General features: G+C 40.8%; 3 protein-coding genes across 7 annotated transcripts in view; 2 read left to right on the top strand and 1 right to left on the bottom strand.

Annotated features, from left to right (window-relative positions):
* The first annotated feature begins 14644 nt into the window (after positions 1-14644).
* Positions 14645-75128, top strand: LOC105554557 (phosphatidylinositide phosphatase SAC2-like). Its single transcript, XM_012001082.1, has 14 exons — positions 14645-14719; positions 46651-46787; positions 57397-57525; positions 57749-57916; positions 58037-58093; positions 60762-60960; positions 61499-61678; positions 62562-62629; positions 68420-68544; positions 68679-68756; positions 69657-69777; positions 71156-71349; positions 73380-73497; positions 75049-75128. Exons 2-12 carry the CDS (start codon positions 46761-46763, stop codon positions 71222-71224), a joined length of 1221 nt encoding a protein of 406 aa, XP_011856472.1. The 5' UTR covers positions 14645-14719; positions 46651-46760; the 3' UTR covers positions 71225-71349; positions 73380-73497; positions 75049-75128.
* A 6857-nt stretch (positions 75129-81985) lies between these two features.
* On the top strand, positions 81986-92702 carry INPP5F (inositol polyphosphate-5-phosphatase F). 4 transcript variants are annotated; one of them, XM_012001085.1, is made up of 7 exons: positions 81986-82038; positions 82810-82829; positions 84158-84229; positions 85691-85764; positions 86333-86461; positions 87071-87158; positions 90199-92702. In XM_012001085.1, exons 5-7 carry the CDS (start codon positions 86374-86376, stop codon positions 91349-91351), a joined length of 1329 nt encoding a protein of 442 aa, XP_011856475.1. In that variant the 5' UTR covers positions 81986-82038; positions 82810-82829; positions 84158-84229; positions 85691-85764; positions 86333-86373; the 3' UTR covers positions 91352-92702. The 4 variants fall into 4 exon arrangements, with proteins under 4 accessions (XP_011856475.1, XP_011856474.1, XP_011856473.1 ...); XM_012001083.1 differs by lacking the exon at positions 81986-82038 and adding an exon at positions 82110-82355; XM_012001086.1 differs by lacking the exon at positions 81986-82038 and adding an exon at positions 83053-83120 and having other exon boundaries at positions 82737-82829.
* A 645-nt stretch (positions 92703-93347) lies between these two features.
* MCMBP (minichromosome maintenance complex binding protein) overlaps positions 93348-101992 on the bottom strand; it is a 69459-nt gene continuing 60814 nt past the window's right edge. For both annotated transcript variants that reach the window (XM_012001080.1, XM_012001081.1), the window contains 4 exons: positions 100393-100526; positions 99068-99232; positions 95543-95631; positions 93348-95131 (listed from right to left, as the gene is read on the bottom strand). In XM_012001080.1, the coding sequence (XP_011856470.1) occupies positions 95005-95131; positions 95543-95631; positions 99068-99232; positions 100393-100526 (515 nt within the window). In that variant the 3' untranslated portion in view covers positions 93348-95004. The remainder of the gene's footprint in view (positions 95132-95542; positions 95632-99067; positions 99233-100392; positions 100527-101992) is intronic.

Below are 101992 nucleotides of genomic sequence, written 5' to 3'. Positions count from 1 at the left end.
TTATGAATACATCACCCAAGGATTTATCTAATCTTTGTTTGAGGTGGTTGTTACTGTCAGATTCTTAAGGTAATGAGTTTGGAAAGTTGTAATTTAAGCTGTACTTCCTTTTTCATTCCCAAACCATGATTTTTCGTTTTTTTTAAATAATAGAGACGGGGTCTCACTATGTTGGCCAGGTTAGTCTTGAACTCCTGGCTTCAAGCAGTCCTCCTGCTCAACCTCCCAAAGTTCTCGGATTACAGGCATGAGCCACTGCACCCAGCCCAAACCATGACTTTTAAATGTGTAGGTTTCCTATACTGGTATTAAGTGGTATACAGGTAAGTTGATCTCTTTCATAATTGTGTTCATTTCCATCAGGTCCTCCTAGGCTGAAATGACCTAATTACATTGTGTGACCTTTCATGAAAGTCCTTTTCTTTAGTTGTCCTCTGTTCTTTTTTGAGTTGTTTTGGGTCTTTTCTTGAGATGCGACAGTTAGGACTTTATGCTTCGTATAGAGAATCAACAATTTTGTGTTTGGATATTGTGTAAGAACCAATTTCTAATTTCCTTCATGATGATCAAAACTTTGTGGCTGTCTTGCTGTGCTGTAATTAGATCCCTTTTTAAGTAAAAATGTCTAGAATTTTTTATTTTTTTTTTGAGACAGGGTCTTGCTCTGTCACCCAGGCTGGAATGTGGGATGGCTCACTGCAGCCTTGAACTTCTGGGCTCGGGTGATCCTCCCGCCTCAGCCTCCTGAGTAACTAGGATTACAGGTGGGTACCACCACACCTGGCGAATTTTTTTTTTTTATTTTTTATTTTTTATAGAGACAGAGTCTCGCTATATTGTCCAGGCTGGTCTCAAACCCCTGGGCTCAAATGATCCTCCTCTCTGGGCCGTCCAAAGTGCTGGGATTACAGATATGAGCTGATGTGCCTGGCCTGGAAATTAAGTTTCTTTTCTAGGTGGTATCTCTAATCTTTTAAATATTCTTGTGGTTACTTTTTGAAGTGTATTTCCTTCTGCTAGTTCAGACCAGCTTTTATGCCACCTCCCTATATTATGAGATCTTTATGCAGTTTATATTACTTTATTACGTGAGAGTTTAAAGTTGTATGTGCTACAGGCGTCATCTTTCAGTCAGACTGATAAGACCAAGTTACTAATACAGGTCCTTCCCAGTGACCTATAATCTTGTGCACTAGTGATTCTCAAGCTGGCTGTACATTAGAATCACCAGGGGGAGATTTAAAGAATACCAATTCCAGGGCCCTGCCCTAACCAATTGAGACCATCTCTGATGCTCAGGGATTAGTACTATAAAGCTCCTAGATGATGGTAATGAGCAGCCAGCACTGATAACCACTGAGTTAGATTTAAGACTGGGGAATCACCAGCTGCTAGACCTTCTAAATTGGATTAGCTCTTTAGCTTGTGGAATGCTGGAGAATAATTACCGTTAGAGAGTTCAAGGAAATGTGTATCAAACTTTGCATTTATAAGATAGCACCTGAATCAAATTATTCCTTAACCTGTTTTCCTGGCCTAATTAAATTCTGAGAATTAAAGCATAGATGAGCTAACTATTGGAACTTTTAGTTTCTCATTCTAAAACCCTTTTCCTCATCTGTTTGATTTTGTATTGGTGATTGTCTTTTTAGAGCAGTAATATCCTTTGTCTTTAGCAGGAAATGAAGTATGGGTCTGATTATTTATACATACCCTGATACCTTTTTTTTTTTTTCTTTTAAGACACAGTGAAAGTGCCTATAAGCTTCAGCAGCTATGCTTTAAAACCCAGGCTTGTTCTTGGGCTGAGGGAGTGCCTTCATTCTTCCATCTTGGAATGAGTGACTCATGCTCTGTGCAGGCACACAGTACTTAATCAGTTGTTTTCTGTGTACCAGGAAGAGGAGGGCATATGAAAATAGAAGCCATGTACTGCCAAATGGATCTGCAATAAGAGTGGAAATGTTGACCTGATGGGTCAAACAATTGAGCTTATTGCAAATACTTATGACTTCGGGTGTATGTTACATTATTATTTCACTAAAATTTGGCATTATTTCAAAAATGCTATACTCTTATAAGCAACCCTTCCTTATAGATAACGTTGATGATCTTAACTTTTACAATTTGTGAATTAAAATTTTTTTTTTGAATTTGGATGCCACATTAGAGTATACCTTCTGAAGGAAAGATCAGAAAACAATACATTTGTTGGATTAGATCAGTTGCATGGTTATTCTTTGCAGAAGGATAGTATGAGTCTGCTGGCCATTTTCTCTGCCATTCCAGTGCCTTCTGTCCCCAGAGTAGCCATTAATATGGTCAGTAGGATATCCACTACTAAGGGCAATTGCTGCTTATGCCTGGACTAATACTATCTACACATATCCTCTGTACGGACAGACTCTTTAATGCCAACTTGTTTTATTTCTTTAGTGAAAAACCACAGATTTTAAATATATATACACATTTTGAAGTGTCAGCTGTATGCCAGGTGCTATACCAGGCAGCAAAGTCAGAGCAGCTCGACACGACACACATAGTCTCCCTTCTTGTGTCAATTACAGTACCTGCTTCAGGACTTCCTCTATCGTCTTGTACCTCTTATCTCTATATTAGTATGAGAAGTTATGTGCACCTGCTAGAGTTTTCAAGATAATATAAAGATTTCAAGATAATTTAAATTGCCCAGGCCAGGCATGGTGGCTCATGCCTGTAATCCCAGCATTTTGGGAGGCTGATGGGGGAGGATCACTTGAGTCCAGGAGTTTGAGATCAGCCTGGGCAATATAGATAGACCTTATCCCTACTAAAAAAAAAAAAAAAGTTAAAAAAAAAATGAGCTGAACATCATGGTGTGTGCCTGTATTCCCAGCTGCTTGGGAGGCTGAGGTGAGAGGATCAATTGAGTTCAGGAGTTGGAGGCTGTAGTTAGTTATGATCATGCTACTACACTTCAGTCTGGGTAACAGAGTGAGACCTTGTCTCAAGGGAAAAAAAACATTGCCCAGAAGTTTTAGGTGAGTCTTTCATTTTAAGAAACCATAGTCTCATGATGTATTATATTTATTGAAAGATAAATGTGTTTATTATTAAAAGCACCTGAAATTAAAAATCCAAGCTCATTCCTGGTTTGTATAAAAGAAGAAAATAAATACATAAATAAAAGTGCCTGCATAGCAAAGACTGATATTTTGGGGCTAACTTCAAAAACAATAAAAACTTAGGATGGTATTCTTATTACAAGTCAATGAAAATAAGCCATTGGTAGGAAAAATTTAGTTTTACTCTTTGATGCTTTTTTAAAATTTTGTTCAATAACTATTGAATGAGTGCCTGTTATGCTGGACTGCAGGTATATAGTGGTAAACTGTAAATTGCCATAGAATTAAATAAACTGATAGAGGGGTTCAGACTTAATCGTTTATCTTTATTTCTTTCTTTTTTTTTTTTTTTTTGAGATAGGGTCTCACTTTGTCACCCAGGCTGGAGTGCAGTGGTGTGATCATGGGTCACTGTATCCCTGACCTCCTGGGCTCAGGTGATCCTCCCACTTTAGCCTCCTGGGTGGCTGGAACTACAGGTGCCTGGCTAATTTTTTGTATTTTTTGTAGAAATGGTGTTTCACCATGTTGCCCAGACTGGTCTTGAACTCCTGGGCTCAAGCAATCTGCGTGTCTCAGCCTCCCAAAGTGTTGGTTTACAGGTGTGAGTACCACACCCAGCCAATAGTCTGTCTTTTCATTGGTTAGTTGAAACTGTTTACATTTATTGTAACTATAAATGTATTAGAAGTTATTTCTACCTTTTATTTATGTTTTCCATTTATTATGCTTTCTTTATTTGTATTGCTCCTGCCATTTTCCCCCTATTTTCTATTGGATGACTGAAATGTTGTCAGGTATCTTTCTGTTGCTCATTAAAAGTTACACTTTCTGTTTATATTCTTCTGTAGTTTCCCCAGCCTTAGGACCTCATACTTATTCACATATGGAACTGGAGTTTACCAGTATCCATGTCTTTCCCAAGCATGTTTTTTACCTCCCTTGAGATTCTACCTTTTCTAGATTCTCCATCTCTCATGTGTCTGTAGGGGGTGTGGGGCGGGGGAGGAAGTTTGCAGTCATGCTTGATTTACCATTTGAACCAGAATTTGGTTGTTGGGACTGAATGCTGGATGCCCAGTTTTATGCTGTTTCAGAGCTGCAGGTCAGTGTTTCCCATTCTGAGAAAATAGAATTCTGGGGCATATCTAGGCATTAAGATATTTCCATGAAGCATTTATTACTCTGAGAAGGCATTCAGGAATTATGGTTCTACCATGAGGTTTAGTAACTGAAAAATGTATTGAAGTTGGGTTTTTTCTTTCACACTTTTTTCTTTTTTTTTGAGGCGGAGTTTCGCTCTTTCGCCCAGGCTGGAGTGCAGTGGCACCATCTTGGCTCATTGCAACCTCTGCCTTCCAGTTTGAAGTGATTCTCCTGCCTCAGCCTCCCGTGCCTGGAATTACAGGCGCCCACCACCACATCCAGCTAATTTTTGTGTTTTTAATAGAGACAGGGTTTCACCATGTTGGCCAGGCTGGTCTTCAAACTCCTGACCTCATCATCCACCTGCCTCGGCCTCCCAAAGTGCTGGGATTACAAGCGTGAGCCACTGTGCCTGGCCCCGTACATTTTTATTTTAAGCCGTATGAAGACCCTAAAAAAAATTATGGAGAGGTTACTGAATGGTAGGAGCCTGGAGTTTTAAATACATACACGTTTCTCAACTTGAGGTGAAAGTTATTAACATTTATTATGTGACAGATGCTGGGCACTTTTCACATAATGCATGTAATCCTCATGAAAACCTGGGACTACAGGTGTCCGGCTAAGTTAGATGGAATTCTGTTTACAAAGGAGGAAACTGAAGGTGAGAGGGATTCAGAGACTGTAGTAGAGCGAGGATTCTTCACCCAGCACACCAAATGCAGACTGCATCTATAGCACATCCAAGTAGCTGAATTCTGTCCAGCTTTCCAGTTCTACAGTCAGCCCCAGTCCTGCACATTCTTACCTGTAACCTGACTCTCTGGCTTCAGGCCCCTTCACGTTCATCCTCTACACATTTGTCCTGTGTTCTATCTCAAATCCAAATCTGCCCTGCTGGAGGAGGCGGCTCCTAATTTTACTACCTGTTGTCCGGCTGAGTGGGTTCCTGTTTAGTTCTTCAGCCTCATTCTTCCTGCTCCCTGTCTTATTCTGCATGGCCAGCAGTACCGAACTATTTAGAGTCTTCTTTGCCTTCAGTAGACATTTGAGTGTCTGTTATGTGTTAAGCAGCCTGCTAGAGGCCAACAACAGTTTTTATTTATTATTATTATTTTTTGAGACGGAGTCTCACTGTGTTGCCCAGGCTGGAGTGCATTAGTGAGATCTCAGCTCACTGCAACCTCTGCCTCTCAGGTTCAAGCGATTCTCCCACCTGGGCCTCCCAAGTAGCTGGGAGTACAGGTGCCCGCCACCACGGCCGGCTAATTTTTGTATTTTTAGTAGAGATGGGGTTTTACCGTGTTGACCAGACTGGTCTCGAACTCCTGACCTCAAGTGATCTGCCCTCCTCAGCCTCCCAAAGTGCTGGGATTATAGGCATGAGCCACCGCGCCTGGCCTGACAACAGCTTTTTATTTTTTATTTTATTTATTTATTTTTTGAGACAGAGTTTCGCGCTATTGCCCAGGCTGGAGTGCAGTGGTGTGATCTCAGCTCACTGCAACCTCTGCCTCCTGGATTCAAGCAATTCTCTGCTTCAGTCTCCTGAGTAGCTGGGATTACAAGTGCTCACCACCACGCCTGGTTAATTTTTTTTGTATTTTTAATAGAGACAGGGTTTCACTATCTTGGCCAGGCTGGTCTTGAACTCCTGACCTCATGATCCACCTGCCTCGGCCTCCCAAAGTGCTGGGATTACAGGCATGAGCCACTGCGCTTGGCCAGACAACAGCTTTTTAAATGATCCAGATGGCGAAGGTCTTGGCCCTGGGCAAGGGTAGTAGCAGTAGGGGTCAAGAGAAGTGAAAGATTCATCAGTTATTGGGGAGATACAACCAATAGGACTTGGTGAAAAAAAAAAAGGCATTTTGGAGTACCTGGGATGATGGTCCTGAGCTGAAAGCCCCATACAAATATGAGAGGATTGCACCAGAGATAATTTGGTAGGGAAACTTACGGTGTTAGAAAGAGCCCTGGTCTGACTGGGTGCGGTAGCTCACGCCTGTAATCCCAGCACTTTGAGAGGCCAAGGTGCGTGGGTCACCTGAGCCTGGGAGTTTGAGACCAATCTGACCAATATGACCAAAGCTCGTCTCTTCTAAAAATGCAAAATTAGCCAGGTGTGGTGGCGCATGCCTGTAATCCCAGCTACTTGGGAGGTTGAGGCAAGAGAATTGCTTGAACCTGGGAGGTGGAGGTTGTGGTGAGCCGAGATTGTGCCATTATACTCCAGCCTGGGCGACAAGAACAAAACTCCATCTGAAAAAAAAAAAAAAAAAAAGAGCCCTAGTCTGAGAGTGGGAAAGTGTTTTGATGTTAACAAGCTGTGCAGTGTTGGGCAGTTACTTTACCTATGCCAGCCTTAATGTCTTTGTCTCAAATAGCCCAGATGAGATGACTTTAGTTTTGCCACCATAAGTAGTAAATCCTTCCAACCTGACTCTATGATGACTTTATCTTTTGCCACTTTAAGTAGTAAATCCTTCCAGCATGATTCTGTGCAAATTATCTGATTTCAACTTGCCTCCACTTTCTACATCATATGTTTACCCGTCCATTTGGGAGCTTTCTGTGTACCATGCACTGGGAACAGAAGCTCAAGGAGACAAGGTCTAAATGAGCTTCCTCTTCCTGATGAATTCCTGTTCAGTCAAGGAGGCAGGTAAGTCAGTAATGACATATGGACTAAACCAAAGTAAGGTGCCATGATGGGAATATGCGCAGGGTTTAGGGGATCCACATGAGAGAGTCTGGTCAGCTCTGCTGGGTGTGGGTGGAGTGGGGAATGTGTCCGGGAAGAGGACTGACCCTTGTTCTAAGTCTGGAATGAAGGGCAGGCAGAAGTGGGTGGGGAGTCGCATTCCGGGCCCAGGCTGCACATAGTTCAGGATGACTGAAGGCTAGGTTGCTGGGGGTAGGGGGCAGGAGGGGGATGGAGAGGACTAACCCATGCAGGGTCTCACAAGCCTGTCCAAGGAATTTGGACTTTATTCCCAAGGCTGTGGGAGTTGGACTGGTAGTTAGCAATATTCATATTTATCCCTTTTTAATGCCTAATGTGTTTCTTTCACAATATTAATGTTATACCAACTAGACTTTAGGGCAGAAAGTATTATTTGAAATAAAACCAGTTATTACATCCTGATAAGCAGAGCAGTTCACCAGGAAAATATAATAATCCTGAAAGATATAAAAATAAGGAAGAAAATAAAGCATGAGATTTAAAAAAGTAAGACCTCTCTCAAAAACTAACAGGTGAAGCAGTCAGAAAAATTAGCAGGTACGTAGAGGAGTTGGACAAAATTCACAAGGTTGTGCCAGAAACCAAAGTTTCATTAAGTATTTCTCCTTACACTGTGGTTTTGTTTTCTCTTCTATTCTGTTTTAGTGCTATTAATGCTGATCTCTTTATACGAAATTGATTTGATGACCCACTAATGGATTGACTCCCCCTCTTTTTCTTGACAACACTGAATTAAAAAATATACATACATTTCAAGCTCACATAGAACACTTGCAAATTGACTTTCCAAATTCCTTTCCCACACCTAGCCTCCAGTGCCCCATTACTCCTCCGTCCTTCCCCTTGCTAAAACAAAGGTGACTTTGACTCCTGTTTTTACTGAGTCAAGGGCATAGGATATACTCGTCTGCTTCTCTTCTCCATTTCTATGTTTAGACTTTCATCTTTTCTTCCAGACTTAGAAGAAACAGATAGTATCTTCTTTCCTTTCCAAGGTTAACTTTTATACCTGTAGCTTTTTTTTGTCACCTGTCTTCTTTTCCTTATTCAACATCTTATCTCTTTCTTGTTTTTGCTTTTTTGTTTTTTTGAAATGGAGTCTCGCTCTGTCCCCCAGGCTAGAGTGCAGTGGCACCATCAGAGCTCCCTGCAGCTCAAATTCCTGGGCTCGAGTGATCCTCCTGCCTCAGCCTCCTGTGTAGCTGGGACTACAGGTGCATGCCACCACACCTGGCTAATATTTTGTAGAGACAGGGGCTCTTGCTGTGTTGCCCAAGCTGGTCTCAAACCCCTGACCTCAAGTAATCCTCCTGCCTCAGTCTCCTAAAATGCTGGGATTATAGGCTTGAGCCACTGAGCCTAGTCCCTCCTCTTGTTCTTAAATCCAGTTGTTTCTTCTTGATCATCTCATCATGAACTCAGTCTTATGGGTTTAACTGGTTTTCATTCTGGACTACTAATGACTATTGTTTTTAGTCATTAGACTACAACACAGACTTTTTAAATAGTTTTTTTCTAGTTTTTTTTTTTTTTTTTTAAGTTGAAATCTTATTTTCTTGACTGGATGATGCATTTACATGGTTCACAATGCCAAAGATGGAAAAGGGTATTGAATGAGGAGGTTCTCATCAGCCCTTCCTCTCAGCTGCTGTATGCCGTATCCTTTCTGCCATGCTCCCTCTTGCTCTTCTCACTCATATGCTCATCCATTCCCACTCAGGAGAGAATAGGTGTCTCAGTGTCATCTTTGATTTGCCCTCTCCCTGTCCTCCACATAGCTTCTTCTGAGGACTTTCATGTTTATCTCCTCCTGTGGATTCTTCACCCACTACCAGCTTACTCCCTAAGCTCTTTTCTTTTTCTTTCTTTTTTAATCTTTTTTTTTGTTATTTTTTTCTTTTCTTTTTTTTTTTTCTTGAGCTCTTTTCTCCATGACCTTTCATGTCATTTCAGGCCAAGACTTTTGCAGTAATCCAAGTGGGTTTCTTACTCCCAATCTCCACCTCTTTTCAAATACCATTTCATGAAACTTTTGTTTCTGGTACCTGCATACATCTATGTGTTCACTAGGTCTTGATGTAAAAGTATCTCTTACAATGGACCTTCTAAATGATTGAAAACACAATTTAACTTTTGGGTAAGGTTTCCTTAGTTACATCAACTTTGTGATGTAATCCCTGACTGTAATCTTGTTTTACCTACTTTACTTATTATCTGCTTTCCATGGTCTCTAGGAAGCTCAGGCTCATTACTGTTTTTTTGTTTTTGTTTTTGTTTTTTGAGATGAAGTCTTGCTCTGTCACTCAGGCTGAAATGCAGTGTCGTGATCTCGGCTCACTGCAACCTCCGCCTCCCAGGTTCAAGTGATTCTCCTGCCTCAGCCTCCTGAGTAACTGGGATTACAGGCATGCGCCACCATGCCCGGCTAATTTTTGTATTTTTAGTAGAGACGGGGTTTCACCATGTTGGTCAGGCTGGTCTCGGACTCCTGACCTGTGATCCGCCCGCCTTGGCATCCCAAAGTGCTGGGATTACATGTGTGAGCCACCGTGCCTGGCCAGGCTCATTACTGTTTATTCAAGTTTTTCCACAGTTGGCCTTAGTTTACTTTTCCAGCATTATCAATTCATATTTCCAGTGTACCTACTGGTCTTCTGTTATCTACACTGTTTGCTTCATTATTTTTATATCATCTTAACGTGATACAGTGTCTCGTTCCTGGCAAGTACTTGATATGTGTTTTTCCAATGATGGGGCACATACCAGAACAAATCTTGTACTTTTTTTTATCTGCTCTATTATTTTTTCTTGCTGCTGCCCTTGTGCCTGATGCTCCACTTCTTCTACATGGCTCTCCCTGACTGCTTTAACTCTGTTTTTGCCTTCCTCTTCTGTATTCCTAAAGCTTATTTGGTACCCAAGGGATAGAGTCCTACAACTGTGGTCTGTTCATCTGAGGTCAAGGTGGCAGAGTTCTGGGTAGCTGGAGCTCTTTCCTTAGCAGGGGCATCTGTGTTGGCAGATGTTGAGACATGGCCTGCCTGATACAGGATTCGGCCTCACTATTTGGAAAGAAATCGGGGTTATCTTTATTCCACTGGCATTAGGGTTAAATAGTTAACAACTAACAGAGATGAAATCAGTAAATACAGTAACTGATACTAAGGAACAACTTTGTAAGCCAAAAGATATAAAAATTAAAAACTGAAAATATTTGCAAACATGTCAAAGAGTTGAAGTCCTTAATATGAAAGGAACTCGTAAGTCAATGAAGGATATAAAGAAAAATTGTTAGGAGGCATGAACAAGAAAATCATAGAAGATGACATGACATATAAGCAGCCAATTTTTTTTTTTTTTTTTTTTGAGACAGAGTCTTGCTCTGTTGCCCAGGCTGTAGTTGAGTGCAGTGATGTAATCTCGGCTCACAGCAACCTCCACTTCCCGGATTCAAGCGATTCTTGTGCCTCAGCCTCCCAAGTGGCTGGGATTACAGACGTGTGCCAACACACCCAGCTAATTTTTGTATTTTTAGTAGAGATGGGGTTTTTCCGTGTTGGCCAGACTGGTCTTGAACTCCTGACCTCAGGTGATCCTCCCACCTCGGCCTTCCAAAATGCTGGGATTATAGGCATGAGCCACCATGCCTGGCAATAAGTAGCCAATTTTATAATTAAGTGTTTAATCTTATCAGCAATAGAAAAGAAATAAACATCATGTTAGGCAATAGATGCCAGATGCCATCAAATGAGCAAAATTAGATAAATTCTAAACTTTTAACTCAAAATTATTATTATTATTTTTTGAGACAGAATCTCGCTGTGTCCCCTAGGCTGGAGTGCAGTGGTGTGATCTCAGTTCACTGCAGCTTCCACTCCTGGTTCAAGCAATTCTCATGCCTCAGCCTCCCAAGAAGCTGGGATTACAGGCACGCACCACCACCCCCAGCTTATTTTTTGTGCATTTTTAGTGGAGGTGGGTTTTTGCCATGTTGGCCAGGCTGAACTCCTGGCCTCAAGCAGTCCACCTGCCTTGGCCTCCCAAAATGTTGGGGTTACAGGTGTGAGCCACTGTGCCTGGCTTTGCTTTAAATAAAATTTTTTTTTTTAATTTGAAAAAGAAATTCATGTGCTTCTGGCAGAAATCTAACTTGGTATGTAACCTTTGTAGCAAACAATTTGGTATTATTTGAGAAGTTTACATTTTTAAGGTTTTAACCTATTAATTTAATTCCCAGGAATCTATCCAAAAGCTATGAATTAGAGAGGCAAATATTTGCATAATATTCATCATTTATCACAGTGTTTTTTTATGATGGGGAAAAACTTCAAATCACTTAAATGTTTTCTTTGAGGAAGTACTTCCTTAAGTGGAATATTATGCCACCAGGAAGTTGTAATCTTGAAGAATATTTTAAAGAAGAAAATACTCATGAAATGTTAGAAAAATTATGTTAGAAATGTTAGAAAAAATTATTTAAAGAACTATAATGTCATGGGATCCTTGGGGTGTTGCTTTTCCACCTGGACACTTATGTGGCCAGTGGTGCTTTTGCCTGAGTTTTCCTTGGGTCCACTGGGCTTTTTCCACCCTCTTGGCTTGGTAAGCTGCGCTCGGCTTGCACTACCAGCCCAGATCCCATGCCTGCCAATGGCAAGCCAGGTGCGGAGCGGCGAGTGGTGTGTGAGTGAGCATGGGGTCCAGCCACTGTGCACAGCCAGGTGTGCCAGCCGTGGCAGGGCAGGCAGCTCCAGGCACCAGTACAGACACTGGCTTGGTGCAAGGCTGTGGCTGGACCAGGCGTACCACAAGCAGTTTCCACTGCAGGCACTGGGGAATGCAGTAATGCCTGGAAACTTGGAGATGCCAGGAACTGCAGAGCCCCAAAGAAGGTGTCACAGCCCTGGCTTGGAGAGCCCCTAGGTATGGTGTCCCTGAAGGGCTGCAGCCCTTCCCTCCTTCTTGTTGCCCGCAACCTGGTGAGTGGGGGCATGTTTTGGTCCTGTTTGCGTTACAACTTTTTCAGCTCCAACATTTAGGGGTCCTGTGTCCAGGAAGAGTGAGGTACACGAGGTACGTGGATGACTGGAGGGTGAGCAAGGCAGAGAGCAGCTTCATTGAGCCCCAGAAGAGCTCTCAGGAGACCTGAAGTGGGTAGCTCCTTTCTGCAGGCAGGTCATCCGATGAGGAGACCAGAAGTGGGCAGCTCCCTCCCACAGCTGGTGGTCCGGACATCTATGAGTCTGGCTGAGTCTGGGATTTTTATGGGCTCAGAATGGAGGAAATGTGTACTGATTAGTTCATGGGAGGCCACGGATGGCCTGGAGAAAGCACCCTAAGTTCTTACTGCAGCCCACAGACTCCACCCGGAACCTGCACCTTGGACCCCAGCCTTCAGGTCATCCCTGGCTTGAAGGTGGGGTTTTACATGTGACGTGCCCTTTCGGGGCAGGAACCTGTGTCTGCCTCCCTCCACTGCCCAGGCTGTTTGGGCCGAGAGGTGCCTGCAGGCCCACTTGGAGCTGCCCTTACCCCTGCTGGCCTCTTTCCCATGCTCATCAGCACCCAAAGTCCAGCAGAGGCTGAGGCGGCAGGGGGCTGGTGTGTCAGCACTCTCTGAGCCTGTGCACACCCAACCCGGTCGTGACGGTGCCTGGGCTTGGCCACAACTCGCTCTGCACCAGAGCAGGTGCTGGGAGCAGGAAGTGGGAGCAGGCACTTCTGAGCCTGCGGGGGATGAGGGGTCTTCCCGGGTCCCTGAGAGTGCAGGAATGCCCGGGTCTGGAGCCTCTGCTGGCTGCAACTGTGCCAGGAGCATGGAGCTCCCACCCGGCCAACTTGGTAGGGGGCAGCACTCCCACTTGTTCTCTGCCCTGCTGGCTTCTTGGAGGTTGCAGCCCTGGCTGCGCCTCCCCCGATGCAACCAGACAGGCTGCGGCTGCCATCAATAATGCTTATTTATAGTGCTGCAGTTTGTTATGTATGCAAACAAACGCCCTGAAATGTAGCTGAAGAAGTTATCTCTGGGTGGTGGGATAGGTGATGTTTTTTTTCTTTGATTTTATAGTACATGTGATTTAAAAATCACTGTCTTACTGATTAGTTCCATGTATAATTTCTGAAGGAGACACTGTAACAGAATGGTTTAGAGCAGGGGCTAAAAGGCAGACCTGGTTTTTGGTAGCAGCCTTGATCCGATCCATGGTATGACCTGACCATGTTTTACTTTTCTCAGCATTTGTCTCCTCATCTGTAAAGTGGGACTTCTTAAACTTAACTCAGAGTTGTCAAGATTAGAAATGATAATGCATTATAACAGCCTTAAAAAATAAATTTCTTCTTTTGCTTTAATTCTTGCAATAAAAACAGTGTTGCACTGTCGCCTGGGCCGGAGTGCTGTGGCGTGATCTTGGCTCACTGCAACCTCTACCTCCTGGGTTCAAGCCATTCTCCCGCCTCAGCCTCCTGAGTAGCTGGTACTACAGGCACATGCCCCCATGCCTGGCTAATTTTTGTAGAGATGAGGTTTCACCATGTGGGCTGGCTAGTCTCGAACTCCTGACCTCAGGCTATCCACCCTCCTCAGCCTCCCAAAGTGCTGGGATTACAGGCGTGAGCCATCGCATCCAGCCAAAGACAAGTCAGCTTTTTTTGCCTTCCGTTGAATGTATCATAACAAAGACATTCAAGATACAATAGTCAAAACTCAAATGAATTTGTGGGGCTAAACTATTAAGTGTATAATTACTTTGTGAGTTACAGATTAAGTGTAAGTTTCACTAAAATCAACTGCAAATGATAATAATGAAAATGTAATTTTAATTTTCTGCCAAGACACATATCGTTTTCATTCTTGCTAATCTTCACCTGTTGAACTACCAGAAATGTTACATTTATTATCATGTATATAACCTTTTGCAGTCTGGGTCACACAAGAGAATCAACCCTGTCCTTAGGCATCTGTTGCATGTAATGAATTTGCTTCTCTCTTGTGTGTCTAGAATGGAACCAGCTTGTCATCTAATTTCTCATATGGAAGAAGTAAGAAAACTGTCGCCCAAATCACTGTTCTGTGGTTTAGATGAGGAACACTGATTGAGATGCCTGGCACATAGAAGGCACTCAAACGGAAGCAGTTCCTATTGTATTAGTCCTGGAAGTCATATAAAAGAGCGGTTGCTTTCCGGATTTCTTTGTTTGGTATAAGCATCTTTGGGAAAAGGTATTTTCCAGAGTGTGATCCAGTAAGTGGACAGCTCTGTGGCAATTTCTTAGGCCCTGTCTTTGGATCCGGAACTGGCTCTGTGCTGTAGGACCACAAGCAGCTCCTCCATTTGCCTTCTTGTAGTGTAATGGCCCCGTTCATCCACTGTAGGGCGCCAAGGTACTGCTTCCTATCTGGGAAGATTTTCTGATTGTTACTGCTGTCCCCTTAACTATCAGAAGCCTTACTGTATCCAAAGCCTTATTCAGGCCTCACATTTAATATTTTGTCACAGACTGCTTTATGGTAATGTATTCCATTTGGATATTCATACTACTTTTTTGGGACATTGATTTTTTTTAATACGCTGCTAAAGATACTGTTTTAATATATTTTCTGGTGAATGTTTTCTCATCACTGCTTCCTATTTCCTTTTAGCTACTGATCTACTTCTTGCCTGGAATCCCATTTGTTTGGGGTTGGTAGAAGGTGTTATTGGAAAAATTCAACTTCATTCAGGTATGTTTCTGTAAACTCCTTAAACTTGTCAGATTTATTGTAGCATTTTTTGGTGTTTTCCTCTTTGAGGATACATGAGATTCTCTTACGGCTTTGATTCCTTTGTCTTAATTTTGGGTCTGCTCAAAGTGGGTGTATTTCCATATAAGTTTAATGAAATAAAAAAGAAAACTTTAGAAAAAAGGTGACATAATATTACACTTCTTCCTGTTACAAAACTTACTGAACACCTGCTGTGTGTCAGGAATCGTGCTTGTTGGTAGAACACAATAATGAGCAAAGACCGCCCTGTTTCTACCCTCATGGAGCTTACAGTTTAGGAGGAAAGACAGGTATCAAAGAGTAGTCACGGAAATAAACGTATGATTATTTGATAATTGTGGAAGGTGCTATGAAGGAAAGATACAGCAAATGCATCGATCTCAGAGGAGAGTAGTAGGAATAAAGCTGGAGAGGCAAGCAGGTGGCAGACCATGACTGATTGGCTTTATGTCAGCTGTCTGTTCCTGATGCAGTCAGCTCTGCCAGAGGAGTATGGGTCTCTTAGCACACAGTGTGGTCCTGTCAGAGATCCCTGTCCAGGACAGGCAGATTGATGGGAAGTCCAGGTCACTCACCAGGCCCTCACTTGGAATGACAGGCACCTGTGTCCTGAGCTTAAAGGGAATTTTGTTGGTGGGAAAGTATAACAGGTATTATATAGGCAGGTCCCAAAAAGCTAATGGAAAGGGGTCAAATGAAATTTTATTTTTTCTTTTTTGGTGCCTTGCCCTTCAGGGAGCTTTTTAAAATTAGAGATGGGTTCTTGCTATGTTGCCCAGACTGGTCTCAAACTCCTGGCCTCCAGTGATCCTCCTGCCATGGGCTCCCAACGTCCTGGGATTACAGGCATGAGCCACCATGCCTGGCCTAAATGAAATATTTTAAGCACTACATTTAAATAAATATTTTTCCTTTGGTATCAATTTTGATGAGTTATGAATTATAGGAGGCTTTGCCATTATTTCTGTGTAATTGCGAGTATCTCTATAGTGTGTCCTTTTTATTTAAAAATAATATTAAGCATTTGGGAGCTAGATTGATTTTTGTGTATCAGAAATAAGCACATATATCTGGAACAAGCTAATTTTCCTTTGCTAGATTCTTTGATTGTTTTTAAATATGAGCCGGGCACAGTGACTCACACCTATAATCCCAGAACTTTGGGAGGCCGAGGCAGGCGGGTCATCCAAGGTCGGGAGTTCGAGACTGACCTGACCAACATGGAGAAACCCTGTCTCTACTAAAAGTACCAAAATTATGTGGGCATGGCGACGCATGCCTGTAATCCCAGCTACTCGGGAAGCTGAGGCTGGAGAATCGCTTGAACCTGGGAGATGGTGGTTGCAGTGAGCCGAGATTGCGCCATTGCACTCCCGCCTGGGCAACAAGAGCGAAACTCCATCTCAAAAAAAAATAAGTAAATAAAAGAAAGGAAATATGACCAATGTGTTTGGAGCCATCTCTGTGCCTTTTCCCAAATGTTTCCTATTTCCTTCCCCTTAAAGGAACCTGCTATTTTGAATTTTGTATTTACTTGGTTTTCATTTTTCCTTTTATTATATATGTATTCCCACAGATGTTGCTAAGGGTTGTATTTTGGGGATTTTATATAAGTGATATTAAGTTGTTTTTGTTCTTTCACTTATTTTTATTTATATTTTTGAGATTTATTCATGCATGAAACTGTAGTTCCTTATTTTCACTATTTATGAATATATCATGATTTGTTCTTTTTCCTCTCACTGGGTAATTGAGTTGTTTCTTTTTTTGTTTTGCTATTAGAACTAATACTGCTATGAGCATTGTTGTATATTCTGTATTTGGTAGGTTTTTTTAAAAAAATTCTTTCAACACAGAGAAGAAAAGCATTTAGTCATTGTGTAACCATGTAACCAAGTATTTTAATAACACTCTCCTACCTGTCCACATTTACATACATATATTTTTAATTCATTTACATGCTGACAGGATAATTTCACATCTGGGTGTTCTGAGCTAAAATTCGTTTTCTGTTATTTAAATGACACGTTTGAGTTATTTTTCCTCATTTTCAGTCACATCTTAGCACAGTGAATAAATCACTGCAATCAGTTAGGAGACCTGAAGACAAGCTGTATTTATTTAACTTTGAGATACAGGAGAAGCTGCCTAACATCTATTTCATGTATCTCTTGTTATGTAACAAGCCAGTCCCAGAAGTTAATGGCTTAAAACAACAACAGTCTATAATTTCTCATGATTCTGTGGGTTGACAGAGCAGCTCTGCTCTTCTCTGTTGTGTTGGCTGGGGTCATTCACGTAGCAACATTCACCGGGAGTTTGCCTGGGTGGCCTTAGTTCTCCTTCACCTGGCCCCTCTCTCCATGTCTCTCGTCTCACAGAGCCTCTCCTTGAGTCCTCCTCTCTCTCCTGGGTAACCTGGATGTCCTTTCAGGGTAGTGACTGGGTGCTGAGAAGACAGCTACCAGTGCTCAAGGGCCTGTATGTCTTAAGTTGTTACACAAGGTAAAAGAAACTGCTGTCTTCATTTTCATAGGATATTGTGAGTCCCAAATGAGCTAACTATCATACCTGCAAGTGCTTAGTAAATTGTAAATCACTATTTTATCAAGGCTCTTTGGTTGCAAATACAAACCTATCAGCTTATGCAAAACACACATTTTTTTATGAAGAACCCAAGGGACCAAAAACAAGACAGAAACGGATGTTGTACGGGATCCAGGATTACTTTATTGGGGCAACTGGTCTCTGACAACTGCCTCTCCTCCTATGTCTCTTTTATTCTTCTCTCTTTTTGACTTTCTCTGTTTGTATGATGTAGGAGAAAATTTCTGCCTTCAAAATGACACCCCTAGCCTCAAACCAACTGACAACTGATATTCCCTGTAATGACTGGAAACTGACCAGCAATCAAAAAAGATTGAGTAGTGAGTCCACATTAGACTTCTAGGTAAGAGGCTTATTTGCCCATCTTGAGCCATGGGACTCCTGGCTGGGGTCACGTAGGTCGGACGTGCTCCAGAGTCCCAGTCCTCTCGGTGGAAGTCAGAGCAGGAGGGTTTGGACTTGGCAGACAGCTCAGAAGCTGTCTCCTACAACTGATGTGCAAATGTAAGTTAGTTGATGGCTGATGAGTTTGTGATACAGTCAAAGTATGGTCAATAGGAAGCGGTGAAGGTATGGCCATCTGTGGTCAGCCCCCTTTATATGTACTGCTCCTCCTTTCCGTTCTTTGGTCCCAGAATAGGTGGTTGATAGGCAGTGAGAATACCTGTGATGTAGGATATTTTGAAAGAGGGAGAGGTGGAGAGTAGAGTGAACTGGAGAAAGTATAAAAAAGGAAAAAAGGGCAGGGAAATTCTCTTAATTTTTCATTCTCCTAATCCTTGGACCTTTTTTTTTCCTTCTTTTTGTCACATCACTTGAAAGGTTTGGCTCTTAAGAAAGCGAGTGGGGAGGCAGCACAGGAAACTCTTTGCTGGGCCCCTGCTGCTTTTCCTTCCCTCCCAACCCTCTCCATGTCACTCCACCCCCAGCCCCTTGCCTGTGAGCAACCATCTTACTTACTCTCCTTATCTGTCCTCAGGGATGCCCCCTCCTCTCCTCTCCCTGCCCCCCATTAAAGCTCTTGCCCTGGGTCAGATTGGCTAGAAGGGAGGTATGTGCCTGCTGTGTGTGAGAAAGAATCGAGAAAATTACTCGAGGGGCATTTTCCCTGGGAACATCTTATCTTTGGAGGATAGGGGTTGAGGGGAATAAAATGTCTGTACTGAACCTCTCTCCTGTTTCCCTCCTACTTATTCTCCACATATTAATGCACAAATTTTTCTTCTTGCCTAGGGAGATGGGAACATAAATTTATTTGAACAGATGTCATTGACAGTCTTAAAGTGGCGTGGGTGAGCCATGCCGCTGTTCCTGACTGTCACTGAACTCTGAGCTCTGTGGAATGAAGCAAGTGCTCGTGACTTAGGAACTGTATTAGTTTGCTGCCATAGCAAAGTGCCACCAGCTGGGTGACTTAAACAATGGAATCGTATTTTCTCACAATTCTGGAACACAAGTCTGAAATCAAGGTGTTGGCTGTGTTGGTTCCTCCTGAGGCCTCTGTCGTGATCTTGTACATGGCCACTGTCCCCTTGTGTCTTCATGTGGTCTTCCCTCTGTAACTGTGTGTCTGTCTAAATTTCCTCATCTTGTAATGACACCAGTCATTTTGGATTAAGGCCCACTCAAACTCATTTTAACCTAATTACCCCTTTGAAGACCCTGTCTCTAAATATAATCATATTCTGAGGTCCTAGGAGTTAGGACTTCAGCATATGAATTTTAAGGGGACACAGTTTAGCCCATAACAGGAACATAATATCCACCAAAATGCTTCATTACAAAAGCATGTCAAAAAGAATTCCTTCTGGTCTGGTGTTGCTGTTTCCTGCTGCTTGCCCTTATTTCAGTGTGATAGGCCAGTCCTTGAATATCATTGACTAGGAACCCACTCCAGACGTGGACTAATTCTGCAAGATCACACAATTGCCTTGAGTCAGGTGACCTCATCTAAGCCTCAGTTACCATCTATAAGACAAAGCTGATTATAGTTCCTTGATACAGTTATTGCTAAGATTTAATAAAACTCACATAAAGTGAGTTCTTGGTAATAATATGCATTCAGCCAGACGTGGTGGCTCATGTCACGTGTAATTTCAGCACTTTGGGAGGCTGAGGTAGGCAGATCACAAGGTCAGGAGATCGAGGCCAGCCTGACCAACATGGTGAAACCCCGTATCTGCTACAAATACAAAAATTAGCCGGGTGTGATGGCACACACTTGGAATCCCAGCTACTCGGGAGGCTGAGGCTGGAGAATCGCTTGAACCCAGGAGGCAGAGGTTGCAGTGAGCCGGGATCGCGCCACTACACTCCAGTCTGGGTGACAGAGCGGGACTCTGTCTCAAGAAGAACAAAACGAAAAGACAAACCATTCAATATATACTGATTACTATTTTTTTTCCTCTTAACGATCCTTATGGGTATCAGATATTCTACTCAAGAACCACTTACATTGTGGCTATACAATTTTGAACAAATTTTAAACATGGACTATTTTTCTAATGTTAATTTTTGCTGAAACTGTAATAAGAACAAGTCACAGGCTGGATGTGGTGACTCAGCCTGTAATCCTGGCACTTTGGGAGACCAAGGCAGGTGGATCGCTTGGGGTCAGGAGTTCGAGACCAGCCTGGCCAACATGGTGAAACCCTGTCTCAACCCCACCTGTAATCCCAGCTACCCGGGAGGTTGAGGCAGGAGAATCGTTTGAACCCAGGAGATGGATGTTGCAGTGAGCCAAGATCGCACCACTGCTGCACTCCAGCCTGGGCTAGAGAGCAAGACTCTCTCTTAAAAAAAAAAAAACAGAAAAACAAGAAACGACAAACAAAACAGCAAGTCACTAAAAGATTACATGTGAAAATGTATAAAAAGTAATGTTTTGGTAATAACAGATTAGTAGCATTAGTGAAAGTTATTTTGTAATCCACATGTTTCTTTTAAAAATTATGATGGAAGAATTTCAAACTATTTTTGTTCGTGTTATCCTTTGTTGACAATTGCCTGCCCTTTTAGTAAGCTCTGCCAAAAAAAAAGGTTCTGTGTACCCTAATGCCTAGAAAATATCTATTTAGAACCATTAGCCTGTTTTTCGGTTGCAAGACCTCTTCCTCAGACATTTGCAGGCAGGTGGACTTCAGCCAGGGTGTAATGTAGTCTGTCTTCCGACAACTCAAACATGTCTCACTTTGGTTTGACCAGTTGAGATTTATTTATTTATTTATTTTATTTATTTTTGAGACGGAGTCTCACTCTGTCGCCCAGGCTGGAGTGCAGTGGCGCGATCTCGGCTTACTGCAACCTCAGCCCCCTGGGTTCAAGCGATTCTCCTGCCTCAGCCTCCTGAGTAGCTGGGATTATAGGCACGTGCCACCATGCCTGGCTTATTTTTGTATTTTTAGTGGAGAGGGCGTTTCCGCATGTTGGCCAGACTGGTCTTGAACTCCTGACCTCAGGTGATTGACTTGCCTTGGCCTTCCAAAGTGCTGGGATTATAGGCATGAGCCACTGCACCCGGCCGAGATTTTCTAATATGAGGAACAGAAAGTAGGAGGGATGTGTAATGTATCAAATAGGTGAAAGAAAAGTGTGGATCTGTGAAAAATCAACATTAAAAAAATTCATTGTAGTATCCAGGAGGAAATAAAAATGGTAGTCAAGTCTGGGCGCGCAGTGGCTCACACCTGTAATCCTAGCACTTTGGGGGGCCGAGGCAGGCAGGTCACTTGAAGTCAGGAATTTGAGACCAGCCTGACCACACAGTGAAACCCCGTCTCTACTAAAAATACGAAAATTAGCCGGGCACGGTGCCATGTGCCTGTAATCCCAGCCACTCGGGAGGCTGAGGCATGAGAATTGCTTGAACCTGGGAGGTGGATGCTGCAGTGAGCTGAGATCTCGCCACTGCACTCCAGCCTGGGTGACAGAGTGAGACTCCATCTCAAAAAAAAAAAAAAGAATGGTAGTCAATTTCATATGACAATTGTAATTACATATTAATTTTTTCTTTTTCTTTTTTGTCTGTCTTCTCATGGAAATAAGCTCCAAGAAGACAGCAGTTGGGGCCATGTCTGTTCTGCTTACCTGCTGTGTCTCTCTGTGCTGGCCCACTGCAGGGCAGTTCAGAAATATTCAGCGAGTACTTATGGATTTAACAAGTATCTACGGAGTACCTACCGTACCCCATGGCCTGTACTCAGTGCTGGGGCTGCAGGTCGAAGCTTCTAGAAACCTAGACTCAGAATCTGAGTGATAGATGTTAATTACCAGTCACACAGTTTTGCCATTACAAATGTAATCATCTGAAGACAAGTGTGGGGTGCTGTGGTGTGTATGACAGAAGAGCCCAACTGGGTGGAGCTGGGGCTTCTGGATGGAAAGCATCTCATATGGGTGGAGCTGATGCTCCTGGTTGGAAGGCATCTCATGGGAGGAGCTGGGGTTCCAGGATGGAAAGCATCTCATACGGACAGGGCCAGGGGTGGGAGGGGAGGCACTGAGAGGAGAGGTGGTTCTTGGCAGAGTATGCAGCTGTGCAAAAGGCCCACATGATTGATGTGTTTCTTCTCTTCATTTTCTATGTAATGTCTGGGTATAGTCATATCTTCACACAGATATCCAGGAAAAGACTGCTTTAGGCTGGAGATTTAAAATAGATCACAAAAGCTCTTCAAGTTAAAATGTATTTTCAAGATTGAGAAGAGGATAAACTCAATTAGGGTAAGAAGTAAAGATAAAAAGCAAAAAGATTCATTACTAAAGGAATATATCCCACGATATATTCAGGACTAGATGAAGAGAAAATTGTCAGGAGTCTTGATTAATATGGCAATAGAGACTCTTTGTTTAGTAATTAACTGAATTACTACTGATAGTACTGAACAATCCTAGACAAAAATTCACTCAAGTAGATCTCATTCATTAAAATAGTACTCGCCATCTGCTGTTCTTTCATTTTTGAAGTGGTGACGATCTCTCAATCATTAAGATGGTAAAGTGTATTATGCATATGATTTTAATACTGATTTTAGTCTTCTGCTGTCTATGGAGACTTTGCTATGGCACTAGTGACATGGAATTTTTATATATTTTAGTGGTGAATGAATGGAGTGTCACTAGCATTGTTTTAGTGCATGCCTTAAACGCCGTTGGAAACCTCACTCCTTAAGGACGTTGGAGAGAAACAAGAGGGTCTGACAGCGTCCCTGCAGAGCTTTCATCCTCTGCTGGAGGCCTGGGTCGTGGCACACAGCTTTTAGTTATTGCTTCTGTTGAGATGTGAGTTTGCCTGTGTGCAGCTCTACGTGGGAGAAGCAGGTTGTTTTACTGTCTACTGACAACTCACATAATTAAAAACATGTAGGTGTTGTAATGCTGGTTTCCTGACTCTATACATGTATTGAAATCATGGACTCGTTTCCTTACAATGGATGACATTTATAATATGTAAATTATATATAAATATATCTTGAGGTACAATTTATATCTTGTAACATAATATTTCTATCAAAATATAAGTGATCTAAAATATAAATCAAATATAGTCTTTTTTGGCTGCATGCAGTGGCTTACGCCTGTAACCCCAGCACTGTGGGAGGCCGAGGCACGTGGATCACCTGAGGTTGGGAGTTTGAGACCAGCCTGACCAACATTACTAGCCTCCCTAGTAGCTCGTAATCCAAGCTACTTGGGAGGCTGAGACAGGAGAATCCCTTGAACCCGGGAGGCAGAGGTTGCAGTGAGCCGAGATCATGCCATTGCACTCCAGCCTGGGCGACAAGAGCGAAACTCCATCTCAAAAACAAAACAAAACAAAATACAGTCTTTTTTGTTTTGTTTTTGTTTTCGAGACAGAGTCTCACTCTGTTACCCAGGCTGGAGTGCAGTGGCATGATCATGGTTCACTGCAGCCTTGACCTAACTGGGCTCCAATGATCCTCCCATCTGTCTCTCAAGTAGCTGGGAATGCAGGCACATGCCACCGTGCCCAGATAATTTTTGTATTTTTTAATAGCGACAGGGTTTTGCCATGTTGCTCAGGCTGGTCTTGAACTCCTGGGCTCAAGCAATCTGCCTGCCTTGGCCTTTCAAAGTGCTGGGATTACAGGCATGAGCACTGTGCCCAGCCTCAGATACAGTCATTTTATATTCATTTTCTCACAAGGATCTCAGAGTTACTTTCAGAGGTAAGAGTTACTTTTTTTTTTTTTTTTGAAACAGAGTCTTGCTCTTGTAGCCCAGGCTGGAGTGCAGTGGCACAATCTTGGCTCACTGCAACCTCTGCCTCCTTGGTTCAAGCGATACTCGTGCCTCACCCTAAGGTGGCTAATTTTTGTGTTTTTAGTAGAAACAGGGTTTCATCATGTTGGCCAGGCTGGTCTCGAACTCCTTGCCTCAAGTGATCTGCCTGCTTCGGCCTCCCAAAGTCCTGGGATTACAGGCCTGAGGCACCACGCCTGGCCTAGAAGTAAGATTTTCATCGGCCACCAGATTCCTGGTTAACCCTTAGAAGATTCTTTAACTGTAATTTAGCTGACCCATTCTCTTAACAGACTTGAGTCTTAGACGCAGGCAGCTAAGTGGTGTGAGAGGATTACATTCTCCGGTATCTTCTCATTCATCTTGTTTTTGCTTCTCTCCTGTTCCTTTTCCTTTCCTCTCAGGTACCTAGATGCTGAGTGCTTCATCCTTCTCTCTTTGCTCCTCTCAGCTTGTCCTTACATTTTGTGCTTCAGAATTTCCCACCTCCCTTGTTCCTAGTCTTGAGCCCGTCTCCTTGGTGCGGATGGTTCCACCTCCATGGTAGAAGTGATGCTTGAACAAGTCACATGAACGTGACCCACAGTTCTGAGCTCCCCAGAGCGTAGTTACACAAGTACGCTTCTTGTTCTTGAGCATATCTCTAAGTGGCATGGCAGACTTTTATATTTTCAGGCAGAGAGATACTTGAGAGGCAGGCCGGCGTGCCTCATATGCTATTCCACTGTCATTCCTTTTTCTAGTTATAAACCCATTTGTTTTTTTGTTTTTTTTTTTTTTTGAGACGGAGTCTCGCTCTGTAGCCCAGGCTGGAGTGCAGTGGCGCCCTCTGGGCTCACCGCAAGCTCCGCCTCCCGGGTTCACGCCATTCTCCTGCCTCACCCTCCCGAGTAGCTGGGACTACAGGCGCCCGCCACCACGCCCGGCTGATTTTTTGTATTTTTAGTAGAGACAGGGTTTCACTTTGTTAGCCAGGATGGTCTCAATATCCTGACCTCGTGATCCGCCCGCCTCGGCCTCCCAAAGTGCTGGGATTACAGGCGTGAGCCACCACGCCCGGCCCATTTGTTGTTATACTCCAGTTTTCCTCAGTGATTTCAATAGCAGCGTTGTTAAAGGTTTGGTTTTTAGCCTCAGAAAGAGGGAAGGAAAGCTGGGTACAGTGGCGTGTGCCTGTAGTCCCAGCTACTTGGGAGGCTGAGGGTAAGAGGACTGCTTGAGGCCAGGAGCTCGAGGCTGCTGTGTGCTATGATCATGCCTGCGAATAGCCATGCACTCCAGCCTGGGCAACCTAGTGAGACCCCGTCTCTTAAAAAATAAAACTAAGAGGCTGGGCACGGTGGCTCATGCCTGTAATCCCTTCTCTTTGGGAGGCTGAGGCAGGCAGATCACGAGGTCAGGAGATCGAGACCATCCTGGCTAACACGGTGAAACCCCGTCTCTACTAAAAATACAAAAAAAAAAAAAAAATTAGCTGGGCGTGGTGGCTGGCACCTGTAGTCCCAGTTACTCGGGAGGCTGAGGCAGGAGAATGGCATGAACCCAGGAGGTGGAGCTTGCAGTGAGCCAAGATTACACCACTGCACTCCAGCCTGGGCAATAGAGTGAGACTCCATCTAAAAATAAATAAATAAAAATAAGAAAAGGAGGATTATTAAGGTAAAAATGACTGCGTGGGCCACCTATACAGGTGCTTTCTGTATTTATTTCCTTCTTTGTATTACTTTTTGGACTTTTTATCTTACTGAACATTTAAAAGTAATTCCATTCAAATTATTGTCAAAGCTAATTGTGTTTAAGAAGGGAGATTCTCGACAAATATGTTAAGTTCTCGCTTACTTAGGCTTGGCCAGTAACAACAATTGACAGCAAAAAATGAAGGTTATTTAATTGACTTGGATAGCAGGTTTGTTACAACCCGTGGGCCTGATTCCCTTTGTGTACGGACCAATCACCTCCAACCTTGAAGCATTTTTGTCACTTTTCAAAGCATTAATTTATCTTTATGATGATTAACTTGCATCATGAGTAAAAATCCTGATTGTCTTTAGTATGCTGGAGTTTAATGGGTAGGAAAGTATTAAAGCTTTCAATAAACATACAGGAAAACATTTTAGTATTTTAGGGGGATAAGCTGTAGTTATCTGGAAAATACATTTTTATATAGAAGATCATTTTGCCTAACAGTACTTAATACATTAGGCTTTTCTAGTTTTCTAAGACTTTTCTATTTCTTATAGATACAAGAGTTTATATTTTTTATAGAGTATAATAGATTATTTCATTTTATGGAAGATTTATTTAGGGATTTAACTACAGTCTTAAGCTTTACAGGCTAAGCAGAATATACATCTAATTGCACCATTTGGTACTTTTGAAATAGAGCGTATTAAAAATGTCTCTTGCTCTAGATGCTCTCCCTGTGAGTCATTGTCAGTTTTCTATAAACCTAGACTTAGGAAACTTTAGTAAGGAACAGAACAACCAGTCAGGAAACATGGAATAGCTGCTATGTTTAGAAGATGAACAAATTAATAGTTAGCTCTTTAGTCACTGAGAGCATTAGAAGCCTAATGTGATATACTTTTAGCTATTAGGTACCTGACGTTGAACAAGCCAGCACCGGCGTGGTGGTGGCATTACTTGTTCCATTTACTTGATGTATGTTGTTCCCTGAAATATAATCAGGGATATATGGTGCTCTACTTCCACTAGGGGGGATGAAACATTTCTCTTAATGTAGTTTTTTTTTTTTTTTTTTTTTTAAAGACATGGCTTTAAATATAAAACAAAAACTCACTAAATGTACTGTGAATTCATATTTTTAGTTGAAATTTAAATTCATGCAAAAGTGTGCATAAAACCTACTTTATAGACTCACGTTCTATTCACTTGAAAGTGCTAAATAGGCAGTTAATAACTTATGTAGCAGGTATCAATGAAGTAGGTTTTATGTACACTTAGGACTCAATTTACATTCCTACCAAAGATTTGTAAATAAAATTGGAGCATAATTGGAGCATAATATGCCTTGGGATAAACTACCAAGATATTTTCCTAATTATTTCTCTTAGCATGTTAATATTATAGTTCAGTTGTCTCTTGGTATGAGGGGGAGGGATTGGTTCCAGGACCACCCACATATACCAAAATCCATGCATGCTCAAGTCCCGAAGTTGGCTCTGTCGAACTTCCATATATGAAAAGTTGACTCTGTTTATGTGGGTTTCTCATTCCACGAATACTGTCTTCAATCTGCATTTGATTGGAAAAAATCTCCATGTAGGTGGACCCTTGCAGTTCAAACTTGTGTTATTCAAGGGTCAACTGTGTGTAATACTTCTCTCTTTGTCTGTTCTGGCTGCTGTAACAGAATGTCATGGACTAGGTGGCTTATAAACAACAGAAATGTATTTCTGATGGCTCTGGAGGCTGGGCAGTCTAAAATCAAAGCCCCAGCAGATTTGATGTCTGGTGAGGGGCTGCCTTTTATTCATGGGTGGCCTCTTCTCACTGAGTCCTCACATGGCAGGAGGCGTGAGGGAGCTCTCCTGAGTCTCATTTATAAGGGTACTAATCCCATTTGTTATGGTGGAGCCCTAATAACCTCATCATCTACCAAAAGCCCCACCTCCAAATACCATAACATGGGGGATTAGGATTTCAACATAGTCACAGTCCTCCCTATCTGTAGGTTCCACATCTGCAGATCAAAAATATTCAGGAAAAAAAACCCAATAAAAATAGTATAACAACTATTTAAACAGCATTTATATTGTATTAGGTATTATAAGTAATCTAGTGATGATTTAAAGTATACAGGAGGATGTGTGCAGATATATGGAAATATTGATACTATGCCATTTTACATAAGGGACTTGAACATTTGAGGATTTTGGTATCTATAGGGGGTTTTAGAACCAATCCCCTGCAGATACTGAGGGGTGACTGTATGAATTTGGGGGGACATAAATATTTAGCTTATAACATTCTGCCCTGTCCCCCCAAATGTATGCTCTTCTCATATACAAAATACATTCATTATAATCCCAACATTCCCAAACTCTTAACTCATTCCAGCATCAACTCTTAAAGTAAAAAATCCAAAGTCTCGTTTAAATATCATGTAACTCAGATGTGGGTGACGCTCAGGGTATGATTCATTCTGAGGCAAATTGCTCTTCAGCTGCAAACCTGTGAAACCAAACAAGTTATGTACTTAGAAAATACAATGGTAGGACATACTTGGGCTAGATATTTCCATTTTCAAAAGAGAAATAGGAAAGAAGAAAGGGGCAATGGAGCCCTTGTAAGTCCAAACTATACGGCAAACTCCTTGAGATCTTAAGGCTCGAGAATAATCTTCACTGAGTCCTTGTTCTGCACTCCAGGCCCACTGCAGTAGAGGTTCTACCTTCCAGACCTGCTGAGGTGGGGGGCCTGCCTCCACAGCTCTACCCAGGAAGGGTTGTGCCCCTAGGGCCCTGCTGGTTGTTCCTATCCCCATGGCGTCTGGCAGAGACCATCTTGCCTGTTGAATAAGGCAGTCCCCGCCTACCCCTTTTGAAACCAAGGAAGCAGCCCTGATGATCTCTTAATCACCTTTGGACTTGTTCTGCCCTTGTCTTGAAGAATAGTGCACATTCTCTGCCAAAAAGCTCTGTGGTTCTGGCCTGTAAAACCCAGGAAGACCGACAGCCATCCTTCATTCCTTCCCAGTTCATTCCCTTTCATCCCACACTGGCTGTTCTCCTGCTGAAGTGGCTTATCAAGTCCATGGTTCACACCCATATTGCTCTCCTTATCAGAGGGACTTGGGCACACCTGTAGTGTTTTCCCCTGAACAGGCCTTTTTTAAAACTTCTGTAGTCTGGGTAGAACTTTTCAAATCTTTAAGTTCTACTTCATTTTTGCTTAGCAATTCTGTCTTTAAGTCATAGCTCTCTTTTCACATTTTACTATAATCAGGCAGGAGGAGGCAAACTGCACCTTTGACATTTTGCTTAGAAATTGCTTCAAGTAAATATCCAATTGCACTCTTAAGTCCTCCCTTCCACAAAATACTAGAACATGCACACACTTCAACCAAGTTCTTTGCCACTTTATAACAAGGATCATCTCCATATTGTCCAGTAACACATTCCTTATTTTAATCTGAGACTTCATCAGAATGCTCTTTACTGTTCATGTTTTCTACTGACATTCTGCTCAGGATTACTTAGGAATTCTCTGAGAAGATTGAGGCTTTTTCTACAGCTCATCTCTCTTCTTTCTGAGTCCTCACCAGCATCACCTTTAAAGGTTCATGCAGGGCAGTGTAGGCTTTTTCTAATAGTATGCACCTCCAAACTCTTCCAGCCTCTACCCATTACCCAGTTCCAAAGCTGCTTCCACATCTTTAGATGTTTGTTATAGCAGCACCCCTGCTGTTTGGTACCAAAATCTTTATTAGGGCTTTCCAGAACCAATAGTGTATATATGCGCACATGCATGCACACACACATGTGCACACACACACACAGAGTTGACCCTTGGACGACACAAGTTTAAACTCTGTGGGTTTATGTATAGTGTATTTTCTTTTGCCTCTGCCATGCCTGAGACCTCAAGACCAACCCCTTCTCTTCCTTCCTCTTCCTCAGCCTACTCAACATGAAGATAAGGATGAAGATCTTTGTAATGATCCACTTCCACTTAATGAGTAGTAAATACATTTTCTCTTCTTTATGGTTTTCTTTCTTTTTTTTTTTTTTTTGAGACCAAGTTTCGTTCTTGTTGCCCAGGCTGGAATGCAGTAGTGCGACCTCAGCTCACTGCAACCTCCGCCTCCCAGGTTCAAGCAATGCTCCTACCTCAGCCTCCCAAGTAGCTGGGATTGCAGGCATGCACCACCATGCCTGGCTAATTTTTTGTAGAGATGGAGTTTCACCTTGTTGGCCAGGTTGGTCTTGAACTCCTGACCTCAGCTGAGCCGCCTGTCTTGGCCTTGCAAAGTGCTGTGATTACAGGTGTGAACCACCAAACCTGGCCCCTTGTGGTTTTTTTAATAGCATTTTCTTTTCTCAAGCTTACTTTATTCATATGTTCATTTTTTTTTGAGACAGAGTTTCCCTCTTGTCGCCCAGGCTGTAGTACAGTGGCGTGATCTCAGCTCACTGCAACCTCTGCCTCCTGGGTTCAAGTGATTCTCCTGCCTCAGCCTCCCAAGTATCTGGGATTACAGGTGCCTGCCACCATGCCCAGCTAATCTTTTGTATTTTTCATAGAGATGGGGTTTCACCATGTTGGCCAGGCTGGTCTCGAACCCCTGACCTCAGGTGATCCACTTGCCTGGGCTTCCCAAAGTGCTGGGATTACAGGTGTGAGCCACCGTGCCCAGCCTAGCTTACTTTATTGTAAGAATACAGTATATAATATAGCATACAAAGTATGTGTTAATCAACTATTTATGTTAGGCTTCTGATCAATAGTAGACTTTTCATAGTTAAGTTTTGGGGGAGTCAAAAGCTGTATGTGGATTTTGTTTTTGTTTTTGAGACAGAATCTTGCTCTGTTGCCTAGGCTGAAGTGAAATGGAGCGATCTCAGCTCACTACAGCCTCGACTGCCTAGGTTCCAGCAATTCTCACGCTTCAGTCTCTCGAGTAGCTGGGACTACAGGTGCATGCCATGGTACCCGGTATTTTTTTTGTAGAGATGGGGTTTTGCTATGTTGCCCAGTCTGGTTTCAAACTCCTGAGCTCAGGTGATCCACCCGTCTTGGCCTCCCAAAGTGCTGGGATTATGGGTGTGAGCCACCACGCCTGGCCGAAAGTTGTATGTGCATGGGGAGTCAGCATCCCTAACTCCTGCATTGTTCAGGGGTAAACTCTGTGTGTGTGTGTGTGTGTGTGTGTGTGTGTGTGTGTGTGTGTGTGTGTGTATAGATTTAACATCTATACAGAGATTTGTTATTTAGGGATAATTATTATAAGGGATTGGCTCATGTGATTATGGAGGCTGCCATCTGCAATCTGGAGAACCAGGAAAGCTGGTGGTATAGTTCTAGTCCAAACCCAAATAACTGAGAACCAGGGGAGTCAATGATGTAAGTCTCAGTTGGAATCCAAGGGCCTGACGACCAGGAGCACTGATGTCTGCAGGCAGGAGAAGATGATGTCCCAGCTCAGAGAGCAAGGTAGTCCATCCTCTGCCTTTTTGTTCTATTCTGGCACTCAGTGGATCAGATGATGCCCATCTGTATTGGTGAGGGCAGTCTTTATTCAGTTTACCAATTCAAACGCAAATCTCTTCTGGAAATACCATCACACGCAAACCCAGAAATAATGTTTTACCAGCAATCTGGGCATCCCTTCCCAGTCAAGTTGACCCACAAAATTAACCATCACAGGGTCATTTACAGATATTTCCTACACTTTAAAAATGAGATCAAGAAAACTAGTCAGAGGTTCTGTTTCTGACAGCAGTAGTATTTGATGAGATAATGGCCAAGAATTTTCTAAAACCAACTATAAATACAAGCCACAGATTCAAGAAGTACTTTGAATCCAAGGGGAAAAACATAAAACCACACTCAGTTACTTCATAGTAAAACTGATGAAATGTAAAGACAAAGAGGATATCCTAAAAGCAGCCAAAGAAAAAAGTATACATTAAATTCAAAGGCATAAGCATTAATAGAAACAATGGAAGCCAGAAGACAATGGAATGATGTTGTCAAAGGGCCTGTCCAGAATTTTATACCTTCAGAAATTAAGAAAAATAAAGACATTTTGAGACAAACAAAAACTGGGAGAATTTGTCACCAGGAGTCTCTGCATTAAAAGAAATACTAGAGAGGACTGGGCGCAGTGGCTCATACCTGTAATCCCAGGAGTTTGGGAGGCCAAGGCGGGCGGATCACCTGAGGTCAGGAGTTCAAGACCAGCCTGGTCTAACATGGTAATACCCTGTCTGTACTGAAAATATGAAAATTAGCCAGGCATGGTGGTGGGCGCCTGCAATCCCAGCTACTCGGGAGGCTGAGGCAGGAGAATCGCTTGGATCTGGGAGGCAGAGGTTGCAGTGAGCCAAGATTGTACCTCTGTACTCCAGCCTGGGCAACAGAGCGAGACTCTGTCCCACCCCCCGCCCCCAAAAACAAAAATAGAGAGATGTTCAGGCAAAAGGAAAATGATTCCAGATGGGAGCATGGAGGGGTAGGAAGAAATGAAGATCAATGGAAAGGGGAAATAGTAAATTTAAGTGAATTTGTCATCATATATGGGGCTTAACTTTAAATGTAGAATTAAAATACACAACAATAATAGTAACAGTGGGGAGTTAAAAGGAGTTGGTATCTAAGTCCTTTCACTGTCCAGCAGCTGGAAAAAGTACGAATTTACATTAGGCTTTTGTAAATTAGGGTTTGTGTTATCCCCTACAGTGTAACCACTAACAGAATAATATTGTAAAAAGCTCATAAAGGGGAAAAGCAGAATCATAATGATTTAAAAACTTAATCTAAAGGCAAGAAAAGGTATGTATGGAACAAATGGGACAAATAGTAAGATGATAGTTTGATTCCTAAATATGACAGTCATTACATAACAAATGAGTAGACTTAATGCTTCTATTAAAAACCAAAGATATTTATACTAGAAAAACAATAAAATCCATCTACATGCTTGCTTTCAAGACAAATGCCTTGGATATATGAATTCAGAAAGTAAAAGCATAGAAACTGCGAACATTAGCCTAACGAAAACTGGTGTCACTGTGCTAATATCAAAGTAGAATTTAAGGCAAGAAGTAGAGAGAGAGAATCATTTCAAAAATAACAAAATTTTCAAGTCACCCGAAAGGTAGAACAGTTTGAAATTTGTATGCACCTAAGCATAACCTTAAAACCAGCTATATATATATATATATATAAAGCAGTGAGTAATTTGGCTTACGTTTTTTAGTTTAGACTGTCAATTTGAAATGACAGAGGAACGTGAGTATTCCTCTTGGCAGTGGGACAGAGAAGAAAGGAAAGGTGATCAGACTTTTCCCCTTTTCAGATCATTTTTTTCCTTCTTTACCAACATGTCTCCATCCTCTGATGTATCCAGTGCGAATACAGACTCTTCTGTGACGCTTTGAGCATAATCTGCAGAAGCCCTTCAAGAAATTCTTGTATTTGAATATTACGCTACAAAAGACTTTGGAGTATATAGTATGCACCTCTGTCTTTGGGTTAGTATTTGTTGATGGGTCAATATAATTATAAATTCTTGTCAAGTGTGGTAGCACACACCTATAGTCCTAGCTACTAGAGGGCTAAGGTGGGAGGATCACTTGGGCCCAGGAGTTCTGGGCTGGGGTGAGCTATGCTGATTGGGTGTCTGCACTAAGTTTGGCATCAAACACGGCAGCCTCTTGGGAGGGGAGACGACCGGGTTGCCTAAGGAGGAGTGAACTGGCCCAGATCAGAAACGGAGCAGGTCAGAATTCCCATGCTGTGATCAGTAGTGGGGTCAAGCCTGTGAATAACCACTGCTCTCCAGCCTGGCCAATATAATGAGAATCCTGTCTCTTAAAAGGGAGAGAAAGAAAATAAAAAAATTAGGAATTCTCCTGTGCTAGCTCCTCAAGTCATAATCGCACAACCATGTGAGTGTTCAGGCTGATGGGTGCTCTCTGACCATTTCCCAGCCTCTCTGTGACTGTTCCAGTGGACCTAGGAAAGGTAATCTTGGCCTCAGGATTGTAGTGTGCAGTGTTAGAGCATACTAAAGGAAGTAAACACCTGAGACTCATTAGTAAATGCACCTTCTCTTCCTTTTTGCCTTTGTTCCTCACATGAATGTTTATAGAGATAAATTGCAAAGTGTTTAAAAGAGCAGTGAAAATAGAGCCTACAAAATAAATTATGGTTGTATGCTGTGAACATATGTCATTTTAAGTTCTCAAGTAAAATTAAAAGGACTAGTGCCAAAGTAACTGGTTACTTTCCATTTCTCCTGTTTTCCTTATGTGAGAGAACTAAGAAAGCAGGGTTTGGATTAGGTTTAAAGAATTTCCATGGAATGGGGAATTAGTGGTCAAAGAGAACTTCAGATTTATCTGTAGTGTTTAAACTTTCAAAAAATGGGATATATTCATATATTCCCTATATAATGTTAATAAAAATAAAAATGCTGGACATGCATTGGTGGATTAAATGTATATCTTTTCTGTATGTCAGTAGGATGGTTAGCCATGTCTAGAAATATGTAGTTGCAGTACCCCTTAGAGGTAAGGTCATGAGTAGGGAGTCGGTTAATTTAAAAATTTTTATTTGTATTTATTTACTTTTTGAGACAATGTCTCACTATGCTACCGGGCTCCAGTGATGCTCCTGCCTCAGCCTCCTGAGTAGCTGGGACTACAGGCACACACCACTGGATCTGGCAATGATGTTTAATTTTTTGTGTCAACTTGACTGGGAAGGGATGCCCAGAAAGCTGGTACAAAATGATTTCTGGTCATGTGTGTGACGGTGTTTCCAGAAGAGACTTGGGTTTGAGTTGGTGGACTGAGTAAAGAAGACCCATCCTCACCAGTGGAGGTGAGCATCATCCCATCTGTTGAGGGCTGGAACAGAACCAAAAAGGAAGTATGGATTCACTGTGTTTGAGCCTGGGCATCCATCTTCTCCTGCTCTTGGACGTCAGAGCTCCTGGATCTCAAGCTTTCGGACTCAGATTGGGACTTAAACCCTCAGCCTCCCAGTTCTCGGACCTTGGGACTTGGACTAGGACTTTGACCGTTGACTCCCCTGGACTTGGACTGAATAACACCACAGGCTTTTGTGGTTCTCCAGCTTGCAGATGGCAGATTGTTGGGACTTTTTGGCTTCTATAGTCATGTGAGCAATTCCAATAATAAATCTCCTCTTATTTATATATCCTCTTGGTTCTGTTTCTCCAGAGAACCATAATGCAGGAGAAAAATTTTTTTTTTGTAAAGTGGTATGAAAATCTTTATCTTACAATTGCTCATCTCCTTTTGAGTGAGTCACTTTCTAAGTCAAGCAATTGAATGTTTTCCAGGAGTATTGTTTTAGCTTGCCCTCCTGGTCATGCTTTTCAAGATAATCACTTCCTAATCAGTTTTTGTTATCTTGCTGGGGAAGTCAGGTTTCCTTGTCTCTTTTTTTCCTGGAAGAGGCAAGGTTACAATTTTGTAACCTTGTAACAAAATTGTAATATGTTTAAAAAGTTGGAAAAAAAATCTTTATGCTGTCAGGCCTTGCTAGATTCTATTTTTTTTTTTATTCCTTGTTATACTGTGTATATCCGAATCTCAAAATGGGACTTTAATTGAACCAAATTTCTTTTCCTGGTGGATGACAAATAAATACATAGCCTACTTTGGTGCTTTTAAAAATTTTATTGTAAAATGATGCCTGATGGACAATAGGATTACCAAACAGTAGTGATGCTGTACCTTTACATTTGTCTTCTTTTAATTCTAAGTATAAAAAGTAGAGATCATTTAACCCTGTAGCTCAATACGCACATTCCTGCCGGACATCTCAGACTTTTGTGTGGCAGTAGTGTTGTGTTTTGTTTCACCTAAGGCAAAATAATTACAGGAATAGAGACTGCTGTTATTTTTTGTGAGGTTTTGTTTGTTTGTTTTATTTTCTAGAGTGAGTGTTGTTTTTGCTTGGAAATAGCTCAGTGTTCAGTTCATAATTTTTCTTTTTGTGGTAATTTTGATTATTCCCTTGAACACTATTCCAGACAGCTACATCTTTTCACTAGTGTTGGCTGTCCTATCCTAACCTCCATTTTTGGCAGAAAGTATACTTTTTAGCTTTTTATCATCTTAAGGCTCCTAACAAGTTCTTTTGTTCTTTAGAAGGAGCTTTTTAAAAAAACAAAAAACAAAAAACTTGAGATTTAATTTACATACCATAAAAATGACCCTTTTAAAGTGTACAGTTAAGTGGTTTTTAGTAGATTTGCAAGGTTATGCAACATTTATCACTCTCTAATTCCAGAACATTTTCAGCATCCAAGAATGAAACCTCTCAGATGGCCAGTTATTTCTCATTACCCCTTCACCCAGCTCCTGGCAACCACTAACCTAATCTACCTCTGTTTCTAGGGATTTTCCTGTTCTCAATATTTCACATAAACAAAATCATACACGTGTGTGGACCTTTGTGATTGGCTTTTTTCACTTAGCACAATGTTTTTAAGGATTGTCCATGTTGAAGCATGTATCAGCACTTCCTTCCTTTATAGCTGAATAATATTCCCTTGTATGGATAGACCACGTTTTGTCTGTTCCTTCATCCCTTGATGGATGTTTGGGTTGTTTCCGCAGAAGGACTTTTTTTTTTTTTAATTTAAATTTTTAGGTAGTATAAGTGCATGGTTTAACAATGTAAATAGTAGTAAAAGGTATTCAGCGAAGCCTCCCTCACTCCCCTGTCCCTATCTGCCCTATTTCCACTACTTCATCCAACCTAGCACCATCATTATTGGTTTCTTGTGAATCCTCCCAGAGTTTCTTTATGCATTTACAAAAAAATACAATTATTATGCTTACAGTCTTCATTTTCCCAACCTTCTCAAGTCTACAGAATACATTGCTAGGAGAGGAACAGATTGAATGAAGCATATACACAGTTTGAATTTTGATGCATCTCCAATGTTGTTACCTTTCACAAAGAGATTTCTTTTTGACAATCTGATGGAGAAAAAGGGATCTTCCTATTTTAATTTATATTTATTTGATTATTACTGAGCTTAATTATATTTTTAATGTTTATCATCTGTACTCCCTCCATAAAGTGCGGATTTATATCTTTTTTTACTTTGGGGACGTTATCTTTTCCTTTTCTACAGATTTTATTGAGGAACTATTGCACAAGGGGAAAAGAAACCTCAGTCTAGGATTGTGCTCAATTCCAAATATAGTAAGGAAAAGAGTGTGGTAGGTAAGAATATACAGCAAAAGAGTGTGGTAGGTAGGAATCTGTGGATGGAAAATTACCGAGAGGAAACCTATTACGTTTTTCTTGTTGGTTGATACAGCTCTTTATATTTAATAAATACTTACCTTTAGCATGCCATGTGTCGCAAATACTTTCCTGTTTGTCATTTGCTTTTCATTTTGTTTACAGTGTGATTTACCACCAAGATATGTTTCATTTTTAATGTAATCAAACCTGTTCATTTTGTGACTTCTGGATTATGTATCATGCTTCCAAAGGTCCTTCTGCTCTGAGATGATAAAGAATCTGCCGTATTTTGTTTTGTTTGTATTTTTAGCAATTAGCTTATCTACAATTAATTTTGGGGCATGGCTTAGAGTGGGAATTTAACTTTGTGTGTGTGTGGAGAACCAATTATTTCAACATCGTTTTGATTTTTTTTTTTTTGAGATGGAATCTTGCTCTGTAGCCCAGGCTTGAGTGCAGTGGTGAGATCTCGACTCACTGCAACCTCTGCCTCCTGGGTCCTGGTTCAAGCAATTCTCCTGCCTCAGCCTCCTGAGTAGCTGGGATTATAGGCACGCGCCACCATGCCCAGCTAATTTTTGTATTTTTAATAGAGATGGAGTTTCACCGTGTTGGTCAGGATGGTCTTGAATACATGACCTCGTGATCCACTTGCCTCAGCCTCCCAAAGTGCTGGGATTACAGGTGTGAGCCACTGCGCCCAGCCTAATTTTTAAAAATTATTATCTTTTTTGAGACAGGGTCTTGCTCTGTTGCCCAGGATAGAGTGCAGTGGCTGGAACTTGTCTTACTGCAACCTTCGCCTCTTGGGGTCAAGCGATCCTCCCATGTCAGCTTCCTGAATAGCTGGAACTACAGACGTCTGCCACCATGCTCGGCTAATTTTTGTTTTTTTTTGTAGAGACAGGGATTCGCTGTGTTGCACAGGCTAGTCTCAAACTCCTGGACTCAAGCAATCCACCCACCCTGGCCTCCCAAAGTGCTGGGATTACAGACATAAGCCACCTCTCCCAGCCTATTTTTTATTTTAAAATTAAGTAAAAACCTTAAATTTTAGTTTCAGGGGGAACGTGTGCAGGTTTGTTACACGAGTATATTGCATGATGCTGAGTTTTGGTCTTCTGTTGATCCTGTCACTCACACAGGTGAACATACTACCCAATAGGTGGTTTTCCAACCCTTGTTGCCTTCCCACCATCCCCCGTTTCGGAATCTCCAGTGTCTGTTGTTTCAGTTTATTGAGACACCATTCTTTTCCCTTCTTTATCATCATTTATGAGATGCTCATTTTTACATAAGTCGTGTCTGGCTTCTCTATTCTAGTGATTCATTTATTCCTTTATTAGTATCAAGTTTTAATTCCCATGCTTTTTTCCTCCCGCGCTTGCTCTGTCTCCCATGTTGGGTTTCACTCTTTCCCCCATGCTGGAGTACAGTGATGGAATCATAGCCTACTGCCAACTTCTTGAACTCCTGAGCTCAAGCAGTCCTCTTGCCTCAGCCTCCGAAGTAGCTGGAATTACAGGTGCGAGCCACCACGCCTGGCATTACCGTAATTCTGCCTAGGAAGACAACTAGTCTCAATTTCTTTTCTAAATTTTTACTAGATATTTTTACACATGTAGTGTTTCAAGTGAAATTTAAAATAGATTTAAATTTCCCATCTGGGCTCAGTGGCTCACGCCTGTAATCCCAGCACTTTGGGAGGCCAAGGTGGGTGGATCACAAGGTCAAGAGATCGAGACTATCCTGGCTACATGATGAAACCCCATCTCTACTAAAAATACAAAAATTAGCTGGGTGTGGTGGTGGGCGCCTGTAGTCCCAGCTACTCGGAAGGCTGAGGCAGGAGAATTGCTTGAACTCGGGAGGCGGAAGTTGCAGTGAGCCGAGATCGCACCAGTGCACTCCAGCCTGGACGACAGAGTGAGACTCCGTCTCCAAAAAAAAAAAAAATTCCCAGAAGTCCCATTAGAATTTTGATTGAAATTGCATTAAATTTCTATATTAATTTGAGAGATACCAACAAGCTTGAAATACTGAACCTGTGCATCTAGGCTTTCACGTATTTATTTTCTGTATGCTCTAAATGAAAGTTCTGTGGTGCTTTTCATGTAGATATTAGACCTTTCTTTAGTTCGTTCGTTCGTTTTGTTTTTCTCTTTTCTTTTCTTTCGAGACTGGGTCTGGCTATTTTGTCCAGGCCAGTCTTGAACCCCTGGGCCCAAGCCATCCCTCTGCCTTGGCCTCCCAAAGTGTTGGGAGTACCACTTCCAACCTAGACATTTCTTAATTGGAATTAGTCCCAGAAACCTTATTGCTCCTGTTGCTAATGTTCTGACACCTTTTTTCTATTACATATGAAAGTGGCCTATATTAATGCTTTTGTGTATGTATATATTTATATGTGGCCACATCAGTGGACTCCCATCTATTAATATGTTATTGATTTCTCAAGGTCTGAAAAACTTTGCTAAATATATAATATTCCATTTCTTTACAATATGTATAGTTAGTTTTTAACCTTTTATATTACATCTAGAGTTCATGCTTTTTCTACGAGGCTGAGGTTTAGCAAATGAAGAATATACAGCACATAGTAAAGCTCGATGTTAGTTTTTTTCCTCACTGTTTCAGTCTTACATATAGATCAAAAATAAAAAAAACTAAATGAAGTAAAATTTGTAAGGAAATAGATATCTACACGTGATAATCTAAGTTATCTACCTTAATTTCTCTCTTCTTTGGAAAATGGCTTGATAAGTGGTTGGAATTTTTCTTCACTCACATTCTCTTTAGGTTTCCTTAGGGGGAAAAATCAGTCAAAGAAAAATTTTATATATTTGATTATGCTAGAATCTAAAATATTTTTTTGCCATTTATTTCTGGAAGAAACTGGATTGTCAAATATAATCTTTCTTTTCTTTCTTTTCTTTCTTTCTTTCTTTCTTTCTTTCTTTCTTTCTTTCTTTCTTTCTTTCTTTCTTTCTATCTCTCTCTCTCTTTCTCTTTCTCTCTCTCTGTCTCTTTCTATCTTTCTCTCTCTCTCTCGTCTCTCTTTCCTTTCCCTTTCCGTTTCCTTCTGTGTCTCTCATTCTTGTTGCCCAGGCTGGACTGCAGTGGCGTGATCATGGCTCACTGCAGCCTTGACCTCCCTGGTTCAGGTGATCCTTCCACTCTCAGCCTCCTGAGTAACTGGAACTACAGGGTTGCTCCATCATGCCTGGCTAATTTTAAAATTTTTTTTTGTAGAGACAGAGTTTCCCCATGTTGCCCAGGCTGGTCTCCTGGGCTGAAGCAATCTTCCTGCCTTGGCCTCCCAAAGTGCTGGGATTACAAGCGTGGGCCGCCGTGCCCAGCCTCAAATAGAATAGAACTCAGATTTTTAACCCAAAGCCCATGGGGTTTCTTTTTTACTTTCTAGATTTGGAATTCTTTAAAATTAAAAGACAGGTACAGAGTCATTGGGGAAAAAAAAGTTGGACGTCATAGAAGACTGAGTCATGCATTGATAACTGCTGGGTCTAGGTGGTGGGTGGATTTGGTTTGATTATATTGCTCTCTCTACTTTTATGTATGAAGATGTCTAAAAGAGAAGTTTTAAAAAAATCCTATCGGCCAGTTGCAAGCCTGGGGCACATTATTTGAATGTTTTTTAGTTTTTCGACTATAGGTTGGAAATGGAATCTATTAGCAGGGTGTAGTGGTAATAAAAATAGACACCAGGCTGGGCATGGTGGCTCACGCCTATAATCCCAGCTCTTTGGGAGGCCGAGGCGGGCAGATCACAAGGTCAGGAGATCGAGACCATCCTGGCTAACATGGTGAAACCCCGTCTCTACTAAAAAATACAAACAATTAGCTGGGTGTGGTGGCGGGCGCCTGTAGTCCCAGCTACTCGGGGAGGCTGAGGCAGGAGAATGGCGTGAACTCCGGAGGCAGAGCTTGCAGTGAGCCGAGATCACACCGCTGCACTCCACACTGGGAGAGAGAGTGACACTCCGTCTCAAAAAAAAAAAAAAAAAAAAAAAAGACATAAATTGCCTTATGATACTTATAGTAGATGTTCAGTAAACATTTTAGGAATAACATCATGAATTATACAAATTGTTAATCCTCATAGCCATTCTCTGAAGTAGGCAGTTTTATCCCAGTTTTCATATGAGAAAACAGAATCGGAGCAGCTAAGTATTATGCTTTGAAGTGTACAAGAAGTAAATGATGGAGCTAAAACTTAGTCCAAGTTCTGACCTCAAAGTCTAGGACATTTGAAGCCTCCTTGAAAAAGGAAGGCTGCTATTGAGAAGGCTTTGTTTCTGTTACATTATATTTTCTCAGATTTAATCTTCATCATAACTGCAAGGCATATTGAGTATCTGTAACCTTTTAAAAAGCACATAGATTTTTCACATTTTTGTATATGAGTAGTTAGTGCTAAAAAATGTATATTTTGTTTTAAAATGTATTTGAATGTGTAAGTTGAGTTTAAGTATTGGCAATACAAGTGTTTTTGTGGGAAAAAAGATGCCTCTTGGTTTTCCAAGTGAGTTTGTATGTAAAATAAAACCTGTGTTTGAAAGTTAAAAATTTTATATTTTTGGCACTATACCATTAGATGGTTTATTGGAAAGATACTATATTTGATAATGTACATTGTGGTTTTGTTATTGAATTTATTAAAATCATAATTTGTAATGTTGATGTGAAATGAATCCAGAGCAAATCAGGGCAAGAAGATATAAACTAGGAAGGGCCTTCGTGTGTGTGTGTGTGTGTGTGTGTGTGTGAGAGAGAGAGAGAGAGGTCTTTGAGTCATAAAGATTTATTATTTATTTATTTTTTTAGAGACATGGTCTTGCTCTGTCATTCAGGCTGGAGTACAGTGATGCAGTCACAGCTCACTGTAGCCTTGAACTCCTGGACTCAAATGATCCTCACCCCTCAGCCTCCTGAGTAGTTGAGACTGCAGGCATGTACCACCATGCCCAGATAACTTTTGTATCTTTTGCAGAGATGGGGTTTTGCTGTGTTGCCCAGGCTGGTTTGAAACTTCTGGACTCAAGCGATCCACTCACCTCAGCTTCCCAGAATGCTGGGATTACAGGCATGAGCCACTGCACCTGGCCTTGGCTAATTTTTAAAAACAATTTTTATAGGGCTGGAGTCTTACTATGCTGGCCAGGCTGTTTTTGAACCCCTGGCTTTGAGTAATCCTTCCTCCTCAGCCTCCCAAAGTGCTGGGATTACAGGGATGACCCACCATGCCTGGCCCAACTGTAAATTGTTCACTATAGGATAGAAATGGCCGGGCGCAGTGGCTCACGCCTGTAATCCTGGCACTTTGGGAGGCCGAGTCGGGTGGATCACAAGGTCAGGCGTTTGAGACCAGCCTGGCCAATAGGGTGAAACCCCATCTCTACTAAAAAACAAAAAAAACTACAAAAAACCAAAAAAAAAACCTACAAAAATTAGCCAGGTGTGGTGGCGGGCACCCGTAGTCCCAGCTACCCAAGAGGCTGAGGCGGGAGAATTGCTTAAACCCGGGAGGTGGAGGTTGCAGTGAGCTGAGATTGCACCACTGCACTCCAGCCTCGCAACAGCACAAGACTCCATCTCAGAAAAGAAAAATAAATAAGATAAAATAAGATAGAAATTATTCCTGTGAGGTTAAGAGACCTATTGTAAGGATTTCTTTTTATGCAACAAAATTTATTGACATTGAACAGTTTGTTGTCTGTTATGTGCTTTTTAGGAAGATTTACACGTTAGGTTTGTTGCCAAGCAGCTAACAGGTAATGTTTCACCTAACCCCTACAAGATGCTTGGTAATGTGTATCCATGCCTGATTAATTTCCTAGCACATGGTGGGTCTTCAGTTAATGTTTAATGATAATAGGGAAATGGCTTATAAAAGCCTTAAAACTTTGAAGTAAATTTCCACCCTATTTTATAAGGAATTATGAAATGTTTCCAAACTTTTGCATTTATGAAATGCTTAAAGCATATCTCCAAAAGCACCATTTCTAAAATGAGAGTTGATCAATACTTGGGGAATAAATGGGGCAAATGAAGATATTATATATACTTTTTATTTTTATTTATTTAATTTAAAAAATTTGTTTTTGAGGCAGAGTCTCACTGTCTCGCCCAGGCTGGAGTTCAGTGGTGCCATCTCGGCTCACTGCAACCTCTGCCTCCCGAGTTCAAGCGATTCTCATGCCTCAGCCCTCCGAGTAGCTGGGATTACATATGTGCACCACCATGCCTGGCTAATTTTTGTATTTTTAGTAGAGACAGAGTTTTGAAATGTTGGCCAGGCTGGTTTTGAGCTCCTGGCCTCATGTGATCTGCCCAGGGCCTCCCAAAGTGCTAGGATTATAGGTGTGAACCACTGTGTCCAGCCTGTATATCCTTTATAAAAATTCTTTTATATGGGAAATATATGGTGTTATTTTTCTATAATAAATTCCTGAAACACAATTTCAATAATTTTTGGTTTGGGGTCTAATTGGGGAGTGTTTTTTTAATGGTGTAGTCTTATAAACTGAAAAATTGCTTTTGCACGCTGTCTTTCTTAGACTATTTTTCGTTTAATTAAAAGTCTCTTGTGAGAAATAGAAATTTGGATTGGAAAGATTGGGTGTTTGCTTCTTTCTGTCTTGTATTTATTAAAGGTTTCTTTCGGTTGTTTTATCATTTTCCCTCCATTCTCCTCAATATATTTAGTTCTCTGTTCAGTCCCAGTGTACACACAAAGTAGTTGGAGAATTACCAACCCATACTCTTCTGAAAAATAAATTTAGTAACCAAGTACAATAGTGCATATGGTTTTTTTTGTCTTTATCTTTACCAAATAGTTTTCTGAAGTTACTTTGGTTAATTTTTTCTTCTCTATCTCCTACAATTTAGTTCTATTCTTATTTATTTATTTACTTTTTGAGACAGAGTCTCGCACTGTCACCCAGGCTGGAGTGCAGTGGCGCGATCGTGGCTCACTGCAAGCTCCACCTCCCGGGTTCACGCCATTCTTCTGCCTCAGCCTCCCGAGTAGCTGGGACTACAGGTGCCCGCCACCACGCCTGGCTAATTGTATTTTTTAGTAGAGACGGGGTTTCACCGTGTTAGCCAGGATGGTCTCGATCTCCTAACCTCATGATCCGCCTGCCTCGGCCTCCCAAAGTGCTGGGATTACAGGCGTGAGCCACCGTGTCCGGCCTAGTCTTAATTTTTAATAGAGCTGGGTTTGCAGTTTGAGGTTCTCCCACATTCTGGTTGATTTGAACTATTTATTTGAAGGGATATGTAAAACATTACCATTATTCTAAGAGTCAGAATTCTACTCAGAGACCAGTCAGTCATTTGCCAGGGCATACTCGGAGAACTGTCACTTCCCCCTCATCTCTTTTATCCTATTCCCGTCCCCTCTTCTTTCTACCCCGTTTCCACCTACTCTGTGGAGATAACTAATCTCACTGACTTCTCTCTCCTCTTGTTTTTGTACAAATGCGTGGATACATATAGTTATGCATCACTTAATGAGAAATGCATTGTTGGGCAATTTCATCTAAACATAGAAATGGTACGGTAAAAATACTGTATAAAAGATATGGTGTAAAAGATAAAAATGGTACACCTGTATTGGGTACTTAACTATGAATGGAACTTGCGGAACCAGAAGTTGCTCTGGGTGAGTCAGTAAGTGAATGTGAAGGCCTAGGACATTATTGTACACTACTGTAGACTTTATATACACCATACGTGTAGGCGACACTGACTTTATTTTTAAAATTTCTTCCATTTTAAAATTTTTTTTTGTTTTTTTGTTTTATTTTTTATTTTTTATGAGATGGGATCTTTCCCTGTCACCCAAGCCGGAGTGCGGTGGCATGACCATGACTCACTGCTGCGTCAACCTCCCAGGCTTAAGCGATCCTCCTACCTCAGCCTCCTGAGTAGCTGGGACTACAGGTGCGTGTCCCAACTCCTGGCTAATTTTTAAATTTTTTGTAGAAACGAGGTCTCCATATGTTATCCAGGCTGGTCTTGAAGTCCTGGGCTCAAGCAATCCTCCTACTTGGGCCTCTCAAAGTGCTGGAATTACAGACATGAATGAGCCTCCATGCCCTGCCAAAATTTTTTTCTTTCTTCAATACTAAATTAACCTAAGCTTACTGTAACTTTTTTACTTTATAAACTCTTTAATGTTTTAAAACTTTTTGACTCTTCTGTAATAACAGGTTAAAACACAAACACATTGTACAACTGTGCAAAAACATTTTCTTTTTACCCTTATTTGTAAATAGGTGTACACCTAAAATAATGATAAAAAGTATAGTATAGCAAATACATAAACCAGTAACAGTCATTTATTATCATTATCAAGTCTTATGTACATATGTAATTGTATGTTGTATACTTTTCTATCACTAGCAGTGCAGTAGGTTTATACCAGAATCACACACACGCGTAATATGTCATGCTACATTACGATGTCACTAAGTGACAGGAATTTTTCAGCTCCATTATAATTTTAAGGGACCACTACTGCATATGTAGCCCATCATTGACTGAAACATCATTATGTGGTACGTGACTATGTATAGATATGTATCACCTCATATTTTCTTTCTTACATGAAGGGTAGTACACTCTAGGTATTCTTTTATGCTTTGATTTGATAATATATTTTATTGCCTGGGCACGGTGGCTCACTCCGATAATCCCAGCACTTTGGGAGATCAAGGCTGGAAGATTGCTTGAGCCCAGCAGTTTGAGAACAGCCTGGGCAACATGGCAAAACCCCATCTCTAAGAAAAGTACAAAAATTAGCTGGGCATGGTGGTGCATGCTTGTGGTCCCAGCTACTTTAGAGGCTGAGGTGGGAGGATTGCTTGAGCCCAGGAGGCAGAGGCTGCCATGAGCTGAGATTGCACCATTGCACTCTAGCCTGGGTGACAGAGTGAGACCTAGTCTCAAAACAAAAACAAAAACATATATTTATTATGTTATTGTAACATAGCCTTATTATGTACAGTCAGCCCTGTGTATCCATTGAGTTCTCTATCTGTGGCTCTAACTAACCATGGATGGAAAATTTTTGGAAAAAAAAAAGGATGGTTGCATCTGTACTGGACATGTATAGACATTTTTTCTCGTCATTATTCCTTAAACAATACAGTTTAAAAACTGTTTACCATAGCATTTAGATTATATCAGGTATTGTAAGCAATCTAGAGACGATTTCAAGTATATGAGAGGATGTGCATTGGTTAAATACAAATACTATGCCATTTTACATGATGGACTTGAGCATCCGTGGAATTTGGTATCCACGGGGGTCCTGGAGCCAGTCCCCCGCAGATACCGAGGGATGGCGGTATGTTAATAATATATTCAGTTTATCTACTTAATGCATCCAGGAATCCTTCCTTATTAATTTATAGAATACTTTTTTTTTTTTTTTTACAGCTGCATAGTACTCCATTGCATGGATGTGCCATAGTTTATTCAACCACTGTCCTGTATCTGGACATTAGGCTGTTTCCAGTGTTTTGTAATTATACAATAGGCTTCAGTGTATATACTTTGTTGTTGAGGTGTACCCTCAGGGTAAATTCCCAAGGGTGGGATCACTGGACTGATTAAAGGTAAGTGCATTTGTTGTATTGTTAGGTACTGCTAAATTTCCTTCCAGAAAAGTTGTATTTGTCGTCGGTATTCTCACCTGCACAGCTGTTTTCAGTTTTCTCACAGCCTCGCCAGCACATGTGTTGTCATTCTGGTTAATTGTTCCCAATCTGATGGGTGAGCATGGTGTCACAACTGGTTTTAATTTACATTTCCCTAATTATGAGTGAGATTGAACATCTTTTCACATGTTTAAGGGTTATTTTATGTCTTTGTGATATGTTTTACTTTAAAAGTTTATTTTGGATGCACATTTTTTTTTTTGGTTATCATTGTTAGGTTATTCGCCTTCAACTTGTCAGAACAGTAGCGCTCTAAAAACGCCAGACTTTATTATGACTCTCCTCTTTCAGATCTTCCGTGGTGGCTTATTCTAATTCGGCAGAAAGCATTGGTGGGCAAACTCCCAGGAGACCATGAGGTCTGTAAAGTTACCAAAATTGCTGTGCTGTCACTTTCTGAAATGGAACCTCAGGATCTTGAGCTAGAGGTAAGGTGAAATAAAGGGAAATTATATGGAAACCTGATATAAATGTAATAGCAAATATGAGGATTTGGTTCAGTAGACCACAGACTTACATTTTTAGAGCTGGGTAATGTTTTTAAAATAATTTAATCCTATGATTTTCCAACTTCATTTTAGTAGTGGAACCCTTGTCTCAAAATCCATGAAACCTAGTATAGAAGACACATAAAAGCAGGGCCACTGTGGTTGAAGTAGTGTTGGGGGAATCCCTGGGGCTCTGTCCACTTGATCTCTCCTTGGAAGCCACCTTCTGTTTCCAGGGAGCCCTAGGGCCACAATACAGTTTGAAAACTTCTAGGGAAAAGGAGTGAGTTAAGAAAAGGAGACCTCTTATTATATCCTCTTTTATCTGCATTTCTTGAACATTTTCTAAGCATATATTACCCTATTACAGTTTAAAAAGAAAGTTTTTTAAAAGGAAGACAGTCACTCGTCTAATGTAATCTGTTTATTTTCCAGAGAAGAGCTCAAGTCCACAAGTAGAGTGATTTAAGGACGAAATATATGAGATTGCCTAGGGCCAGTGTTTTTTTACCACAAGGTGCTGCCTCCTAGTAGAAGTAACCCATGAAAGCATTTATGTCCTGTTTGCTCTCAGTGTGGGGATTTGACGCCTAGGAATTGTCCTCACTCCGACGTAGCCATAGCCTGTTTTGTTCACTGTTTGTTCATTGTGCCAGGCGGGCCCAGTGTATTACATAGATGATAATATTTAGTCCTTAGGACTACCCTATGAAGTGGGCATTACTACAAATAAAGAAAGGAGGCTAGGTGGGTGGCTTCTTTCTTTGACAGGCTGAGGCTGGAGGATCGCTTGAGCTGAGGGGTTCGAGACCAGCCTGGGTAACATAGCCAGACCTTGTCTTGTCTTGTGGGGAAAAAAAAATAATGAGTGAGTAGATTTCAGAAAATAAAATAAAAACAAAGGCGGCCTGGCAAGGGTTAAGTCACGCAGCTGGTACAGGTGGGGCCTGGATCTAGACTCAGGCTGCCTGGTCCTGTGTAACTCTGCTGAGCTGCCGCCCTGTTACCTGAACAGCAGGTAATGATAGCAAAGCACGCACTGCCCCACAAGTCAGCACATGTTTTTCCATGTAGAGTTCTTGGGGAGGAAGTTTGAGGACAGGGTTAAATTGCCTTAAGAGTAAGTAAAAATGAAGCTATTTTTATGCTTTAAGTGTCACTGGAAGTTTGACAGTCGAATTTTAAGAAACATTAAAATGAATTTAAGCAGACTCTGATTATTATTTGTTATAGGAATCGAAAAAAGTTTGGAGTTCTTATTCTCCTTTTGTTGGTACTTATGCTAGAACACTATTCACTATTGCTGATCGAGAGACAAAAAGCCTAGGTGGCAGTTAGGCCTATTAAAAGCAGATGTTTATAGTTTTTGTTTGCATTTTTTTTTTTGGCAATGTCTTTTGAATGGTTTTGCTGACACACTGAAAGATCAGGATGGCTTGTTATCACAGACCTTTCCCTTGAAGGTGGGCACCCTTTGGCCTGGCATTCAGGTTTGAGTGCTAAGCCTGGGGTCTCTGGCAGTTTGATTTAGAGCCAGGAGCCAGCCCGCCCAGCACTTTGTCCATCCGCCAGTCAGGATTTGCATATTTGGCACTCCCAGTTCTGGGGAAATTAAATGTCACACCTCATTCAGAAAAGGTTGAGGCCTTCAGGGAGGTTTTCTGATGTCGTTCATGGCCACCAATCTGTAACATTTTTGAGACTAGTAGCTGACTATTTAATAAATGGGGAAAAAACCAAGATGGCTTTAGGAACTAACATTTACATGATGTTTTTAAGCCCAAAAGTGTGAATATTATCAAAACTTTAAGAACTTCTTTATTCTTCTTACTTTCCCTTTTCTTTCTCTCGATAATCTAAGGGAAAGAGATTATATTCAAATAAAAAGGAAAGTGAGATTTCCTCCATAGACATAATTATTTTGACAGCTGTTGGGCTGTACAGTATAAACTACTGCACTTCTCAGGGGCCGCAAGATTGTGGTTCACATTAACAGCTGAATATACGTAATGACTCTGCTAATTAGGAGTAAAAGTAACAACAGAGAAAGTATTTCCAGATCCTATCTCAGTGAATAGTTTGGTACACCTTTCTCAAGAGATTGTAATTTTAGCAATTTGTGTTTTTGCCATTTTTTCTTTCCTTGTAATCCTGTTTTATGGTAAAGGAGCTTTACAACAGTGAACAGCAGGAAGGGCAAATAACCACATGTTGAAAATCACGACTTTATTTTCTTTTAACATGTTAATTTAAATCTTGGTATCTTTATTTCAATTTCCATATAACTCAATTTAAAAGAGTTTTTAGAAGCTTAATCCTTTTTACATTGTGTTTTTTGATTATACGGTAAATTGTAAAAGAGAAGAAAAAAAATTCCCCCACTTGGAAATAATTGTTATTAATAGTCTACTGAGTTTTGGTGGGTGTTTCCATTTGTACCTAGGCTCTTTGGAGGACCAGTGTTACTTTCACATGTTTCAGAATAGTTTTTCTGTTTTGCATTTTTACATATTTTCTTCTAGTCTTATTATTTTTTTAAGAACATAGGAAGACTTTGTTAAACAAAACTACGTATTCCTCCTTAGTATGACTTTCTGATTTGGATGTCTGTGTATCAGTTTGAATAAGCTGCATTTATTCCAGCAGCATCTTTTAATGTGGTCACTGTTTCCAGATTTGCTAAAGCCTAAGTCTGTGTTCTGTAATTGGAGCAGAAGCAATCTTATTTCAGAGATGGGTATTAATAGAATTTCTAGTTTTCTGCCTCTGTTGTCTTTTTATCTCAAATATATGCCTTATTTGTTTGCCAATTAAAAAAAATAATTCAAATACCATACAGTTTACCCTTTTAAAGTGTATAAGTCAGTGGTTTTTAGTGTATTCAGAGTCGTGTGGTTATCACCACAATCAATTTTAGAACCTTTCATCATCCCCCGAAAAAACCCCGTCTTCGTTAGCAGCCACTCCTCATTTCCTTCCCAACTCCAGCTCCTCAGCACCATGCAACCACTAATCTCCTTTCTGTCTCTATAAATATTTGTCTATTCTGGACATCTCATATAAACAGAATAATACACCACGTGGCCTTTTGTGGTGGACTTCTTTCACCTAGCATAGCTTTTAAGTTTCGTGCCAGTTGTAGTGTGTAGCAGTACTTTATTTTTCTTTATTGCCAGATAATCCCTTGTATGGGTATGTCACGTTTTATTTCTCTGTTCATCAGTTGATGGACATTTGAGTTGTTTCCACCTTTTAGCTATTATGAATAATGCTGTTATAAACCATTTTGCATACAAGTTCTTGGTGATATATTTGTTTTTATCTCTCTTGGGTGTGTACCTAGGAATGGAATTGCTGGGTCATATGGTAACTCTAACCTTTTGTGGAACTGCCAGACTGATTTTTTTTTTTTTTTTTAAACAGAGCCTCGCTCTGTCCCCCAGGCTGAAGTACAGTGACATGATCTCGGCTCACTGCAACCTCCGCCTCCCTTGGTTGAAATGATTCTCCTGCTTCAGCCTCTCAAGTAGCTGGGACTACAGTTATGTGCCACCACACCCGACTAATTTTTTGTATTTTTAGCAGAGATGAGGTTTCACTGTGTCAGCCTGGTTAGATGGTCTTGATCTCCTGACCTGGTGATCCACCCGCCTTGGCTTCCCAAAGTGCTGGGATTATAGACGTGAGCCACTGTGCCTGATTTTCAAAACAGTGTGCTATTTTACAAAAACGATGTAAAGAGGCCAGGCACAGTGGCTTATGCCTATAATCCTAGCACTTTGGGAGGCCGAGGCAGGAGGATTGAGACCAGCCTGGGCAACATGGTGAGACTCTGCCTGTACAAAAACAGCCATATGTGGTGGTACATCCCTGTAGTCCCAGCTACCTGGGAGATCACCTTAGCCTGGGACTTTGAGGCTGCAGTGAACTGTGATTGTGCCCCTGCACTCCAACCTGGGCAATGGAATGAGACACTGTCTCCAAAAAGAGAGAGAGAGAGAGAGGTAGGGGTCAAGTGCAGTGGCTCATGCCTGTAATCTCGGCACTTTGGGTGGCCGAGGTGGGAGGATTGCTTCAGGCCAGGAGTTTGAGACCAGCCTGGGCAACATAGCAAGACCCTGTCTCTATAAAAAATTTAAAAGTTAGCTGGGTGTTGGCCGGGTGTGGTGGCTCACGCCTGTAATCCCAGCACTTTGGGAGGCTGAGGCGGTCAGATCACCTGAGGTCAAGACCAGCCTGATCAACATGGAGAAACCCCATCTCTATTAAAAATACAAAATTAACCGGGCATAGTGGCACATGCCTATAATCCCAGCTACTCGGGAGGCTGAGGCAGGAGAATCGTTTGAACCTGGGGGGCGGAGGTTGTGGTGAGCAGAGATCATGCCATTGCACTGCGGCTTGGGCAACAAGAGTGAAACTTCGTCTCAAAAAAAAAAAAAAAAAAAAAAATTAGCTGGGTGTAGTGGTGTATATCTATAGTCACAGGTAGTCAGGAGGCTGAGGCAGGAGGATTACTTGAGCTCTGGAGTTTGAGGCTGCAGTGAGCTGTGATTGCACCACAGCACTCCAGCCTGGATGGTGGAGTGAGACCCTGTCTCTAAAAAAGAATATTTAAAAATCTGTATAAGGGTACGAATAATCTGTAATGGTTTAAACAATGAGGACATAGATGTTTTTTCTTTATACCCTTTAAAGTTATATAGGTTTTGTTCCATGTCTGCGTATCTTATTTGCGTATCTCATTGCCTTAGTAGATAACTGCATCATTTTCCCTGTTTAGTTTCCATCAGACATCTGTTTAAAATTTTAGCTTCAGATGGATGTAGATACCAGCTTTTCACATAAAATTATTTATGTCCCTTAAATGGCAGTAGCAACATCAACCCTTAATCTTGGTCATAAGATGTAAGTTGCAAGCACAATTTAAAAACTAGGGAAGTGCCGTGGAGCTTGTGGAGAAGTAGCTGGGAGTTGTAGCTGTGGTGTTTTCTTTTTGAAATCTCATGTTTCAGAGTTGTGATAAGGACCTAACCACGTGCCACACAAAACTGGCTGGGCCTCTGGAAAAGGGAAGGTGACCCTGTTGCCAGTGCTATGCTGTAATCCCTGGGGCTCTGTGTAAACAAAATACCTTAGGACTGGGAAGGAATCCTAAGTAATTTTCTCTATCCCTGTTTTTTGTCAGGACTGAATTTAACCATTTCAGAAAGGTAGTGCTCTGTACTTTATTTTCTAAAGGTAACTGTGTAGAAGATGCTAACATACTCATTGGAAATGTTTACATTTATAGTAATCTCATTTGTTTGTTTGAGACAAGGTCTCGCTCTGTCACACAGGCTGGAATGCAGTGGCACGATCCTCCTGCCTTCAGCCCTCCAAGTGGCTGGGACTACAGGCATGCGCCACCACCCCTGGCTAATTTTTTTTTTTTTTTCTATTTTTTGAAGAGCTAGGGTCTCACTGTATTCCCCATGCTGGTTTTGAATACCTGGGCTTAAGCGATCTGCCTGCCTTAACCTCCCAAAGTGCTGGGATTATAGGTGTGAGCCCCAGCACCTGGCCAGCAATTTAAAATATTTATTTAGAAAAAAATCACTTTTAAGAGACAGAGAAAGCCTTCCAGTAAAGGTGTTTCCATGAGTTTGAACTTTGTTATACAGATCCACAATCCTTATTGAACTTCCTGGGGCCATATTTGTTTTAGAATTCAAGTTTTTTGGGGTTTTCAAATGGTTATTCCATGTATTTTCTACAGTCTAAAGTGGTTCTGAAGCATTACCCTACAATAAAACACGTTAATGTTTTTTAAAGAATTGTATGACTATTCATACTAAGGGAGGTAAGTGATGATTATCAGTATCTTCATATCAGTTCAGGGCATGCTTTGTCATTAAACGAGTTTTTAACTTAAAAAATACACTTTCAGGTTTTAGAGTTTTTTGGATTTTGGAATTGTACATAAGGAAGTTAAGGGATGATGGGTTTATATTAACTCTGTTTCAAGGCCAGGATGAGGGTAGATAAAAGAAATAAAAATAGAAAAGACCAGATGTGGTGACTCATGCTTGTAATCCCAACGCTTTGGGAGGCTGAGGCGAGCAGATCACTTGAGGTCAGCAGTTCAAGAGCAGCCTGGCCAACATGGTGAAACCCTATCTCTATTAAAAATACAAAACTTAGCCAGGCATGGTGGCACATGCCTGTAGTTCCAGCTACTCCAGAGGCTGAGGTGGGAGAACCGCTTGGATCTGGGAGGCAGAGGTTGCAGCAAGCTGAGATTGTGCCATCGCACTCTAGCCTGGGCAACAGAGCGAGACTCTGTCTCAAAGAAGGAAAGAAGGGAGGAAGGAAAGGAAGAAGGAAGGAAGGAAGGAAAGGGAAGGGGGAAGGGGAGGGGAGGAAGGAAGGAGGGAGGGAGGAAGACAAGCAGGAAGGAAGGAAATGCCAAGCTTAGAGAATAAGCAATTTTTAAAGTAGATCAGACTGAAGCCATAGCGTTTCTGGGTCTGCATCTAGAAGCAGACAGTAGCAGGTGGGAATTTGGCCCCTACACAGTAAAGAGGACTAACAGGGCTTCATGGGAGATGGGAGCCTGGGGCCATGCTTAGCACTTGAGGCCTGGTGCTCAGGTAGAACTCCCTAGATCATGAGGGGAGCTGTTAGAGTGTCTGCACTGAGTTGGATAATCAATCCTGCATAGAGCATCTCCTGTGTGCCATGCCAGTAGCACTTCCATGAAGCAATACTGGTCTGGACAAAAGATAGGGATCTGAATCAGCACTGTAACAATGGGCATGCAGTGGTTGGGGTTGATAGGAGAGACTTAGAGAATGAGAATGACGGAAGATGATTCCAAGGTTTCTTGCTTAAATGATCCCGTGGGTGGTGCCGTCATTACCTGAAATAGGACATACCAGAGAAGGAACAATATTTGGGGAGCAGATGTTGCTCAGTTCTAGAGATGCTGAGTTTGAGAGTCTAGTGTGTCTCAGGGTAGGGGAGACGTCACATGTATCAGTCTTGAGATTAGGGCGAAGGAGTGGAGTTAGCAAACGTAGTAGTAGTTAAAATGAGGAAAGAGGGTGACATTTTCTAGATGGAGCATGAAGACTGAGAAAAGAGTTAAGGGTAGAACACTGGGAATACCATCAGTTTTAGAGAAGAAAGATACACCTGCAAAGGAGACTGAGAAGAAACAGCCAGAGGTGGGGAAGGACCCGGGGAGATTGTTGTCATGGGGACCAGAGGAAGAGACAGCAGGGAGTGTTCATGAGCGCCACATTCCAAGAGACAGAGTTAGGAGGCCTAAGCAGTGTCATTGGAGCCTTTACTCCTTGACCTGCCCCAATCAGATTATAGTCGTTGCAGTTCCAGTGGCTGGGACACTGTACCCTGCTGGCTCTCAGAGTGGATTCCAGGTTTGAGGAATGGATTTAAAAGAAGATTCTCACATGTGTAAACATGTCCCAAGGTGCTAGGAAAGGGGCTATTAGAGGTTGGGACAAAGGAAGGGGGTGAATGATGAGCCCAGGTCCTAATCCCAGAAACTAACCTTGAAGAGAAAAATGGACTCCGTCTTCCTGAGTGAGGAAAACCTGGGTGCAGACTAGGTGTGCTGTTGCACATTTACTTGAAATAGCCAGACCTTCGATAGATTCCCAGGGGGAGGATTTTGCTGGCTTGAGTGCTCTTAAGAATGATTATGTTGGCCAGGCGTGGTGGCTCATGCCTATAATCCCAGCACTTTGGGAGGCTGAGGCGGGCAGATCACATGAGGTCGGGAGTTTGAGACCAGCCTGACCAACATGGAGAAACCTCGTCTCTACTAAAAATACAATATTAGCCGGGCGTGGTGGTGCATGCCTGTAAGCCCAGCTACTCGGGAGGCTGAGGCAGGAGAATTGTTTAAACCCAGGAAGTGGAGGTTATGGTGAGCCGAAACCGCACCATTGCACTCCAGCCTGGGCAACAAGAGCGAAATTCTGTCTCAAAAAAAAAAAAAAGGATGACTGTGTCTGTGTATCCCGTTTTGAATACTAAAATTGTAACAATCTGTAGCTCGGTCTTGAGCAAGTAAGCATGTTTTCAGGTTTTTAAGCGTTATTCATAGGCCTAATCACTAACATTTTATCTAAAAATTGCTAGCCAACAGTGGCCTGGTGCCACAAGCAGAGCAGTAGCAGGAGACCAAAGGGGAGCATCTGTTTAAAACTGCTGCTCTGCTGCCCCAGTGATACTGTATCAAGGAGGGTGGGGTGTGTGCCACATGTTCATGGGAGAAGGGGAGTGATGGCTGTGAAAGCTCCGATGGCAGCCACTGCTAAGGCACTGGAGGTAGGAGTCAACAAGACAAAGATCCTGCCTTGAAGGAGCTTACATTATAGAAGGTGGAGACAGATGATAAACATCAGCACAATAACTATAGTATGTTGGAAAGTAATAAACGCTGATGGAAATGAAAGTTGAGCACAGTAAGTGTGGTGGAGGGAGTGCCCAGGAGTGAAGATGGAGGTAAGATATCTGGCGAGGGGGTGTCCGGGCAGAGAGGACAGCTGTGTTGAGGAATAGCAAGGAAGCCAATGTGGGTGGAGTAGGGTGAGCAGGGGGCAGAGAGCACTAGGAGGTGAAGCTGGTGGAGGGGAGGGGAGGGTCTGGTTTTGGACGTGATTAGTTTGAGATGTCTGGTAGACATCCCAGTGGAAATGTTGGGATATGTGAGGCTGGAGTTTTGGGAGAGAGCTGGGCTGGAAATAAACATTTGGGAAGTTGGGTTGGCATATGGACGGTATTGGAATCCATGAGTCTGGATAAAATCACTGAGGGAGTGAATGCAGACGAGAAGGGGATCAGGGACTGAAGCTTGGGGCACCTAGACATCAAGCAGGAGGCTGGAAAGGAACCAGTCAAAGCGGTAGAGGAGGAGTGACCAGTGGGAGCGAGGTGAAGCCGTGTATTGTAGGCTGAGGGAGTGACTCAGATGCTACTGAGAGGTTAAGAACCAAGAGCCTTTGATTTAGCAAAGTGGAGGTCATTGATCATGCTGGAGACAGCAGCTTGGGAGAGTGGTAGGGGTGAAAATGGGGTGGAGGCGTGGGTTGGGGAGAGAATGGGAGGAGTGGAGCTGGAGGCAGTGAGGAGTGCAGAGTGAGTAAGAGGACAGCAGTGGTTGAGGAAGAGGAGTCGAGCGGGGGTGTGCAGAGCAGAGGGGCAGAGGAGAATGGGCCTGTGTGCTGACAGAAACTATCACAGAAAGAGGGGTGCTGTATCCACACACTTGGTTCTGTCTTCTCTCCTTCCCTGTCACCTGGAGTTCTTGCTAGTTTTATTTGAAGGGAAATAAAGTGAGCTGTTCTGGCTGAAGGAATATAAAGCTTTTCTGCCTCATCTTTAGTTCTCTTGTCTTTAATGGCAGGGCAGGAGCAGCTTAAAGCTGTAATCATAGTGTGAAACCCATGTGGACAGTTTTTGATAGCCATAATTTTGAAAAGGCTTGAAATCATCTGGAGATTCCATTGCACATGAAAATTTGGTCCAGTTATTAGTTTCTACTTCCAAATGTAATAGAACAGGGACGCTGTCTCTCCCCCTTTTCTTAAATAATCAAAGTTTAAATTCGCTTTTCTTCTCATTTTACGTTAATAGCTATTTTGTAACACACTGATGATAATAAGCATTTAGTAAGTATTAGTTCTTGTTAGGAATCTCCTACTTAGTGTAGCAGTGAAACTAGTTTGTTGAAAAAATGGAATTGGTCTGCATATTGTTAACAGAATTTGTGTGTACATTTCAGAATATTTGCTTTGTTTGCTGAGCTACATGAAATTATATGTAAAACCCTCAACTTTAACCAGGTAGCCTTCTTTAGAACCTTCTGTGCCTACTGTTATCTTTACACAGCTGTATTCACGCTCCCATGCCCTTCCTTACCCTTGTCAGTTGTGCGGCACTTCTCCTGCAGCCCCTAATTACTGCTTCTTCAAGTTTAACTAATCTCCGGACCCAAAGCGTATGTTATTAAGCTGATTTCATTAGTGCGTGTGAGCATAGGAGGAGAGGGAGTGGTTGAAATGGCCAGCTTTTAGGGCTCCCACTAGAGCAGGCTCTTAAGCCATCTTCTCAACCAAAACACTCAATTAGCATTGGTATTTAGCACAGATACCTGTAAAATCATAACCCTGAAGCATAGCAAATGTGCATTTTGCAATTTTTAAATTCTTAGATACTAATTTCCAAAGCGTTAATAACCTCAGCCAGAACATTTCATTCTTCAGTTACGTTACAGGAGAACTGATTATGAGCCTAACCTGAACTTTCCACCTCTAATTCCTAAGTCTACCCTGCCCTGTATTCTTTGTGTTTTATCCTCTGCTGTAGCTTTCTCATCATGGGACTCACAGCTGTGTGTGCCATCAATTATCTACTTGATAATTTTTCTAAGTCTTGAGGTTTACTGTTAATCAGAATGCCTGAGCAGTAGCATTTAATTTTGCACTCGAACACTTAACAGATATTAATAATAACAAATCATCTTTCTCTTCCTATTTAGCTCTGTAAGAAGCATCATTTTGGTATTAACAAACCAGAGAAGATTATACCATCTCCTGATGACTCAAAGTTTCTACTGAAGACCTTTACGCATATTAAATCCAATGTGTCTGCTCCTAATAAAAAGAAAGTAAGAGTTTAATTGATACGGGCTTTGAATTCATCTTTGATTAGTTTTAAATGGAGAGATAATTCTGTACTCAGAAAATTTATTTTCAAACCATTTGTTGTATTGAAGCACTGTCTCCTTATGTCCTTGGGATTATTTTCACTTCTCTCTTAGGAATTTATGTGTTATCCTCAGATTACTTTACATTTAATTTCTGTAGTAATAGTACATTAATTTCTTGTAGGTTAAGGAAAGTAAAGAGAAGGAGAAGTTGGAGAGGAGATTGCTTGAAGAGTTGCTGAAGATGTTCATGGACTCGGAATCCTTTTATTATAGCTTGACGTATGACCTGACCAATTCGGTGCAGAGGCAGAGCACTGGGGAGAGGGATGGTCGGCCCCTCTGGCAGAAGGTACCACTCACAGCTCATAGAGCAGGGTTTGCCCTTGGGAACAAGTGAGGGCCTGTTTTGGCTTTTGTAGGAAAACTGAAATAATGTGTTTCTGAACTGTTGTTTCTGCACCTTTTCTAGGTTGATGACCGATTTTTTTGGAATAAATACATGATACAAGATCTTACTGAGATTGGTGTGAGTAGTTGTTTCTAAAATATCCTAACCCTACTGAAATTGGTGTATTTGTTTCTAAAATGTCTGGATATAATTGTTAAGCAAATGTTTTTTAATTAAGATACATTTTTAAAGATCACTATGTTTTCCCCTATGGAATGGGAATCATTTAGGTAGGAAAACCAAGGCATTATTTTAAGGCAGTTTACAATTCCACTGCCTCCTCACAGGCCTGTCTTTTTAGCAGATTCCCATAGGATAGTGGTAAGTTAAGGCTGTGGAACTCATGTTCATAGAGGTCCTGCAAAAGAGGTATTTTCTTTTTTCTTTTCTTTTTTTTTTTTGAAACGGAGTCTCGCTCTGTCGCCCAGACTGGAATGCAGTGGCACGATCTCAGCTCACTGCAAGCTCCACCTCCCAGGTTCACGCCGTTCTCCTGCCTCAGCCTCCTGAGTAGCTGGGACTACAGGCGCCTGCCACCACACCCAGCTAATTTTTTGTATTTTTAGTAGAGACCAGGTTTCACTGTATTAGCAAGGATGGTCTCGATCTCCTGACCTCGTGATCCGCCCACCTTGGCCTCCCAAAGAGCTGGGATTACAGATGTGAGCCACCACACCCGGCCAAAAGAGGTATTTTCTTTCTACCCATTGGGAAAGTTGAAGCCCAGTTTTCCTGTAATGGTACCAATTATTTTTACTTTCGCCACACCTCTGTTTTCCCATCTGGGAACTGGAATAGACAAATCTCTAAGGCCATTGCTGTACTACCGGTATTTGATTGAGGGAAGATACAGAATATGATGAGATTATTGCATGGAGTTCCTCTGGTTTGATGATTACTTTCTTCCTTTTCTTGGTCATGTATGTTGGAAAATTGACTGTCTGAAGACAATTCATTCCATCAACAAATATTTATGGAAGGCCTGTTATGTGCCACTTGTCTTTTCAACACTAAACAAAGCAGGCAAATAGGTGAATAAAGTCATATATTATCTTTTAACCTTTCAGAAATTTCAGACCTTTTCCTTTTGGTTTATCCCCCTTTCTGGTGGTTAGTATCAGTGATTTTCCCATACTCTATGGTGTTTTCGCTAGATATCCATCAATTGCCTCTATGGAGAATGAGGCCTGAGATTATTTTTACCTCTGTTTGCAATGCTGATCAAACTGTGACCACCAAAACCCAGTGGTAGATTAGAAAAGTAGGGGCATCTATAATGAGCATTTGTCCTGTGTGCTGACAAGATCGAGCTCTAATTGTTTTTGCCGAGTTTTTGTCAGAATGCTTTTACATTACCATTTAAAACTGATGACTTGAAGTTGTCATATTCAAAGGTGACATTTGGCAGCATAAATTTCTCTATGCCTGTCAAGAGTTTTGCATTTATTGCTAGAACAGAAATATAAATGATGGGAATGGTGATAAGAATGCAGACAGATCCTTTACCTCCCCATTTTCAATTTTTACCACTTTCCTAACATCCTATCTGCAGGCCCCATAAAACAAAACAAAACCGTGAGATAGGATCTGGAGTGTTTGGTGATGGAAGAAGAGGTGGATTTGAAGTGGATGCTGAGATTAAGCCTGGGTACACTTAGGGAGATAAGAGAGAAAGTAGGACGAAGAACAACTTTCTGGAGCATTTTTATCCTTTACTGTCTCTGCAGACAATAAGTTGAGAAATCTGTCTTCTTAGTCTAACTGAAAGGGACAGAAGAAGAAATCTCTATTTTATTTATTTGTTTTTTTGACAGAGTCTCACTCTGTCACCCAGGCTGTAGTGCAGTGGCATGATCTCAGCTCACTGCAACCTCCACCTCCCTGCAACTTCCACCTCCCAGGTTCAAGCGATTTTCCTGCCTCAGCCTCCCAAGTAGCTGGGATTATAGCTTGCGCCACCATGCCTGGCTAATTTTTTGTATTTTTAATAGAGACGGGGTTTCACCATGTTGCCCAGGCTGGTCTCAAACTCCTGACCTCAAGTGAATCACCCGCCTCAGCCTCCTAAAGTGCTGGGATTACAATGTTGATCCACTGCGACCGACCAGAAGAAGAAATCTTTAATCAATACTGTCCTAATTATGTTGGATGACATTTTAAAATAAGACATTTATGAAATGGGGTTTTTTTTTTGTTTGTTTGTTTCATTTGTGACTTAGATTTTAGCTTGAGGAAGTGAAATTTTTTTTTTTCTAAGCCAGAGAATAAAGTAGACCTATGTGTTTCATAATAAAGTGATCAGAGTTGGTTGTATTTTATTAAAGCCTTAATACAATTGGGAGTTGAGACTCATAAACATTTGTTAAATACTTCCTGTATGGCAGGCACTGTGCTGAACACTTTATGTGTATTATCCATTTAATCTTCACATTTTCATGAAGTAGTTGTTACTATTTCACAGAGAAGGACAGCGATGGTGAGGGTGACTCCCCTCAGTGAGTTAATAAATGGTGGGCTTGGATTTGTACCCAGGCAGCCTGGCTCTTAGGCTGCGTTCACCATAAAGAAAAGGAACGACCTCCTCTGTCCCTTCCGTGGTGTTCTTCAATAAGCAGAAAATATGGTTGAATAATGGAAGGTTTCTGCTTCTAATAAACTGAGAAATATGTGCCAACTACTGTTTGGGTTTAAGAAAGTAGCAGTGCTGTACAGAATAGAAACAATATGATGTTCATTTTGTTTTCAGACCCCAGATGTGAACTTTTGGATTATCCCCATGATCCAAGGTTTTGTACAGATTGAAGAACTTGTGGTTAATTATACCGAATCATCTGATGATGAGAAAAGCAGCCCGGAGACCCCCCCTCAGGAGTCCACCTGTGTAGATGATATTCACCCACGATTTCTAGTGGCTCTCATTTCACGCCGAAGTAGGCACAGAGCAGGTGAGTGGAGGGCTCTAATAGCATGCAAATCAAATCCAGGCGAGAATGGAAAAGCTGCAGATGTGTTGAAATGCTAATGACAATAATGGATTTGGAAACACAGTTGGCTTCAAAGTGCTTGGGGACTCTAAATACTGTGATATAACTGGAGACAAATTTTTGAAGAGGGGTGAATAAGAGTTAGCAAAATGAAAAGGAAAAGGAGGTACATATATAGAGAGAAGAGAGAAAGTCACTTGAGATGTGCTTCAGAATACTGGCACTCCACTGACAGCCTGTATCACCGTGATAAATCCTTCCTGTGTGCTAGCGCCTTTGGGAAAACCTTTCTTTCAGTTCAGAAGAACTGAGCTTCAACTTGTTAAAAACAATGATGCATACAGTTAAGATTTGGGGTAAGTCGATACTGTTCTTGGCAGTTGCACACTGAATCCCCAAGACTATCCTAGAAGGCATACATTTGATTAGGAAGCATAATCTAGTCAGACTAAATAAATTTTTTAAAATGTTGCTGTTTTCTGTTTTAATTTTCTTTCAGGAATGCGCTATAAACGAAGAGGAGTGGATAAAAATGGAAATGTTGCAAATTATGTGGAGACTGAGCAGTTAATTCATGTTCATAATCATACCCTGTCGTTTGTTCAAACACGAGGCTCTGTGCCTGTCTTTTGGAGCCAGGTTGGGTATCGATATAATCCAAGACCGCGGCTGGACAAAAGTAAGCAGGTCAATTATATTGTTTGCAAATGATGATTTCAGAGAGAATAGTTTTTAAGAAATTAGGTACCTGTTGGGTTTGGATTTGCTTTGCCAGATACTTCATTCAAAACAATAACTTGTATTTGAAAAATGTAATAGAAAGTGGTGTAATAATCATAGGAATAAAAATAGTTGACTAAGTCACTTATTTAACAGTACAAAATTTCTCTAACAGTAGAGCAAAACAGCTTACTTCAGAGACTTTAAATTGCTGTTGCTTTGAAGAGTACTGTATGGAATGTTTAACTTTGGAAAGGAGCAAATCTAGCCAATATTTGTAGAAGCAGGAGATGGCTTAAGATGGAATCTACCAAAAATCAATAAGATGCCTTTACTCCAATATTTTTCTCTGAAAGTTTTTTTTTTTAATTTTTTAAATTTAAATCTTGAGTATTTTGTCTCTTCCAGTGTCTTGTTTTTAGTATTGGAATAGCTAAGTCATTTAAATCTAATTATTGAATGAGGCTGATTTTTTAAAAATTGTTAAAGTATATTTCTCTCTCCTTAGTTGGTATTCATGAGAATTCAGTACAGTTTTGGTTTTTAAAATATTGTTTTAGAGGCGTTTTTAAACTACGTGAAAGCGTTTCTGAGAAGTAGGCTGGATATATAAGTAATCTCATAATGTCATAGTTTGCACTTTCAGATATATTTTAGTGTAGTGTAATTGGAAAAAAATCAGATCTTTGACTTAGCATTTCATTTTTAAATGATGGTTTTAGACAATCTTAGTTCATTTGGGCTGTCAATAAATTATTTAAAAGTAAGAATAAAGATGGAGTAGACACTAATATGTCTTAAACATGGGAAGGAAAAAAAGATTTTGTATCACTTCTTTGTAGGTGAAAAGGAAACTGTTGCCTATTTCTGTGCCCATTTCGAAGAACAACTGAACATTTACAAAAAACAGGTGGGCTTTGATCTACAGTAGTAAAATGTTCCTTCATCTTTAGAAATAACTATCTTTTTCTTTAAATTTCATAAAAATAACATTGTACTATTCAAAATTAAAGCATTTGTCATGATGTTAAACACATTTAAGCTAAGAGTTTTCTTAATATTCTTTAAGAATAATCATTGAGTCAGCTACCTTTTTTTTTTTTTTTTTTTAAGAGATTCTGTCTTACTATATTGCCCAGGCTGTACTCAAACTCCTGGGCTCAAGCAATCTTCTCTCCTCAGCCTTCCTAGTAGCTGGGACTACAGGCACATGCCACTGTGCCCAGCTGAGTCCACTACTTTAGACTGTGTTTGGATAGCGTGAAGAGATTAGACTATCAATTAATTATAACAATCTAAGAAGCATCTAGACCAAGGAATGAAAGTCATGTCTCAGTACCACCTACAGTTCCACATCCTAGAGATAACTTGTTATGTATTTTTCAGTATCTTTTTTTCTCTGCTCACCTTCATATGCACTCCCATATAGGAATGCAAGTGTATAAACCAAAATCAACTGAAAACTGGTAGGTGAGATACAAGTTCAACGATTTTGATACAAGACGAATATATAATAGTAATGCTGTTATCCATTAGCAATGACCAGTGTGAATGAGTAATGCCGTGTAATGTGTAATGAACAGGTAAATGCATTTTTTTTCAGCAACAAAAATGAAATAGGAAGAAACAACCTAAAATAACATACAAAAAGATAGCATGTATATGGAGGAAAAAAAGAAAAAAAACTACTGAAGAACACAACAGAAAACCTGACTTAAGTGGAGAGAAAATACCATGTTCCTGGAAGGGAAGTCTCAATATTAAATAGATTTCAGTTCTTCTAAATTAATATATAAATTTTGGGCAATCACAAAGTCTTAGCAGGGACATAGCAAACCCTCAGGTTGAAAAAATTATGAGGTTTGATGATAAGAGTTAAAGGGGCGAGTATTTAGGTTTTGAAATAACTGTCACACATTGGTTGAAGGAGCATAAATTGGTACAGCCATTTTGAAGGTATTATCAATTAAATTAAACATACTTACATTGCTTAACCCAGTAATTTTAATTTTTGATATCTATCTTATATACCCTATACAAAAATCAGTTGAGATGGATTATGAACCTAAATGTGAAAGGTTAAGCAATAAAGCTTTTAGAAGAAAAAATAGAACATCTTTTTGACCTGGTATCTTAAATAGGACTTTAAAAAGCACTAACTATTGTCTTCCCATGTTTCCAATGTATTATTATGTATCACATATTTTATTCGTTATTTAATAAGAGGTAATGCCCATCTAGGAGATAGTTTTTATTTTTAAAAAAACACTCTAATGAAAAAATTGACAAATAGACTTTAAATTTGTTTTTATTAAAACTTTACTAAATTATAAATATTAAAATACTATTGTAAATATTATTCAAATTGTATTAAAATTATATATGGCTTTAGAAAACACCATAGTGAAAAATAAATGACAAATTTGACTTTATTAAAATAAAAAACTTTTGTTTGTTAAGGCATAAGAGAGGCCGGGTGTGGTGGCTCTTGCCTGTTATCCCAGCACTTTGGGAGGCCGAGGCAGGTGGCTCATGAGGTCAGGAGATCAAGTCATCCTGGCTAACACAGTGAAACCCCGTCTCTAACAAAAAATTAGCCGGGCGTGGTGGTGGGCGCCTGTAGTCCCAGCTACTCGGGAGGCTGAGGCAGGAGAATGGCTTGAACCCGGGAGGCGGAGCTTGTAGTGAGCCGAGATCACGACACTGCACTTCAGCCTGGGCGACAGAGTGAGGCTCCGTCTGAGGCTCAAAAAAAAAAACACAAGAGAATGGAAAGGCAGTTCACAAAGTGGTAGAAGATATTTAAGATTTTTCAGTGTATGTGTGACAAAGGTCTTACATGTAGAGTATATTTAAAAATGCTGGCCAGGTGCGGTGGCTCATGCCTGTAATCCCAGCACTTTGGGAGGCCGAGATGGATGGATCATGAGGTCAGGAGTTTGAGACCACCCTGGCCAGCATAGTGAAACCCTATCTCTACTTAAAATAAAAAAAAATAAAATAAAATAGAATACAAAAAATTAACCGGACATGGTGGCTGGTGCCTGTAATCCCAGCTACTCGGGAGACTGAGGCAGGAGAATTGCCTGAACCTAGAAGGCAGAGGTTGCAGTGAGCCGAGATTGTGCCATCGCACTCCAGCTTGGGCGACAGAGTGAGACTCCGTCTCAAAAAAAAAAACCTATACATTTATTCAAAAGGATGTACAACCCAAAAGAGAGCTGGACAAAAGAGGATATCCAGAAAGTCAACAGATGTATGCAAAAGGGCTCCACTTCATTAACTGTCAGGAAAATGCAAATTAAAGCCACTACTCAACACAACAGAATGGCTAACATAAAGTCAGGAAGCCTAGGTAACATGGAGAAATCCTTTCTCTACCAAAAATACAAAAATTAGCTGGGCACAGTGGGATGCACCTGTAGTCCCAGCTACTCAGGAGGCTGAAGTGGGAGAATCACTTGAGCCCAGGAGGCAGAGGTTGCAGTGAGCCAAGGTCATACTACTGTGCTTCCAGCCTGGGTGACAGAGCAAGACTCTGTCTCCAAAAAAAAAGAAGGTGGAGGGAATACCAAATTTTGACAAGGGCGTGGAGCAACTGGAACTGTAATAGAAAAAATTGTTAAATCTGTCTGAGAGAAACATATTCAGTCAAGGAGGCATGAACACGGACACTCATTGCAGTGTAGAAACAACCTAATTGTTCATCAGGAGGACAGTGGGTGGGAAAATCAAGCATGGCGCATCTAAAGTATTGAATATAAATGGTGGAAAAGAATGAGGTAAATCCACGTGTACTAACATGGGAAGATCTTAAAATCACCTTGTGGAGTAAGAAGAGAAAACTTTAACAGCATATGGTATGTTAGCCATTTAAAAAATCCCACAAAACAAAATTAGGTCATTTACATACAGGCGGTCTCTTCCATCTATTCTAACCACACACATATGACATGCATATTTGTACAGAAATGCATTTATGTGGGCTGAATGGGGACACACCCAACTGGTAACAGAGGTTACCTCCAGGGAGGGCCATGGCATTGGGTTGTGGTCAGGAAGGATTTGACCTTATTTTACATTTGAATTTCTTTCAATGTGAATAAATTCATGAATTAGTAATATGTGTAATTATAAGTAGCTATAAATAATAGAGGCTGTCTCTACAAAAAATTAGAAATTAGCCAGGCCTGGTGGCGCATGGCTGTAGTCCCAGCTACACAGAAAGCCAAAGTGGGAGGATCACTTGAGCCCAGGAGGTGAAGGCTGCAGTGAGCCATGATTGTGCCACTGCACTCCAGCCTGGGTGATGGAGTGAGACTCTGTCTCCAAAATAAATAAGTAAATAAGTAAAATTAAAAAATAAAAATACAATAACGAATAAACCACATTTTAAATGTAACGTGCAATTATAAAACAACACAATATTAAGGTGTGTAAGCAGAGGAAATAACCGTTTCCCACACACATCCCTGCTCCCTGTTGACTTTCACATCAATTTTCTAGGTGTGTGTATTGAACAGACACTTCCTTATTTCTAACAGTACCCCAACAGTGTTCATTTTTCCACCTTTTCCTGAGTAATTGCTTTCCAGGGCGATGGGCCCACGGTCGGTCTGACTCAGTCATGGTGGTCCCATTGCTCTCACCAGTGATTGGTTCAGGCGTGCACCTGTAAGTCCCCTGGGAGGCTTCTGGGAACAGGTTTCCTGCTCTAATAAGAGATACAGCAACCAATAGTCCCCCTGTGGTTGCTGTGTCTGGGTTTCATGTGGAACTGCTACAGCTCTCTCAAGACTGTGAAGGAACCAGCCTCAGGATCAGCCAGTATGCTGGCAGAATAAAAAAGATGGGAAGAATGGCAGAGTAAAGGGATGGAAAGAACCTGTGTCCTTAATGGTATTGGGAATCACTGTTAAGCCATGTTGGAACCGTCCTACTTCCAGACTTGTTCTGAGGTATGAGTCAGTTGACTCAAATTTGTCATACGCAGCAAAAAAACCACCTTGACACACGCATATACACAATTAAAAACTCAAGTCAAAACAAAACTATGCCATATATACGATTGTACCGCTGTTTTCATTTAAGATCTCATGGCTGCTGTTTAGCCATTTCTCTATTGGTGGACCTTTAGGATATACTGGTTATTTTGCTGTTAATATTATAAAAATTCTCCAGAAAATGTCTCTTTTTTTAAAAACTCCATGAACTAGGAACAGAAAGCATTTTATATATTTTGGGAACTTGTACGTTTTATAGAATGAATTTATGTTGAAATTGCTGGATCAGACAGTATGTATATTTAAACTTGATGCTCACCACTCTTTTGCTTCTGAAAAGAGCATACCAGTTTTTTGTTTTGTTTTGTTTTTTGTTTTAAAGCAGCAGTAGGAGCTAGTGCCCATTTCCTCACATATTGACCAGTGCAGTCTGTGTTTAGTATTCACATTTGCCTAGATATAGATGAAAATTCATTTTCTGTTTTAAATTGCACTTCTTTGAGTATTAAAGTTATCATCTCTTCATTGAGTATAGGTTCAGAAATTGTAGTTTCATGTTTATTAGCTATTTGTATATTTTCTCATGTGGATTTCCTCTGTATCCTTTACCCATTTTTTTCCTTATTGTATTTAGGACTCTTTATGCATTATTGGTTTTTATGTTGCAGGTGTATTCTCCTAGGTAGCACTTTGCTTTCTTACCTTTGCTTATACTGTCATTTGGTACACAGGCTTAAAATTGTTTAATGTTATGCTTAGAAAGTCATGCCCCAACCTACGTTTATGGAAACATTATTCCAAGTTATCTTCTAGCTCTGTTATAACTAGAAATACTATTTAGATTATTAATGCATCTAGAATTTATTTGTGTATAATTAATGAGGTAGGGAGCTAATGTAAGTTTCTCCTTACCCCACACATAGACATCCCAGTATCATTTACAGACTAGTCCATATTTGCCCCACAGTGGTATCGTGAGCATATCTTAGATTCTTCAGTGTTTACCTAGGTCTGCCTTTGGGCCACCACTCCTGTTCTGTTGAGTCACTTATCTATTTCTACATTAGTATGACAGTTTTAATTGCTACAGATTTAGAGTATGTTTTGCTCTCCAATGGGGCAAGTCCCTTTTTTATTATTAGTTTCCAAATTTTTTCCACGTATTTACTCTTCCAGATGAACTTTTGAGTTGTCAAGTTCATTAACAGATCCTGATGGAATTTTGATTGGGATGGTTCAGTGTATAGATTAATTGGTGGAGACTTGAAATCTTTACAGTATTGAACCTTGCTGCCTAGCAACATGGTATATGTTTCTGTTTGTTCAGGTTTTCTATCATATGCTTTATGTACTTCAGCAGCATTTTATCATGTTCAGTATTTAGGCTTTCTATATTTCTTTTTAAATCTAGATATCTAAAATATTTGCTATTACAAAGGACCTTGTTTTCATTATTTCATTCTAATTGGTTATTGCAAATGTATAGAAAAGCTATTACTGTCATTGATGTCAATTCTCATAAACTTAAATGTAGGTAACAAATGAAATTTTATAGGAAAAAAATTGATATTAGAGTGAATTAATTTCTAAGCATGGCTATAAAGTATTTCTAACACATAATTCCAAATTGTTAAAAACCACATTATGATTCTAACATCTAATTAAACTTAATTTTTTCTGTTTCTTTGCTCTTATAGGTTATTATTAACTTGGTAGACCAGGCAGGAAGAGAGAAGATTATTGGCGATGCTTACCTGAAGCAAGTGTTGCTTTTCAATAACTCACACCTCACTTATGTTTCCTTTGACTTCCATGAGCACTGGTAAGATGGCTTTCTGAGAATAGTGTTGATCAGTTGCAGTGTTTTCCAAACTGCATTAAATAGCATATCTTAAGTTTTAAAAAAAATCTATGATTAAATTAAAGATTTTTTCTTTCTTTTGGCATGGATTTTAGCCGAGGAATGAAGTTTGAGAATGTTCAGACCCTAACAGATGCCATTTATGACATTATTCTTGATATGAAGTGGTGTTGGTAGGTATTTTACAAGAATTCCTTTTTACAAACTCTGGGATCTGTGAAATCATAGTGCCACTGGGCATCAAACTGATAACAGTATGCAGAGACGGCATTTTTTTGTTGTTGGTTTTGCTTCCCAGTTCCTATTCTTTTCAAGAGAATGTTGTTGACCCTTAGGCAGGCGGTGTTAGCTTTGAACAGGGAGAAGGTGTGAAATGGTCAGGCCAAATGAAGTGAAACACTCTGACTGTTCTTTAAGGAGATGAATTTATTCCTTCTCATGCCCCATGGTCCACATTTTCTCTTTCTCCTCTTACTGTTCCTAACACAGGAAGGAAGGCTTAGAGGTACTTGGTCTCAGTTTTCAGGCATTTCAAAATTATCGGAGACGGAAAATGGTTCTGAATACAGGAAGTTTAAATTGGCTTAAAGTACAGAACAGAACATTCGATTAGATGTTAAGACTACACGGATGGCCAGAGAAATGAGATGAGCAAGCCATGCTGCATGACTCCTCACTGGGTGGTAAAATAACTTCGTCTGTTTCGGAGAGTTTAGATGCATTTCTACTTTAAAGGAACAACGGTGTTTTAAAGTGCCTTCTGGTTTTTTACATGTAGGAAAACATAACTTGGGATGATGTCAGCTCTGCCTAGTAGTTGTAGGACTTGGGGCAAGTCACTTTGCACCCCAATTTTTTTTTTCCCTTAAGATGAGGATGATATCTTCCTTGCGATGTTATTGTGTAAATTAACAATGATGTCTATAAATGACTCAATAATGCATAGCATATAAAGATATACCAAGCAAATTACAGCCAATGCTGCTGTTTTCTTGTTATACTTTAAAGACTTGTGTCTTTTGAAAACCCTATTATTTTATATTGTAAAATAATTCTGTATTATTTTTAAAAAGGGTTGATGAAGCTGGGGTAATATGTAAGCAGGAAGGGATTTTTCGTGTTAATTGTATGGACTGCCTGGATCGCACCAACGTGGTCCAAGCTGCCATCGCGAGAGTGGTCATGGAACAGCAGGTAATTTGGAGTCTGTTGGATTGCAAATACTTATTTTGAAATGCTTTTTTTCCATGAGTAAGTAAATAGCTAAATATTTTTCAAATGTCAAATATTCTATAGAATGCTTACAGCATACAAACACCCTTGTTGCATTAAAACCTGGAAAGCACAACCTGCACTGGAAATAAGTTAAATATTATTTGAGATTTTCTTAATCACTCGTTTCAAAAATGTGACGACCAACATTTTAAAGTCCGTTGGGTGGCACTGTGTGGTCATTTACCTTTTCTCTCTTACCTCCAAGCCCACCCTTCTGTGTTTGGGGCTGGGAGTCTTGATATTGCATTTCTTTTTCTTTTTTCTTTTTGAGATGGAGTCTTGCTCTGTTGCCCAGGCTATTGGGGAGGGAGCTGCTGACGGGAGGAACACAGGTGAAGGAACCTGTGTCTTTTTCCTCCTCCTGCGTCATGGGCTTCCTTGAGTGCCTCTTATTGGCAGATCCAGCAGGCCAAGCAGAAATGTGGTATGTAGGCTGGGCGCAGTGGCCCATGCCTATAATCCGAGCACTTTGGGAGGCTGAGGCAGGTGGATCACCTGAGATCAGGAGTTTGAGACTAGCCTGGCCAAAATGGCAAAACCCCCCATCTACTAAAACCCCCTCCCTCCTAGCCGGGCATGGTGGCAGGCATCTGTAGTCCCAGCTACTCGGGAGGCTGAGGCATGAAAATCACTTGAATCCAGGAGGCGGAGGTTGTAGTGAGCCCAGATCATGCCACTGCACTCCAGCTTGGGGGAGAGAGTAAGACTCTATCTTTAAAATAAAAATTAATAAAATAAAATACATAAAATAACCTTGTGACTGTACTTTGAGGACATGAATCTGTTTATCTTACGTAGTGTTTAAGCCAGGTTTGAGTTTAAGCCCTGACTCTGCCACATACAAGGTTTTGACTCCGTACAAAGAACTTAACCTCTCCAAACCTCAGTCTCATCATTTGTAAAATGTAGGTGATAACAGTAGTGATTACATAGTGTTGTTAGGACTAGTGAATGTGAAAAAACAGTGTAAAAAAACTCTTACAACCCTATCCTTGGCACAGAGTTAATACTTAGCAGGCACTTAACTATTCTGCCACTATTAGTATTGTTTCTGTGTGCTTTTTTGATATTCAGTTTCACTTCATAGGCAAATTTAAAACAAAGACAAAATATAATAGTATGATTCTGCACATTAAAAATTGTACCAAAACGGTATAAATATTTCATTATATGTATTCACCTTGTAGCAATGTATAAAGCCATCCTTCAAGCCCCGCTTCATTAACGAGTCCGAAAAGACCGTTTCTTGTATCTAAGGGTCCTGAATTGTATGTGAATATGTTTCCTTTTCCTGCAGTACACATTTTTTTGCTATGGTTTCCTGGCCCATATACAGTTAATCCACCAATGTGTTCATTTTAGCTGAAAAAATTAGGTGTGATGCCCCCGGAACAGCCATTACCTGTGAAATGTAATCGCATCTACCAGATAATGTGGGCCAATAATGGTGACTCCATTAGCAGACAGTATGCTGGGACGGCTGCTCTGAAGGTAAATACTTGCAGCAAGCATCTGTGGGTCCTTATGTAGGACACAGGTTAGACTGTGGTTTAAAACCACAGAAAGGTATGTGGGCTCCGGGGTGGGGGTGTGTATAGTTGACTTTTTTCTGAAATGTTTGGCTAAGGCAGGGCCAGGTAATGTGACTCAAGCAGGCCACGCATTAAATCAGAGGGAGAGGGGGCTGTGTGGACCTGAGGAGGAGTGTGTGCTCTCTCTGGAGGGGCCTGTGTTGCCAGACCCTCCAGTTTTTCAAGGGATTCTGGAAATCCAGAATTTTATATGAAATGGTTAGTTTTCAAAACTGACAGAACAGAGCATGTCTGCTGGCAGGTTTTGGCCACCAGTGTCATACTTCGTCTTTGAGTTTGAATCCCAACCCTGCCTCTTAACTAGCTGTGACCTTGGGCAAGTCACTTAACCACTCTGATTTGTCACACAGGAATTATACCAGACGTATTTCAAAAGACTGCTATGGGATCATATGAGTCAGTGCGTGTAAGGGCTTAGAATATTCTCTGACACACGTAAATGCAGAAGAAATGTTTTAGTTATTGTTAAAAGTCTTTTGAAGATCCTATAGAGCTAGTCCTCACAGAATATTAAGTTAAATATAAAATACATTCTCTAGTAAATAAATTCCTCCATCTGAGGGCGTTGTCCTCTGTGGCAGTCGGAAGTGTTAGAATTTGTTTAAATTAGGTTTATGTTAATCATTCTTCAAGGTTCGAGTTCATCTCAAGGTACTTCTTATACAGATTGTACCATCAAGGACTTAACAGGCATCAGTCCTTTTTTTGCGTTGAGTGATAAATATCAAAAGCTTTTTATTAATTACAGAAGGTAAACTTTAGAAGTCTTGGTATAGGCCAGGTACAGTGGCTCACCCCTGTAATCCCAGCACTTTAGGAGGCCGAGGCAGGTGGATCACCTGAGGTCAGGAGTTCAAGACCAGCCTGGCCAACAAGGTGAAACCCCATCTCTACAAAAATATAAAAATTAGCTGGGCATGGTGGCGTGAGCCTGTAATCTCAGCAACTCAGATGGCTGAGGAGTGAGAATCACTTGAACCCGGGAGGCGGAGGTTGCAGTGAGCCGAGATTGCACCATTGCACTCCAGCCTGGGTGACAGAGCAAGACTCTGTCTCAAAAAAAAAAAAAGGCCTGGTATAAGTTAGTGCTTAAAGTGAAATACTTCTCTTTTTTTCCCCTTGATTTTAAACTTCTTCGAGATGAGTATTCATACCTTTTTTCTGTAATGGAGACTTGTTGCTCTACTAATATTCCCTGTGACTGGCCTAATTGGCAGCATGTTCTTCCTAAATTGTCAGTTTTAGGATTGAGATTTCTGAGATTGCCTTGGAGAGAAATGGAGGGGTTGGGATAGGGAAAAAGAAACTACACCTGCCTTGCCTTAAGTTTAAGTCACCACTTGTCTAGGGACTTGCTCTGACATCTTTGTTGTGAAAAGTGCAAGGGAAACAAAACAGTTTAAGTTGTCACTGGGTTCTGCAGGTGCTGGTGATGTGCAGCAAGGTATGGAAACCCCTGCTTTTCCTCCCTGTGTAGAGCTCCTCACCTACACACCCAGGCTGAAAGCCCATTGTGATAAACTCTAGGGAGCTATCCACATTTTCCCACATCAGAAACTTGGTTTTTGAATATTGCACCAGCTTGAGATGTAAATAGTTTTTATTGTTTTGGTGTTTGTCATATAATTGGTTTTGACCTGTAAATTCTAGAAATTCTACAAATTGCTAAGAATGGCTTTACCCTAAGGCACCATCTAACTGTGAAGACTTGATGCCACAAATAGCATGTGTAATTATTTGACGAGCTTAGATCAGGGTAGAATACTAGTAGATATTTTAATTTAACTATACTATTTGAAAATTATAAAAGTCAGACCTTGGAAATTACAAAAGCCTGTAGAATTCCATACTTGAACTGAAAGCTCACAATTTATTTTGGGGGCATTCTTGTGTTTAAATAAGGTGTCAAAATGAGTTTTTGTTTGACAGGGTGACTTTACAAGGACAGGAGAAAGGAAGTTAGCAGGAGTTATGAAAGATGGAGTGAACTCAGCAAACAGATATTACCTCAACCGATTTAAGGATGCTTATAGGCAAGCTGTTATAGGTAAGAAGCAGAAAAGCTTTTCTTTCCTCAAAATTTATGTCTTCTGTGACTAATACTTTACAGAAACCAGCTTCATTAACATAATTCATGTTTTGTAATATACTTGTGTTTCTGTATTGAGCATCTTACCCAATACATCAAATTCAAATTTTTACAAGATTAGAATTTGACAAATATTTTTGGCTGGAGCAACAAAAGAAACCATCTATTTTCCATGCATATTCGTCAGTTTGTTACCCAGGTAATAGAAAGCAGGGTTTGAAGCTCCTGGAGTGTGGAATAAGGTACCCTAAAATCTCAACAATTTAAAACTTCTTATTCCATTTGTTTTCTCATTACTCAAGACTGAGCAATGTAACCAGATTATTTTTCCTGTATGCTATTTGTTGTATGTTCTTGCTGTGGACAAATATACCAGCCTTTTCCATAAGCATGGTTTAACAGAATATTAGGGTACCAGATTTAGAGATTACCCTAACCAACTCATTTTTTTTTGGAAGAGGAAATGGAAGGATAGATTGCCCAGTAGAATTTATGCATTGACATTTTTTAAATTTAATTTTCATGAAGATGTTACTGTATAGGATTAAAGTAAATGCAGAGTGTTCTGGATTAGAACCAAATGTAATATAGCTGACCTGTGGTCCCTGAGGGTCTTTTTGAAATCTTATTTCTTCACCTGATTATTTAGTGCACACATCAGTCTAGTAGGGCCTAGACATAGGCCACTTAGGAATTTGAGAAGTGTGATGTAAAGAAGTTTGATTCATTTGCCAGACATGGAGGGTGCACGCTGTGACTACAGAATTGGATTTTAGCAGTTGATATTCAAGGAAAAAAGAAGGTATCTTGCTTCCATTGGTTGACCTAGCTACTCAGTTATATCATTGAGGACCCCAGTTCTGTCTCCTCTCAGTTCAGCCATCCATAGCATCAGCTGCATCCAGATCCTGAAGCTGGCTGAGAGATATTCAAGGTTGAGCGATAGAAGCCAGTAGCAATCTGTGCTTGTCTCTTTCCTGTGTAGGGCCAGTGGTTGGCAGATCTTTTTTCACCGAAGCCTCCTTGAGTGTCATTGTCCCATGAGACAGTGAGATAGGGAGGATAGGGAATGGGATTATAATGATTTATTAAGGCTGCGCCGCATGCCCTGCCAAGAGGAAGTTAGCTTGTCTGTTCAGATCTTTGCTCATTTTACAACTGGCTTATCTTTTTATTATTGATTTGTAGGGGTTCTTTATTCTAGATACAAGTCCCTTACCAGATAGATGAATTGTAAATATTTTCTCCTGTTCTAGGGGTCATCTTTTCACTTTTGTGATGGTGCCCTTTGAAACACAGTTTTTAATTTTTATGATGTCCAATTTGTTTTTTTCTTTTGTTGCTTATGATTTTAGTATCATACCTTAAAAATCATGCCTAATCCGTCACAAAGATTTATGCTCGTGTTTTCTTCCAAGAGCTTTACAGTTTTAGGTCTTATACTCTTTTGTTTTTTAAAAATATATTAGTAAACTAAAATGATGATAGATATTAACAATTCCACCCTAGATTTGATGCAAGGCATTCCAGTGACAGAAGATCTTTATTCCATATTTACCAAGGAGAAAGAACATGAAGCTTTGCATAAGGAAAATCAGAGAAGCCACCAGGAACTAATTAGCCAGCTCTTACAAAGTTACATGAAGTTACTACTGCCTGATGATGAGAAGTTCCATGGGGGCTGGGCCCTCATTGACTGTGACCCCAGGTAAGTTGGAGTGGTGTCCAGGTGACCAGCTTGCTTAAAGGATGTTGGGAAGTTGTCATGATTAACACTGGCAATTGTCCCTAAAGCTGTGGGCATGGATGCATGGCGCTTGGCTGTTTCCTCTATGGGCTGGTAGTAAGGCAAGCTGACTGAGGCACTTGCCTTGGATGCAAAATTAAGGAGGCTCTAAAAACTTGGTAATGAAGAAAAATATTTTGGTGCAGTATTTGATTAAAAAAAATTTAAACTGCCGAACTACAGCCTGCAGCGGGCTGTGGGTTTCCCCCTCCCTGCCCTAGAATCTAGGTTTATTGTATTACTGCACATAAGTGAGTGCAACAAGAGGTGCAGTGAGGCTGGGTATTTTTATTGGTTATAAAGTGGTCCTGGCCTTGCATAAAATAAATAGGCCAACTAATATTCTTTTTTTTTTAAAAAAATAACAAAAACCATCCAGTTTCAAGTGGTTCTTAAAAATATCAATGAATAGCGGGATCTAAATTTATCCACTAGATTGAATGCTTGCCTTTAGGCTGAAATCTAAAATGATAATCTTTAATATTATAAATCAGAAACATTTTAGGAAATTGTAACCCAAGCTTTAAGAATAAAGCACTCTAGTTCGATTTTATCTCATACATTTTGCGTGTTTTTAGTAAGAGGGGCATAAAATGTGCTTGAAAATACAATTAAATGAAAGATAGTATTTATGTATTAAAAGGAATAAAAAACAACATTGACTTGTGGATTCATAGGGAAACATCCCATGACATTAAACCCATGGATTTTTTTCACTTTGATAGTAAATACTGTTATGTATGGATGTAATTTGTGGACTTCAAAAATAAGAGCTGAAGTTTTCCTCACACACAACCTAGCAGAAGGGTTTTGTGTTTGTTTAAGTCATTTGGTAAAGCTATTTTGATTCACCTCCTTCACTTGTTTTTTTTTTAGTGGCAGCAATCCAAGTTAATGTAGCACCAAAAAAAAAAAAAAAGAGTACTTTTAATTCCCATTCAAAAATAACTGCTGGCAGCACACCTGCATTTTTCTTGAGTTTTAACTGCACTTAGATTTTTAAGAGGGTATCAATATCATCATGATTGTCAATATCATCTTTCTTCAATCAAGTATTTTTGTGTCTACTTTGGGATAATCAAAATTGGGGAAAACCAAAAGGTTTCTTTCTAGTGCTGGCTACCATTTTGTAGGGTACATTGCACTTGATGATTTGATTTCCAATTCTGTAGTTTTTATGGAAAATTGGTGCCGTGGGGTGAAGAGTATTAAAAAATGTAAAGTGTATATAGCTTTGCTATTTAAAGTTTGCAACAAAGTTTGGGTAAGGATGCTTTAAGAGTCATTAGAAGCCTCTTGCAAAGATTCATAAAAACATACTTATTTCTGACAATTGTATTAATCAAAATAATGAATAATGGTATGGTGGCTTGCACCTATAACCCCAGCACTTTGGGAGGCCGAGGCAAGAGGATCATTTGAGTCCAGGAGTTTGAGAGCTCATCTCTACAAAAAAATTTTAAAATTAGCCTGGTGTTGTGATGCATGCCTATAGTCCCAGCTACTCAGGAGGCTGAGGAGGGAGGAACTCTTGAGCTCAGGCGTTTGAGGCTGCAGTGAGCCATGACTGCAGCACTGAACTTCAGCCTGGGTGACAGAGTGAGAACCTGTCTCAAAAAAAAAAAAAAAAAGTGTGGTGAAACAAGAATAGTCCTCTAGGATTAGGTCTTTAAATCACTGGCTGGGCACTGTAGCTTATACCTGTAATCCCAGTGCTTTGGGAGGCTGAGGTCGGAGGGTCACTTGAGGCCAGCAGTTCAAGACCAGCCTGGACAATATAGTGAGACCCTGTCTCTTAAAAAAAAAGTCACTGTTGGGTGATTAGAGTCTCAAATCTTTTAAGTTCTCAGCCACCAAATATCTGCCTCAGAAATACCATTGTGCTTCAGTTTTCTTTTATTCACTAACGTGATGAAATGCTTCTCTTTTTTTTCCCTGATTTTTGACTCCCACCTCTTTCCAGTGCCCAGTAAATGCATTTCCTATTTTTCTTTAATCCAGCACTATAGAATTTGGCTTTCTGGTAACAGAGAACAGTGAGTATCTTCTGTTCTTCTTTAATTAAAGTTCCTAGGGCCGAGTGCGGTGGCTCGTGCCTGTAATCCCAGCACTTTGGAAGGCTGAGGTGGGCAGATCATGAGGTCAGGAGTTCGAGACCAGGCCAGCATGGTGAAACCCTGTCTCTACTAAAAATAAAAAAATTAGCTGGGCATTGTGGCGCGTGCCTGTAGTCTCAGCTGCTTGGGAGGCTGAGGCAGGTGAATTGCTTGAACCCGGCAAGCAGAGGTTGTGGTGAGCCAAGATCACGCCATTGTACTCCAGCCTGGGCGACAGAGTGAGACTCTGTCTCAAAAAAAAAAAAAAAAACCCGAAAAATAAATAAATAAAAAAAAATAAAGCTCCCAATGAAGAATAGCTTACCATCAGTCACACGTAACTTAGCATCAGTCATGTGTGTTAGTGAAGGCCAGTGCATTCTTCCTGTTGCTCATTGCTGCATTTGGGCTGTACAGCTGAGTTCTTCCCCGAAAAGCAGCTGCCCACTCTTCCTTCGTGACAAGTGAGGCCGAAACACATGCATTCAGTGTGTTACCAGGTTTTCAGCACATAGGGCTCCCCCTAAAGATGACCCAAATAGTCTCACATGGCATGATGGACAATGAAACCTTTAAGTTACTTTGTTCAGTACTTATCACTGCTTTGTCTGTAGATGCTAACCTGGTCCAGGGCTTACAGCTGCCCCACTGCGGGTCTCAGGCTGAGCTTTCTGCTGAGTTTGCCTTTTAGTTGTATTTTTGTATCTTCTACTTTTTTTTTTTGACAGAGTCTTGCTCTATCGCCCAGGTTAAAGTGTAGCGGGACAATCTCGGCTCACTGCAAATTCCGCCTCCTGGGTTAATGCCATTTTTCTGCCTCAGCCTCCCAAGTAGCTGGGACTACAGGCCCCCGCCACCACGCCCGGCTAATTTTTTGTATTTTTAGTAGAGATGGGGTTTCACCGTGTTAGCCAGGATGGTCTCGATCTCCTGACCTCGTGTTCTGCCTGCCTCGGCCTCCCAAAGTGCTGGGATTACAGGCATGAGCCACCGCACCCAGCCCTCTACTTCTTTATTCTTTTATTTTAGGATAGCTTCCATTGGGGGCCTCTGAGTCTCCCAATTACTTTCCAATTTGTTGTCGGATTCCCTGACTCTCTTGCTCAGATGTTGCTACATAGTGTTTTCTCCTCTGATTCTTTCTTAGATGATCAGTTGCCAAGAATGATTGTGAGAGTATTCTTCACCTATGTTAAGTGCCAGAACCTCCACTGCCATCCTTCTCTTCTTCCTTGTGGTCATCGGTGTCCAAAATAGACTCGTCAGAGTCATTGGCCCAGTGATTCCCTTTGATCTTCATCCTTTGGGACACTGAAAGATTCTGAAGATTTTCCCATCAGTGCAGGAATTGTTAGCTGAGGTGCTGTCTTTCCTGATGTGTTGCTGGTTGTGAAAATGTTGTCTTCTCTAATGTGTAAACCGGTGTCTGATGCAGAGTGGTTCTGTCTGTTGGCTCTCAGTCCAGAGAAGCTGACTTGGGTTTAAGGCAGAGATGGGCGGGGGAGCTCCGTCACTAACCAGGACAGCAGGAGTGTCTGAGGGAATGATATGTTGATTGTCAAGAGGAGGAGGTAGAACACGGGACACAAGGATCATAGACTTGTGGAATTTGTGTGTGGTCTGCTCTTTGGAGACAGGCATGGTTGCTAAATTTTGAGACTCTCCACTCTGTTCCGGAAGGATCTCCTCTAAAGCTCACCATGCCAGACTGGTTGCATCTCATAATGGTTGAGGTGTTGGCTGCTTGCTAGATTTTCCTTGCTGTTGGTGGTCCCCATGGTTAATGTTTTGCTAGAAACTTGTTCCTTTGAAGGTTGGGGACAGGAAGAGGTGGACGTAGGAGCCAGCGAAGCCAATGTTTTGGAGCCAGTGGCTTCTCAGGTCGTTTTCCTTGGCTTGTGTAGCAGGATGAGGGCTGCCTACCAGGGGTCTTGGTATTTTTTTTAGTGGAAGGCACTTAATCTCCCTATGGCTGGCTCCACTGTGAGCCCCTTTTGGAGAGCCAGGTGGTTTAGGGATTTAGGCTGGGGCTTAGGAGGAGTTGGAGGAGGTGGAGCAGGAGCTGGGTCTCAGAATGGTTTTCAAGCGGTCTCTTTTCTTCTAGAGGGTGCTTTTTCAGATAGAGAACTGTTACCTTCTTCCTACATTTTCCTCTCCTGTGGATTACTCTCGGGGGAGACAGCGGGTATCATGTGCTGTTTGAGTTTTCAAAGTAACTACTGCGTTTCTATCTTGATTACAGAATTCTTTAGCAACTCCTCTTCGTACAGGCACGTCTTTGTCTTGTGGGTGTGATTCTTTGTAATACTGCTGATATTTCTTTGAATTTGCCATCGATATTTTTCTTCCACTTACTGCAAGGCTTACAGATTTTTCTAATGGTGCTGTTTCCCTTTCTCTTGATGAGAGATTTGGAAACCTGCTCTTGGGACGAGTTTGCTATAGAACCTCTGTACAATCCATCAGCTCGGCTGGAGGTGTTGACCCAGAACAGAGGCTCCTGCTGGAGGACAAGAGGTGGCCCTGGAAGTGGCAGTGGGGGTGCAAGTCTCTGGAGAGCCAGCCAGTGGAAGGCTCAGCTGTCAGGCTTGGGAATTTGCTCTTACTGCCTGCCTGCCTCAACCATCCACTCGTGAAATATGTGTGTGCGTGTGTGTGTTTAAACAGTTTTATTGAGACATATAATTCATATACCATATAATTCACGTATTTAAAGCATGTAATTCAATGGTCTGTAGTATATTCAGAGTTGTGCAGCCATCACCATGGTCAATTTTAGGACATTTTCATCACCACAAAGAGAAGCCCCGTACCCTTTAGCTGTCACTTCCCTACGCTCCACACTCCCATCCCTAAGCAACCACTAATCTAATTCTGTCTCTGGATTTGCATATTCTAGACATTTCATTCAAGTGGAATAATATAATTATGTGACCTTTTGTGACTGGCTGCTTTCACTTAGCATAATGTTTTCCAGGTTAATCCATGTTGTGGCATGTGTCAGAGCTTCATTCCTTTTTGTAGCTGAATAGTATTTCATTATAGACCACATTTTGTTCTTTCTTCTGTTGATGGGCATTTGGGTTATTTCCACATTTTGACCATTGTAAATGGTGCTGCTATGAACATTTGTGTACAGGTTTTCGTTTGAACACCTGTCTCTATTAAATAGCTCTTTTGGGTGGAAATGGCCAGATTATCCAATAATCCTGTTTAACTTTTGAGAAACTGCCAAACTATTTTCTACAGTGGCCATGCCATTTTACATTTCCACCAGCAGTGTATTTCAGTGCATTCCAGTTTGGAGGGTTCCAGTATCTCCAGTCTTTGCCAATACTTATTCACTTATTTTCCTTTTTTTCTAATTGTAGTCATCCTACTTAGTGTGAAGTGGTATCTCATTGTGGTTTTGATTTGCATTTCCCTAATGACAAACGATGTTAAGGATTTTTTTTTTTGTACTGTTGGCTATTTCTGTGTCTTACTTGGAAAAACATGTATTCAAACCCTTTGCCCATTTTTTAATTGGGTTGTTGATTTGTAAATAGTTTTTTTGGGAACAGAGCTGGGATTAGGGTCAGGTGAGAGGTACGATTATGCAACTACAGGGGTGTATTCTATCTCTACTTAAATGTTTGCTGCTTTGTCCATCATATCATATTTTTGCATTTTGATTTTTAAAAATATTGCACTAATTGGTTGACAAAATTAATGACACCCTTTAAAATTTGTACCAGAGACCAGTACCTCCTCACTCACCTCACTGCAGCCCCAGCTGTGTTTAAATATCTGCTGGAAAAACAGGCAAGCAGTTTGGAAATGCGCGGTCCCAGCGGGGAAGTAGGCCTGGCTGCGGGGTCCCGGCCTAGGGCATTGGGCGCTGGATACAGAGAACTGGGAACCGGGAACTGTCCAGCACGCCCGTGCCTGTCCTGGCCCTTTTCCCTTGCAAGGCTGAGCGCAGCTCTGTTCGGGCCACCCTAGACGCACTCCGACCTAGAGTCAGAGTGCGCAGCTCTGTTCGGGCCACCCTGGACGCACCCTAGACCTCTCTGCCTTTCTTGTCCTTTCCCGCCCGTTATCGCAGGAAACCCCCGACTCTAGCGACAGCGGGAAAGAGACTCGGAGACTGGAGAGGCAACTGCGGACCTGCAGGGCCCGCGTCACCTCTCTGCGAAGCCAAGTGGTGTTCCCAACTTGCTTCGACTCGCTTCCGTGCGCTCAGGCCGACTGTCCGGTCCAGCCGTGGCAGTGGAGTGGCCAGGCACACGGCAGCCACTATCCTTTAGGCATGCGATGGCCTAGGGGCCAGACGCTCGGCGCGGTACCCTGGCCCGGCCCGCCAGCCTCCCCCTCTAGCCGCAGGCACTGACCCTGACGAAGGCGAAGGGGCCAGCAAACTCTCGCGGGAGTGGCCCCCCTGGCGCCCCTCCCCCGCCGGGCCGGGGTCCGTGCCCTCCTTGGAAGGCGTAGGATGCGCAGGATGGAGCGCGCATGCGCACTGGTCGCCAGCCGAGGCCGGAAGTGAGCGCCCGGAAGCTAGATGTGTCCCCTGGGCGTGACTTGGCACTGCCGCGTCGCAGTTGCCGCATTCGCCGCATTCGCTGCAGGCGCGAGGTTGGGTGCAGGCGGCTGTTTGAGCCTCGAGGCATCGACGGACGGACAGACGGACGGACGGACTGACGATGCCGCGCTCTCACAGGCCTCCACCTACCGCGCAGCGGGCTGCCACGGCCGCAGCAGCCGAGCCCAAGTCTGAGGGCGTTGTGGCTATGACTTTCAAGATTTTTCTCCTTTTTGCAGGACTTATGGTTAAAGTTCCTGTGGGGTTATATTTTTCCTGCAAATTACTTCTTTTCCAAAGTCTGATGTTGATGTCCCCAGAAGACAGCGGCTTTTACGCGACCATTGTCGCAGTGGTCGGGCTTCATGTGGTGCTGGCAATTTTCGTCTTCATAGTGTGGAAGGAGGGCTTGCCCCAGTGGCGGGAAAACAAAAACGAGTAGAGCAGCTTCTTCAGAGCTGCAAACCGGGGGGGGGGGGGGGGTGGGGAAATACCTAAAGGGTTTTTCGTCTTGTTTCTTGTTCGTATTGAACGTGCTTTTTTTTTTTAAGGGGAAGGGTGGGCGGGGAGGGAATTAAATATTTACTGCAGCTAAGACTTCAGTAAAATTGGGGGTGGGGGGAGGGTTGACATTTTCCGACTGCCTGTTACCTGCCAAGTGCTTTTTGTTAAGGACATAATGTTTTTGACTGGGGATCATGTTTGGCTGATGTAAATATTAATGCCAAAAGAGGAAGTCAGGGTGAAAGTAACACTGTAATTAGTAGTAGAATTTATTTCGTATTAAAATGTGTCGTGACGTAATTTTTATGGCTTGGCTCAAGCAACAATTTTCAGAGTGCACGTAAGTATCAATGCATAAAACTTAAGTACGTTTTACAGTGTTATGTGGTATTATTCTCCATGAGGCTGCTTGGATCGTTGTCCTTTTCCCATTGATTAGTTGGTTAATGCTCAGATTTTGGCTCCTAGAATCGATCTGTGTTTCCGGTCCTGGCATCTCATTATGTCATTTGTTGTATTTTTCGATACTATACGTGCAAATTGAGGTGAATTTGTTGTTTTAGATTAAAACTGTCAGATTCAAGCTACAACAAGGTGTCTCTGATGTAAAAAACTGCAGTTTAAGATTAGGGTAAATCCTTCCCTGCAGTACCTGTTAAACAGTGATCTCATTCTTACGCAGATTTAGTCCATGGTTTAAGTTTCACCTACAAACGCTTTTTTTCCACTATTATTTTCTGCTTGTATTTAGTAGCATTTTGATAAGGTCTAGGGAACAGGTATGAAATCCCAAGGGAGAAATGTCGTCTTTCTTACAGTGGAATTTGGAGACCAGTGTAAGAATGCAGAAACATCTCTACCTTTTGCTGGAAAGGCTATTATTGTTAGATTAACATTAGACTAAAAGTTTCATTTTAATTCAGATTCTGCCTGTGTTAATTATTTATAGATTTTATACTTCAAGAATTTTCTTATTGGTAATTTTACAAGGATGTACATTTTATTGTAGTTTTGGTTTCATGGTTCATCAACACTACCTGGATTCTGATTCTTATTTTCATAATTGATTTTAGAGTGGGTATAAACATGGCAAAATAGACTTAGAATAAGGGTGTTTGTTTATTGAAAGCCAAATAAATTAATCTATAATGACAAACATGCAAAAGTAGCTTGGACTTGTTCCATTTTTGCACATAAGTACTGTATTCATGTAAAAGTCTTTCAAAAGATGTATTCCACATGAATGTAAAGATATCCTGAATGTACAGTGTGTTATTTTGAAGATTAGATAATGTGAGATAATTAAGATTTCTCCCTTCTCACTCTCACGTTTTTCTTTTTTCTTCCCTTAACTATTTCTCTATCATCCTCCAATCCCACCACTCCCCCGCCTCAAATTATCCCATTTCCTGAGGGACTCCTTCCTCCTTTGGCTGCCTTTCTCTACTCTCCATCCCTCACTTCCCAGATCTGCTTTTCCTTGTTTTTTAAAGACTGTCCAAATGGATAGATTGTATTACATCTAACTGCAGTAGAACTCATTCTCTTCTTTTTTTTCCCTCCCCCTGGCCAATTTTTTTGTCCTAAGTATCTCTGCTTTAGAAATATGCTTGGCAAAAACTGCAGATGAAAATGAAAATATTAAACTCCTGTGTCATATTTGTTTAGCCTCATTGATGCTACTCACAGAGATGTGGATGTGCTGTTACTGCTTTCTAACTCTGCCTACTACGTGGCCTAGTAAGTTGCTTATTGATTTAAAGCTTTTGATTTTGTGTTTTAAATTTGAGAAAATTTTCTTTTTAGAATTCGTAACAAAAAAAATGAGAATATGGTTTTGTTATATATTTTATGAAACTTCATTGAACCCCTTTACCTTATATAACTGTTACGTCATTCTAACTCCCTTTTATCTTTATTGGTTTGAAAGCATGATTTTATAGTTAAATTAATGTTTATGTTGTATTCTTTTGGCATTTGGTATTGTTTCCTATATATCTCCCAGATTTTGATGTATTCCATACATTTTTATCACTAATGACCACATATCATTGTTTGTATTACTATAGTAAAGTTTTTCCTCACTGTTAGGTATTAAATTACTTCCAATTTTTTGTTGCTACGAATGATGCAGTTGTCTTTATGCAGTAACGTGTGTGCGTGTGTGTGTGTGTGCATGCATCTGCGCACTTCTTTGGTTACAAGCGTATGATGAATTACGACTTCTGTGGTTTGTTGTCAGATTGATCTCCAGAAAGACCCTGAATGAACAGTGCTAGTAGCAAAATACAAGCACTTGTTTCCCCACACCTTACCAGTATTTTTCTAATTTATATTTACTAAGTAAATATTCACTTTGGTTTTGGCTTTGTGTAAACTGTTATTTTTTAGTCATTTGCCCAGATGCCTGTTGGCATATATCATATGGATTTTTCATTCTTGATTTTGGATATCATATTTAACAGCTGTATTGTTCCCAAATACATAGTTTGTTTTTTTCTCTCTCTGTCTGCCTCCCTCTTTCCCCCCCTCCCTCCCTCCCTCCGTCTCTGTGTGTGTGCGCGCGCGCATGGGCGTGGGCGCATTTGCCTTGTAGGTTAGGTTTTAGGTTTGTTTTCATTTTATATGAGTTTTTATAAAACTTATTTTAACCTTGTAGTTGCTTTTTTTTTTTTTGAGACGGAGTTTCGATCTTTTTGCCCAGGCTGGAGTACAATGGCATGATCTCGGCTCACTGCAACCTCCACCTCCCGGGTTCAAGTGATTCTCCTGCCTCAACCTCCTGAGTAGCTGGGATTACAGGCATGCGCCACCATGCCCAGCTAATTTTGTGTTTTTAGGAAAGATGGGGTTTCTCCATGTTGCTCAGGCTGGTCTTGAACTCCTGACCTCGTGATCCACCTGCCTCGGCCTCCCAAACTGCTGGGATTACAGGTGTGAGCCACTGTGCCTGGCCCTAGTTGCTTTTTTTAACTGTTAGATCTGTGAACTTATTTTCCCTTAGCTGTTGAACTATATATGTTATTCTTGTTTAATTTTTAAAATAGTTCTTATGTTTAACATTTTACCCCAGAATGTATGTGCTGTGGAAGATTTTGTTAACTGTATGTATGTAACAGTTTGCAGCTATTGTGCCTTCCCTAATGAGCCAAATATGCTTTTGATTTAAATCCTCTTTTAACTTCATTTCCCTTTATCTAGTTATGATGATGAAGTTGATAAAGTAAACCAGTATCAACGACTAAGTCTAGAAGACCTGGAAAAAATCGAAATAGGTAAGTTTTAACTTACTAATCAAGTCATAAAAAGCAAATGCTGTTGTTTCCAAGAGGGGGTCAAATTATTTAAGCAAGTACCTGGTTTAAGTTTCACCTACAAATGCTTTTTTTCACTATTATTTTCCATTTGTTGTTAGTAGCATTTTGATAAGGTCTAGGGAATAGGTATGGAATCCTAAGGCAGAAATGTCGGCTCTTCTTACAGTGGAATTTGGAGACCAGTATAACATGTAAGAAACCAGAAAGGGATATTCCACGCTGTCTACTTCTTAGAACTTCCTTTCTATTCGTTATGGGTTAGTGATGGATATAGTCTTATCATAATAACCGTATTCCTTTTATTATTTACCTTGTGAAGATTACCCTAGGGACCAAGAAAGCTTAAATGATTGAGATTGAAAGAGTTTTTCTAGCTTTATTTATCAAAGCAAATGGTCACCAGAAGTTTGTATTTTGTGTGCTGTCATTTATATTACAAAGAAAAATGTGTTGGGTTTTTTGAAGATAATAGAAGAAAATGTTATGTGAAAGAGTTAACTTTATACATATTCGTTTGGGTTTTTAGGCCCTGAACCCACTCTTTTTGGTAAGCCAAAGTTCTCCTGCATGCGACTGCACTACAGATACAAAGAAGCAAGTGGCTATTTCCACACACTGCGAGCTGTAATGCGTAATCCTGAAGAGGATGGAAAAGGTAAAAAGAGGAAGTGAAAGTATTCAGTGAAAACTTTCTATTTATTCTTAAAAGCCCAAAAGGAATTGGGGACATTTCATATCACCAACGGAGTGAGAGAGGGTCCTGGGAATAGCTTTGGAATATGAGACCTTGAAATAGCAGCTCTGTTTCCAGCAGCCCAGGGAGATGATCTGAATGTGTTATTTAGTTTGGGGCAAAGTTCTCTTTAGCAGGGATTCTCAGTGAGTTTGGCCCCATCAGTGATCATATGGGTGTCAAGGCTCTTCACATGTCATGTTCTTTTCATCTGTAGCAGGCAGGAGCCATGCCTGCCTTGTCCATGGCTGTTGCCGCGGCATCTGTCACAGTGCTTGAACATGAGTTAGAACAAACTTCTAATTCCTCGATTTCATTCTTTTGTTTTTGTTGTTTTCTCTTAAAATTTTAGAACATCATGAATTAGTGGGGAGAGTAGTGAACAGGTAGCAGTTTTCTATAAATTGAAGCCAATAAATTTGTATTTAATTATACAACCACAAATTTCATTCAGTGGTATATGGGTTAGAACTGCTATTTTTTTTAATATGTTCATGGAGAAATTGGCAAGCAGTTATATTTGGGTTGCAGATACCCTTCAGTGCATTGCAGAGATGCTGCAGATCACCAAGCAAGCCATGGGATCGGATGTACCCATAATTGAGAAGAAACTTGAGAGGTGAGCATACTGCTTCTCTCAAGAATAAAGGCATTCTTATCCAAAGTCTTATTTCTTTAAAATTCTTTGCAGGGGGAAAGGGGAGGAGATCACATTATGGTAAGGTGTTGGTATTTAGAGAGGTAAGGATCAAATTTCTGTGGATCAAAATACTTTTTAACATTCTTCATGTATACAATTTTCAGGTAAGTGTTAGACTTACAGAAGAGCTGCACAGGTAATTTAGAGGGTTTCCATGTATCCTTCCTTCGGTTTCCCTTCATGTTACCAATTTATAACCATAGATCATTCATCAAAACTTAAGAAAGTAACCTTGGCACGGTAAGATTAATCAAAGTACAGATTTCACTAGGTGTTCACTAGCACCCTTTTCCTGTTCCAGGATCCAGTTGGGATTCCACACCACATTTAGTTGTCTCTATAATTTAATGTTACTTCCTCAATCTTGTCTTTTCTCTCATAATTTTGACATTTTTAAAGAGTACTGGTCAGCTGTTTTGTAGAACATCCCTTAAGCTAGGTTTGTCCAGTGTTTTTTCCTGATGAAGCTGAGGTTACGCATTGTCAGGAAGGACACCGCAGAAGTGATGTGCACTTCTCAGAGCCCCATGCTGTGGGGAGGGAGGGCATGATGGCCTATGTAGTATTGTTGAGAATAAGCTTGATTACTTGGCTGGGGTAGTGGCATCTGCCAGGATTCTGCACTGCAAACTTTGTGTCTTCCTCTTTATAATTGCTAAATATTTAGGGGAAAACACTCTGAGACTATGTAAATATTGTTTCTGTGTAAATTTAAGTCTATTCATTTTCATAACCATCGTGGATCTTGTCTATGGTATTTATTCCTGTCATGATCTGTGGTGATTTTTCTAATTCTCATTCCTTCTACACTTGTTAATTGAAATTCTTCTGGAAAGCCACTGCACCCAGCCTCTTGTACATTTTTAACCTATACAGGTTAATAATCTTTCATTGCTAAAGATTGTATTTTATGCATTTTCCATATTACTGTAGAATTCGTAACTACCATTTAAATAGATGCCTACTGTGATCTGTTTGGAAATGTATTGTGTGGGTTCAGAATGTGGATTCTGTGACTCGTGGTTCTATCAATTACTCTTTAACCTTGGAAAACATATGCCTTTACTTCAGTTTTGTTATCTGTAAGATGAGAGAAAATCCATGTCAGTGCATTGCATGAACTGAATGATAACGCACTTAGACCTGGCACACAGCTATTAAACCCAGTTGCCAAGAATTTTGGTTGCTAGCATTTTTTCCTTTTATAAAAAAGTCATGACAGATATCTTTGTCATGTATTACTTTCTCATGTTTAGGATAATTTCTTGAGAATAGCATCCCCAGGTTGTGAATCTGGATTAAAAGACGTGAATATATCACTTGTCCCTAACAGTGCCAAACTGATTGTCAGACTCCTTTAACCCTGCACCCACCTCCTTAAAGGTTATTGCTTATCCTCAGTTTCAGGAAAAACTCTGAAGACCCAGAGTTTCATCTTCTTCTTTTTTTTTGGGACGGAGTCTTGCTCTCACCCAGGCTGGAGTGCAGTGGCACAATCTCGGCTCACTGCAAGCTCCACCTCCCAGGTTCATCATGCCATTCTCCTGCCTCAGCCTCCTGAGTAGCTGGGACTACAGGCTAATTTTTTGTATTTTTAGTAGAGACGAGGTTTCACCGTGTTAGCCAGGATGGTCTCGATCTCCTGACCTCGTGATCCGCCCGCCTTGGTCTCCCAAAGTGCTGGGATTACAGGCGTGAGCCACTGCACCCGGCCCAGAGTCTCATTTTCTTGAGTGATATGGCATTTAAAATATGCTTAGGATATCCCTCTAGGTGTGTTTAAAAGTTTTGATAGAGTAACACTGTCTCCACAAGTACTTAGGTAGGTGGTATTTTGCCAAGAGAATCAGTCTGAGAGCAAGCCCCTGCAAGGATTTTGCCGTCCTTGACACAACTCATGTGGCCACAAGCGATACATTTTTAACTCCTAAGTAAACTGATGAGAGGAAACATTGAAATTTTTTCTAAGTACTTTGTAGAGAAAATAGTATGTTTTAAACATTAGGCTTTTGAAGTTGGAAAAAGAATGCCTATCAACAGATTATTTCACATTTAAAAAGTGTGGCTTTTCTTTCTAATGAGCATCTGTCAGGTTTTGTGGTCCACATTCTACTAGTGAAGAGAGCCATTTGGCCAGAAGAAAATTGTTCAGGCTTTTGCTGAAGAATTACTGTAACCCATAATTTTTCTGTAGTATGCTCATGATCAGTGACCTTGCATGACCCAACAGGACAAATGCACAGACTAAGACATTTGTGGCAAATAGCATCAACTTTTCTCTCTTATTTGTAGCTGTCATGAGGGATACCAAAGGAGAGAAGACACTAAGAGTAATTGTGTTAAATGTCCCAAATCTTTTTTTAAATAAATTCAGGTAATCCGCAGGACATGTAAGAAAATGGAAGTCTTACCCCTCTCTCCCCGCACTACCTGAATGGAGCCACGCTGGGATGTGTCTAGATAACCTGAGTTCAGGTGCTGCAGATTCCCATTTATAATCAGATGGTGGCGGTGCTAGACCCGCACTGCCCACAGTAGCAGCCACTCACCACATGTGGTTGTGAAGCCTTTTAGAATGCAGCTAGGCTGAATTCAGGTGTGCTGTAATTACAGAACACTATACATTGCCTATATTAAATTAGTTCAAAAAGGAATATTAATCTTTTAATATTTTTATGTTGAAATATTTTGTATATATTGGGTTAAATATTAAAATTAATTTCATTGCTTTTTAATGTGGCTGCTAGAAAAATTGTAATTACATATGTATTTCACATACTTCTATTGGATAGCACTGTTTTAATGTCAACTCTGAGGGGTTATCTATCAATTAGCAATGCAGTGTTCTGAAGAAGTTGGGACCAATTTGAATAAGTAAGTGTTTTCACTTATATTAATAACTGGAACTGGTATATTGGATTCCATGGGGGATTAACTTATTTTCTCTCTTAATTTGCAGGAAGAGCAGTAAACCTCACGAAGACATCATTGGTATCAGATCTCAAAACCAAGGTTCTTTGGCCCAGGGAAAGAATTTTTTAATGAGCAAATTTTCATCTCTAAATCAAAAAGTGAAGCAGACCAAATCCAATGTAAATATTGGCAACCTCCGAAAGCTAGGAAACTTTACCAAACCTGAAATGAAAGTTAACTTTCTAAAACCAAACTTAAAAGTAAATCTTTGGAAATCAGACAGTAGTCTTGAAACTATGGAAAACACAGGAGTGATGGATAAAGTTCAGGCAGAGTCTGATGGGGACATGTCTTCAGATAATGACTCATACCACTCTGATGAATTCCTTACAAATTCTAAGTCTGATGAAGACAGGCAGCTAGCTAACTCATTAGAGAGCGTAGGGCCAGTAGATTACGTTCTTCCTAGTTGTGGTATTATTGCTTCAGCGCCTCGATTGGGTAGTCGGTCCCAGTCTCTTAGCAGCACAGATAGTAGCATTCATGCTCCTTCAGAGATAACTGTTGCTCATGGCAGTGGGCTTGGAAAAGGCCAGGAGTCTCCTTTGAAGAAAAGCCCTTCTGCTGGCAACATACACATATTGACTGGCTTTGCCAAGCCGATGGATATTTACTGCCACAGATTTGTGCAAGATGCACAAAACAAAGTGACCCACCTTTCAGAGCCCAGGTCTGTGTCTCAGCAGGCTAGTCAGGAAAGAAATCAAATGACCAGTGAAGTTTCAAACGAAGAAACCCAATCAGAATCAACAGAACAGACACCTTCTCGGCCATCTCAATTAGATGTCTCTCTCTCTGCAACAAGCCCACAGTTTTTGTCAGTTGAGCCAGCGCATTCAGTTGCATCTCAAAAAACCCCCAGCTCCGCTTCCGGCATGCTTGAACTTGAGACAGGGCTTCACGTAACTCCTTCTCCTTCAGAGAGCAGTAGCAGCAGAGCAGTCTCTCCCTTTGCCAAGATTCGAAGTTCCATGGTCCAGGTTGCTAGTATTACCCAAGCTGGATTAACCCATGGGATAAACTTTGCAGTGGCAAAAGTTCAGAAGAGTCCTGCAGAACCTGAAGTCATTAATCAAGTCCAGCAAAATGAACTTAAAAATATGTTTATACAATGCCAGACACGGATAATTCAGATTTAGCTTTTAGCCATAAGAATCCTTCCATGGCTTTTATTTAAAAATATGAAGTTTTTATCTCTTGGGGTATTTTAATTGTACTGTCTGAATCCAGGGATCACAAATTCTGTTCATTGGAAAGGGTTTTAAAAGGAGTCTGAACCTGAGTAGATTTCCAGATTTTAGAGCCAGGACTACAGAAGCGCATCATTCTAGAATGTGTAGACCTGAGTAGCTTATACACTACAGAGCACTTTGCTTATTTGAAAGTAATTCAGCAACAGGTCACTTTGGGATAAACTGAACCTTTTTTTTGGAGTGGGGTGGGTAGACTACATTAAGTAGACACAAGGGCTGGACATGCAGATGTTTAGGGGATTAGCATTTTTCATTATTTGTTCTGTTTGTCAGTTCATTCCTGTGTGTTACCTCTACAAATTACACATTTAGTTTTTAGTGACTAACATGTTACCAAAGCATTTGAATATAAAGCTATTTTAGTTTTGATGGCTTAACTATTCCCTGAGGAGTTGAGGGTTACTGACACTAAAATGAATTCTGATTTGATCCTAATTTCCCCCATATTCTACTTGAACACATTAAAAATACTCTGCTGCCTACAGTGTAAACCTAGGAATATTAAGACTTGTCACACAGTAAACCTGATACATCAGAGGTGAATACCAGCACCTATTAAATTCCATTTTGCTGTTTTCAGGAATGTAAGAACACACACATATTGGCTACTGGAAATCCCGGAAGTCCGGTTTTCATTTATTCCAGGAGGGGCATCCTCGACATCTTATGTAGACGATCAACAACTTCAAAATTTAGTCTGGGCCAAGTGCAGTGGTTCACACCTATAATCCCAACACTGGGAGGCCAGGAGTTTGAGACCAGCCTGGGAAACATATGTCTCTACAAGAAAATACAAAAATTAGCTGGGCTTAGTGGTACATGCCTGTGTTTCTAGCTATGCAGGAAGATTGCTTGAGCCCATGAGGTTGAGGCTGCAGTGAGCTGTGATTGTGCCACTGATCTCCAGCCTGGGGGACAGAGCAAGACTGTCTCAAAAAAAATTTAGTCTGAAGCACAACTGTGCTGAATCTGTCTGACTAACTCTTGACCACACAGAACCAGGGTTTGCCCCTGTAATCCCCATGGTAAGAAAGTTGTACGGCATATTCCAACAAGTATTGGTTTGTCTGGTATCTTTAGAGCTCTACTCTGTTGATGTGATTGATTCTCGGCTGAACATTATGTCTGTTGTAACTCTGATAAGCATTCCACTTTTGTTATTTATTAGTGGTATCTTTTTTTTTACGTGTTAAATCTTGTGATTGTTAAAATAAAGTATCACTGTAATTTAAAGTGACAAATGTGTATGAGAATTCCTTGCATAACAGATTAAAGAATTTGTAAATGGGGCAAATTTGCTATAACTGAACACTTGGTCTAGCTGTTGCCAGTATTTTACTCCTTTGAAGTATACTCATGATTTAAAAAGTAAAATGGATCAGAAACTATACTTTAAATCCAAACATTCAAAACTGAATGCTTGCTTCTACCAACTTTTCTTCCGGGTCCTGAAAATATTTATTAAGGGTTCCCAACATGGGGGAAAATACAACCTAACATTAGGTGATAAAATACATGTTTAAACTCCACAGAAACAGTTTTGAAAGAGATTTTTGAAAAGTTATTTTAAGGCAAAGTTCCACGCAAGGTTACACAGGAGTCTACTCAGTTTCCTGGCCATACAGGGTTAACGCTGTGCCTTACATTAGAGCAACAAACTTGACTGTCCATGTGTATATAGGTGAGGGACAAAGGATTTCTGCAGCCAAGCGCTGCACTGCATTCCACTGCCTGGGTGGGCCTTGAGCAGGAAGGTCCCTCTTGCTGCACCACCTCCACTTCAGTTCACCTCTCTCATGTCTTCCACCAGGAGGACATGGCCTTTTCCCACACAGATCACATGGGATGGTGAATCTTACCATTCATGAAAAACAGCCCAAGGTACTGGTAATTTGGGAAGTTTTATTTATTGGAAAGATTCTTTCAAGGGAACTTTTCTGCAAGACCAAGCAATGTATGTATTTTTCTTTGGTAAATTACAATTTACATTGGCACAAAAAACACATGGTGACTAATCTACTTTGCTGTAGGACAGTTAAAGAAAATGTATTTTATCCTCACAAATCCAGGTTAAGCCTTCATTTTATTTCTAAAAGTTTAAGGAAGGTCTAGTCTACCAGTTATAAAAATGAAAACCAGTTAAACTCTAATATAAACATTATTTACATTAGTTTATAAAAATAGATTTGCGTTTAGGAAAAGTTGAACAACTAGTAATTTTTACTTCAGTTATTAGGTACAATGAATTCCTTGACTTTTCAAGGCTGACCCTGTTTCCTTGGTTAACAATGTCAATTTAGGCCTTATAGGAAAAAATGTAAGGGATCCTTTATCTGTCTCCAACTAGGTAAGCTACTTCATACCACTGCCAGCTTGAAAAGTAACGTCCTAACCTTTCTGAAGATTCTGGTTGCCATAACCATGCTACTATAGTCTGTTAGTTTGCTCTATTGAAACTAATTGGTCTGGAGAAAACCTACCTGCAGCTGTATGAGGCTGTTACTGAAGTAGCAGATGTTAGCTGATCTAACATACTTGGAACCAACGGATGAACCTACATAAAATGCCAAAAATCCAATAGAATCAAAGCAACTACAACATGACATTAAGAAAATAACTTTCTAAAGGGGGTATTGGTTTTTAAGCTTACTGTTTTGTTTTCATATGTGGACACAGCTTTGTAACACAGCATTCCCTTATGCATGGTTCTCAAATGCACCGGGATAGGAGAAGATAAAGACAATGTAGTGTCTCGGTTTCTTTTGCCCCCAAAAGCTACATTCATTCCATTTAAAGGACTCTTATTCAGAGATTGTCCTTTTATGAAAAAAATGGTGATAATAGTGATTTATTCAAATTACTTGGCAAGGTAGATTGGCAACCTTACAGTCCCCCAGATTTTTGGAAGTGTTACTACTGGTCCACAAAATACAAAAGTCTGCCATGTACAAGTCTAGTTTTGCAGGCTGTTAACAAATGTTAAGTGAGAAAAGGTTTCTGTGGCCAAACATCTGGGAAATGACAGGACAGAATTTTACGTAGTCATGTGAATCAATGGCAAATCCGCCTCCGTTCCCCAAAGATGGACTACTGAATGCACCCCAACCCAACCCACTGTGAACTGGAAAACAGAACTGGAAAACATAAGGAATCCGAAGCATGATACCTCTGACTTTGAAATTGCAACAACCTTCTTCATTTCAGCATTTCAACAGTCTGGCCTATGACTCAGCTGAAGCTAAGGAAAAGGTATAATCAGCAACATTATCAATATTAAACTTTTAATATCAAATACTTTTTTTTACATCATTACTAATTTATATAATTATAAAACAAACTTCAAAAGCTCCATGAAATCAGTAAGGTAAAAGTCCTTACTGAATATCATATAAACATCAGATGTTATCAGGCTTGGTTTCAGGAAATGTCATTGGTTTGTGATAGAAATTACCTATAAAACAATGTGGTATAAATGAACATCTGAATTTTACAATCATGTGGCTACAATTTGCCCATTACTCTTCACAGGCATCAGATCTTTAAAGTTCATTTCCATTCACACATTTCTGCTGCTGGAGCCTCGTTCTTCTTAAAGACTCCAGCTGCTTTGCTCTCAGCCATCGTTCTCTTGACAGCGTTGTCTGACCAGCACTGAGAGACAGACACCTGGTTGCAAACACGGAAACAAATGTTAAGTCTAGAGCTGGGAAAGTAAGTTTTAAATTTTTTTAAGACCTAGGAATACTTGGTGAAAACACAGACCATGTTAGGAGACAAGACCGTCTGGCAGTTACACACACGTCAATAGCCAAGTCAGGCTTCTACAAAGAAAGTGTTGAAGAGTCAGAACTGGAGGGTGGCTCGCTCTTTGAAGCTTAGAGAACAAGCAGCACGCCTGTTCCACTGAAGAGATCACCAGCCAAACTCGATTCCCCCTCAATGAGCCCTTTCATAACAGCGTTTTTGAAAGGAAAAGTTCATTTCTGTTTTTAGAAGTCTGCCTCAGCTACTGCTGAATAACTCAGAAGACTTATATACACAAGCTTACTGAGAAAACGATGCACACGTGCCACTCACCGAGCCACCACGAGCAGCTGGTGAAGATCATCAGCAGTGATGCTCTGAGGGTCATTCTTCCGCATTTCCACAAAGTCATCTTCAACTGCCTTTATCAAGAGAGTAAATGGAAATGATGTGCATTTTTGTAAGGAAGAGAAAATGAACATGGTTCCTTGACTGATATAATAAGGTGGATGTCAGCCTCTTAGACAAAGGAGGCAATATAGGTGAAAGTACCAAAGCATATACATAAATAATGCTGCTGATGAAAAGAAAATAATGAAACTCAGATTCATTTAAGGTCAAACAAACATATAAATCAGCAACTGGCATAGGAACGCTTTTCAACAAAGGGGGAGTGATGTGATGTTAGTGAAAATGGCAGAGAAGGGACTGCAGAAAACTGTCTCTACTGTTAACACTGATCAAAATCAGCTTCTTAAAAACTAGAAATAAAACCACACTTACAGCAATCCAGAGAGCATTTATGCCAGAAAACCAGGTGATTACTGGTAAGAATGTTGAGCCTTGCGGCATTTTAACATGTCCTACTCCTGTATTCCAACCCCTTCCCCTCCAGGCGGTAATTAATAGCTTCTTCAAAAACCAACAGCCTGGCAGCCACCGGAGAGAGAACAGGGCTAGGGCTCCTTCAAAGTGCCATTCCTGGAGAACTGTCATCTGACCACCTGTCTGGTGGCTCCCTGGAAGGACCCATTTGCAAGGTTGTCTTTATTTAAAGTGACTGGAAGCCTGTCTACTATGAACCACCTCTTTCCCCAGGGCATTTATCAAAAACAATCAGAAGAAATTATCAATCACCTTAGCTACCTGAGACACTGGGTAACAGTTGTGGCAAACAACAGACTAACCCAAACCCTTAAACAGAAAAGCTAACTGGGAAATCAGATGTCCACAGAGGACTCTGAAAACCTCACGTATATAACTCCTAGGAACTCGGAAGGCTGCAGACATGCTCAGAGACCTTAAACTCCCACCTCTGGATAACCTGGAGGCTCTGTGTGAGCAGGAAATGAAGGCTAAGGCAGGCTTGTAAATTGTATGGCTAAGTGTTGAAGGGTTGCCCCAACTTTTATTTTTATTTATGATTATTATTCACCCTTAGACTGAGAGACTAACTACTTCCTGGCATTTAAGGAAATTTCTTTCCAATCATTAACCACAAAACTAACAGAGCAGAGACTTCAGTGCCCACATGTGACAAAGATACAGACTTTATAGGATTAGTCAAAAAAGTTACTAAACAACCTACCAACAGTAACAAATAGCAACAACAATAAACCCTAGGGAGGTTTAATTTCCAGAGTCTAACTTCCCAAGCAGAGTTGTCATAATATATAATTTAAAATGTCTGGTTGTGGCTAGGTGTGGTGGCTCACGCCTGTAATCCCAACACACTGGGAGGCCAAGGTGGGAGGACTACTTGAAGCCAGGAGTTGATCAGCCTGGGTAATAAAGCAATACCTCATCACTACAAAAAAAAGAAAACACAAAAACAAAAAACTTTATTTGGGCATGGTGGCGCACACTTATGATCCCAGCTACTGAGGCAAGAGGATCACTTGAGCCCAGGAGTTTAAGGTGGCAGTGTAGCTGTGGTTGTGCTACTTACTATTCCAGCCTGGGTGACAGACTGAGACCCCACTGACCAAATAAAATGTCTGGTTTTCAACAAAAAGGTACAAAGAAACCAGAAGGTATGGCTCACACTTTGGGGATAAGGGAGTCAGTAGAAACTGTCCCAGAGGAAATTCAAACATCAGACAAAAAGATTCTAAGTTGGCTATTTTAAACATTCAAAGAACTAAAGGAAACCACATAAAAAGAACTTCAGGAAAATATGAGAATCACCAAATAGTATCAATAAAAAGAGAGAAATAATTTTTTAGAAGGAAATAAAAATTCTGGAGTTGAAAAACATAGTAAAAATTCTCTAGAGGTACTCAGATTTGACCAGGCAGAAGAAAATCACTAAACTTGAAGATAAGTTCACTGAGATTAGTCTAAGAACAAAAAAAGAAGAATGAGGAAAAATGAACAGAGGCTTGAAGACCTGTGGGATACCATTAAATGCACCATCAGATACATAGTGGGGGTGTCAGAGGGAGAGGAGAGAGAAATGATGCAGAAAGAAACATGGCCGAAACCTTCCCAAATTTGTTGAAAACTTCCCCAAAATGTGAATTATTCTGCACCTCCAAGAAGCTCAACAAACTCCACGTAGGATAAACTCAGAGATCTACACACAGACACATCATAGTCAAAACTGTCAAAAGCCAGAGAATCTTGAAAGCAGTGACAGAAAAATGACTCAGTGTGTACAAAGGATCCTCATCAGAAACTAGCTGGCTTCTCAGTAGAAACAAGAGGCCAGAAAGTGGTGGGAGCTCATACTCGAAATGATGAGACAGACTATAAACCAAGAATTCTACATCCAGCAAAAGTAGCCTTAAGGAGAAATTAAGACATTCCCAGATAAACAAAAACTTAAAAGAGGGCTGGGCGTGGTCACTCACACCTCTAATCTCAGAATTTTGGGAGGCCAAGGACAGAGGATCACTTGAACCCAGGAGTCCGAGACTAGCCTGGGCAACACAAGGAGCCCCCTATCTCCACACACCCCCCTCCCCACAAAGAATTAGCTGAACCCAGGAGTCCGAGACTAGCCTGGGCAACACAAGGAGCCCCCTATCTCCACACACACATCAAAGAATTAGCTGGGCACAGTGGCACATGCCTGTAGTCCCAACTACTCAGGAGGCTGAAGTGGGAGGATTGCTTGAGCCTGGGGGGGTTGAGGCTGCAATAAGCCACGATCACAACACTGCACTCTAGCCTGGGTGACAGAGCGAGACCCTGTCTCAAAAAAAAAAAAAAAAAAAAAAAATTTTGCACAAGTAGACCTGCCATGCAAGAAACACTAAAGGCAGTTCTTCGAGCTGAAATGAAAAGATACTAGGTAGTAACATGAACCCACATGAGGAAAGGTTGCTGGTAAAAGTGACTGCATAGGCAAATAGAAAAAACAGTACAGAAGTCTTCTCCGTTTCTTTTTTCTCTAAAATTAGACAACTGCAAAAGCAGTAATTCTAAATGTGTTGATGTACATACAATGTATAGAGAGGTAATTGTATTACAGCAGCACAAGGGAGAGGAGAAGGACGGAATTATAAAGAGGCAAAGTCTTTGTATATTATAATTAAACTGGCATTAGCCACACAAATTTTTTTAAATTAAAAATAACTAAACAAACTGGCATTAATCCTTAATAGATGATTATACTAACATGTTAAGTTTATCCCCCTGGGGCAGCCACTAAGAAAGTAACTTCAAGGGATTAAAATGGGACACTGGAAAATATCTATTTCAAACAAAAAGACAAAAATGGAGTAATAGAGTAATAAAAAAAGACATGACAGAAAACAAATAGCAAAATCACCTCATCAGTAATTATGGTAAATGTAAATTGGCTGCATACTGCAATTCAACACAGGGAAATCCTTTATTTTAACCTAGACATACCTTGGTTATTTCATCAGATATGCTATATTCCAAGAATCTCAAAAGGGTTAGATAAATGCGGAATTTGTTCAGCACGGAAGGCAGCACCGCTGAGAGAAGGCTGTTCATGTATTCTTCCATGTTTGGTGGAATTAGCTGGGGCTGTAAGTGAATCTGGCAGTCTGCCTGAAAAGAGAAGAAGTACACTGTATTTTCTGAGTTCCTAAATTAAATCTACATTTTTAAAGAAAGATGCATCATCCCTGTCAGCCCCTACAGGAATTAGAAAATATCATTTATTATTTAGGGGGAGGGAATAATTTTTTTTTTTTGTATGTGTGCAAGACAGAGTTTTGCTCAGTCGCCCAGGCTGGAGTGCAGTGGTGTGATCACAGCTCACTGCAACCTGCCTCCCAGGCTCAAGCGATCCTCCCACCTCAGCCTCCTTAGTAGTGGCACCACAGGTGCATGCCACCACGCCTGGCTAATTTTTGAATTTTTTGTAGAGACAAGTTTTGTCACATTGTCCAGGCTGGCCTCAAAGTTCTCGGCTCACACAATCCACCTGCCTTGGCCTCCCAAAGTGTTAGGATTACAGGTGTGAGCCACTGCACCCAGTGAGAATCTATTTTTAGTATTACTTTACATGCTTTATAACTACCTCAGAAATAATTATGAAAGTTAGCTTTTTCTTGGTTACTTCAATGGTATCAGTAAGCACACAAAAATGTAGCCAACCTCTAAAAAGCAGCTAATTAAAAAGGTCTATCACACTTGCACACAGAGAACATATCCTTGAGCCATTTCATTCTTATCAAAGACTGTTTCTCATCAATCACAGGTGAATACTATTATACAGAGACCATAAACCATTTGACAACCGGGAGCATTTCCCATCCTCCTTAGAATTAAAAGCGCTCTTTACCAGCCACTCTGAGGACATAACAGAGCATTTCACTGTAAAACATGAAAATAACTACCAAGTAACCAAGGACATTTTCAAAGGAACTCTAAAATATTTTTCACATAAGATTAGCAGAAAACAATGGGTCAAAGGCAGCAAGAACAGAAGTCTGGAGGTTAAAATCAGGCAATCTTGCTATGCTTTGATGTGGGTGTTTCTGCTGCCAACAGCCTTGCTGGTCTCGTGACTTGCTGATATCTGAGCTTGGCAGATGTAAGGTTTTCATCCATGGCAGTGCAAAATACTCAGTTCCCTTAATGATCAGCAGTCACAGTTTTTTTACAACAAATGTAACTTATTAATAAGCGGTACCAAGAAACAGCAAAAACGTAGGTATTTTTCCCATGTCAACCTCCCTCCATTTAAAAATGACTCATTGTACCGGGAGGAGTGACCTCCCCTCTGAAGTAATGAGAACGTTGATATTGCAGGGGAATTCCATCTGATGGTAGCTGAAGTCATAATCCACCTTCTGCCACGTTATGAGGTTGCTCAGGGCAGTTACATTATGAACACCTACGAAGGCAGGAAAACACTTTCAGTCATTTGACTTTAATCATCTCAACAAATCAGTTTTGCTGACACCAATGATGAGCCATGAAGTTTCTACCGCTTTTAATAAAGGGTATGAGGCGCTGTCCAATTTACTAAGCTAAACATCACTAGGTGTGTAGGCTTACAATACTCTTGGTCAAGGTAGAACTTTATGGGGCCAGGGGATCCCCCCACAAATCTAATACCTAGCATCTGGTATGCACCTAGACATATAATAGTTCCCAAGCAAGCACGGTTATTTCTAAGTGGTGTATTTACAGGGCTAAAATAAGGAAACACTAAAACTACCTTCATACATAGATCAGCCTAGTGAATTTTACAGATTTTATATTCCCCTTTGCCTTAAACGTGCCCAGTCTACCTCATTTTTTTCTTCTACCTTTACCTCTTGAGCTGATCACCAGCAGTATATTCTTAGTTGTCTTCATTTGAGCACTAGTAAACAATCTGCTTCTTGTGATTTTATAATATATTCCATAACTGAGGTTAGTGCAAACCATTTGATTATTTTTCAGACATTCTCTGAAAAACGTTTAAAAACTTTACAATGGGAGGTTAAAAAATAATTAGCCAGGCATGGTGGCGGGCGCCTGTAGTCCCAGCTACTCGGGAGGCTAAGGCAGAACGGCGTGAACCTGGGAGTTGGAGCTTGCAGTGAGCCGAGATTATGCCACTGCACTCCAGCCTGGGCAACAGGGCAAGAGTCTGTCTCCAAAAAAAAAAAAAAAAAATCTGTTCGATCAGCTTCCTCCCATTTCAGTTTTTTAAAACGCTATTTGGGGCAGGTGCAGTGGCTCACACCTATAATCCTAGCACTGTGGGAGGCCAAGGCAGGAGGATCACTTGAGCCCAGGAATTCAAGATCAGCTGGGCAACATAGTGAGACCCTGTGTCTACCGTTCCTTACACTCACTGAATGAAAAATTTTAGGTTATATACAACTACACAAAGAACCCAACATTGTAGGCCCATACAGATGGCTCCAACCATCTGCTGACGCAATAAAACTTTTCACCAAAGAACCCTTATGACCCTCAACATCTAATACTACCCTTTATATTACTGCTCCTTTATATTAATACTACCCTGTATATTATTGCTCCATTATAATATATAAAATACACAATTATATATTATTTTTATATTATTAATTACATATTTACCACTAAACACCATATTTTTTATTCACCAATCACCATATTTTATATTACTGCTCCTTTATATTAATACTACCCTGTATATTATTGCTCCATTATAATATATAATATATACAATTATATATTATTTTTATATTATATGAAATGATTATGTTATAGTATATATTCATATATTATTTATATATTATGCACCATTATATGTTAAATATACTTATGTACGTTATATATTATTAATATATAACATGTGATATTAATATAGGATATATAATA

This window comes from Mandrillus leucophaeus, unplaced genomic scaffold, assembly GCF_000951045.1.
Source record: "Mandrillus leucophaeus isolate KB7577 unplaced genomic scaffold, Mleu.le_1.0 Scaffold65, whole genome shotgun sequence".
Classification (NCBI taxonomy): domain Eukaryota; kingdom Metazoa; phylum Chordata; class Mammalia; order Primates; family Cercopithecidae; genus Mandrillus; species Mandrillus leucophaeus.
This window is presented reverse-complemented; position numbering and strand designations above follow the sequence as displayed.

Coding starts and splice junctions, on each gene's coding strand:
- LOC105554557 (XM_012001082.1), top strand. CDS start 46,761: ATGGAACCTCAGGATCTTGAGCTAGAG. Junction 60,961..61,498: donor CCGAAGTAGGCACAGAGCAG/GTGAGTGGAGGG, acceptor ATTTTCTTTCAG/GAATGCGCTATAAACGAAGA. Junction 68,545..68,678: donor TTTGACTTCCATGAGCACTG/GTAAGATGGCTT, acceptor CATGGATTTTAG/CCGAGGAATGAAGTTTGAGA.
- INPP5F (XM_012001083.1), top strand. CDS start 82,194: ATGACTTTCAAGATTTTTCTCCTTTTTGCAGGACTTATGGTTAAAGTT. Junction 84,230..85,690: donor TCTGCCTACTACGTGGCCTA/GTAAGTTGCTTA, acceptor CCCTTTATCTAG/TTATGATGATGAAGTTGATA. Junction 85,765..86,332: donor CCTGGAAAAAATCGAAATAG/GTAAGTTTTAAC, acceptor TTGGGTTTTTAG/GCCCTGAACCCACTCTTTTT.